Below are 130,866 nucleotides of genomic sequence, written 5' to 3' on the forward strand. Positions count from 1 at the left end.
ACCAAAGTGAATACTTTGGTTTCCGAGGCCTAATTAAGTACAGTTACATATCGTAATCATTCCGAACTGAACATACAGAAGACTGTAAATTATTAGACTCGTGCATAAAGTGTATTATTTTTCGTTCTTATCCTAATTTGTATCATTTTATATTACACTGGTCCGACTCGAGTCTAATAATTTTCACACGTCTGTATATAGTAGTAATATTAAAAACATACACCTAATTAGTAATTAATTTATTGTTTCTATATTTATTATTTAGATTGGTAGAAGTCAGAAAGTCAGGAGCCTGAGTCTGAGACCAGTGGGAAGCGCTCCGCCATCACTTCTGGCTCCACTAGTGGCATTGGCACTGCATCCTAAAGCAAAGTAAAATCGCAACGCATTGATTCATTTATTGTGAAAACGTCAACTAATCAAAAAATGCAATTCGATCTAAAATGTGCAAAATTTATATATGCCACCAATTCAGCCTTTACTCGTGTAGAACATCCCGAATTTATAAAATTTTGTCAGATGTTGCCACCTGGATATGACCCTCCACACAGAAGGGAAATTGGGGGACCCTTGCTGGACACTGTACACAATTCCATTGAGAATGAATCAGCTGATGAGTTAAAGGAATATTACAGTCTGAATGGCTATTGATGGGTGGAGTAATATCCATAATGAACCAGTGATTTGTGTCTGTGTGACTGATCCTAATGGAACAGTTCATTGATTGACTCAGTTGATACAGGCGCAGAAAGGCACACATCAAACTATTTAGAAATTATTGCAACTGCAGCAATAAAAAAATGCAATCAAAAGTATGGCTGTAAAGTAAGAAACCTGATAAGTGACAAGGCAAGCAATATGAAAAAAAATGAAAGAAACATTAGCAATGACAGAAAATTTAGATATTGTCACTTATGGATGCTCCGCTCATATTTTAAACTTACTGGATCAAGATATCAATATTAAAGAGGTTAATGAACAAGTTAAGCGCATCATTGTATACTTCCGGAATCATCATTTCCCAAAAGCCAAATACAAAGAGGCAGGTGGAAAAGGATTGATATTACCACAGGATGTACCGTACGTTGGAACAGCTTAGCCGATTGCTTAGAGTCATACATTCAGAACTGGTCTATCCTAATGAAGGTACTATCATTACTTTAAGTTGTTTTTATTTTCTTATTTTGTACTGTAGAAAAGTCACTAATTCATAAAGCATATACTAGTTGTGTGATTACTTACAGTAATATAGTAATAATATACTTAGAGTAATAACGATGAGATGAAATATATGGTTATTTTATTTTGTAAACTGACTGTTTACTCTAATGTTAGTTAACTCTACTCTACTCGTGTATTCAATGAGTATTGAATAATGAGTATCGAGTGTTTAATCCTAAAAACAGTTACAAATCTTATGTTAACAGGTTTGCGATGAAAACAGGCTCGTAATTCACAAGGATATTGTAGCCAAAGTTCAAAACCTTGAAATTAAGCGTGATGCTGAAGATTTGCCGACACGTTTAAAGATCATTGCTGTTGCATTAGACAAAATGCAAAGAAATGACTGCACAATCAGTGAAGGAACTGAATTCTGGTTTGGGTAAGTTACATTAGCCAGAATTGTTTTTTGTAACCAATCTAATTTCAAAACTGTGTTCATTAAATTCATTAATTTTATACACCTAATGGTATTATTACTTTTATAGTGTTAAAAATGACTCGCAACAACTTGGGATCACTGGAGTCACGCAAGCAGCCAAAGATAGATTTGATATGGCTATCACAGACTATCACTTTTTAGCAAACCTTCTGGACCCAAGATACCAGGGTGCAAAGCAAACAGACAGTATGAAGGATGCTGCACTAACTGTGTGCCACGCTCGCTACCCAGATGCCATGCCTTCAGTTTTAAAATACTTGGCAAAAACTAGCCCATTTCTGCAACACATGTTTGCAGAGCCTGTGCTAACTAATATCACCCCTCTTACATGGTGGCAGTTATTACGTGACAGAATTTATGAACCTCTTTTAAAATTAGGTACATAGCTGCACACAGCAATGCTTCTTCAGCGGGAATTTAGAGAATTTTCTCTACCTATGGACTCGTTCATTCAAAACTTAGAAATCGACTTGGACAGGAAAAGACAGCTAAGCTTGTTAACGTTTACAAGCACCTAAACAAACACTACTGAGCGTTTTACATTTCTGAAAATAAGAAATTCTTCAAGCTGAAGAAGCCACTGCTGTCAATCCCGTTTTGGTTTTGTACAGTACATGCAAATCTTAAAAATGCCATTTCATAAAGAAACATTTAAAAATGCTGTATTTTATATTAAATAAAACATTCTGTATAATCTTGAGTCTTACACTGAAGTTTTTCTGATTTTTTTCTATTTTACTAGATCCCAGTGTCAAAATAGTTTGCTTTAAGACAATCAGCCGTTCAGACGTCCCGAGCGTCGATGTGGTTCTTCGATGGTCGATCGAAGATGGCCCCAGGACAGTGGCGTCGACAAGTCTGTAAGGCACGGGGAGACTTCGTCCGTTGGAGTCGGGGACACGGTCTAAGTCCGAAGTGGCACGGGTTACAGGCTGGCACAATAGACGAGAAACTGTTTCCCCCCTTTTTTTTTGCGCGTTGACACACTGCGTTTTGGTTATTCGGAACGTCAACCGAGTGCCAGGTGTCCTCAATTGTCGAAGATTATATCAATCTCTGTTCTTTCTTTCATCCACTCAGATTGGTCGTTCTCTCTCAATCACGCTTTCCGAGTGGTTGGACCCTGGTTACTAAACGTAATGAGACTCTTACCTGGAGAGTGAGAAAAGTCAAAATCGAAGACGAATTCGATCTTCCACCGATCATAGGACGACTTCCTTCCGCGATTTACGGTTTCTGCCCGGCAGTTTGATATAAACAATGGGTGTCCGACTACGAACGGCTTTTACCTATGTTTTTTTAAACTAATAAATTTTTCCCTAAATTAACCGTTTTGTCGCGTCTTTCGTGACGGGTCAGACCCATCCGGTACATGACATGTCCATAAAAGTTTTAAACAAATACTGGAAATGACAAAAATAAACAATTTATGTATTTTAGTTCTAAAATACAAATAATACATACATAATACAAATTGATACGATACAAACAATGATAGAAAAACTTGTTTTTTTAATTTTTTATAAACTAATTCTATTCGGCGATTTTTCCGCCAAGTCGTTAATTACTTTATCGTAAAAGTCGCCGGTCGTCGACTCCATCGACGTATTTGAAAGCTGTTTTTCTATCGAAAGCAACGGTAGCGACAATTTTTCCTCCGACCGAGTGTTCCTGGCCAATGTACGAATTCGCTCCGTGGTCGAAAAACTGCGCTCGACAGACCCACCGTAGGTGGTACCTTAAAAATTAACGATATTAAATCATATAATTCTTTTAGTACGTCTTTGTTCGGATCGACATTAATTATAATACGTTTTATGTCTAAGAATTACTTGTCAATATAGTCCAGACACGAATATAAATATTGCGATTCGCTACGTAATTTAGATAAATCAAGAAATTTCCCATAAAATGTACTTAATTTGAAGAATTAGAACACGCTTGGAAAAATTGTTAATAATTTTAATATTATGAAAAACATCTGTGATAAAAATGCTAAAGATTTTATGTCTGAAAATCTGTCAATATAATTATACTGTAATTAAATATAACTTCGCAAAAAACGTACATAAAAATAACATTGAATACTCTTTAGTTTTTAAATCTTAAACAATTCACTTAGTCAGACAGCTCCCTACCAGTGGCTAAGGGATAGAATCGTTGGAAGCGTTAGGGCTGTTTCACACTATGACCGACTGGGCCGACCGGTCCGACTCCTAGTCGTATTGCCATGGCAACAGCAGTCGGTCGACCGACTGGTCGTTCCAGTCGGACAGATTTAAAAAGTTAAATATTTGTAGTCGCGTCGGAGCAGTCGGTGAGCTGCAGCCAATGAGAGCTTCGAAGCTATAACCAATCAGAGTTTAGATTTATCCGAAGTTAGAAAATGGCGGAAGGTAAAGTTTTCTCGGAAGCTTTAATAAACGAAGTCAGAAAATATCCATGGCTTTATGATATTCGGCGAGCCGATTATAAAGGCGACATTGAAAAAAATAATTGGTTAGAGTAAAGCGAAAGGTATCCAGCTAAAAAATAGTCTTAAACTTCATATTAACGAATAGACGTAGACATATCTAAATGTAATTTGATACGCTGAATCGATTGGTATTAAAAAAAATTACTTACGATCAACCGTTTAAAAGTTACGAACGATTTTTTATTTCCGTCTATTTGCTTCGTTTAAGAACAACTTTATTAAGAAATACGCAGGCACTCATCGATATTAACAAAACGAATTACTTTAATTCACCATAATACATTTCATTTACAAGAGAAAGCAACATTAAAAATGCTAAAATGGTGTCGTTAGCCCGCGAACACGCGTACACAAAACAACCTTTCAATGACGGCCATGTTTTCTGTTTAAATTGAAAAACTTACCACGATTGGCTAGTGTTCTGACCTGTAAGACGCGTTCCGATTGGTCCTTACGACTCGGCCACCGACATAATCGTATTCAGTGTGAATTCTTTTACTACTAGTCGGTCCGATTATAGGATCGGGCGAGTCGGACCGGTCGGCCCAGTCGGTCATAGTGTGAAACAACCCTTACGCGTGTGTAGTTTCTACCGGCTAAACCGGCTGAGGTTGGTGCTCTGTAAAGCGCATGCGCCAATGCCCTCTGGCTGCTTTACACCATCAGTTATTCTCGCCTTGAAAGCTGTCTCGGAAGCGCTTCCATTCCGCCACTGATATTCGAATATACAATAGCAATCTTATCGTTTTTTTCACGTTTAGTATAGAATTTTTTGATAAGATACATAATGCAGTTATAATAAAATTAATATTTTATTATAACTGCATTATGAATCTCACGGTCTCATTGGAAGGTGGATGCGGCGCTTCCAATGACGGCACGCCACTGCGTAGTACTACTCTATACAGTAATTGCAGTCCTATACATCTTAAATATATGCTGTAATTTGATTCCATGTGCACTGTTGTTTAGATTTTATTAAACCTTTTGGAAATGATTTCATCATACTGTATTCAAAGTAATATCTTCATTGGAAACAAGAGACTGTTTTAATTCACTCGCTTAAACAGTTTCCTCTAATCTATCACAGCTCTTGAAATCTCACTCCAGTTACATCAATCTTTGGCATGTTGTAAGTTCAGAATATCTTTATTACAAGGGAAGTTCGCAATGTGGTCGTCACAGATTTCAGTAATATTGTTTGTGGACAAGTCTTGATATAAATCTTTATTAAGAAAAGGAACAAAAGCACATTCTCAAACATTTTCAAGAAAATTAAAGTTAAACATTTCAGAGATTTATGCATATGTTTTGCAGAGTATATCATCAAAGACTGCATGATTCAGTGGGAGTGTACCTTACTCATATTTGTGAGCTTTCTGGTTTGTTTTGATGAGCAAGCTTTTTTCAAGTCAATGCAATTTTTACATAAAATAATTGTAATTTACATGGATTTATACAGTAGTTTATATTTTCTATTAAAAATGTGGATTTTTCATTCTTTGAAAATTCCTTTTCAGAATTGCTTCTGTTAAAAATAAATTTGAAATATTTTATATTTAGGAAGAATATCAAACAATTGGACATTTTAAGCAATTACATAAATTCAAACAATTATTAGTTATCACTGAAACTCAATATCATATTGAATTGTTACATGTGACGGTAACAATTCAATGAGACGGTACAATCACCTTTCGATGTCACTTCTTATTCTTAGGTTTCTAATTGTTTATATCATACTTACAGTATGATATAAACAATGTATGACTAATAAAGCAAGCAGATAGTAGACATAAAGTTATAACTTAATAATAATATCATAAACTACAAAATAATTAATTATTGGAGTTTTAAAAACAAACTTTATTTTTAACACAGCAATTTTGAAAATGATTTTCAAAAAATGAAAAATGCATGTTTTTAATAGAAAATAAATAGCTACTGCATAAATCCATGTAAATTATAATTATTTTATGTAAAAATTGCATTGATTTGAAAAAAGCTTGCTTGTTGAAACACAAACCAGAAAGCTCACAAATATGAGTAAGGCACACTCCCACTGGACCATGCAGTCTTTGATGATACATTGTGCAAAACATATGCATAAGTCTCTGAAATTTTTAACTTTAATTTTCTTTAAAATGTTTGAGAAGTGTGCTTTGTTTCTTCTCTTAATAAAGATTCATACCAAGGCTTGTCCACACAAACAATATTACCAAAATATGAGATAACCATGTTGTGACCAACCCTTGTTAGTTTTTTTTGTACATTCTAAAGTTCACTCTTCATCATCATTTACAGAGCAGAATATATTCCATCCAAGAGTAGCTTCTCATTTTTCATATTGTTAACAAGATTTCTCTTACAGTTTGACATGATTCCATGTCACTTGAATAATAATTGTGACTGGAAAATTGCTAAGAATTCTTTCTTGATGCTCCAGTTGGATGAAAATATGCTTTGAGTGACACAAAATTGTTCCATAGTGGATTTACATTGTGTGGCAAAACTAAAATTTTTATGTAAAGTTTAGATCAATACATTAAAAATTATTCCATTTAGACTTGTATTCCAAATATATATATATTTAACTCTTATAACAAAACCAATAAAAATAGTATTTACAAGAGTTAAATATATTTATTTGGATAAAAATAAATGAAGTATGGCTCAAAGTATCAGTGAAAATCTGGACCAGATTCAAAACAGGATCTTTCCTAATTGTGCCAGAACCCTCTATTGGGATTGTGCATAACAGAACTGCTCACGAAATTTTTCTTGAACAATAATTACTATTTATTTAAGATAAATACATCTCTCAATTTCTTTACAATAAACAGTATCTAATGTCATAACTAATTTGAAAAATAAAATCATTCCTAAAAATTGATAAAATGATCTGCATAAAGCATACAATTAATTTAGTACAATAATTTTTATACATTTAATAAATAGTTTTAATTTAATACATTTATTTCTCTATATAATATACAATAATCATACAAAGCAACAAAAATGTTGCAATAATAATTATATAAACAACAAATAGAGAGCTATATAACGTAAAACAATTTTGTTAAAATGGAATCTTGATTGCCTCTCAATTATAGAAATTTGTCAGAAAGTCATTCCGACAAACTCAGTAGGAATACATTATAAAAGTATTGTCGTACTGTACGCATTTTTGATAAGTTAATCGTAAGACGATTGCTTTACTACGTAGAATACTTCGGGTCAAATATATATTAGTCAATATTATTAGAATGAAGTGAAGATGTTTACAGTTTTAAGAATTTACAGTAATCCTCCAGAAAATTCTTCATCCGAATGTCGGTCATCTTGTGATCCACCTGCTTCTGTGACGGCACTATCCTGTGCCTTGGTGGTCGACTGATTACTCATGCAACTTGCCTGAAGGTAACGAGCAAGCTTTGCATACTAATTAGTAAAATAAAACCATCAAAATATATATTAAAATAAAGTTCCCAAATATGTAATTTTGACTCTCAAGTTATAAATTAAGTATTGTACAATTAAAGAAGGTTCTATTGTTTAAGTCAAATGCAATCTCTTGAAAATATTCAAATTAAGATTTATTTATATAATAAACTAATGTTTATAAAATTTACCTCAACATCCATATGTTTAATAAAAGGATGATTTAAAGCATAATACATTTGTTCAGCATCTCCTTGATCATAACCATCTAATAAACTAGTCAACACCATGGTTTCTTCACGTTCAACATAACTAAACAAGAAAGAACTTTTAATCATTATTTTTATTAGATATAATTCAAAATAGCTGTAAAAATAATAGGTGATCAAGAAGACATAAAATCCAGAAGCAATAGCTTGAAGAATTTGGCAATGCTACAAACCAGTTTACAGCATTGTGAAACACTTCATACTACTTGTAGCAAGTTCTGTTTTTGTTTAATCATTCTGTAGTTATAAACTTAAAAAATTCCATATTAATATATAAACTATTTCTTCAGAAAATACACTTGAAAAGTGTGTTCTCGTAAATATTACATTTATGGAAAAATTATTGGGCTGCACTTGAAAAAATTGTAGACCTATAAATTTCCACTATCATCACCTATTTATATGTCCTTCCTTAATCTTGAGACAGGAGTTAAATAGATGAAAGTCTAGACCAGATGTGGAAAGCTTAGGGCAGGGGCCCAGATTAACTATATACGAACTTCCAGTTTAGAACGTTACTTTAATTCAAAATTTTTCCCTAAACGTTTTATCCACCCAGTTACTGGAGTATACTTATTGGGCTGCAATTTGGAAAAACTATAGAGCTATAAATTCCCAGTTGTATGTCCATCTCTGACCTTCCTTAATCTCAAGAACAGTTAGACAGATGACAGTTGAGATCAAATATGGAAATCATAAGAGAAAGAGAACCAGATTAACCACATATGAAATTCTGATTTTGTTCCACAAGTCATGTTATTTCAGTATGAAAATTTCCCCTGAACAGAGTTTGACACATAACCGGAACAACTCTATTGCTAACAGGAAAAGTATGATGTTCAGGAGCAAAACACTATTACACTCCACTCAGGCAAGTGCTACATGCTACCTGTCACAGTAATGGCATCATGGTACATTTATTTTGCACTTTATCAGAGTATTTTAAAATTATGTCCTTTTTTTTGTAAGAATTATATTTAGTTAATTATTTTGTTAACTTTTTTGCCAATAGATAGTGCTACATGTAACTCAGAAAATCAGATGTAAATAAAAATTAATTGATTTGTATAAATGCTATGAATATTTTGGGATGAGATAAATGACATTATTTAAATTAGAAGTATTTGAATGTAACTACCAAGTTTCGTAGAAATTGGTCAAAAAACAGCTTAGGAGTGTATAGCAAACAAACAAACAAATATATATAAGGATGTATATGTGTTATAGATAAAGTAATTACTCAGGCATTATGAATAATGACCAAAAAGGGCATGCAGTGTGATAAATATTTATTAATTTATCAAATTGATTGGTCATTATGAATACTGCTATCACCTAGTCGAGCAAAGTAATGATAATACATTGAGGAGTGATCATCTGACATATGCTAGCCAATCGGCACTCTGAGTTGCCAATCATATCATGTTTAGTACTGAATTTTAAATTGTGAGACATTTTAATCTGATTAAAAAAAACTCCACTTATTTCATTTAGAAATATTTATTTTTGTGAATTATTTCAAAGTATTTTAAAAAGAGCATGTAATCTTTTAAAACTAAGTACTATTAACTATATTAATTAAATAGTAAAATTTTACCTATGTGCACCATCATGGTGGTGGTTGCAACTGTTTGTGCTCCCAACAGATTCCTCCTGGAGAAGAGCCGCCAACAGGCCACTGATTGTTTAACGTCACTAGATATTGATACGTGTGTTCAAGAACTACCATGAATAAATAACTAGTGACATTAAACAACTGGTGGCCTGCCGGTGGCTCCTTTCAAGGAGGACTCCGTCGAGAGCACAAACAGTTGCAATCATGCCAAATTCGGTAATAAACGCCATATGCATGTGGAACTCAGATGTGAGTGCTGATTGGCTAGTGTATGTCAGATGATCACTCCTCAACATATTATCATTTTGCCTGACCAGATGATAGTAGTAATCATAATGACTGGTCAATTTGATAAATTATTGAAATTTATTACAATGCCCAATTTTGTTGGTCATTATTCATAATGCCCCTATTAATCACTTTGTCCATAATATATATATATATATATGTATGTATGTATATACACACACACTAGGTAGCCAGCTAAAACTAAAAATAATTAAAATTCTGGCCTTTACACCAAAACTGGAACTAAAAATAAAATAAAATCAATTGAAACATAATATTTCTGAAAGCATGGGTAAAATATTTGTTGTCTGTCTTGATTGATTTGAGTTATATTTCATCCAGGCAGAACTAAGTTCCTATTTATAGTACTTCTTTGTAAAGTGTTAGTTTTGGTTTCAGTTTCTGTTGATGGTGATAGAACATTTTGCTTTTAATAAATACAGTATATAAAATAGATATAGAGAATATAGTATTATATTGAATCTTTAGGCATTTTTATGGATGAAATACAGCAAAAAGAAAAGGTTTTGTTTTGGTTTGGAACAAATAGATTTCTGAACAACTTTTAGAATGAATTAAGTTCATTAACTGAGGTTTGACTGTATTTACTTATATTTCATTTCTTGTAATGTATATTTCAGTCTAAATGATCATAACTCAATCTACTGTTACTTGTTTTCACGTCTTGTCAATTTGAAAAACAAATATGGTCTATAAAATGGAATTTTACTTTTTAATTTTCAGCCACACAAGCAACAGTAGCTGCTATGGCTGTTGCCTTAAACTAGAAAACTTGCTCTGACATACTGTGTGAAAATAAAAAAAATTGTTGTTCTCATAATAATTGCCATCATTAAGCAAATACAGTCAAACATGGATATAACAAGTTCACAGTTATAACAAGCAAATTGCCATTAGAATTTTAATTTATGCATATTTCCATACATTTTCTCACGATTATAATGAGAGTACTTCAGAGATATACCAAGCAAATTTTCAGTAGCTAGGCAAACACATGAACATTCTTAATTGTTCCAATAGTAAGAAATGTGATACCAAATTCTAGGAAAAGATAAAACAGAAAGGGTTACTTAGTTTTATGATCTACATGGATTACAAGCTTATTTATCATTCAACTTTCTTTTTGGAGATCGTTCCTCTTTTCGCTGATCAGCTTCAGGCCCTACTCTGCCAATTTACCTAATCACCATTATGATCATAAAATTACTGTATACTCTAGTTAGAAATGAATCCTTCTATAAGGAAGATGTCTATAAAGAAAAGAAAATATCTCTCAGTTTACAAAAAAGTAGAAATTATTTGCAAGTCAGAATGCAATGCAATGTAGTGCTAAAAATGTCAAAATGTATAAAAAGTTTTCTTTTTCATCTTTTATAATATTGATATTATGAAAAAATCCAGCAATGAGTTGCTTAACTTTCTCAGCAACATTTAAAACTCCATGTTTGGTGGCATCTGTTATGATATTTTATTATTAAAAAGCTTTTATATTTTTAATTATTATAAAATGGCAAAAAGCTTAATTTTGAGTAGTGATGGGTTTTATAAAAATTGTAAATGCTAATAACCAGTAAAATTGTCATTAAGTCACACACAATACCAATCATAATTTACAAATGAAAAGTGAATGAAAAAAAAAAAGTGTGATTACCACTCAAGTTATTAAATTCTCCTCTAGAAGTGTTATAAACAAAAAATTTCTTTATAAAATGTAATTAAATTATTAGGTTGAGTCATAAATAAGTTCCGTTTTCTAAATCGAAATTTATTTGCCAATAAAATGTACAAAAATAGACTTTAATCTAACACATATTCACCATCATTATTAATGACTTCTTGCCATTTTTCGGGCAACATGTCAATTCCCCTTGCATAAAGTTCTGGTGGTTTCGAATCAAAAAACTCCTGAACCTGGTCATCATTTTGGAAGCATTGCCCTTGTAAAGCATTCTGCGGTGCCCGGAAAAGATGGAAATCTGTTGGTGCCAGGTCCGGTGAATATGGTGGATGAGGCAAAACAGACCAGCCAAACTCCAAAATTTTTTCTTGTGTAATCTTCGCTGTGTGTGGCCTTGCATTGTCATGCAATAAGGTGATCTTTTTTCTGTTAACAAGTGCAGGACGCTTTTCATGAAGTTTTGGCCGAAGTTGCTCTAACTGTTGAATGTATACATTTGCAGTAACAATTTCATTGCGTGGCAACAACTCAAAATGGATAATTCCTCGACGATCCCACCATACATATAACAAAATTTTCCTTCCATGCACACTGGACTTAGGGTCTGGTTGTGGCTGATCATTTTTGTCAACCCATTGTCTTTTTCAAATAACATTTTCGTATGTGATCCACTTTTCATCTCCCGTAACAATTTTAGCCAAAAAAGATTCCTCTTTTTGCCAAGAAAGCAAGGTAGCAGCCATCGACCTTCTGTAAGCCTTATTCCATTCACTGAGGTTATGTGGAACCCAAACTCCCAGCTTGCTTACTTTTCCTTGTTTTTGGAGGTGACGATTGATGGTTGATTGGGATGTGTGCAGTTTCTCTGCTAACTCCCTTGTCGTTTTCCATGGATTCTGCTCAATCAGGACCTTTAAAACGTTGCTGTCAAAGTCTGAGGAGCGGCCAGGTCTTTCATCATCTTTTAAGGAGAAATCACCAGAACGAAATTTTGTAAACCACTTTTGAACTGCTCTGTCTGAAATTACACCACTGCCATAGACATTGCAAATCTTTTTTGCTGTTTCTGTAGTGTTATTGCCAAGTTTAAACTCCCACAACATGATATGGCGTACATGCACTTTCAAATGTTCCATTTTAAATGAATTCAAAAATAATTTTTTATTACATTATTGACACTTCAGTGTTAAAATTTACATTTATAGACTATTTGCTAATAGCCACTAATAAAACTCAGTTGAAGCAACACAACATCTGGCAAGTATTTGACAGTCATTTACACCTACTTGCTAACGGAACTTATTTATGACTCAACCCAATAATTAACATCTCATCCTGTGCTAAATGATATATCTGTGCATAAACTTAATATTGAAAAATAAATTACCCTCCTCCTTCTTTGTAGATTTTACTGGCAGCAACATAATCTTCTCTTGTCAAGTGGACTAACACAAGAGCGACTATTAATCTTCCGGCTGCAGCCGGATTGTCTCCTTGCAGATTATATTCATATTCCCTTGTCATGTTTTCTGCTGCTTCATCATAACTAGAATGAAACAGTTATTTATACAGATTTCCCATTTTTAATGCTTCAAGTGTATTTATTTAAAATATTTCTCACCGTCTATACTTTAATAATAATCTTGAAGATTTACATAAATATTCGGCAGCTTGACGAGGGCGATCTTCTAGCTATAGGTAAAAAAAAAAAAAAAAAAAAAAAAAAACAGTAGTCATTTGTAGTACAGTGAAACTGGCTTAAGAATATCTCAAATTATTTGATAAAGAAACAATGAAATAAACATTTTACGTATTATGTATAACAGTCATGCTCAAATGTCTGTAACTAAGTTTAGATAATGATAACTAAGTAAGAAAGTACAGTGTATTACAGAAAAATGTTCAACAATATCTTCCCCCTTATCAATGATCACTTGATTAAGAAATACTTTAACTTCTCTAAAGAAGCCATGTATAATATTTTGAAAATATTACTTATTTCTCTACATAAGTAATAAACTAATCCTTCAAAGTCACAAACAATTATTTGAATTTTGAAAGATTAGTGTGATAACTGAATATTAATGGAGAGAATTTAGACAAATGGCAATCTAACTTGTTAGAAAAACTCTAAAGAATCATTCTCTATCATTTAAATATCAAAAGATGGTTCATCTAAACCTTACATGTTTTAGGAAAAAATCTCATTCACAACAACATAAAATTACAAAACTGATCATTCGTGTATTTTTTCAATTTAATTGAACATTTTAATAATTGAAATATTTGATACATCAAGTAAAAAAATGAAATAAAAGTATTCAATAAATGAAATATTTTTCTCATAGAACATGAAAAATTGTACTTCTAAATCTAAGCAAGTATTGCTATTTTTCAAGATAATGAATTTATGTTATATTTTATACTGTATAATTTAAATTTCATCCAAAGCTAGAGCAAAGTCACTCCAAAACATTTATATTTTCAAAAAATACAAACAAGGATACATTTATGATAATCTTTATGCTTTTGGTGTGTAATAAAATAGCAAAGATTTCAGAATTTTCTAATTTTTAATGGAACTAGTTGTTCAAAGATATGCTTTGTGATATGAGATATAGTTTTTAATATTTTTGTAAATATAAAATTAAATCTAAATCATAAGCATGCATAATTACACTATACTTATAGTTTAGTTCACTATAACTTTGAATTATTGCCAAAGCTAAGCAACCTTTTAACATTAATTATTATAATATATAATAATGATTTTGTAAGGGTGATTAAATTAAGGATGTAACATGTTATGCCTATCTTTGGACTATATTTTGTTGTGAATTACTTATTAGTATTCCGTGGTCTGTAGCTTTCACATTGGTCCAAAGTTAAGGTGAACTTTAATATTGCAAACAACAACATAAATATAAAAGAAAAAAACAGAGTTGCAAACAGTGCACTTTCAAAATTGTTACGTAACTATTTGTTTATTAAAAACTATAAAAACATGCTTAAAACTTAGATGTTTTTATTTAGTAAAAGAGGTTATCTAGCAGGTTTCACTGTAGAAAATAAGATCTTAAAATTTAATGAATTTACCATAGCTACTTCGGCTGCTTTATTATAAAGGTCAATAGCTCTATCAGGTAATTTATTCTCCACCATTCTAAAAATATTAAACATTTAAAATTTGCAGAACTATACATATTTAAGTAGATTATATAAACATCATTACGGAGAAACTTACTTAGCACCTTTTTCTAACACTATAGCAGCAGTGTCGGGAGTTCCATGTTCACGAAATAATTGACAGGCCCTCTGAATCAGGTGAATCACTGTCGGATAATCTTCCATGTCTTTACAGACGAATGCAGCTTGTTCATAACTCCTATTAAAAGAAGGTGCCAATATAGTAAAAAGTATGACAGTTCTTAAAATTATTTAATAAAATCTACTTACTTAGCAGCTGAAAAATATCTTTTATTTAGTTAAGAAATAATCTGAAATAAAAGAATTTTTAAATGCACATAAACCCTAGTAAAAAGGATACGATCTGTTTTTTGCATAGCAATCAGCAGCTCTCATTAACGAGTCTTTACACTGCTCGTATGCTTTGACGGTCTTGAAACAAGTTGCTGTGAATAGATATAATTAAAGTATTAAGCAATGTTTGCTTAAATTCTTTAAATAATGACTGTATCAGTTTACAACTAGATAATTAATGTAATTAAGATCTATTAAAAGAAATTCAAAATTCAATGAAAGTACTTTATTCATTCATTATCTTTTAGAATAAAAATTAATTATTATTTCATTAAAAAGTTTCTTAAATTCATTAAATTTCATTAAAAAGTTTCAAAATTTGTATACAGACTAAGCAATGGATGTGGAAAAGGATTTTACAAAAGAAATTTGTTCAAAAATTTCTGCTAGGGGACATTTGCAGGAAAATATAAAAAACAAAACAACAAAAATGCATTTATTCATTCTGCAAGGGATATGCCTTCTGTAGAGGTTGTTTACTGATGTCTACCCCATTTTTCAGGTGTAAAATTCAAAGACAATGAACATTTGTTCTACAGCTGAATTACTCTCAAGTGATGCTTTGCACATGCAGTGTAATATGATTCTTTAAGCCTGCCAAAGTTGTAACATTTCCATGATAAACCATATTCTTTGAATAATTCTACAATAAGAAATCATATGAATTCAGATCTGGATAACATAGTAGAAAGGTAATTGAAAACAAGCAATTAATCATCCAGCAATGGGTGAAATGTTGGTACAAAACCTGCTTTGCAATGCAGCCAATATAGGAGCATACCATCCTGCATAAATGCTGCAAACACAAGACACTGTCGCTAAAGTTAGAGAATGTCATGATATCAGCATCCCCTAGCAGAAGTTTTTGAACTAGCCTTTCTTGTTGCAATCTATTAATTCCCAATGTAATTTACTAAAATACTAAATTACAAAACCAAACACCGGCAATTTTAAAAATAAAGTTATAAGTTTAATAAAACAAACTAATATTTTTTATAATCTTAAATTACCATCATCAGGTTACATTTGGAAATGAAATGAACTGCTGAAATGGAAGCTTTTTAAATTTTACAGTTGTTTTCTCTTGATTGGACAAAATTTATGACTGTTGTTTTCATTGCTGAATTATTGGGGATCTTCTCGTAAAGTTTTCCCTGTTTGTGCCAGCATATTATTGTCTTTAAAATTGATTAACACATCCTATAACATTACCAACAGTGCAGCAGCGTATAGATACAATCACGGGGTCATAGGAAGCCTAATTATGAAGCATTTACTTTAGTCCAGGAATAAAGCACAAAAAACATCTAATTTTTTAAAACAGTGACTTACAACTCTCACATTTTATGCAAGTTCAAGAAAATCGTCAAGGCCAACAATATCAATATCTCTTTGGTGTTTAAAAGAAGTACAACAATTTACAACCTTCTCAGAAACAACGAAGAAGCATCCTTAAAAATTCATTTCTTGCATTCTCATCTGGACTTTTTCCCATCAAATTTTGGTGCAGTGAGTGTTGAGCAGGGTGAATGGTTTCACCCGGACATATTGCAAATTGAGCAGCGTTACCAAGAGAGATGGGACAAATCGATGATGAGTGACTACTGCTGGTTTCTGCAAAGAGAAGATCTACCCTACACTGAAGGAAGAAGTGATTATCCGACTCCAGTTATAAAAAAATTTCAGGTACTTTTTATGTAATCAGCAAAAATAAAATATGAATATTAGAAATTTATTTAGCATTGCATGAAATTTATTTACCGATAAACTTGGTCACTGTGGAAAATTAACATTTTTCATCAATTTTTTAATGGTATATAATAAAATCGTAGTGGGTGATGGAGAAAAACTGGCTTCATTTCTAGATTCGGTAAACAAAAAAGAATAGAGTTCACTTATTGCTGTTTCTGTTCCAAAAAACTTTTTCAATCTGTAGTGTGATCATCTAAATTCAATTCATACTCATTTAACACCATATAAGAGTAGAAATTTTTTTCTGTGACTGTGTGCTGTGTATTTACAGATATAAAACTAAATACAATAATTATAGATTCTTTTCATTTACTTGTAATCTGCTCCAAGCACATATGTTATTTTGCAGAAGTATATTGAACAACATTTAAAGTCCTGAAAGTACTGCCACCATGTGACAAGAATATTTATATAATGGTAAGTAAGAGTTCCACAGTTAACAATAAATTTTTATTTGTTGTGAAGCATAACATGTTTCTCTCTTTATTTTAATCAAATAATTCCAAAATATTGCATAAATTCCAATTTTGCTATTTTATATTTATTTTTAGTATTTATTCTATTATTCTAAAATGGTACAAAATTTATTTAATTTAGCTAAAGTTGAACAGAAAGTTTAAAAACTGCGATAAGTAAAAATTTTTTAATATCTGACGAGTTGGTTTTGTTTAATGATGCCTAATAATTTAAATATTTATGTACTTATTAATAGAGAAAAAATAATAATAAAATAAATAATATATAAAGTTCAATAAATATGCAATACTGTATTTCCATAATTGAAAGAAAACAAGTCTTATATTTAACATAAAAAACTTGCCAGTGTGCTAAATTGCAGAATAGCAAACAGTGCATAACTGATTATCTGTAAATTAACAAACTTTAGTCTTATCTGATCTTGCTATTTGCACTTCAGTCATGTGCATCTGCAAGGTAACTTGAGCAAACAGATAGTGTGCAAAGCAAATGGAATTAAATTGGTGTGCACACATTTGGTCAGACTGCAGTAATGGATAGAGCAAAAGAAAGAATGAAAATATTCAGATAAGACATGTTTTTTTGGTACAACATCAACAAAGAATTAGTAGTACTGAGCTGCCTATTGTCAGAAGAGAATGATGTAAATTATATAATTCTCTATAGTTTTACACTAGAAAAATTATTTATGTTAATGAGTGAAATGCCAAAGTTTGAACATCTAAACATCTGGTTTAATGGCCTTGTCTATTTGAGGCCAATGGGTAGAAATGTTGCCTCCTCAAGAATGCGAGATGGATTTCCACCCTTGTGACCACCCACTCACCCACCTAGTGTGCACATCATAAGTTATAATGCAACCAAATTTTTTCCTTCCATCTGTTCTGCCCATCCCATCTGTCCAAATATGCATTTATTTTAATATTACAAAAGTTAGATTATATTTTCCATATTAATGCTGCATTAAGACAAAAATGCATCATATATCAAGAACACATGGAAACAGTAATGCGGAGTGTAAAAGTTGTGTTCATTTATTTTAACATATTAATGAAAACTGAAAGTTTATATGGATTCCATTCTATATTTTATGAATAAATGAATGTTAATTCTATGGATTTCTTACTCTACACACAAATTTGTGCTGTTGTATGTTATAATATTTAGCAAGACTTCAATTTTAAATTAATTGGATCTTACTATCAATGATGCCTTAGATCTGAAGAAATGCAGTATTTTATTAATATTCTCTATGAACTATATTCATAAAATGTACTATTATTTTTAAATCAAGATTTGACTTATTTCAAATATAATTCTTACCTGCTTTTGAATATTCATTTGCAGCACTATCATAATCAGGCTTCCATTTAAAAAGAGAAGTTTTTAAACTATCAAAAGAATTTTTAAAATCATTAAACTTCAAAATATTTCATATAAATAATAATTAAATTAAAATTACTATTTTGATATTATTATTATTATTATTATTCTGATAGTAAATGAAAATTTTGATCATTGCACTATTTAAATAAAAAGAAAAATACATATATTATTATTTTGTAAGCATAAATTTTGTTTAATAGATTATTTAATACTGTGAAATCATAAAAAGAAAGTAGCATAAATACAATGGAATTTAATGACCTTGCTTACAGAAACTTGACTAATTTTCCACACCTTTTATTGTAGATTGATACAAAAGTCAGAGTATTACATTTGCAGATGCTGCTTCTTTATGTCAAAAGTTACCAAATTAAAATTTTACATGTTGTAAAAAAATAAAGTGGTCAATTATTCTTAAAGGCTTAAAAAAATATTCAAAAATTCATAAAAACTGTCAAAAAATACTTCAGCTTCTGTAACAGCTTATCATAAAAAATGTTTAGTACTCAATCAAGTTTTTTTAACTAAGAAATAACTGTGCAAATCTGTTACATTTATTTTCTTTATTACAATTTTGACTGACATGACATACAATCATTAGAGGCCTTAGAAATTTACAGAGCTGACAAGAATGGAAATTGCATCAACTCAGATTGTATACCAGTACCACAAGCCTGGAAATATTTAGACTTCCACAAAATTTAATTTTATTAATAATTTCATTTTTACATTATACCTTGTAAAAATATTGCTTATTTATTTATGATGTAACTGTGTGTCACTGTCTCATTCAAACATCGTTTTGAAGGTTTAAAAAATTGGAACACTGTAATGTTCGATTAATAGAACTGTTTTTGTATTCTTCCTAATGAGGGCCGATAAACTGTGGCTGAAAACGTTGAACCAGTACTTGTTGGTTTCTAAAAATTACATTTACGTGTTATTTCTTTGAAGACCAATATCTTTATTTCCCAGCAACACTTTTTAATTACAGTTTTTGGACTCATTAACTGGCTTTCCTTGGATTAAAAACTGAATTAGAACATTTCAATAATTGACATTTGAAAATGGTATATGGCTAGGAAAAACAAAAATTACTAAAAATTAGCATATAACACAAGCGAAAATTAAAACTATAAGTCTATATATAGTATAAAACATAACTCCTTACCTTAAAACAATCACACTTGGCCACACACTCACACTTTACCCACAAATCACACTTTAACCACAAGTTAAACTAGCAATCTGTATCTTTAGGGTAAATAAAAACTCTGCTTTATCCTTTGTGACACCCTTTTTTGTTCTTTTTATACCAGGCATTGTACAGTAATCTATACCTATACCTAACTGCTATAGCTATATAGCACCATTTAGTGTTAATAGCTTTGTTAGAACTCAGTTTTATGGAATCTTTAATCGGTAACTGAAGAAGATCTCTAAAAGTGATCGAAAACGTTCTTATGAAAATTTAACAGTATGCTGGATACTTTAAAGGCGTGTAATAGATTTAATTTATGGAATCTTCACTTGGCATTAGGCAAATAAAGATATACATATTTTTGAAACTTTATTTAGCCTATAAATAGTCTCTATTGGGAACAACCGGACAAAGTGAACAGGGAGTTGAGTCACTGTAGGCAGCCAGGGGAGAAAAGTCCTTCTAGTAATTAATAAAAGCTTAGCTATGAATATACAATACACACAAATATTGTAGTACTTTTAACCTAAACTCTATCTAACAAATGATCAAAGAATTGGTGAATGTTGGAATGTGGACATGACTTACTCTTCTTCAATTGTACACCTGCTGTCTATTTGGCTATTATCAGTTCATCAACAGCATTGATCATGTTTGATACCTAATTTTTTTAAATTTTTTATTATTTCAGTGAACCTGGCAAGAGACAAGGCAATATTATCTAGCCACCTGTTCAAGCAGAGATTTTCATCCATAACTATTTCCAGATACTTTATCTCGCTCTGCTGATTTTATCCTCATTTATTTTGATTAATTCTTTACTTATATTAATTTATTTCTTGATAGTATTAACAAATATTTTGGAAAATTCAAAATTTTGACTTCTGTAACATTCCAGGAAAGAAAACTTGGAAATGATTCAAATTTCTACAATAAGACAATAAGATGGTCAATGCTCTCAACATCTTTTTTGTTTTTTTTTTTAATTTTTAAGTTAAACTTAACCCTGACAATTTCTCTTTTATAACACATTAGCTTAATGTTTCATTCTGGCAGGAGCATATCATAACAGAAGCTTTATAATTCTGGCTCCAAGAATAATCTATAGGACAATGTACTTAAAAGTTTCTTTAATTATATGAAATAAATAAAACTGCTATATTTTTTGAAAATTTTTTTATTCTAAAATTTCATTAAAAAGTTCAAAACCACATTAACTGAATGAAAGTTACAAAAGTGTCAAATTTTGTAACTTTCATTGCTGCCTAAATCAGATGGTGCTAGAGTACCTAGATATCAGAGTAGCAACATACGAGTCATCGCTGCCATGTTCTGTCAACTGTCATCACGTGGTCTATGGGTTTACATTAAGAAGATGACAATTTATTTTAGTTTAATAAAGTATTTTATTTGTAAAAATGAGTTTATTAAACTAAAAACATGCATCATTTCTTAAGCCGGATGCACACATGCGGCACGGCAAGGAAGAGCGGCAGAATGACGTCACTTTTTCTCGCCGCAGAGGTCTATTTCGTGCCGCTTTTCTCATGCCGCGAAAGTTGGTCGAATTCTATCTTTCGCGGCGGCCGCCGCCAAGACGCGTTTCTATCAGCCAATAACATTTCGTCTGGCAGTCACGTGAGAAAATACAATCACGTGGTGTTTTAATGGCGGAAAGTTCGACGTGGTTAACCGAGATAACTAACATCAGAATAAAGAGGAAAGAATAATAAATTTAACACAAATTCTACACAGATACAGTAATCATATATTATTTAATTCAAAAAACAAAACAACCGAATCTTACTCGAAATAGTATTCTTTATCGAGAGATCTTAATCGAAGAATAAGCCTATTTTGTACATGAGTTCTTTATCGATCCAACAAAATATCTCAGCAAGATTCTTGCCAATACGATATCTCTAATCCAAAATATTCATTCGAATCTTCGACGAAATCTTCTAGCTAAATAAAACGAGCCGTACTAAACAAAATTTGTAAACACGTGGATAGCGGAGCGTCGATATCGTTCGCCATCTTGAATACTGAACGCATGCGCCGAAATGTAAACGGATTGCCGCTTGTGTGGTCGTGCTGCCGCGCGGCGAAGACGCGTTTGCGTCACCGCTTTTCCTTGCCGCGCCGCATGTGTGCATCCTCCTTTAATGTAAACCCATAGACCACGTGATGACAGTTGACAGAACATGGCGGCGATGACTCGTATGTCTCTACTCTGATATCTAGATGGTGCTACAGTAAAGTGCCCTCTTGTGGTAGAAATTTGAAAAACGTAGTTACAAACAAGTACTTACATAGGTGCAATAAATATAGTTTTAGGAAATAATTTTATTTCTTGTCACTTTTCAGAATAATTTTTCTGTAGAAAATACATTATGGCAGGGAAAAAATTAAAACAAACAGGCCATTTTCATAAAGTTACTCAAAATATTCAAAAGTATATAGTTTTTGGTAAATGTATTCCACACATGCACATACTGTACCTGTACATAAATCTAGCTAACAAATTCTAGTACAAGTTGCCCAAAGGAAAGTTAATCATCTATATTACATCTCTTTTGATCATTTTTTAATAAAAATATAATTAAAATTTAATTTTATAAAAATATGTTTTATGTTTAAAATAAAAATATTAATGCAAAAATTTTAAAAATCTCTTTAATGTTTATTGCAAAAGAAGAGAGTACAATACATGCAAGATTTGCTGTCATCAACATACGACGTAAGGGAACTGATAAAAGAATCAACATAAACCTATTAACTCAATGGCCATATATTATTTTTTCAGCTTAATGTAAAACGATTAATGCCTTTTGTTCATGCAGGGCTGGTCTTCTTGGTAAATGCAAGCATGCAGCATGTCTTACTTTTTTATTAGTGAAGATAAAAAAATAGAACCAAGAAAAAGTGGTTAATGTGAGCCTAGGTATACAAAATGGCGATGCTTCCGGCAACCTCGATGGCAAGTGTTTTTAGAAAAGAAATGTAGATGGCGCTGATAGTAATGATGCCTTCGTATGCAAATATCCATCAAAAAATTCCGTTCGGGAAACATGAGGAATAATGTGAATTTCGAATTTTGGTTACGATGTAGACAGATTATGTACGTTGTTAATTTTTTAAAAGTGTCTGTGTTTTTTTCAAAGTTTGTACAACTTACTCGAAGTCTAAAGTTATTGAGGAGGAAAGTTTGTCAATGGTAATTAACATGATAAACGTGTCATTAATGTGTTTAATGCATGTTAAATGTCATAAAAGTGTATTAAAGGTGTGTTAACATTGTGTAAGTGAGATAAAAACTTTGTAAAGGGTTTATATGTGGTTCAAATTTGCGTTTAAAGTGTGGAAATGTGTGTTAAATGTGTTAAATTTGTCATAACCAAGTATATGTAATAGTGATTTCCGACACGAAAGTCAACCTGAACGACACATGGAAGGCTAGGTGGCCATGGATCGCAAGTGCCAACCTCTATGGAGACGCTGCCTATTGTAGATGAAAAGTCAAGAGATGTGAATCGTAAGACTGCAGTTCTTAAGAGGAGTAAAATTTATGTACAATACAGGTTAATTTTGTCCGAACCACTGATGTATAGAATCTCATAATTCACTTCGTCCATGCATTGATTGAATTTATAGGTAGTATAACGACTTATACTTATGATGACTTAATGAAAAATAAAACTGTTTTTATTTTTCGTTTCTGGTCGAAGAGTAGGAAAAGTAACCAAAAGCAGGGGAAAAAGTAAGTAGCATATTTACGTTTTAAAAAAGATTAAATATAGGCACATTTATGTTATTGTCAACAGTCACCATTTTGTATACCTAGGCTCACATTAACCAAAAAAGTTTACCACAAACTTGGAATAAATTAGCAACTTTAAAAAAAGAATACAAACAAGCAATAAGACTTAGCCAGATCTTTTGGGACAAGAAAATGATATAGGAAAACAAACCAACACATATCTCCAGCAGATTCAAATATAATATACTAATAGAAAACTCTACAGATATTATCTGGTCAATGAAGTGTGCATTGCTCAGAAATGCCATGGCTAATGCTGTTCTCCAGTTAGCATTATCAAAGACAGTGACAGACATTATTGTTTATTTCCAATAAACAATATTTGTTTATTTCTTATAAACTTAGGAATGCTTTTATAATTAATGAAGACATACTAATAAAAGTAAAGCCTCCATATGGCATTAATCTATGCCTTTCTTCTAACTGGGTCTTTTTTCATTAAAAAAAAATAAAAATAACTACCCCTGTGGTATGGTATTACTGTAAGAAGTATTACATCCTACCATGCTACAAATATTTTGCTTCTTTATTCCAGAAAAAATTTCACCAAATTTGTCATGTTAGCTCAGTTTTTTGCATTTCTCAATTTTGCATTTTCTTGCACCAACTTTTTTTTTGCCTTTCTTGATGTTTCCAGGTTTCCCAAGCCCAAAAATGAAAATCTTCGGGGGTCATTTTTTGACCGATTACCATACTTTCGTTCCATTATATATAACAGCCGGGAAAATAATAAATTAAGTTTACAGAAAATTATTTGAATTTATTGAGAAATTGATAAGCTTTCACATCTGAATAACACCATTGGCCACTCAAAGCTGGCACAGTCACACGGGCAGATAGTTAAATGTGATGGTCTTAGTGGAATGCATGGTACAACTCCCAATCTCACCCCGGGAAGTAGGCGATTTTGGGGAGCCATATCGCGCAAAGGGTCACACATAGAGGTACAGTTCCTTTGCTCCTACAGATAAAGTCTACAGATCCGTTAAGGTCCCAACAGTGTTATTTGGATCTAAAATCGTAAAGAAAAATCTGAATGCATGAAAATTAATTAATAATGTAATAAACTGATTTATAAATTTTATTAAGTAGGAGTGACTTTTAGAAAATTTCTATATGCATGTACTGTATGTTATGAACTTTAAATACACATTATTTAAAGTTAACTTTTATCATTTAATGCATATTCAATAATCTAAAATAATTCAAAAAGAGTTTTTTTAAAACCATTTTCAATCAAATTTTATTTTAGAATCAATTTATCTTTCGTCTAACTGTTGACATAATGCTGAAAGTTCAAAGTGCAAAACTAAGCTTAAACATTGGCATGTCTTTACATTTCTGTTCATAGATCTATTTAAATTATCACCATAGTCAATTTAAAATAAATATATGAATAAATCAATAATATAAAACGGATCTTACTGTTTTTCTGCTTCCCTAATGCACTCGTTACCCTCCTCTATCTTCTTTGCAGACGCCATTTTAGCGAAAACGCCACCTTTTGATCAAAAACAAAAATATCGAAAAAATTAACTAAAATTATTAAAAATGAATGGATGAATTTTTTATTTTTAAATTAAAATTTTTTAATAGATTAACAACTTTATTAAACAAATTAATGAATCTTCGAATTATAAATAAATAAATAAATATTGTATATGAAGCGTGCGAATGTCAACGTTGTAAATGCTATTTCTCTCTTAATACGTTTTATTGAAGAATTGAATTCTAAGCGAAATGTTTTCTGCTGCAAAAAATATTATGGCGATAGTGATGGTGTAAGTGGCTGTATTTTGAAGTTGAATTTATGTGAAGCCTTAATGTTTAAAGCGCCAAAATTCTAATCGCGTGACTTTTGGCACCTGAAACGTTACAACTTATATTTACATTATTTTGATATTCCAGAAAATTTGGAAGATTTGAAACCACGAAAAAACCAAGCTTAGGCAATGGCGGCCCGAACGGTGCAGTCAGGAAGTTGTCCTACCGGTTTTTGTTTATAGCGTGTTTCATATGGCCGGCACCAAATAATTCTATGCGTTTTAGAAATTCCTATCAAATACGCGTCTTTTAAAAAACGAATCACAAATAAAATGCAAGATGTTAAGAAACTATATAACTATCAAATATGTAGCGGCCGAAAAATTGTAACCTGGCGCTACATACGAAAATCCAGGGGGCGCTTTATTGAGAATATAAAAACTCGTGCTGGCCGCCCGCCAGAGCTCTTACCCGCTCTTTTCTGGCTTGTTCACTTCTCTGTGGACGATTTGTACGACCTCTTTACTCGACAAGTGTAGCGAGTATTGTAGATTACTGTAAATAAATCTATTTGGAAAGAAACCTGGCTTCGGATATTTCAAATCTTAACGAGCATTTAAATGGTGATTCTAGACCGCCACAAAATATATTTTTATTTTTAATCCTTTTCACCTATGGACACTAGGAGCATCTTCTTTTCCATGTCCATTATGGATTCGCTAGGCTCGCAATGAGGCGATCGGGTGGTGAAGATCGAGAGCCTATATATTCCAAACTGATAACCTCTCAAAATATTCCAATGGTTGTCAGCATTAAAGATGCTGACAACCATTGGCACCTTGATCTGAATAGCTTATGGTAAAAATATGAGGACCTGGACTGGATTCGAATTTGAATTCCACAAGACGAAATGATAATTTGTATTTATAGAATGTTATATGCTTCAGTTAATTTTTCACAAATAAATAAATTAGAAATTTTAAATATGTATATATTTTATACTTTCCTCCTCAAAATCAATGAAATACATTGGAATTAATTTTAAAATAATTTTTTAGCATTCAAATTTAAGGTATTTAAACAAAAATAAAGTGTTTTCATAAATAAAATTAAATTTATTCCCCTAAAAATTTTTATCATTAAATGATATATAATTTTTGCTTCCAAAACAGATAATACTTTAACGCTTAATTCGTATCATGTGGGAAGTAAGCCTTATTTTTAAAGTTTCGTATTAAAAAATATCATCATGTGGCAACATACTTAATAAAACCAACAAAACCATTTCGAAAATAAAAAATAGCGAGTTATAGCTTCACAGAGACAAGGAAAGTTTATATTAGGAGTTCCACGTATACAGTACAGTATTGTCTTCAAACATTTTTCTCTAAGTATTTTTTTAAGGGATCCCTCGGTAACATTGAATTCAACACTGTCCATGAAAAAACTTTCAATTATAACAAAAGTTTAGAAAAAACTTACAAGACAATACAGGAATGAATAAACAAAATTATTTAGTTGTTGATTCTTGTGAAATAGCTAATAAGTAATGAACAATATTATGAATTGTCGCGTATGTTATTGTAACAATACTTTTCGAGGCATTACTAATTGTAAATTTAATTCATTTAATTAAAAAATCCTATTAAAAACAATTAAGCGTTAATCGCGCGTCAGTAAAGGTAATTATGGAATTACTAAAGTATATCGTAACTTAAAGTAAAAAAATAATTTCTGGTGATTTAAGAGAAATTTACGATTTGCTATAGCTATGCCATCTTTTAACGATAATTTAAACTGAAGACCTTCTCAAATTACTTTAATACACTGTAGCGTAAATTTTGTGAGTTTGCATTAAAACAAGTACAATATTTATACACACATTTCTAGAACCTGTTTTTTTTTTATTAAACATTAATTTGAAAATAAAAAAAATCATTTAACAATCTCAATATTCTTATGGACCAAATTAAAAGTAACATTAAAAATTGTGTATTTTCACAAATTTTGAATTATGCTGAATTACTTAAACAAAACAAAACAAAACAGAACATAACATAACAGTACAAAACGAAACAGAACGACACAAAACGAAAAAAACAAGACAAGAAAAGACAAGACAAGACGAGACAAGACAAAACAAAACGAAACAAAACGTAACAGAACGAGACAAAACAAAACAAAACAAATAAAGACAAGACAAGACGAGACAAGACTAAACGAAACGAAACGAAACAAAACAAGGCGAGGCAAAACAAGGCAAGGCAAAGCAAGGCGAGGCGAGGCGAAGCGAGGCGAGGCAAGGCAAAACAAAGCAATACACTGTAGCGTAAATTTTGTGAGTTTGCATTTTAAAACAAGTACAATATTTATACACACCTTTTTAGAACCTGTTTTTTTTATTAAACATTAATTTGAAAATAGAAAAAATCATTTAACATTGATAATAGAAAAAAAAGTTAATATTTTTATGGACCAAATTACAAGTAACATTTAGAATTGTGTATTTTCACTAATTTTGAATTATGTTGAATTACTTAAACAAAACATAACGATACGATACAAAACGATACAAAACGATACAAAACAGAACAGAACAAAACAAAACAGTACAAAACAGAACAAAACAAAACAAAATTTATTTTATATATAAAGCAAAAAATGAGCATTTTTCATTATATACAAAAGATGACATTTGAAATCATGTTAATTTTAAAAATATTGACAAAAACAATAGCAACAAAATATCACAAAACTTCACAAATAGAAACCCCCAATAATATATTTGAACTGTTCCACAACTGGAAGAAACTAGACCATATGTCCCCACTAAAGTATATCCTTAGGGTACTATTCAGTCTACAAATACGTAGTAAAAACAAAATTTTAAAAAGTTAAAAAGATCGATTGCAAATAAAATAACTTAAGTTATAACTTACATCTAAATACCAACAACTGCAGAAACATATCGGGCTATTTACGGCTATTACATAAATTATAAACCAATTTGGCAGTAGAAATAGACGTTAGGCTTTATCTCATATTAACTTCAATAATTATAATTTAATTAATTACTTTAAATAATTTAGACCTACTGGAAGAAAAAATCGTAGTGACAGTGGGCCAATAGAGAGCAGGGTGCGCGATCTTTGCCATAAATCGGTTTGCGCGCCAATTTTCGTACGTGCGTTAAACAAGTTGGATAGTTTGGCCGAATATTCGGCCATTCGGCCACGTTCCTGGCCTAATTTTCGGTATTCGGCAAAGGCCAAATATACTATTCGTTACATTAGTGAAAATCTTTTCATTGTTGGTATTCTGTTGTTCTGTCAAAATTTGTGAAATTGTAAGCAAAAGGATGATGCTAAACATGAGTAATGTTTAGTCATTGCATATCTATATCTTCACTTTTCGTGCTTTTTGAGTCAAGAAATTGCCAACATTTCACCGTAATCAACTCTATTTGGAATTTTATTTCCGATGCATAACATTGCCAAATTATATAATTTTTAATTCTTTTCAGGTTATTGAACGATTGCTATATTGATGCATCGGAAACAGGAATTGACTAATACATGTTTAAAATTATGTCCACATTAGGAAAGGTAAAACATTAGTCTTCCTCGAATGCCTCTGTACATCAATTTACAAACAAGAATTTAAATTTTCTTGTTTTGCAAATTGTATAAATTGTGTTAATTCTTCCTTAAAAATAGTATGCCCCTATCCAGGCCTGGCTAACCCGCGGCCCGTCACGTTAAATGATGTGGCCGGCTAAGCGATATTATATAGCTATTAAGACTTTTGTTTCCCGTTACGTATATACCAAAACAATTAAATAAATGAAAATTTGCCTGTGTCATTGTTATAATGCGCAAGTGTGAGTACGAACTCTTGGTATAACAATAAAATCTTATTCATTTTGTATTTGTTTTACTTTTTTAAAAGCATGTTTGTTTAAATTGTGGCCCACCGTAATGTTACGCGTGATCAAAGTGGCCCGCGAAACAATTTGGGTTGGCCAGGCCTGTCCTTATCCGTCGATGTCATCTAAGTAGGCATTTAGTAAATTTATATATAATATGATTAAATATAATTATTATACCCTTCCGGTATATTTATTTCAGCGGCAGGGAGTACAGTACAGGCGAGCGCAGAACTTAAAACATCTAGCGCCACACCTGCAACCTAGGGTGGCCGGATATTTAAATTTCCATACTCTTTCTACAGTAATGAGTCTATAACCAGTAGCGTAGCGAACATAACTGGCGCCTGGAGCATAAGTGGCACCCGACACTTTATTGGCTCCCTTCTCCCCCTCCAGAAACACATATAGTTTGTCTTGGAGACCATTTGGACGCCCCTCTGCGAGTGGCTCCCGGTGCATGATACATTCCCTTGCACCCCCGTCTACGCCACTGTCTATAATAGATAAGTTTCGGACCCACGTTTGGTGGGGGCCCCAAGCAATTTCCCGTTCTGCTTTTTTTTCTTTTTAAACTTTTTCCGCCAAGTGGACACTAATAGGACCTCTTTTAGCAAGTCCGTTATGGGTTCGGCAAGACCCACAATGGAGCGGCCGGGTGATGAGGGACGGGGCCCGACATATCCAGAAGGACCAACCCCGAAAAATTCCTAGGGGTTTTTCGACCCATCCAGATTTGATCCCGGGTCCTCAAGCGGTAAGCTGTCACCTTGACCGCTCGGCCATCCGGCCGTCAAATCCCGTTTTGCCTATAAGATAACTATCACTCTTAAATACTGGAAGTCAGTGGCGTGCCGTGACATTTGATGATAGGGAAGCTGTGTTTCTGTAAGAAGCCGACTTTCAGGGGCAATCAGTTAATTGCGCGTCAGTGATGGTCTAGGGTCCATTCGTACGTGCGAATGACAAAAATAAACAATTTATGTACTTTAATTCTAAAATACAAATAATACATACATAATACAATTATAGAAAAACTTGTTTTTTTTTTATTTTCTATAAATTAACTCTATTCGGCGATGTTTTCCCGCAAAGTCGTTAATTACTTTATCATAAAAGTCACTCGTCGTTGATTCCATCAACGTATTTAAAAGTTCTTTTTCTATAGAAAGCAACGCTAGTGACGACAATCTTTCCTCCGACTGAGTGTTCCTGGCGAATGTATGAATTCGCTTCATTGTTGAAAAACTACGCTCAACGGACGCACTGGTAGATGGTATTGTAAAAATTAATGATATTAAACCATATAATTCTATTAGTACGTCTTTGTTTAGGTCATCATTAATTATAATATTTTTTATGTCTAAGAGTGACTTGCCAATATAGTCCGGACACGAATATAAATATTGCAATTCACTACGTAATTTACATAAATTAAAAAATTCTCCATAAAATTTACGTAAAGCATTAAAACTCTCTTCGGGAAATTGTTTTTCATAATATTTAAAATTATTAAAATCTAAAAGTGATAAAAATTCTAGAGATTTTATGTCGGCAAATCTGTCAATACAATTTTGTATCAATGTATCCATTATTTCATAAAACAGACGTCTATATAAATCCTTTTTAGACTCAATATCAGTATGTCTCATTCCTCTTTTTGGTTGAATTTCTAAAAAAGTTTCATCTTTTTTCAAAGTGTCCCAAATCAAATCAAAATCATTTCTTTTCTGTCGTAAAAATTCAATAAAGTGATTTATTCTAGTAATACAATATGCTATATTAAAATTTTTTTTGTAATATATCAAAAAGGATATCTGAATGTGCAAATATTTGATGAAAAACTAGTAATAAAAAGTGAAAATCAAAATCTATTAAATAATGGTATAATCCTCTTGCGGCAATTGTAGTATCAGAATCCCATTGTTCTGGACTTTCAACCATATTCAACAACAAAAGTTTTAATTCTTCTTTATACTTCATAACGCAGTTTACAATCCTGCTATTGTAATTCCATCTAATAGGTGTGGCTGAAGGAAAACGCTTATTGACTTCTAGGTCTAAGGCGTGAGATCTTTTAGAAGATTTAGAAAAAAATGAAGAAAATCCTGTCATAGTTTGAAAAAATATTTTACATTCTTTTATATATCCAACAGATTGAGAGAAAATTAGGTTCAATCTGTGAGCATAACAGTGTACGAAAATAGCATGTTTGGATATTTCTTTAATTTTAGCTCGGACACCATTACGTTGTCCGGCCATTACGGCAGCACCGTCGTATGTTTGTGCCACTAATTTTTTAGTGCATCGAAATTCGTCTAAGTAACTCTTAATGTGAGTGAATAACGAATTTGCGTCTCTGTTCTCACTCGCATCAGTAAAGCCCACAAATCTTTCTTCGACGTTACCATTTTCTTTCACGTAACGAAATACAGTCGACATCTGGGCTCTGTGGCTAATGTCCGTTGTTTCGTCTACAATTATAGCAAAAAATTTTGCGTTTTCAATTTCTTTTTTAATTTCTTGCAATAAAACGTTTCCTAACGAATTAACGAGCTCATTTTGAATTTTGTTCGATAAGCCAGTAAAAACTGTAGACTTCTCTAAATGCATTTTTAATTGATTATCTGACGTACTTAATAAAGAAACGAGTTCAATATAATTACCTCTGTTATTAGATTCAATACATTCCCTATGCCCTCTAAATGCCAATTCTTGCTTTGCTAAAAAGCATGTAATATCTATTAATTTAGATACAATATATCTATTAGCCGTAACTATCTTGTTATAATTTTCAATATTAATTTTATATTGTTTACTAATGTTAAATTCTATTCTATTTTGATTTCCAAATTGCTTCAATTTTACGAAAGAATCGATGTGACATTTACGATTTTCATAGTCTTTTTCTAGCTTTACTCAAATTATTTAAATCGTCAAAGCCATTCTTATTCCACACACTAATTTCATTTGAAAATAATAGGCAAGGCCAACAAAACAATTTTTGCATTTTTATGCATCCACAAAGCCATTTTACGTCTTGATAAATTTTATCGTGAAAATGTCGAACAAATTTTTTTGTCGAAGTACTTATATTTAATTTAGGCGTTGGTCTTTCTCTTTTAATAATGGCTTCTTTTTCATTATATTGTCTTGAGCCAAAACTTTTTTTAAGTAAATTTTCAATATCACAATTACAGTTTAAATCGCTAGCCATGATATAAGGGCTAAAATTAAAAATAAAATTATTAAAACTTACTTAGTAAAATAAAATTTGTGATGGATATACAATTATACATACCTGGTACAAAATATTCAATTGTATGAATATACTTTTGCGAAGAAACGTATATAAAAATAACATAAAATATTGTTTATTTTTAAATATTTAAACAATCCACTGAGTTAAAATTGCTCCCTGCGAGTGGCTCACGAATGGAAACAGAGACGATTTTGGTAGGTGTACAGTGAATGCATGCATGACAAATCCCGAGGGTGCCGATACCGGTCAATGTCAAATGCCTCTTTTGTCGCATCACTAGTATATCTCAAAGGACGCGACAGGGCCGTTGTAAATTTTAAACGTTTCTCACCATAGATGTAAATATGTTAAACTTAATAGTCATTTGTTTTCTAACTACTGCAATTCGTTTTAGTACCAGGTGTACACGGAAATCAGTTCCCCACTGTACTGAGCTAGTAATTGCTTCGGTTAAGCTTTTGTTTAAGTCAGCAGGGTTTTACTTATGTCACCATTCCCTAATCTCTTAATTATTTAACTACTTCTTAGTAGAAATAACTCGAAACCAGTTACTTTGTACTCGAATATCTGTAGTCTTGGGAAAAAAGTGGAAAGAAATTTTTATGACAACCGATACTTAGATCGTACATTTAAGGAAAATAAATTCTAGAGCTTTTTTTGTACCATTGTACGTCTCATTCATTAAATTTGGTTGTAAATAATGATGCCAAAGTAACAGTTAATTTTTTAACATTATACAAGAATTGTACACGTTTTTTCTGCATTCCCTTACAGATGGGACATACTATAATCGTAATATCACCGGTTTAACATTGAAACCCGTAAGTAATATAAGATGGGAGAGCGGAATAAATATATCAAATATTTTAATGGATTTTTTTAAACTCCCGTCAACTATACAGAACTATCATAAAAACATGCCAGTAAACTCCTATCGGTTGGGTTAAGTTATAAATCTAGTCTAGGGTGGGCAACCTTTTTTATAACACGGGCCAGAATAAATTTTACGTTTTTCCGCGGGCCGTAGTAGTTAATTGACGCCTTTTTGTGACTCGTAATTTTTTTAGTCTGCAAATATGAAATAAATAAATAAAAAGTTTATACTACATTTATTTCTCTTATCGTTTTCGAAAATTACAAAGAATTGGAAAATTAACTATTAATTAGTTATTTTTCCAATTTAATAATCTATTAAAGATCTCGCGGGCCGGATAGAAACTTTTCGCGAGCCGTAGCTGGCCCGCGGGCCGGGGTTGCCCGCCGTTGATCTAGTCTACTCGTGATTCACGTAATCGGGCGAGAGCGGCCGAATATCTAGCAGGCAGGCGGCTAAACAGCCCACAACCGGTCCGGGATATAAAGTTAGAAGCTTTATGTGTGAAGCATCCACCAGCTAAACCGGGTGACGTTGGTGCTCTGTAAAGCGCATGCGCCAATGCCTATAATCTGGCTGCTTGGAAGTTGACAGGCAGGTGGCTAACAGCCCACAACCGCTCCGGGATATAAAGCTGTACTCTTTACGAGTGTGTCGCTTACCCGGTTTAGCCGGGTGAGCTAAACCGGGTGAGGTTGGTGCACTGTAAACCGCATGTGCTAATGCCTATATAATCTGGCTGATTGGAGACTGACCCGGTTTCGACATTCCTTCCGCCACCGAATTATTCGAATATACAATAGCAATCTTATCGTTTTTTTTCACATGTAGTATAGAAATTTGTAAAAGATACATAATGCAGTTATAATAAAATATTAATTTTAATTAATTCAAAGTACGTTAAAATATGAAAATTTATATTTTATAAAATTCAAGGGAAAGTCATTGGAAGGTGGAATCGGCGCTTCCATCGCTTCCAATGACGGCACGCCACTGCTGGAAGTTATAATATGTCTTTTTAAAACCTTTCTATTTCCAGTAAAGCATAAAACCTGAACATTAATGAACCTGGAGCAGTTCTCGATAGAGATACGAAAACGTTTGTTTGAACAAGCTAATATTTTTATGTTTTACTGGAGATAGAAAGGTTTTAAAAAGACATACTATAGGATAACGATATGTAAATGTTTTACTAATCAAAATTTTAAAAATAATATTATTATAAATTATATTTCTTTATTTAAAAAAAAATTTATTAAATCTTTTTCGTATAAACGACATACGAGTCGATAAATCGCAATGATATCGGACGATAGCAGACGACAATTTTTCTCAAAAATACAAATAAATAAGTAAATAAAAGAAAACGAGGTGGCGCTGGTGCGTGTTTAGTTGCTGCACTGCTGAAGATCGGCTGCAGAGGTAAAATGATTGTTTTCATATTTTTTTTTAAATTTAAAATGCATCTTAAACCTACATTCTTAATTTATTACTAACACTTCCAGTTATTTGGGCTTTCATGAAGTTTTTAATGCACGGGATTTTTACGTTATTCCCGAAAAAAAAAAATCACGAAAGTTTCTATCTGATGGCTTTTTAATCAATTGTGATTTTATGTTCCAAATTGTCAATTTGTTTTGCTGAGGCTGTGTATACAGAATTTATTTAGAGTATATTAAGGCTCTAAATCATAATTAATTTAATGATAAAGCAATTATGATCATTTTTTTCATCTTTCAAATGGAAATTCAAGAGGATACTCCAAATTTAAATGAAGACCCCCTGAGAGGTCTCTTCCCTCCTCGTTTGCAGCTAGAATATTGCCAATTTTCTAATATTTTACTTTGGCGCATTATCCTAAGGACAAAAAGGACAATTGTCTGGAGGCCCCCAAACCAATCTTTGGTATTTATTTTTAAACAATATGCCAAAAAATTCTCCCAAAGAAAAATGAAGTGGATGCCATACACAGGGTCCTCTGATTCGAATTTGCTTGAGCCCCCATCTGGCTGTAGTGTGCTGTTGATTTTACTTTATTTTAAAGCTGAGTAATTTGCAACGGTGACATTACTAAAGTTTTTGGTGTTAAAATCGATTGCATCTCGGTATGTTAGACGATTGCTAATCTGATCCTTCTTTGCTTGGATTAGTGAGAATACCAGATTACTGAGAGAGTATATATCTAAAGCCTGCCTAAGGGCAAAGAATGATGTGGTCTGTTGGCTTCGTTACCTATTCTTTTTGGAGATGGGTGGATAAGTAATATGGTGTGCTGATGTGTGATGGTGTATGTGGATATAAAAGTGGGATGTGTGATGTGACTAACACATTTGTGGAAATGGAAGCATATAGGTGAATGCACTGGGGATGTGCCAGATAATTGAGTGGATGATTAGCAAGAACATACTGTATTTTTAAGTAGTATAAAATCTGTGGCTTAGATTTTTCACATATAAACTTTATTGATTAAAGATAAGACTGTATTTATAAACTGTAAGCAATTTTCACAATAAACATATTACTATAGAATTCACTTATTGTATTTATGGAGATTTTTATTTAATTTTATCAAATAGGCATGGCTCAAAACTTATAAAACTTCACTTATTATAATTAGAGTTTGGTTATTGTTAACAAACTTCACCCGTGACTACCGGTACATATAAAGTCTAATCCAGCAACTTCAACCTTTAAATTTCCGGTACAAACGACGAAAATTAACAGAAAAAACTAACGTTTTCGAATCTCCATCGAGATCTTCTTCAGGTTCGTTAATGGAATGTCATGAGAATAGAACTCTTTTGAAGTTCAAAAAATCGAACATCTCCAGCGTGCGATGACGATGCAAAACATAAGATTGATATAATAGACCTGAGTCTACTAACGTAACGTCGCAAAATATCAATGCAGGAAATAAAACCATGTCTACCATCGTGGATTGACCTCCGAGATGTATCGCCACGCGTACGATAAAACGTTGCTGTCTTTGTAATTAATGCATTTCCCCAATTTGGTAGCTCTGTAAATCTCCAGGGTCTCCAATGCCCTAATGTGGTCCGTTTTGAACGACTTCTTAATGAGGGTGGCGTTATCGAAGTCCGCTTTTACATCGGGGTCCGTGGCATACGTCGACAGGGCGGTGGTGTGCCTTTTTTTGGCAACGTCATTCTTATGTTCAGAAACCCTTTTTTGGAGGGATCTCTTGGTAGAACCAATATATACTAGGTCTCTTTGGAATCTGTGGTCTCTTAACGGGATACTATAAACGCCCGGTGCCCTTAAAATGCTCGGTTTGTCCTTGGCGTTTCTGAGAAGCGAGTAGATAGATGGTGTTTTCGTGTACACTAACTTGGTGCCCTTCCTTAGCGCTATTTCCCTGTACAAGGAATGGAGGTCTTTGTTGTATAGTACAACTGTGTGCTGGTCGGGGCTCGAGTTAGGATCACTCCGCCCTGCGGAGGTGTGAATTGCTGTGTTTATATTACAACACTTACGAGCTAAATTGCGGATAAGGCTACTTTTGTATCCATGGCTAGTGGCAATGTCTTCAATGTGTTTTAGCTCTGCGATCGTGTCTTCCCTTTTAGTATTATGGGTGAATGCCCTATTTACTAACGCCCTGAACGCCGCAATTTTATAAAGGTACGGATCCTCCGACCCAGCGGGTATGTACATAGGTAGGTAGCCCGGTTTGTAGTACACTCGAGCCCCGACCAGCACACGGTTGTACTATACAACAAAGACCTCCATTCCTTGTACAGGGAAATAGCGCTAAGGAAGGGCACCAAGTTAGCGTACACGAAAACACCATCTATCTACTCGCTTCTCAGAAACGCCAAGGACAAACCGAGCATTTTAAGGGCACCGGGCGTTTATAGTATCCCGTTAAGAGACCACAGATTCCAAAGAGACCTAGTATATATTGGTTCTACCAAGAGATCCCTCCAAAAAAGGGTTTCTGAACATAAGAATGACGTTGCCAAAAAAAGGCACACCACCGCCCTGTCGACGTATGCCACGGACCCCGATGTAAAAGCGGACTTCGATAACGCCACCCTCATTAAGAAGTCATTCAAAACGGACCACATTAGGGCATTAGAGACCCTGGAGATTTACAGAGCTACCAAATTGGGGAAATGCATTAATTACAAAGACAGCAACGTTTTATCGTACGCGTGGCGATACATCTCGGAGGTCAATCCACGATGGTAGACATGGTTTTATTTCCTGCATTGATATTTTGCGACGTTACGTTAGTAGACTCAGGTCTATTATATCAATCTTATGTTTTGCATCGTCATCGCACGCTGGAGATGTTCGATTTTTTGAACTTCAAAAGAGTTCTATTCTCATGACATTCCATTAACGAACCTGAGGAAGATCTCGATGGAGATTCGAAAACGTTAGTTTTTTCTGTTAATTTTCGTCGTTTGTACCGGAAATTTAAAGGTTGAAGTTGCTGGATTAGACTTGGTTATTGTTGTTATTTTTGGGTAAGTATATTGTTTTAAGCTCTGTGTGTTATTGGCTTTAATTAGCTAACGTGCAATCGTTATTGATCTTAAACAGTGTTTTAAATGTTAGTCAACATTTTCTCATATTAGTTTAAATTGTAAATACTAGCTGTAGTTAAAAGGAAGTAATAGTCAAACAATACTGGATAAATTACATATTAATTAATAATAATAGTTATATAACCTTAAGTTTTATTAATCATAATGTATAATTGTTTTAAAACGACTTTTTCATATCACAATTACCAAAGCCGATTTTTTTTCTAATTATAGTCTTAACTTATCTCACTTAACAAGTCCACATGCAGTATCTTTAAAAGGGTGGTAAAAACATTGTTTTTTCATAAAATAGGTTATTATACACCCTTATAGTAAAAGAGTTAGAGTAACACAATATAATAGATTCAGCAGGATCACAATGGGTACTTTTTTATCAATATGTTACTATATTGATAAAAAAATTTTCTGTTTGAATTGACAATTACAGTAGAGCGTCGAAAAGTGGAACCAATTGGGGACTGGGGTCGTTCCAAGTAGTGATTTTTTCCAATTTCCGATTATGTACGAAAAAATATATTAACCTGTCCGATGTTCAAATTTTTCTTTGTTGCGTATCGCTTCCTGTTGAATTTTTCTCTGTTGCGTGTCGCTTCGTGTTGAATTTTTGTTGATTTTAAGCCTAACGAAAATTTTTATAATAATAGTCGAGGCTATTGTATCGTTAAAAATTATTTCTTTATTTTGTACAAACAAAATAAATATATTGAAGAATATAAAAAACATGAAAATTATACTTTAGAAGTAAATTCAGTATCAAAAAACGTTCGATTCAGCACGACACAGTCCGACTGAAAATCGTTCCAGTTTCCGGCCATTTCAATTACCGACGTTCCACTTTTTGACGCTCTACTGTATATATATTTATATACAGGCTATATCTATACATCCCAAAGCCTGATGTATTTTAACACTAAATCAAATGATCACTGTAATTAATTGGACTTTTTTTGCTTCTATTAATAATTAGAAATGAACTAATTTGGTGTTAGAGGTAGATATTAGATGCCATCTCTTATCAAAATTAATAATTATAATAATTTAATATTTATTAAATAATTTAGTACAGTCTGGAAGAAAAGAATTGGCATGGAGCGGGATTTGAACCCACAACCTCTGCTTACCATGTGGTGCACCGCCAGATACATTACCTGGATCTCCGAGCATATCAATTTGATTTATGACCTAGAGACATTAATATCTTTGTAGATGTTTAACAAAGCAAAGCCATTCAGTCATTCTTCAAACTTGTAATTTTCAAGATATGGTTTCAGTTGACATAGAGAGCAATTTTTCTGACAGCAGAAAGGTTATTCTCTAGTCTTTTTCAGTTTCCCAAAAAATATGTTAAAGTGACAGCCACGAGTGGAAAAATATATGCTCAAAAATGGAACTCAAGCTACATTTCATTTAAGCCATCCTCTAAGTTCAGTGTGCCTCTTGTAGCCATAACCTTTTCTAGGTTGCTTTCCATAAATCAAGATCATAAAATCAGGCTTTCTCATTTCATTAAAAATGCCTAATTTTTTTTTATAATAGCATACTTTTTGAATGATTCTTTTATAAATAATAATATTTTAACAAAAAAAATATTTTAGAAGTGTTGAACACAAAATCGTGTTAATAACAATCACATGGCTTTTTCCACCTTTATTTAGTTGAAAAAACTTTTATTTAAATGGAAAAAGCCATATGATTGTTATTGACACGATTTTGTGTTCAACACTTCTAAGACAATACAACATGGTTTCACAACAAATCAATAAAAATATTTTCCTTGAATATTTAAATAGTTTAGAAATTATTCATAAAAAATTTTCAATATATATTTAATACATATTTTATTCGTCTGATGCCTTTTACATTATCAATTTACATCAGTTTACATTTCCTGCATTTTCTCATATTGTTAAAACTCACTTTCTAGAAAGACTAAGTGATTTGACACCACTCCCTGGGCAAAAACCAATTTTCCTGCACTATAGTTGCTGCCTGCTATCTTGAAACCAAAAATGTTTTGCACATGTGCTGTATGAATGTATTAAGATTTCACAACATATTCTAGTTATTGTTTGTGTTTTTGAAAATATTTTAACTTAGATTTGTCAGCATCACCAATTATTTTTGTCAATTCTTGTCCTTTCTTTTTTTTCTAGTATTCACATTGTTATTGATGAAAGTTGCCAACATTACTACTAATGAAACAACCCTTGGCTGTAAACATGGAAATGCTAAGATTCAATTTGAGAAATTTTTTGTTAATAAATACTGACAATTAAAAAATATTATTTGAAATAGATTCAAATTATATTTAATTTTTAAATTATTTCATTTGTTTATGCTTGAAATAAATACCGTATATGGAGACTAATTTTTATGTACAAGTTAGTAAGAATACATTACACTGATGATATGTAAAATCCTGTGAAAGACAGTGTTTTGGTTTCAGGATATTGTAGCAGCCTCAACTATAGTCACTCAGAAAGGGATTTGTGGTGAAACAAACTATCAGCAGTGAAGCCAAACTTCAAATTACATTGTGGCCGTCAGCCATATTGTTATATATATTTTAGTTATATTTTTTTCATTTATCTTTATATTCAATTCTTCCCTTTTGTCATAACTTCCTTCTAGAAACTTCTGTCTTAAATCTCATTGCCTTAAGAAGAGATTACCCCTTCTCAGAACTTTTGGTAGAACAAAAGGGTAGGGGAATTATTGTTTCTCCAAATTTTCGGGGAAAACAAAAGAAAGGCAAGGACCGGAGGCAAAACTGCTAACAGAAGAGTCATTCTTGGTCAAGATCTGAGAGTGGATGGCAGGACAAGGCAGTGCTCTGAACTTGGAAAAGAGGACAAAAGGGACTGCGAAGCCGAGGAAAACCATAGAGGTCGAAAAGATCAGAAAGAGAAGGGTTGTAAGGACAGTGAGTACAACTGGAGATCTATGAGGCACTGTTTTTTTGAAGGAGGGAGGCATCTGAAAGCATAATATTGAAGAGACACCTTCCACATTGGTACCTACCAACTTAAGACCCGGGTATTTTCTACCTTCCTCTGTCTATCTGACATACTTCCCTAAGTATCTGTTTCTTCCTTTTCTTTTTTCTTAGGTTTAAGATAGGTATAAGTTTAGTTGTAACTTGGTTGGGTTGATACTGTATATATTAGTGTGCGTTACTTATATGCTTATGAGAGGAAAATAGACCACCCTTTTGTTAATTAATAATAATAATATCTGCAAAGTTGGAATCTGTACTAAAAGAACTGGTTCAGAGAGAAATAAAGGATATTTTGTACATCTGTTTTATATATCCTATTAGTAACATTTGTTTGCGGGCATTACTATCTCTCAGTACGAACAATCACAACATATCTTCAATTTTGACTGAATTATTAATTTTTATGCATTTATGAATTTTTTCATGACCTATACTAGTAATGTATTTCATTTCTTTCCATTTTTCAAAGTATTATGCAATAAATAAATTAATTTTTTCAAGTTAACTGTAACCATGGTTTGACTTCACGCTGATCACTGAATAAGCAAGAGACGAGAAAATTAACAATACGGGCGTTAAACTATGTACAAATATCGCTATAAATACTAGCGCTTTCGACGAAACTATTTCCGTATTCGTCAGGCAGGTAATAACGGTTAAAATCCTTTTTCGAACCAAAAAAATTTTTTGAAATGAACTAACGGCATTAAAGCTTTGGAACAAGACCAACGATGGAACTGAACGTAAAGAAATTTAAACATATGCGCGTGGTGATGAAGTGCATGCGCTATAAATTACTGAGACATGGAGCTAGAGGAAATGCCTTAATCCATTCTTATACACCCTGCTGTGGGACCAGTGGTGATGCTCAGGCATTGTAATAACAGGAGCATTGTGTTTATTTGGGCCTTTCTTACCACTGCACTAAATTCGTGCAACACTCCCACGCTTGATTTGCCTGCTTTGTGGGTCAACTTATAACAGATTAAGGCATTCCCTCTAGCTTAGTGTCTCAGTAATTTATAGCGCATGCGCTTCGTCACCATGTGCGTATGTTTAAATTTCTTTACGTTCAGTTCCATTGTTGGTCTTGTTCCAAAGCTTTAATGCCGTTAGTTCATTTCAAAAAATTTTTTTGGTTCGAAAAAGGATTTTAACTGTTATTACCTGCCTGACGAAGATGGAAATAGTTTCATCCAAAGTGCTAGTATATATAGCGATATTTGTACATAGTTTAACGCTCGTATGTTAATTTTATCGTCTCTTGCTTATTTTTTCAAGTTTATGATTTATTACATTCTTGTTGCCAATTACTATGACATAGTTGCCAACCATTAGCATTTGGCGCTAGCCAGCAGAGTTTTGTATGCTCCATCAGTGGACAGACTACTTTTCCCTTTTTGAGCATTTTTAAAGAATTTGATATCACAAACAGTTCATTTAACGAGTCTAATACCAATATATATGCTGAATACATTCTATGTATTTTATTACGAACCACCAAAGTTTTCTTGTTAAAATATTATTATTTATAAAAGAATCATTCAAAAAGTATGTTATTATAAAAAAAAATTAGGCATTTTTAATGAAATGAGAAAGCCTGATTTTATGATCTTGATTTATGGAAAGCAACCTAGAAAAGGTTATGGCTACAAGAGGCACACTGAACTTAGAGGACAGCTTAAATGAAATGTAGCTTGAGTTCCATTTTTGAGCATACATTTTTCCACTCATGGCTGTCACTTTAACATATTCTTGGCCAAATAGATAAGATGTATCAATGCTATTCTTTTGGAAAAATTTGATTGGAGTTGTGGCTATAAAATCTTCTTTAACTACATATCTATCAGTGTTTTTTTATTATATAATACACACTTAGAGGATGTTGCTTTACTCCAAAAATGTCTCATGTTTTGTTAGTTAGTAATAAGGGCTGTATATGTGAAACCTTGATCTATTTTTCTTGATGCATCACTTTCCTGAAAACATTGTTCAATTTCTAAATTCTTTATGGAATTCTGCTTAAACTATGGAAGTAAAACATGCATCATTTGTTATTTGATTTATCATTTTCCATCTATTGGATAGAATTTTCCTAGGAGAGGAAAATAAAAGACCAAGAGAGAGGAATAAAAAGTGAGATAAGAGAAATAAAGCAATAGTTAGAAAAGGTAATTAAAAGAGAATGACAAGAGAAGACTAATTACAAGAGGTGGTAATAATTAAAAGTGAATTATATTAAAGATGTGGAACGTTATCTCATGAACAAATTGTGAAAAATTGAGGAAAGAGTCCACAAAGGCATGGGTACAAGATTGAGAAATGCAAGGAAACTATTAAGACAGTTATCCAGATCTCATAAAAAGAGAATAGGCACAGTGGTGCTCTATTTTGTTGATGTTTATGAAGCAAGAAGTGTGCAAAATGAAAATTATAACTATTACTTATTTTCACAAACATATATTATACTTATGTACAATTTTCTGCACAGGATGATTATGAATTTATATTATTATCCAAAACTTATCAACCATATTAAATCATCATGTAAAATAAGAAGTGGTCTAGGAAAAAGAGGTTAGGATAGGCAATAATGATTACAAAAAAGTTTAATACAAAATTGCCTTCTTTCTTCTTTTACAGAAGAAATATGAACAGTTCTACTAAATAGAAAATGGTACTTATTCATATGCTTGTTCCTTTTTAGTCTTAGTGTTTCCTTTTTCTCTACTGAGATTGAATGCACACCAGGTCCATTAAACTAATCATGTAGAAAAGTTCTGGGAATCCAGTCATGATTAAATTACACAATATTGGGTAGGAATTTTTCGTATATTTTCAACAGGCATGGATTTTCTTTCTTGTCTCATTTGTTTTAGGCTTTTACCACAGTCAAATATACTATTGGAATGTCTTCACTGAACTTCTCTCTCCGAAAACAAAAATGCTTTTCCTAATTTTCTGTCAGGAGATAGCTCTATTCAATTGTTTAATCACCACTCCTTGACCAGAGATGACATGTCAAAATAGGTATCAGTTTGATAATTGAGAACAAAAAGAAAAAATTGTAGGGAAGAAATGGACAGGAAAGAACAGTATTAAATATTAACCTAAATGCAACATACATATATATATATTTAAGATTTCAAATTACCATGATTATTTGTGTATGTAGAGATACCCATAAAGATTAATGAGGTTTTTAATGAAATTATGAGGGATATACTAATAGCTTTTAATTTGTTAAGCAATTTTCCAAGATTACTGAATTAAATATCTTTTTAAAGTCAACAAGACAAAAACTATTCTATGTTTGCTACTTGTATAAGTATGAATTAATGTGTGCAATAAAAAAAACATTCAAAGTTTTAGATTTCTAAAGCCAGAAAACATTGAACAGGACTGATATAATTATATGATCATAACCAAATGGAATCTTTCTTCACTAAACTGGATGCAAGCAATTTCTGTATTGTTGAAACAAGGGAAGTTGGATGATAGTTACTGGGATCAGATTTTTCACTCCTTTTATCAATTGTAATGATTTACACTTTCAACCATGAATTGGAGATATGATAGGAATTGAAACTTTTATTAAACAATGAAAACAAATATTTTATCAATTCTTTTTCTGCAAATTTGACAAAAGATGGAAATATTCCATTGATTCTCATAGATGAGAAAGCCTAAAACTGTTTTATTGACTCTTTAATCTCATCACATGATATCAAGGAATCAAGAATCAAATTTGAAAGCAAGTTGACTAACATCAAGCATGTCAAAAGGGAGTACTAAATCATGAGATTGTCAATATAACCTTTTAAAATACAGTACTTAAACTGAGTCTCCAAGGGGACACTATCTTCCCCTATCCCATCTCCATCCCAAATTGCTAATATTTGTCAAAAAAGCAAGGAATTGCATTTATTAGATAACCAAAGAAGAATTGTTAAAGGAAAGTTCCTCCTGACCTGACATAGTGGTTATATAAGAATGTTTAATTCTAAGATAATATGAAAAGTCTTCTGGGAATTAGTTTTGATAGTAAACATAGAATGCAGGACATTTAATGTTAAAAAAGTATTAGAGCATAGAACATTATGTATCTTTTATTAATGTATCTTGTTAAAAAGTTTAATGTATCTAGTTTTATAATCTAACAGTTAGAATGGTTAATTTTGTAATTAAATATGTATTAATAAATTGCAAATTTACTTCACTAAATTATTATTGGAAAAAATAATAATTTTTTGAAATGTTAGTTTTTAGATCTGATTATTGGCAACATTGACTCAATATGGCAGATAATGACATACTTATGTTAATTAGTGTTGTTTCAATTTAGTTTCATAAATGAAAAAAATGAAAGTTATTGTGTAGGCTATCTTCTAAAGTTAAAGAGGTAAGCAAATACAGTAAACTCCCCCTATAACATGGTAGATACATTTTGTGTTATATGAATCCATGTTGTACGAGTCACTTACATAAGTGAGCCAATCACAGCCCGGCACGTGTGCAGTTTAGGGGCTATGGCTGTTTGAAAGGTTTTCTTCCATAAAATTAATCAATTCTAGACTAATTTGACTCAACATTTCCAAATCATGTATAATTTTTTGGGAATAATCCATATAAACTATGCTATAAACAAAAAATTATAGGATTACTTACTGAGTGTGCACCGTTCGACGCCACCATTGCTTAAGCTTGTTTTTGTTGTGGAGTGGTTCATCGAACGGCGGGTGCTTGTTTCCTGATAAGTTATTTTTCTGCAAAAAATTCGCTGAACTTTGGAGACATCATTAATATAAATATAATTTTTATGGCTGTTAAGTAATAAATGGTTTTTAGTAGGTCTGCTGCTCGTTTAAACTCAATGGTTTGTACAATGTCTGTTATTAGTCCAGATTTGACCAATCCTGTTGCAACATGAGTCAGTGATGACGTTTTACCTTTTTATACAAGTTTCTCTTAGCGTGTTATAAGAATCCGTGTTATATGAACCCGTGTTATAGAGGGGTCTACTGTATTAACATAATAATGCCATTCCCATAACCAGAAAATTCTTATAAATAAAATATCTCACAGGTAATGGTTTTAAAAGATTTGTTACAGCTCCACAATGAGGACATGAACAAGTATTTATTCTGTAAGATGATACTGGAGGTATTTTTCTAAATTATTCCAGTGGTTACAGGTATGTCATCAATCAGGTTTTTTTTTATTTTTTTATTTTTTCTTTTCTTTTCTTTGTGGTTTTAGGCCCTTTACCGCTCAGAGAGCACAAAAAGGCCAAATCATCAATCAGGTTAGAGTATTGAGTTTCAGAGTTTAATGTAATTTTCTAGATTTATGTTTTTGATATAGTTTAAATTGTTTTGGGTTAGGTTGACAATGCCATTGACATAAAAAAATATCAGTAGCACATTTTTGTGTCAAGCTGAAACAGGACCCTGAGAAATATCAAAAACATTTAGAGAAAGATTTCAGGATAAGAAACAAATGTGTTGAAGAAACTGATAAAAATAAATACTGCTGCTTCCAGAAAAAAGCTACATAAAATGTGACAATGGCAAAATGCAAGATAGGCTCTATGCCATTTGTGAAAAACCAGTGTAACCAATTATAAAATGCAGAAAAAAATATAATATATAAGATGCCACAGTCTTTAGGAAAAGCATTAGTAAGAGCAAGAAAAGCACTACCTGATAGCCTTAGAAAATACAAGACAGTATTACTTCACCTGACCAAGAACATAATTGAGCCTTTATCAAAATTTCCACCAAAATCAAATACCTTACATCTGCCCATATCTACTGAAGATATTATTCAAGAATTTTACCTAAGTGATGAAATAAGCTGGCAAACATGTGAACAGGTAACTATTTATACAGATACAGGCATAGGTACAGTCATTACTTCTTTGCTATATAACTAGTGACGACTTATCTCATGGAAAGCACTATGTGGACTTTCCTTAAACACATATTCATGAAGCTTATTGAATTAGATACAACTTTCAATAATAAATACCGGTACATATAATTATCTCTTCCAAAACCTTTAAATTTCCAGTACGATACAAATATAGTTACTGAACTAATGTTTTCGATCTTTTACCAAGATCTTCATCAGGTTTGTTGTCATTCCAAATATGGAATGTTAAGAATCTAGAATGATTTTGAATACAAAATTAATTTTCCCAAGCATGTAATAAAGAGCACAGATTATGAATTAATTTACTAGATAGAAGACCTCCATATTAATGATGTGGTCTCTTCTCCAGAGATATGGTCTCATCATCAAACTTGATCAGCTGTCAAAATCCAATGTGCATTTTTTAGACATCACCATTCGGCTTACTGAAAGCAATATAGAGATGGAGGTATACTACAAACCCAGCTTCCTATGTCTATATATCCTGGCTGACACCGAGGACCCATATCCCCATAAGATTGCGGCATTCAGAGCATTAAAAAATCGGGCATTCACACACAATTCTCGATGGGAGGACACGGTCAAAGAACTTAGACACCTAGAGGACATTGCCACAGATCATGGATACAAAAGAAACCTAATCCATGGTTTAGCTCATAACTTCCATACTATAAACGCAAGGCGTCACATCTCCACGGAACAAGGAGGGTTCAATTTGATTCCTGACCAGGACCCAAATAAGAAACACACAGTTATACAATACAACAAAAACCTGCATTTCCTATACAAGGAAATAGCACAAAAGAAGGGCACCAAATTGGCTTACTCAAAAACGCAAACAATTTACTCGCTTCTGAGAATGCAAAAGACATACCAGATAGTTTGAGGGCACCAGGGGTATACAGTGTCCCAATAAGGGATCACAGGTTCCAGAGAGATCTTGTCTACATTGGATCCACCAAAAGGTGTGTTCAAAACAGGATCGCTGAACATAAATATGGCATTGACAAAAAAAGGCACACCACCACTCTGTCAACATATGCCATGGACCCCAATGTAAGAGTCAACTTAAATTTAACACCTGTCTCATAAAAAAAAAAACATTTAAAACCGACCACATTAGGGTCTCAGAAACCCTCAAAATTTACAAAGCAACCAAGTTGAGGAAATGTATAAATTTCAAGGATAGTAATGTAATATCTTATGCGTGGCGTTATGCTTTTGAAGAGCATCCGCATTAGTAATTATATATTATTCCCTGGAGGATAGACCACATCATTAATATGGAGGACTTACATCTAGTAAATTAATTCATAATCTTTGCTCTTTATTACATACTGGGGAAAATTAATTTTGTATTCAAAAACATTCTAGATCAGGCATGTCAAACACGCGGCCCGCCAACACATGGGTTGCGGCCCGCCGAGACTTTTTTAAAACTTTTTAAATATCAAGCTTTGACGCTTGAAGTTGGAAAGTGAACTTTTTTGAACTGTATGATTCCCGCCCTTTTTGTGTTTGTTCGTTCTGTATTTCGTCCAACCAATTCAAATTGGTCGACGCTATGAAAGACGGTTGGATAACGGCCGCGGCTTTGAATCTACGAACGATGATTGGCCGGCGAACATTGTAGGAGAGTGGATGTCGTGGAAGACTGCTACGTGCTTATTGGTCCATCAGCGATTGCTACAATCCGTATAAAAGGAAAGGTTTTGGCGCAAAAGTCAAGTTTTTGCTGGAACTTCAAGGCGGATGTTTGTGTGCTCTACCGTAAGGTGTTTTGTCTACTATTGCCATGATGAGTGACGGGAGGAGTGTTCCGAGTAACTGTATCTGAAGTATACGTCGTAAGGTGTCTTTTCGACGGATCCGTTCAGGAATAGTGACTTTTGGAACTTTGACTGTTTGTGTGAATCTACTTTGTAAACATCGTAATTTTTGTGATTTGTAAATCTCGTAAACCTTGTAAGTTCATGTAATGTCAAATAGTTGTCATAAACGTTTTGTTTAATTTGAAAAGAGGTATTTCAAATTTGACTAACTTCAAGAACAATGAGTAAGAAAAAGTCAATTGAGGAGGAACATCGTAATTTTCAAGAAAAATGGGAATTGCAATATTTTTGTGTCCAAAACAAGAATAAAATATTATGCTTGATATGTAAAAACTCTTTCAGTTCCTAAGGAATATAATCTTAAAAGGCACTATGACAGAAATCATAAAAGAAACTATGACCAATACGTTGCAAAACCATTTACCGAAGGGGAATTTATTAGTGAATGCTTAATTAAAGTGGCGGAAGTATTATGTCCAGCACAAAAAAAAAAAAAAAAATTAAAAGTGTAAGTTTAAGTCGAAATACTGTAGCTAGCAGAGTTGATGAAATAGCCGATAATTTGAGAAATCTACACAATTCAACAATATCAACATTTCAAGCCTACTCTATTGCAATTGATGAAAGTACAGATATTCGAAATATCGCTCAGCTGGCCGTTTTTATTCGCGGATGTGATGTTAATTTAAAAATAAGTGAAGAACTTTTGGAAATCATTCCTATGCATAATACAACCACTGGAGCTGATATTTTTGATGCACTTATAGAAGTTTTGAAGAAGTATAAGTTACCATTGGAAAAGTTAGTTTGTCTCACAACTGATGGTGCACCTACCATGACCGGTATTACTAAAGGAGTTGTTGCAAGATTAAAAGAAACATGCAAACCGCGTGGTAATAATAATTTTGAACATTTTCATTGTATTATTCACCAGCAAGTACTGCGCTCCAAAGTTTTAAATATCGGACATGTTTTAAAAATAGTCACCAAAATTGTAAATTATATTCGAGCACGTGGACTTAACCCTTTCCCTGCCGTTTGCCACGCCCCCTTATTTTGTAAAACGGCCAAGGTCAAAATAGGTAAATCAGGCAATATTATTTTAAAAATTCACCAAAAATTAAATTATTATTTGATTCATATGAAAAAAATCACATATATTTATCAATATAGTTAGTTTTAAATACGACATTTTTCAATAAAGTTTGTTTGAAAAATTTATGAGAAAAAAAAAATAATATATGATAATTGACATTCAAACTTGAAAATTTGTTACTTTTTGTCAAAATTAACATTGTCTGGTTACTTTATTCTTATTGTCACTGAGCCAGAATGACGTAGAATATTGTTCTGTACAATTTGGTATTACATTTATGCACGTACGTTTATTCGTTGTGAAATTATCTCACATTATATCAAACATTTGTTTGAAATCTGAACTTTATTCTGCTTTCATGTAATATAATTAACTAATATACTTTATTCATTTCATATCAAACAAGACTATATATTTTTGTAATAAACATATGATTACCAATAGCAATAGATGTAACATTTGCAAATATTTTAGATTTAAAAAAAAATTAAAAATAAAAAATTAAAAAAAATATTTAAAATATCAGAACTGAAGGTCATAACTTAAATATTTACGATATATTAACATATTATAGCTGAATAAACTTATTATAGCATAAATCAACTTATTATAGTAATATTATTGCATGAATATGCTAAAAATAAAATAAAAAATTATCAGAAAATGAAAAATTAAGAAAAAATAACCGATAATTAAAATTTTTTAAGTCGACAAAACACCACCTGGACAAAAATATGTAGAATGAACGATAAACAAGACGATGCCGTCAAGTGCTGACATCTGTTGTCGATAAATTTTATAAAAATCGATTGTTAACAGGGTAACGATCAATCGGTACCCTGGCCGTTTTGCTAAACGAATAGGGTAACGATAGATCGGTACCCTGGCCGGGAAAGGGTTAATAATCGTCAATTTGCTTCATTTCTGGAAGATATTGAATGCGAATACACCGATCTACCATATTATACGAAAGTTCATTGGCTTTCGAGTCATAAAGTGCTAAAACGATTCTTCACATTGCTGGATGAAATCATAATTTTCTTGGAAACAAAAAATTATGAATGCACTGAATTAAAAGATGGACAATGGATAAAGGACCTGGCTTTCTCAGTTGATATTACGAGTCATCTTAATCAACTTAATCTTAAGCTTCGAGGCAAAAATCATGTTGTTACAACGCTATTTGATAATATTAACGCTTTCAAACAAAAATTATCACTTTGGCTAAAACAAATAGAAAAAGGAAACTTGTCTCACTTTGAAAGCTGTCAATATCTATTGCTTAAATCACCTAAATTAAAATTTACAGAATATGCTCACCAAATTAAATTGTTAGAAACGGAATTCGATCGAAGATTTTCTGATTTTAAAAGCTGTGAATTACAATTTAGTCTTTTTACTTTGTCTCTATCTATCGATATTGAAACTTTGATGAAAACTTACAAATGGAATTAATTGACATAAGGTCATCATAAGTGCTCCTATTCATGACCACTAAGTCTTTTGATTTGTCTGCCCTTGTTAGCACGATATCGTCGTCCACTCTCCCTCGACACCAAGGCTATTTGGATTTGCTAAAACCCATAAAGAAGATAAGGCATTAAGGCCAGTGGTAGATAAAGGGAGCGCACCCACAATTTTACTAGAAAGATTTGTTAACGGCTTCATTAATAAATATTTACCCCAGAGTCCGTACAGCATAAAACAACCCATAGACCTCCTACACAGAATGGCTAGCATGAATCCGCAAGGAATTAATTGAAATCCAATGTGATAATTTGCTGAAGCAAAAATATATGGATGTTGAAATTCCAGATTTTCATACATATTTATCTGTAGATCAGTTTCCTAAAATGTTATCGTTTGTTACCCGTACACTGGCTATGTTCGGAAGCATTTATTTATGCAAGCAACTATTTTCTTTAATGAAAAATAACAAAAATTCAGAAAGGTCGAGGTTAACCGATCAACGTTTATCATCAATTTTAAAAATTGCATCGGCTCAATATATTCAACCAAATTTTGATGACTCGCTTTGTGAAAAACGTTGTCAAATATCTTCTAAAAAGTAATATTAAACTGTGACTTTGTTTATTTTTTATTATAACTTTTATTTTTGTTTTTTATAAAAAATATAAAATATTTACAGTTTAAGTTTAAAAAATAATATGAAATATAAAATGTTTATGTACGTTTAATATACAATACATTGAGTCTAATAAATACATAATATAATTGTGAGGACCGAATTGAGCCGGTCCGATTTTAATTTTTCATTATTTTAAATCCCCTTGGGAGATAACGATTGAGATCCGCGATAACGATCAAGCTTTGAAGGATGTACAGTCTTCCGCCGTCAAACCTGCTTCCCTCCTTCTCCGGATCCCACCTGAGTCATGGAACTCAAGTCACCACCCTCCATCGCGATTGGTGATCGTTACGGAAGGGACCGGGGGTATATAAAGGGGGAAGATATCTAAGAAGAGGGCTGAGGTCGGAGGAAGGGGAACGACTCGTTGACCCGAGTCCTGTACGAAGGCCATTCCAAGACGCCGGAGCCTCCGCCTACAAGCCGATCCTGCTGCCCACCTGCCGCACTGCCAGGAAAGACACCCGAAGAACCGTCAGCTGAGCCGAAGAATATTCTCGATCGTAGTCGATAACCGAGAGGTATGAATCCCCTAACCATTGTGAGCTCTCTCTCTAACGCGATTAGGGACGGAATGCGTCGCTCCGATGTAATCGATTCTCTATTCTAATAAATCTTATCTGTGTTGTCCTGCTACTACAGATATTGCCTTTTTCTTATCGACGACCCCACACTTCCTCCACTCGACCTGACAATTAACGAACTGATCCCGACAAGTCGGGATAGTACAATAAATTTAGCCATCCTAGACAGTGGGTTGGGTCTTACCGACCTGAACGCCGAGAAAAAAAGGAGGTAGGACGGAGTCGTTCCCACATAATCATTCTAAAAACCGTATTTTATTAATTTTTTGAACATTGAAAACATGCGGCCTCCGACTTATACAAAATAGATCATGTGGCCCGCAATATCATATGAGTTTGACATGCCTCTTCTAGATTCTTAACATTCCATATTTGGAACGACAACAAACCTGATGAAGATCTTGGTAAAAGATTGAAAACGTTATTTCAGTAAATATATTTGTATCGTACTGGAAATTTAAAGGTTTTGGAAGAGATGCTTATTGTATTCCAGCCTGACATCAAGTATGTGAAAATCTTCTTAGATGGCTGTGCCTGCAAATAGATAAAAAATACCAGCAGAATTTTTTCTCTAAAAGATCAGACTGAAACATGTAGACTCGTGTTAGATAAAAGATGGGAGGCACTTAAGACAATACAACATACTCATAGTCTGCATTACTTAAAACCAGTTTCTCACTGTTTTATTTGTGAAGTCAGTTCTAGCATCAAGTCTTATGCAAATCACCACAGCTATGAGTTTTGAAAAAGAAACTAGCATGTGACTCTCAAATAAAATGTATTTAACATATGGTAAGTTTCTTTTGCAAATTACTGTTCAGAAATAGTTAAATTGCTGATGATAACATGTAATTTTTGTATATGCCACACTCATAATCATTACATATTAATATCAATAGATAGTAAGATTTCCTCATTAATGACAGTTTGTTGTGGGTGTTCTAAAAGACAAGGACTTGGGGTAAATGTGAAAATATAATCTCGATTTTTAAGTGAAAGGATTTACAGAAATCAGGCAATGGTCTTTGTGAATAAAAATTTGATGTCCTTTTGTGTTAGATCTGTAACCATAACCAATTAACTTTAATACTCTTAATAAAACAATAATAGAAAACCACTGAATCACTTATGTAAGACTATAATGCTTCCACATTAAGGAAAATGAAAAGCTGTATCTACTAAAAAAAATGTTCTAAATTTTCCTTCTGCGACTGTCATACCCATAACAGTGGATGAACCCTTCATGAAAAATACACAAACTTTTACACATATTTGACTTCAAACATTGAAGATCAAACCAGATAGAACAAATAATTTTTCTACAGGAGTTACATCATCAGTATTTTCAAGTTCCTAGCTAATTCAACCATTCATTCAAAAATTTACTGATAAACACAAATTAGATAAACAGAATCTACATCAAAACAGTTCACAAACAAAATTTTTTCTCAAACAACTGGATGAATGAATCTGACCAATACATAAACTTCCTATATGCAATTAACTTAGAAGGAAAGCAAGAAGTCGTAGTCTTTTCTGTTATAAAAATGAAAATTGGAGAATGATCTGATAATTCATCATTCAGTATCCTGAAATCAGAAAAAAAGGAATCAGGTTCTGGGAATAATAACTAAATCAATTATCAACTTACTTGATCCAAAAATATATATAATTATACTGATATATATGAGTCTTGTCAGCAGCCAACATGAAGCTCCTAATATCAGACAGAGACAAGAAGCTACACTATTTAAAGGTTTTTGAGTAGGTGCTTAGAGACAAGAAGTTCGTATTATGCAGGGAAGAGGACTTTCTACGCAGGGCCACAGACTTCCTCAACCATTCACATGCTGTAGTCTTACAGGAGTACCCAACTCCAGCTGTGTTAAAGAAGACAAAGAAAATAGTCTCTCTTCTGGCTGTAGTCTCTACTCTTTCAGTGCACTTGGACCCCCCCTCTTCCAACGTTGCCTGCCCCAGGCTTTTCTTTAGGGCTAAAACACGCAAAGTGGGCTGGCCATTGAGATCACTAGTTAACAAGAGGTCCCACCTGAAGTCACTAGTTAACAAGAGGTCCCACCCTATCTACTACCTTGAAAAAGTGCTTGTTAAGCTGCTTGGTCGGCTTCTTCCCTCCTCCTTACATGTCACAGTGGCATTAGCCACTATGCTGGCTGGTCTGTCCCCTAATACGTATAATTTTTACAAAATGGATGTCGTTGCTTTATATCCTTCTGTACCTCACTTTGAGGTGGTCATGCAGGCCAACGCCTTACTCGTCAAAGAGGGCTTCACTGTGCAGCAGGTTTTGGAGATTCGTGAAGTCTTACTCTTTATCACAGAACACAATTACTTTCACTTCAATGGGAAGGTATACCTACAAAAACAAGGTGTCCCAATGAGTTCTCCACTGTCCACTATATTAGCAGAATTGGTTATGAGACATGTGGAGCACAGGGTCTTTAGTTTCCCCCTCACAATAGCTTACCTGTTGGTATATTTGAGGTACGTAGACAACATTCTTTTGGCATGGCAAGGCATGGAGGACTCTTTCCTGACATTAGAACAATACCTTGCCAGCATATATTCATCCATCAGTTTCACCTGTGAAAAAGAAATTGGGAGAAAAATTGCTTTTTTAGACCTGCACATCTCCAAATCCCAGGGAAATTTGGTGTTCTTCATCTTCCACAAATTTGGTAATATTCCCCCCATAATACCACAGCCTACCGGCCCCTTAATCAGAAGGGTCTTTTTAGTACCTTCCACACAACACCTTATCAACACTGAGCTAGAGGCCATCTGCACAGTGGTATGCATGGCAGGATATGGTCCCGCCAAGTACAACCATATCCAAAACAGAGTCAAACAGTTCCTTTTTCCTGCCACTACTTTGTGCAGGCCAAGGGACTGGACAGTACTCCGTCCTTCCCTCCTATTTTGTGGCCACCTCACAGCCCAGATTTGCCAGATATTTAGGCAAAATGCATTTCTCTTAACCATAGCCCTGCACCAAGTCTGAGAAGACTTGTATAATGACAAAGATGCTGTTTCCATCCTGGAAAAATCTGGTGTATATTCCATTCCCTTGCAAAACTCAATATCAGTGCTATACACCCTATATAGGCGTGACCACCAGAATACTGGCCAACCACCTATCTGAGCCCCAACATTCTGTTGCGGTGGGAAATTGTGATACCAAACTATCCAAGTTGGTAGTGCAGTTGGTGCATTGCCACCACACATCGCTTTGGAACCGGGTGGCAATACTCAGGCATTTTGAAGGGGGCCTGGTGTATATTTGGGAGGCCCTCTTCACCATGCTGCTGTCTCCTTGCAACTCCCTCACCTTTGAATTGCCTGAAGTTTGGATTAGTTTGTACAAACATTTAAAAATCATTAACATTATAGTTCTGCATTTACCCCCCCCACCTTCACTATGAATTAAGGTGCATGCGTGTCATCGTTACATGTGTTTCAAGTTAATATTTAATTTTACTTATTCTTATGGTTATTCTTCCAAACGACTAATGTGTTTACTATGTTCTATATTTGTTAAGGCGCATGCATGTCATTTTTACGTGTTTCAAATTAATCTTTTAAATTATGTTCCATATGTTCTTAATGTTATATTATGTTCCAAACAGCTAATGCCGTTATTGTTTAAATTTAAACACGTTCGAAATTTGTTTGTTTTTAATTACTACCTGAGGACAAAGTTCTTATCTACATTGAAAGTGCTAGCCAGAAATGAAAAGTTACTTAAAATTCTTCTTAACGCCTTTGGTGTGAATTTTTGCTTGAGCTAAACGATTGTTGGCATGACATCCACAGTACGTATGTAAATTTATCTTACAAGATGTGCTGTTTTAATATATTCAAACAACTAATACATCAACACTATTTTTTAATTTTAAAGTCATTTGAAAAGTTGAAATCTTAATTTCCAAGATTCTTCTTTGTCTCTCTACTGGAGAAAAACAAATGTCATAATTTCTGTTGGTTTACTTGGTAATTTGCATCTTCATTTAATAGAATTTTTTGGAATAGAAGAAATATCTTTTAGGGGTGGAGGTTCTAGTTGTCATTGTTATTACAAATTACCAGAAGAATAAAAGCATTAGAATATAAATATAATTTCAAAAAGATTACAAGCAGGAAAAAATTATCACTCAATCATCTACACAAAACCCTATGCAGCATCAAAACATGGTTTATTAAACTGAAAAATGATAAGAGTACAACCACCCTTCAGTAACATCTTTAGGGAAATCTGGAGAGCAATAGACAGGAGAATATTGTTCAAGAAGAATCCTACAGTTTATAAACTTCTGTGGAATGACAAAGATCCAAGGAATCCTTTGAGAATTTGGGTTTTCTACTTAGTACCTATCACAGATGATAGGATAGCACATGCCTTGGTATATGTGGGAACTACCATGCAATTCTTAACTTCATGGTTAAAGGAACATAAGTATTCTTTTAAGAAAGCACTTACTTCTATAGCCCTGGCTGCTGGGGCAACTCCTTTACCTGTGTACCTATGTACTCCTTCACTGTGGCACTCGGCTGGTGCTGTAAGTAATCACAAATGATTATATCTAAATTTAAATACATTTGGAAGAGAAGGCTTGCTCAGGGTCCGTATGGCATTATTGGCAAGTGCACCACGTGATGAGCAGAGGTTGTGGGTTTAAGTTCTACTCCAGACTAGTTCTTTTCTTCCAAGATGTTCTAAATTATTTATGAAATTATTATAATTATTAATTTAGATAAGTAGTGGCACTTAATGTTTACCTTTAGCACAAAATTACTTAGTTATTAATATGCTAATTATTAAATATAGCATATTAATAGCCTCGTTAATTACGGTGATTGGGTTTGGCTTTGTATCAATATATCAGGTTTCAGGAAGTTTATATTTATATATATGTTAGGTTCAAAGATCAAAAATGCTCAGTCAGCCAAAAAAATGATTATAATGCACAAATTTTGTATCTTGGTTGCTTATAAAGAGTCATTATGCATTCTTCCATTTTTTAAAAATGATAAAATGTGTTGTGGCTCTTCATAAGCAGCCAGGATGCTTCTTGTGATTTGTTTCTGTAAAGTCACAACACATTCTGGTTGGTCTTATTTTTTCTGTTCATTTGGCATTTTTGATTTTTGAGCCTAACATATACATGCTTACATACATACAAAAATGATGATATTTTTTGTTTCAATGAAAGAATTTTGGTAAATTTTAAAATATCTATCTATTTGATTTTATACATGTTATGTCCTAACTATTATGAAAAAGAACAAGTCCATGACTCTTAACAATTGCACTTCTTTTACATAAGACGCTGGCCAGACAAAGTACCAGGGTTCCTTTGTTAACTGTTTTATGTCCCCATACCCTGAGGCACTAGTGTTGCCAATCAATCATACAGTCTTTGAGGCAATGATGTTGCCAATACATAACAATATATTGTGATGTTCGTTATGATACGTACTGGATCCCGCGAGCAGGAAGGTACAAAAAAAAAGGCTTTGATTACAAAAATAGCACAAAGTATTATTTATTCACAACGAAACGGTTCTTTTTTACACGATCCCAACTTTATCTCACTTACTTAGTCAAGATACACAGGCGTTGACCAATTCTTTTTATCTAACCAACAAACAAGACTTCGTGGTACGTGACAAATATACGCGGGTCGATATATTTTTACTCTAACTTAAAAACTAAACTTACATCTATCTTATAACTAAAATAAAAATGAAAAAAATGGAAATTAAGAATAAAGGACAGAGAGAAAGATTAGAAGATACCCGGGATTTTTTTTGAATCGATGAATCTTGGAGTAAGACACCTTCCCCGATTCTTTTCTCCTTTATACTCTTTTGACTCCTCTGTTGCCGTAGACCTTATCTTTTTTGTCTCGATGTTCTACTTATATGTTCGCTGTTCTCCACTTCTTTCTCGGATCCCTTAGCACCTTGCAGTCTCTCGTATTCTTTTGTTTCTTTCCTTTTTTCACTCTCGAGCACTGCCTTCCTCGTGCTTCTTCTTTCGGATCCCACACAAGAATGGTCTCTCTTCAGCCGTTTTACCCTCAGGCTCCACACTCTTCTTTTGTTTTCCCACGTTCTCGGAACTGGTCGTCTTACCCCCATGGGAGAAGGATTAAGAAAACGTTCTAGGAAGAATTTTAGAACAAAGAAACAGGAAAGACTTAAAACTAATCCAATAAAAATACCAAACATATGTACAAAATTATACAAAAAAAACATGGCCGACGGCCACAATATAATATATAATTATCAATTACTTGTGGAATTTTTAATAAATATGTATTTTTAACAGAAGAAAAATCAAAATGGCTATACAAGTCCTTGATGTAGATCATCTTGGTGTTAGTGCCATTGTGACAGTGGCCATGCAGCTCTTCTTCTTCATACTAGCATCAGCCTTTCAGTTTGATAAATTGGCTGATTTTGCAGGAGGAACTAATTTCATTATCGTTGCTTTATTGACTCTCTTTCTTGGAGAGGTAAGTTAAATATCATTTAATATTAAGAACTCCTATAAATATGCAAGAATATGTTTTATCACTAAAATTATTAAAGTTTTGTAGTTAAGATAAAGTAGGTTGCTTTTGATGTTAACATATTAAATTATTAATAGAATTAAAATTACATTTTTTGAAATAAAGAGGTTTTAATATTCAGATTAATTACAATTAATAAAAAAATTGTGTTAATTTTAAAATAGACATATGACATGCGACAATGTTTAGTCACTGCATTTGTGTGTGTATGGGGTGCAAGGCTGTCTGGATTTTTAATGTATCGAGTAATGAAAGTTGGAAGAGATCAGGGTTTTGAAGATAAGAGTCATAGTATTATAAAATACTTAATATTTTGGACTTTCCAAGTAAGTAATATGCATATATGAAAATATCATTTGATTCATATATATTATGAAAATCAGTTTGTTATTTATATAAACATTAAAATCTTGTAGATCCTAAATTATTAACTTCAAATTTATAATTTTTAGATATTTACACAGTTTTTTTAAAAAATCAGTTCCAATATTATAAGAAAAATCATATTCTTAACACTAAATAAATGTAATAAAATATTTTGAGAATTTCATTATTCAAAAAAATAGATCTTTGTGATGAATGAAAGATATAAGGTTAAAAAGGAATAAATTAGAATCAAATTGTTATTTAAAAAAAAAAGAAAAACACTATTAATTACCTTGTGTTGAAAATGAAATATTGTTTTATGCATTTGGAATTAAAACTGTATTTGTCAAATGAAAGTGTGGTTCTGATTTTTAATATTATATTATTAAATATAAATATGTATTTATAAACAGATGAAGACACTGGTAGAATCTTTTGTAAGTATAAAAATATATTAAAAATTTGACCAAAATCAGACAATATAATTGAACTTTTACAGTTGAGATTGTGAATAAAATGTGTGATACTAATGTTAAATTTCATATATTACTAAAAATTTGTCTGTTAAATTATTACTAATTGTCATCATTGTTGAAAACGAGTACAAAAATTGCCATACTCGCATCATTTGTTTTGTTCTTATCTCTTATGTGCATTAAACAAATGAACTCTCAGATTAAATCAAAATTAGAAATAATATTAACATTGATTAGAGATGATAATTACATTTTTTATCTGTCTGTTTTATCAAAAATTTCTGTTATCAGTAAATTATTCTTTATATTCAGAATTATTAATTAATTTTTTTTGAGATTTTTTTCTTTGATGTAATCATTTAAACAAAGCAGTTTTTTTACAGGGTGTTTGGGTGTATCTTGTTAGTTTGCCAGTTATATATATAAATTCACCTAGAAAAGCTGTTCCAAATTCACCGCTTCCAATGACAACATTGGATTATGTTGGTTCCTCAATGTTTGTATTTGGCTTATTATGTGAAACATTTGCCGATATTCAGAAATTTCGCTTTAAAGGTGATCCTGCAAACAAAGAACGGTGGTGTGATTATGGTGAGTACAAATTCTCAATATTGAAAAATTATTAGATAAAATTTATATCTTAATAATATATATTGGATATTTTATTTAGGTTTGTGGAAGTTTTCTCGACATCCAAATTATTTTGGAGAGATAATTTTGTGGTGGGGAATATTCCTTATAGCAATAAATGTTATTAAAGGACCAGAATGGCTTTCCATTATTAGTCCATTATTTACAACGGGTATTATTTTATTTCTAAGCGGAATACCTTTATTAGAGAAAAGTGCCGACGATCGCTACAGAGGGTAAGACTACTATTTTAAAATTCTTTTTGTAGTAGTAAGTAATGTTTATTGTAATAGGATTGAACCTGTTACATGGGGTGTTTCAATTATTAACCAATCACAATCATATAACAACATATTAGTTCCATATAATATATCTTAACTATTTAGTTTAACATTGACACACATATTCATTAATGAAAGGTTAAACTTTTAAATAACATGCTATATAATTTAATTACAAAAATTTTTTAACAAATTGGATAACTTATAATTAGTTACGATTCTGCTGTATGAGAAGAAATTTGTACTTGCTATTTACGTTGATAATCATATACAACACATGGAAGTAATATCCATTTCAGGACTCTAATGCTTCTTTACAAGAACAAAACATATAAATTGGGAAAGATCCCTACATCCATAACAATATCATATCAACTTTATTTAAATTTAACTGTCATATTCTTTTTATACTTTTAAAATGATGCAAATATAGTCTCATCTTTAAATTGTCCTAGTTCCTATAAGGTTTTTAATTCCCTCATGCAATAATATGCCGATCATATTGTTCCAAACTCTGCTAGAAATCACTGTCAAATGAACTTTCCTCTCATCTCCATAACTTGGTATAGGTGAAACATAGGTAACTACAATATTTACTTTTTCGGAATTTCCTCTTAGTATTAGTTGTGTCGGAAAAAGATATAACTCGTCTATCTTTATTCCTTGGCCAGTAGCAATAGGTCACCAGACAGATACCCAATCCACTTACACACCGCGCCTTGCCAATGTATGTTTTCGTTGTAAAAATCCTTAGTTTCTACGCATTGCAGATAACCATGTCACTATTAAACCAATGATGGAGTGAAATTTCATATTACCTTAGGCAACACTATGAAACTTTCCTTACAGACTTGGAAGTTCCAGAACCTATTAGATGTTTATTATTATCATTACAATTTGTATTTGTAGAAGGAAAATTTGCTGTTAAATTTTCATTAACTACAGTCTAACTTGGTTATAACATCGTTGGATGTAACGACAACCCTTATGTAACGTCAAATTTTTATCGGTCCCACGACTTTACTATACTAGATAATGTTAAAAATACCACTTGTAACGACACAAAACCCTGTTTTAACGTCATATTTGAAGCACTCCCAAATTTACAAATTTTATTTCACAAAGAAAATAGTATGTGTTTAGACGTAGGGTCAGAGTCCACTTTCTAGAACGACTGTGGGTGGTACTCTTCCCACCTGACTTTGGTGGGGTGAGGTTTGCTACACTTTTAACGATGTGACGATTGGTTATTATGTACTCATTTTTAAATTACTTTATGCTAAATTGTTAAATATTCTATTATTTTTAATATAACATTACATTAAATAGTTTATAAAGAAATAATTGAATTATTTTTAATTGGCATACATTAGTTTAACGTTTTGTTGCCTTTTGATTCGATATTATTCTCAAAACCGGAAGTTCCACCATTATTGAAACTTATGACAAATAGAAATTTCTTATAAAAGGAAATTTTTGAAATTTTTAATTACATCAATGTAAACTTTGACATAATAATGTAAATAAAGTTGATTTAAACATGTAGTTTGCATTTTTATACATATAATAATAAATTTATTATGATAATAATAGACTTCACAGATAGCGACACTCTGTTATAACGCCAAAAAATTGCCAGTCCCATGGATGATGTTATAAACGAGTTAGACTGTATTTGAATATCTGTATTTCCAATTTTCTCTTATCCAGTACAAATTTTCTTGGGTTTATTGTTGTAACATTATAAATATTCAAATCACTATTTGGATCCCTCAATGGAGGAACTTACAATTAATTAATTTCTTCCTAAAAATTATTTATCACTTTATCTAAATTAATGTCATACATAAATATTTTATTTTCTATGATATAACAGTCATCTCTGATAAATTTGTTACCTTTTAATCTTTCTTGTTTAATTATCGTTGGTAATTTTTTCCTTCTTAATCTGGATCTTTTGCATAAATTGGTAAAAATTGTTTTATTTTTTCTCCTTTCTTTGCTATTAACTTTAGCTTTTAATTTCCAAAATTCTTTTAATATCAAGTTTCTATTATACAAGGAATCTAATACAATCTTCACAATAGAGTTAGATCCATTATAATTTATCCTGGTTAAGCTTTCTATAGAGCTATTTTTAATTCTCAGATCCTCTTTAATAAACTGGTTGATTTTGTTAGCGTAATCAGTCAAAGTAAATGGAAAATTTATGATTATGATATTTCTATTAGTTCTCTCATTTTTTAATTTATCTAGTTCAAATTCGAACATACCTTTAAAATGACTATTGTTCTTAGATAATGTCTCTATTTCTTCCATTTTCTGTGACACACTCACTAGTTCTTCTTGAAAATGCTTTTTTTTTCTTCCTTCATTAAATTAAGTTCTATCTCAATTCCTTGAATTTCCCTATTAAGCTGTGAAAAGTTATTTTGTAGTAGTTCATATATTGATTTTAGTGTGTATTGTGAATCATCCTGTACCAGGGGATCCTTATCTCCTAATGCTTGGAAAAATTCAGGTATTTTCGTAGATCTTGTGGTATCAAGACTACCTCCACCATACTTCTCTTCAATTTGAAGGTATTCTTCATTCAATAGATCATACACTTGATTTTCTTTAACTGTTTCTTTAAAACTTTGCTTATGTGGCCTACCACGCCCCCTCTTTGCATGTCCATTTGACTCAAATGTTGGGGAGAACGGGAAAGAGGACCTGGATTAGGTTCTATTCCAGCAATTAATAATAGGCATACGATTAATTCCAAAATCAATCTATTAACGAATATCCACATCCTTAACTTAACCAAAATACAGTTATAATTTCTGGTACGAACTATTTTTAAACTTATAAATGTTTGTTTTATCTTGATAAGCAGATATTATGTGGAACATACAAAGAAAGCATATAAATAAGCATTTACACACATTTATAATAAGTTCTGCTACAACACATTGGCCATTTTTCTGAAGTTTATTAAAAATGAAAGTTGATAGTTTCTAACATTAATTAAACTTAAATAATATTGTATGTATTTATCAGTTATATTGATGAAATGGTTTTATTATATTATTACTAAAGTAACAGTTTAATACATTTTGCAGCTGAAGAAAGTAAACATTATAAAAATAAAAGCAAAGTGTAATTTATTATTAACAATAATAAATTCCACATAAACAAACAAGACTTTATCAATTTTAAACTTTATGGAAACTTTAATTTTCTCAAGAACTTAATTTAAATTCTATAATGATTTTTATTTAACATTAATCACCATAATTAATTTTTTATATTAATATAATTATTATGAGAAAATAGGAAAAAAGAATCAAAGAAACATTGTATGTTCTAGTTGTCTTTAGTACTATACAAATGATTATACCATAGTATTTGAAAATATTTTTACAGGATAAAATTTTTGATTATAATATTTACTTCAAATTTTTTATAATTATGTAAATATAAATGCCTTGTTTTTTATAATGATTACTTTTTAAATCAAAATTTTCTTTGAACAAGATTATTTAAAATTAGAAAAATTAAATGAAATTATGATGATAAAAATACTATTACATATTTTATGTAAGATTCTATTTTATAAAGCAAATTATATAAAGTTTTTATTAATATTTGTTTGAAATTACAATAAAATATTTCAGTTAATGTATTATATTTTAATTATATTTTTAATAAACATAATGTTATGAATTTTGTTCTTCCATTGAAATTGAAGTTATAATTTTAGGCAAGAAGATTATCACAATTACAAGTGTTCAACAAGTCCACTGATACCATTACCTCCATCCTTATATGGCATTTTCCCAGGTTTCTTCAAATGTGTCCTCTGTTGTGAATTTCCTCTGTATGATTTTCTTGACTTCCAGCCAGGTGATATTGGCACTCCATTAGAAACACCAACATAATTGACAGATATTTATACATAAGTATAAGAAAATAATTCATTTTAAATATAGAAATTAAGTGAAGGCATTTTCATTACAGCAGTAATTGTAAAAAGGCATTAAGATTATTTAGATACATTTCATTTTTATTAATAATATAATAAGATTTAATGTAAGTCATGACAATCAATAATCTATTGTAAATTACTACATTTTGAAACTTGTATATAGCAATGTATTATTATGTATATATTGATAACCTATATAATTTATTGTAACTTTATGTTAACATGCATTATTAAATAATGCTATTAACTGATTAAATATAAGTACATTTTAAATTAGTAAATAATTTAAAAACTGTAATATTTATTATCTAATTTACAATAATTTTTCTGACTTTAAGGAGCTGTTTAAGCTATTAACATGTTCACTGCCAGTGATTTCTTGGAGAGGTCTATACTGCAACATTGCATTGTCGACCTCACTTATGAGTATTGTAAAAATTTGTTGTTTCTTTCTTGGAAATTTTATTTGTTGTCTTTAAGAAAAAATATTTTTATTTTGTTTATTGTATACTTCTAAGAATGTATTATATTTTATATAATTTTTGACAATTTTAACATACATAAATTAAGTAAACAAATGGTTAGGAACATATCCCTAGAGGGGCAGTGAACATGTTAAATATTCTTGCATATTATACAAATATATTTTATTTTGGAAATTTCTATACTTTTTGAGCAAATATAAGCAAATAGAAACTAGTTATAGTTTATTATAGTAACTTGTGATTATAGATATGTAGTAAATACAAAGCTATCATTATACGTATTATAATTAATAAATCTTAGATTTAAATATTTAGAGCTTTGCAGTTCTTCTGTGTTTATATATAAAAATACTTTTTCTGAACTTACATTATTTTAAATATGATATTAACCAACTAATTAAATTACTTCTAACTTAAATTTGTATCTAAATATAATTTCTTTCATCTGCCAAAAGCTGAACATTAGGAAAAGTTATTCATGATATTGAGAAAAGGTCATAATGTAGATATATTAATTTTTATTAAATATTAAACAGATTATTATTTATTGTCTGAAATAGTTTTAGTAATTTAAGATGAAATGTTTTATCTAAAAATGTAAAATTGTACGGAATTGTAAATTTTATTAAATATGCAAAACTAATATCAAAACTGTATGCATATATATATAAAAATAGTTTAAGATAGTGTAAATGATCATATTAACTTATATTTGGATATAACTTTACACTTAAAGTATATTTATTTATATTTTTTTTAATTTATTGTTTATTAAATCCTTATTTTTATTTGTGAGAAAACCTTGTTGCAAAAATATTGATGCACCATAAAGCTGACATGCAACTGTCATCAAATTCTACACATGGATATTGCTGAAAAAATAAAAATTTCATTACGATATTACATCATTAAAATACAGTTTCATCACAAATGTTACAAATCAGAAAATGACAAAAACTCAGTTTGGCAATTAATGCAAACTGATCAATATCTGAGATGACTTTACAATTTACTAATATACAACATTTGTGATGAAACTGCTCTTCAGTGTAACCTTATGCTGTGACAGTGAAAAAACAAAATTTATTACAGTATCATTTCACATACAGAATTTGACTATTGCATACTAGATTTAAGGTGCATCAGTTTTTTGCATCAACATTTATATAAAAATATACTTATTATATAGATGTTATTTATATTTTTAATTATATTAGACTATATATTTATTTTTTTAAATTAATTTTATTGGTGTAGATCACACCTTAGTTCCATGTCATAATTTATTTGATATGCATTGATTGCATTTTCTTTTATTCGAATTAAACACATCTTTCATTTAAATTATTAGAAAATAGATATTCTAGTCAACATTTATTTTATTGTCTATATGACATAATGTACAGAATTCATAAAACCCATATTTAAAATGCATAAAAAATATCAGGACATTTGATTTGGATTTAATCTAAGCCATTTCTTTAAAAATATACATAATTCAATATGTGAATTTGAAATATAATCAGTTTTAAAGTATTTAATTGTGAAAAATTATTACTTGAAAGATTCAAGTTAATATACTAATTATGCAATATACATAATTTACTAAAAGTAACTTTTATATATTGAACTGATAAAAATTTATGCTAATGACATAAATATATTTATTAAAAATAAACTGTATATTTATTTAAAAAAAAGAGAGAAAAATTTGTTCTCAAGGTTAATTCATATTGAGCGTAAACTATTAATGGATTAAAAAACTTATTGTAGAATGGTCTCATTGATGACAAAATATAATTAATCACAATATTAGTTATCTGAAACATTATTACTGAGACAAGTATTACATTATTCAACAATTTGCATTCAATATTAAACTTAGCAATTGCTAGAGAGGGAAGATAATTTGGAAATTAAGGGAATTTATTTCTAAATTTTATGGTTAAATATATTTCATTAAATTTTTCATTAAAAATTTTATAGAACTGATACCAAAAACCCTTAAATTCAGTAAAAATGGAATGTTTGTTAATGGAATGATTGTTTTGAACATGCAAAATGGCCATCATTAGGTTCTAGAATGGAATATAATAAATAGAACTTTAAAGATTCTGCAATAGTATCACATGCTTATATATATATCACTGTATTTATTTAATTTATTTTGTGTTTAATATGTTTTTTAGAAAATAAGAATAAATAATTAACATGTTTAATTTTAATATGTTTTAAGCTCATGTGCATGTGATTCTCTAGTAAATTTGTATTTTTTGAATACTTAGAATTTCAAATTTGCTTTTGGTTCTATTTATTATATTCCATTCTAGAATCTTATGACGGCAATTTTATATGGTCAAAAACATTCGTTACGTTAATAAACGTTCCATTTTTATTGGATTTAAGGTTTCTTGGTATTAATTTTAGTAAATATATCCAGTTTTTTGGAGTTTCTTCACTAAAACTGTTAGCCTAGTATTTTATATTTATCCACTTTGCATAAAAATATCCATGATATCATTGAATTAATTAATAATTTACTTCCTAAAATACTTTAGCATTCTATACTGGTTAATGTAATTTAATAATTAGAAAATAAATATTGGAATTGGTAGCAAAAAATATTATTAGATATAGTATTTGAAAGTCTTTATTTTTATAATTATTTTCAAAACAAGGATGAAAATATTTCATTAAGCATTTATCTGTGCCAAATTTTATTATAAAAATTTCTCCAAAATAATATGCAATAAAATTTTATGAAAAACTGATAATGATTCTCTTAATCTATACTTTTAAATATATTTTGATATTTGATGAATATTTATTGATATATATGTATATAAAATATGATACACTTTTCAAAATTATCTTTATGAACACTGCATAAATATTTCTTTCTATATAATATAAGTTTTACAAAAAGTTGTATTTTATTCATGATGCGAATGAAGGTTTTATTATTAAAATAGTGAAATTTATTAATATATTTTTTTTTTTAGTGTTCTGTAAAGACTATTGATGCAATGTAAATAAGAGGTTTTATTTAATTAGAAAACATAAATTGAGTATAAATTGATTACCTAATGAGTACAGCTATAATAAATTGAAGGGCTTATCATATCAGCCCTTCAATTTATTATAGCCATACTCATTAGGCTAGTCAATTTATACTCAAGATTTTATTTCAAGTATGAATTAATTTGTGTGTTTTTTTAGATGTAGATCGTTGTAGAATTCTTATGATAAAATGTATATCTTATTATACATCAAGAAGCATTTTGTAATGTTGAGCGTAGCAAAACATTAAGTTTATAGATTTCCATTTTTGTCTTAGGATAATTTGTTTTTTATTTTTAAAACGTCTTTAAATTATGCTCAAATCAACATTTTTTTTATTTTTTTATTGTGGTTTACATGATGATAATAGGGAACAACAGATTAAACAATTAGTTCATTATCCATATTCTCAATCAAGGATCAAGGGCTAGAGTTATAAATCAATAATTATTCACGTACTTAATTAAAATGATTAATAATTGGATAATTCAATACTCTTAATCCTTAATTGGGAATGCTGCATATGTTACTACTATTCCATTAGCAAACAACTGACAAGCTTTGTAATTATTTGCTCCACTTTGAAAAATTCTTGACCACACTATATATATACAGTAGAATCTCATTTTAATAGATCACTGAAAATCATCTGTTGTTTTGAGAATCCATTATATCATGAAGAACAGATTTCCCACACACTCAGGATAATATCTGTTATTTAACTCTTACATATAACAAATACCTGTACTTGAAATTATTCAGTTTCTTGAGATGTCCATTCTTTATTCTATAGAAATACATATGCTACAAGATTGTACATTATGTCATATGTATGTATGACAAAGCTGATAGAAATTGTATATTGTAAGCACAAAAAGAAGCAAATTGTGTATGCTCATTTCACATGACTTCATGAATTGTTAAAAAAACTTGTCTAACGTTGTTCTGCCCATTGAATACAACCACTCATCAATGTCAGGTACAACCTGTTCATTTATGCTGAAACTTATGGGAAAGGTTTTCACAATTTGGAAAAACTCGTTGGTCTCACTAAATTTCGGCATTACACTTGTACCAGTGTCAGAGTGTCCACTAAATGGTTTCTCCTCAATTGTATCAAGCTGCTGAATCTCTTTGTATGATTCTTCAATTTTACATATTCTAGATCTAACAAATGCATCATCAAACTATAAATTTTCAGAAACACCCAAGTATTAACGAAATGTTGAAAAAATGCAGTTTACAATAGATGGGGATAGAAAAAAAAGTCCATTATTCCTAGTTATGGATCTGCTAAAAGCAGATAAAATTATATTGATTTGGCAGGACTTGGGAAAAATATCCATTATTCTGAGAAATCCATTGTTTCACGATCCGTTAAACCTAGATTCTACTGTATATTGTTTTGTATGGAAATTTTAGTTTTCTTATGCTTATAAGCTTTTTGTAAATCTCACTGTCCATTTTGGGTATTTTGTCTAAAAATTTTATCTAAAGTTGAATTCTTTATATATTTGTTTGAGAAATACAATTAATAGATATCAATTTTTCAATATTTATTTATATAAATTATTTTATTTTGTATGCTAGTTTGTTGGATTCAATTTGATTTAATTAATATAATAAAGGGTTTGTCTGAGTAAGATTAATAAGGTATAGGATCATTCTGATGGCTTGAAAATAAAAGTTTATAAAAGCTTTTCTGCTGCTTGGTTGAAGTCTTAAAAATTATTTAAAAAAATTAAATTTAGTTTCTTCTGTTTTTAGAAGAAAACAATTTTAAAATGAAATGAAAGTTATTAAAGGCATTAAAGTTTTATTGACTTCCTATGTGATTATAACTCAATAAAGAGATTTATTTCCTAAGTTTAATTTATTTATTTTGCAATTGATTTTATAACAATTTTCTTCAAAAACATAATGCAAAGTTTAAGATAAGGTGATAATACATAATGTAACTCTAATTATATCAGTCATCTATAAATCTACATGAAGTTTGTCAGAGAAGATAGAAATTTAATTTACAAATATTTACAAGAAATTGAGTATGCAATTCAATTTCTTTCATTGTTCATTTGCAAGTGTTCAGATATTTGTTTATTACTGGATGAAAATTTTTTAGAATATTTTGATTTTAACATTTTTTATTTAGTTATTTAACAATAATATACAATTTTTTTTAGAAAGTTTCAAGTGCTTTATATTTGAAACTAAGAAAATAATTTAGCTTATTAATATAAACTAAATAATATATTAACTTATTAATATATCAAAACACATTAAATATTTGTTTAATATGTTTTGATAAACTTTCACAACAGTAAATGACAACAGTAAGAAACTTGAGATAGTAATTCAAGTGAATAACTAAATTTTTAATATCCTGCTGGAATATTTATAATAGGAAAAATATTTTTAACTTCATCTTTGGGTTGCAAGTTTAGAGAATTTGTATTTGGAAGCTATCTTTAGCTTCCAAATACAAACATTTTCAACTATATTAAGCAGAATTTTTATTATAAATATTCCTATTGATATTAAAGGTTTAGTAATTTATTTAAAAAGTAGTGAAACAACAAACATTTTAATCAATACAGTTTTTAGCCATTCATTCTGTCCAGCAAATCTCTGTCCATTATAGAATCTTCGTCGATCTGCCAAGTTTGTAATGCATTACATTTCCGCCCACAAGTCAGATCTTTAAATAGACTTTTCAATTTTTATACATTTGTAATCTTTGTTATAAAAACATATAGCATATATGCATTTATTTCATTAAATAATCTAGGATTTTTTTAATTATATTCTATGTTGTGTATTTTCTATTGATGAAAGAAACATAAAATGTTGTTTGATTATATTGTTTCAGCAAATTTAAGAAAAGATATTATTTTTAATTAGTGTGGAATATTTAAATGCTTAAAAATTTTAAAATTTTATTTTTTTTTAGATGTTCAGATATTTAAGCATTGTGTTTGTGCTCTTACAAACTTAAACTGGAAGTATTGCTTGAGTTTCAAGCTTATTAGTATTTGGAGTTTAATATCCAGCTATAATAGACTTAATATAAAATATTTTTATTGTCAAGTTTTATTTTATATATTATTGAAAAAAGCAAAATTAATTAATTGAAGAAACTTCCCTTACAGACTTTGAAATTTTATGAAACTAAGAATTTTGATTAGTCTATCTAATATATTAAGAAATGAGGTTTTCTATATTTTATAGGCTGTTGCTTACCTACTATCTTCATATGAAATTTTATGAAAAATTGTAAGGCACCTTCACTTTATATGAGGTTTATTTATAGTTCCTTCAAAGCCTGATACTTCTTTTGACAGTTAAAAATAAGGAAAATATTAACATGTGGACAATCTGATGAAAACAAATTCAGATTCTTTCACCTAATGAAAATAAAAGATGATTGAGACAATGTTTAATTTATACAAGTTCAAAAATATTTTTTGTAGCTTGTGCTCAATTTAAAATATTCTTTTCTTTACATGATGTAAGAAAACTTTAAAACTTGATGATTATTTCACCAAATTTTTTAAATCAATTGATACAATATTAAATTACATACAATTCTTAAAAGTTTGTAGTTTAATATAACAATAAACAATTTCACTAAACTTTTTACACATTTTAGAATGTATAATAACATACATTCATAAATATTCAAAAACATTCAAAAATTATAAAATTATACATAATACATTACTATAAAATAATATGTAGAATTATATATGCACATTTTGATTGTGTCATGAATAAATTTGAGTATGATATAAAGGTTGCAAATGTTCCAATACTAAATATGCACTTTATTTTCGTAAATTAATATAGGTATGACCTGTTTAATGACAGACTGCATATACAATATAAGTTCCAAAAGATTATAATGGAGTTAAAAAATTTTTAGTTACATGTACCACCTTTTCTATGTTTAGATATAAAAATACATTTAACAGTGTTGCATGTAGTCTACACTATTAGTAAACTACACCATATAAGTTTGTTTAAGTACACTCTATGATGTTTAACTCTTTATATATTCCAGAGTTTCACATAAAATTACAATAACTATCTGTTTCTGGAGTTTTATAAAATTTTGTATAATTAAGTGCTTTTGGATGCATCTCGTCCATCTTCAGAGTCAAAACTAAATTTTTAATGTTTCATGATTCACTGAATAGAAATAAGTAGCATTTGGTGAAATTTGGAACATTAAAAGTTTTGTTTTGACACTGAATATAGATGAGAAGAGCTCTTAGATTATAGAAAATTTCATAAAACTCCAGAAAAAGCAAGTAGTTATTGTAATTTTATGTTTGCTTAATGGCAAATTTCTAAAATTATTCTTGTTGTCAAGTGGCACATACCTGTATTAAAGTTGCTATTGTATTTTTGTGTTTATTAAAACTAGTCAGCAGCTCTTAGTTACTGAAATTATTATATATTAGTGATTGTCTTTGTGAAAATAATACTGTTAATTACTTGTATGCAGTATCACACAATTATTGACTAATTACAGTATTTTTACAGCCAGGTTTGTTTCTTTTACTTGCTAAGTATCATTATTGCCTATATTAGTAGATGAGATATTACAAATAATTTTGCTAAATTTATATATATATATATTATATAAATTATTGTGAAAAAATGTTTAGGTTGTTATAAATAATTAAATGTATTTTGTATTTAAATACATTATATTAAAATTTCACATTTAACAGTTTTTGCAATTAATATTTTTAATTGTAGTATTTATACATATCAATTAAATAGTGTACAAGTGTCCCTCATATAACACAGTAGTTATGTTCTGAAAAAGTGCAGTGTTATGTGAATCTGTGCTATATGAAACAAAGGACTAATACAAGACAGGGTTAGGTTCCAAAAGTTAACAAAAGTATACTATTCTTTTTCATTACTAAGAGAAATATGTTTATTAAAGCAACCAATAATCAACTAACACACAATTAAAAGTACTGTATTACACATTAATATTAATTTTAGTTCAACAAGGGCATTTTCTATTTACAAAGTATCATCATCATCTGAGCTATTTAGTTGATTTCCATCAGAAATATCAGCAATGTCTTTATTTTTTTAATTTTTACCATAAAAATTTTTTCATATATAACAAAATAAAAATGTTATTAATCAAAAATTTGTTCTAGTGGTTCAGGTTTGTTCAATTGAGGACTGAGCATTTTTTTCCTCCAGAATTTGTGTTCAATACTGAATTGTTCAAGTTGGGAACAGTTTGAGTACCAAGATACTGCTGTATTTTGTTCATCATTTTATGAATGATTACCTACTTATGGTTAAGAAAAGTTTAATAACACTTACCTGAACATGTTTAAATAAACTTTACTAAATACAAAGATTAATTTATAAAGACAAGACACGACACAGTGACAGTCTTAAAGGCTGAATTCTGAAAGCAATGCTAATGACACCTGGTTAGTGATGAGGAAGAAACAAATTGCACTCTCAGTTTTCATTAAAGTAAAGCTGATGAAAGGCACAAAACAAATTGAAAATTAATATAGTCTACAGATTTTAGAATCTGGACAAATTTGAGACAACACTAATGCTTACTTGAAGAAAAAAGTATAGAATAATGGAGTTTGTACTTAAAAGTTGTGAAATTTTGTATGGTTGATTTCCTGAATTCTTGAACGATTAGAGTGAAAATGGAAATTGTGATGTATGGGGATATCCCCAATTTTTCAACTATGTTAGAGCAAAACTGTTTTGTAAAAGTGCCATGTTATACAAAGGATACCTGTGTATATATATATTTGTTAAGCTGGAGAAACAGATGCTTAAAATAACAGCTTTTTCAAATTATTTTCTGTAAAATGTAATTACTCTTCAATAAATCTGTGGTTATACATAACATGCAGATTTAATGGTTGAGATTTATATGACTCAATTATTGAGCCTTCTATTAATATTAGGGGTATTACTTTTTGTCATAAAATTAATCTCTTAGGCTGTTGCATCTGTCTCATAGAAGATGTAAAGCTTTTTTTTTATTCTTTTCTGTAAAAGTGTAAATCATAATGTTGTAGTTACATCAAAGCAAATTTTGTCTGTATTAGTATTCTTTGTGGATCCTCTTTCAATGTTTTGTTTATGGTCTGTCTGTCAGTGTAGTTTTATAGCGTGCACAAGGGCATAAATAAGGACTACATGTGTATATTACAGCATGTTGTTTATAAAATTTATATTTCTAGAGTTTTATAGCCATATTTAAGTATTTCTTCAAAAGAGTTTGTTTGTTTATACATATTTTGTTCTACTCAATTTTCTACAGATTAATAAAAACAATGACAATACTCTTATCAAATTAAGTATTTTATTTGACAATACTCTGTCAAATAAAATACTTAATTTCATTTACAAAATGAAACTAATTACTATATTTATTTGATCAGTAAGGTAAATTAAATCTGTGGTTACCAAACATGGAATTGCATAAATTTTAAATTCTTTTTCTGTAATCATTTTATAATTAATGCATTACAGATAATGCATTCTTTGTTTGGCCAGATGTAACATAATGTAAGAAGAGCCTGTCTGAACACAGCCTCACAACATCTGGTTAATTGACTAATGATATTCTAACATTCTACTCTCATGAAATTTTATTGTTTTATAACTTCACCAACAGTTTTCTTGTTCACGGAAAGCAACCTGTACATAATTAAACCAACTGATTTAAATAAATTGTTTTATTATTTCTTTCACTGTCAGAATACAGTTCACTTTCCAAAGCAAGGGATGTTTGGTAAAAACATAAAGACAGACTTTCCTTGTATTTGCTTCATGTCTAGTTGTTTATTTTCTAATTGTATTAACAGCTATTATTATTCAACTGTAATACTAGACTTATTATACCTGTAATGGAATTATCACCTGTTTAGGAAATAATCATCTTTTATTGACTCATTTTTTACATGAATGCATTTTGGACCATTTTGTCTCTCATCAGCTCAATTTTCTGACTATGACTATATGTGTTAAAAAACATTGCTAAACCAAAGCACTTTGGAACAGAATGGCTAGTAAAAGTAATTTTAATGATTTTAATATAAATGGTTTAGCAATTTTTTTTAGAACATAAGGTGGTCATCATCAGAAAATTGGGCTGATGAGGGACAAAATAGTCAAAATGAATCAATAATTGATTATGATTTCCTAAACAGGCGATAATTCCATTACTGGTATAATAAGTGTAGTATTATGGGTGGATAATAATAGCCATTAATAAAATTAGAAGATAAAGCCTAGAAAACTTATACACACTGTATAAGTTTTCTGGTAGCCACATAATTGATCAAATTCCAACATAAATGCTGATAAATATTCTTAAATTTTATTTAACTAATATTGAAATATTAATAGTAAATGTGCATTAAATATAATATAATTTACAGATAAAAAGTACAATTAATAAGTGATAAATTTCTGTAAAATATTTTTGAGTTTACAGTTAAAACAATTATATTTATGGATGAAATGCCTCGAATGTAATGCGAGACCACACATTGCATTCAATGCATTTCAGTGTATATAAACAGAAAAGGCATTAATCTAGTGATGTATAGTTCCATAATGATATCAAAGGTTTACTGAATGTTTTCATACCTGATAAAGCAAAGTGATGGCATATAATCTGATATTTACTTCTACAGAAATAAGTATAAAAATATATTAAACTTTTTAAAATCTTATTTGTATGAAGTTTTATAATAGAAAATTGTAATGATTTTCTAAAAGCAATGCTTTCAAAGTTATACAGTAACAGCCACTTCTAAACAGTGATCATTTTTTGGATAGTTTTTTTTTTGAAAAGCATATGAAATGTCCTCCAAACAATGACCATTTTTTATGTCTTCACTGTTTAAGAAAGATAAATGAATAAATTCAGTATAGTTTAATGCTGGGGTTATGAAAATTTATTAATGTTCAGATGTGGTCGTAGGAAAAAAGAAATCACTGAATTAAATTGTTAATTTTGTGTAAAAATAGCAAATTTTAGTAACTGTATCACTTTTAAAGTTTACTTGTACAAGATAGCTTTAAAAAGTTTGCAGAAAAGTTATTTATTTTCTTAGTGAATGGAACTAAACACATTTAGATGACATTACTCTCAAAGTATTGGCCTTCTGCAGCATTACATTTCATAGTGGTTGTACAATGATTGGAACAAGTTCCAATCATTGTACAACTGTATTGTCCTGGGATATCCTACAGCGAATGCATGAGGCAATCAGACAAAAACAACCTGATCTGTGGGCTTTGGGAAATTGGTTTTTGCTTTATAACAATGCATCAGCTCATCAGTCAATCCATGTACAACAGTACCTGTGTAAACACTCTGTTACATGTCTCCCACACCCTCCCAACTCACTGGACCTTTTCCCCTGTGATTTTCATCTCTTTTCTAAGATGAAAACACTCAAAGGTGGAAAATGCAAAAATTCTGGTGAGGTGATTACCACTGTAAAAAGTGCTATGTGCATGGTTGCAAATGAAGATGTTCTAATCATTGTACAATCACTTTATGAAATACGTTGCTGCAGAAGACCAATACTTTGAGTATAATGTCATCTAAATGTGTGTAGTTCCATTAACTAAGAAAATAAACAGCTTCAAAAAGTTTGCAGAAAAGTTATCTATTTAATTAGTAAAACAAAATATTAAAGTAGTTTAATTTACTTGTACAAGGATCCTCATTATATGTTGTAATTTTCCTAAAAAGTGCAATTTACAGCAAAACAATGTATATTGGACATCAGGAAACTGATGTCCAATATACATTAGTAGTTTGAAGTAATATGTTGAAGTAATATATTATGTGCAGGATACATTTCAGACTGGTTAAAAAAATTTGAATTTATATCAAAGTGTATATGAATAGGAAATACTATTTATAATATATTAAATTCAATACTTGTAATACAATATTTCCATTTGTAATTACTAAATAATAATTACTTATCTCAAGTTCTTTATGAATGTTTATACTAATCTCATCCAGTTTTTGATGTTATTTTTGAATTACTTATTACTTCTATTTTAACATTTAAAGACACCATTATGTTGCCGTTTCACTACACTAGACAACTTTCTTGAATATTTGCACTTGTGATGAAGGAATAGCAAAATATTGTAAAAATGTACACTGTACGTCACTTGCTGTACATTGTGTACAGAAAGCTTTTTACTATTTTTCTAGAATTTACTATTTATTTATAAAATTAAAAAAAAAGTGTAAATTATATTCTCTAAAATTAGGATTTATACTGCTTTATAGGACAGTTTACACAAAGTAGTAATGACTACAGTGAAATCTGTGTATACTGGACTGTACAGTATCAAATATTTTTTCTGATTTGGCAGGTTTCCTTTATGAACAGGTTTTTTTTTTTTTAACACAGAAAATCACTGCATTCCTAAGAATTTTTCTCATTTAAGCAGGTTTTATTTTATTAAGATTCTGTTTTGAACAGGTTCTACTGTATATAATTTTATAAAATTAATTTTATTGTGTTAAATATCTAATATGTACTTAGTATATGTGGTACTATTTTTGACACATACTGTACTGTACATAATTAAGAATTTAAATAGAGAAGAAAGAGAAATTTGGAAATATATATGTACTGTACATTCCTATTCAAATGACAAAAAATGCAAATATACCAGTTTATGTTGAGTCTACCATTACTAATTTATCAGTAACATGTATGCAAAATGACATATATCAAGGACCCTCTGTAATTAATTCATAATTATGAAAGTCTATCAAACAAAATGTAAGATGAATTATCCTATGTAAAATAACATTATTCTTTTTTACATTCTGATGCTTTTTTTTAAAAAAAGAGTAATTTGCATTACTGTTTCCCATTAAAATTATTTAAAGTAAAGCAATGATTTTTGATATTCCAAGTTAATATTAAAAGTTGTATCTATTGTAATTTAATACGACAATGTTTATTAATAAAGAAGACTTATGTCACATCATATAATTCACGTGTAGTATGACAAAAGGCATAAAAGCATATATTGAAAATGAAAATTATAGCAACTCCATGTACAGTTTGAATGATATTTGAATTTAGATTATACATGCAAGATAAAGAAACAAAATGTAAATTTCATAGAACATTAATCTAGTAAATTATTATTAGACATATTTTTGTTGTAAGAAATAAATGTCACCATCTTCAATGCCATTCATTTATAGTTTTATTTGTAAAGTTATCTTCTTGTCTTTAAAATTCATTCTAAAATATTCTTTGCCTACTTGGGTAATCGGGAATTATTACACATGTAGTGTGGAATTTTATTTTATTCTAATAAAATTTTAGCAGAGACTCTGCCAAAATTCTACATTGGGGCATTGAAAAATCAAATTAATCATAAAGATTTTTTTTAAAATGCTTTTTGAAAAATACTTTTACAAGAATTTTATTTAATTCTTGTAAAAGTATTTTTCAAAAAGTTTATTGATTAAAATATATGTAATGTAACATTCATATTTAGAATTTGAGATTGATATCATGGTCGGAGGTTAATCGAAACTCATTTGATTTCAGATACACAAGGCACACAATTCAAGTTCTAACTCTAATGTTTTGGTCTTGGATTGTGATTATGGATATAAGACAGTGTTATTAAATTATAGTTTTCTGTATCAAATTTGATATCAAATGTATCTGGTACTGGAAAGCCATTTTGTTTTTATTATAAAACTTTGCACGAAAATAATAAAATAAAAAAGTAGATTTAATCAATGACACAATCACTGTCATTTTAGTGACCTTTTCCCATCTTTCAATTTGCTTTTCTATTCCCTCTTTGTAAAAACTTTTTGGCTTAGATTTGAAATATTGAACTAATGCATTTTAACATCTTCATTAAATTTTTTTTCCTGTAAGAAGTGCTGAGGCAATCTAAACAAATGATATTCAGATGATGCAACATCTGGAGAATAAGCAGGAGTGAAGAAGAACTTCCCATCCTAAATCCCTGATAATTTTGTTAAGTGACTCAATGCACGGGATCTTGTATCATCACATTAAAGGATGATTCCTTTTCTATTCAAAACTGCTGCTAGCCAATTAATGCAGCTTCACATAAGCTCCATTAATCGATGACTATCCAATTTTTGGCAATAAAGATCTGTAGTAATCGTTTGGCCAGGTGTTAACATCTCCAAGTGCATCGTTTTGATGCACTTGGAGAGGTATTTCAATATGTGAAAAGAAGCAATTTTTTCCCATGTATATTTGGTTTTGGAATTCCTTTTGATGTTTCTCCGAGAAATGACCACAGCTTTTTCTTATATGGATTATCATATAGAACCCATTTTTCATCTCCAGTGATGATATGTTTAAGAAAAGGTTCATTTGAATGTCTCAATAGCAATGAACTACAGATAGAAATTTGCTGAAAATTTTGTCCATTTCCCCACTTTGTAGACCTTTCCAATTCTTTTTAAATGTTCTTTTGTTGTTGACCAAGCATCAATTTTGCTAGCAATTTCTTCAATTAATTGTCTAGAGCAGGGGTTGGCAACCTATGGTCTGCGGGATGATTTTCAGTGGCACACTGATTGCATAGAAATTAGTAAAAATTAAATTTTAATTATTAATTTTTGAAGTCTATTATAACCGGACCAATTTTGATACTATATACAGTGAAACTGATAGAATCACGTTGGCATCCAGAATAACATTATAACTTAGGTTCGGCGCAACACCATTAAAAGGTTGCCAACCCCTGGACTAGAGTCTTCTTTGTCAATGACTTTCAAAACATTGTGATCAGCAATACTTGGTCTACCAGATCTATATCTGTCTTTCAGACTAATTGCCCTTGCAAAATTTCACAAATCTCATCTGGCGAGTTATTAATTGTATGGCTGCTTGAGACATACTATTGATGTTTCCTGCTACTTCTGTTTCCATTGATTCATGATTAAATTCAAATAGCATACAGCAATGTATATGTTCTTCACTTGATTGAAATGCTGCCATTTTCCAAGGGTAAGTTTGATCTTGATGAAAGTTGGTATACACATTAAGGAATGTTGCTAACTAACTTGGAATTTAAATTAATTCTGGATTAAAATTAAGAACCTATACTATAGCCACAGAAATTGAAGGGTTTAAAATATGAAGAGACTTTTTGGTACCCCTGATAATATACTTGACACAATAGTTAAATTTATCCTATTATTGACATAAAGAATATGTGTAAGATATACATATTTCTATAAGAATAATCTTTAAAATAAATTTAATTACACTTTCTTATAGGCTTTCAAAGTTCAATTATAATTAATTCCACATTACTGGATTTTTCAGTTTTATTTTAAAATTTATAATTAGTTAGAACTGATAATCCTTGCAGCATTATCACGCAAGCAGTGGCAATTTCATAAACCAAAGTGTGTGAAAAGCTTGCTTGATGGTGTGATACTTCAAAAAATTTGTAATATTCATTTGATTGTATTGGTTGAACTGTATGAAATATGATACAAGCTAATTACCAAAACATGTTTTAGTAAAAGCAATGGTTTAGACTGCTTCTTTCCAGATCAAAACCACAGCTTTATGACTAACAACAGTTAACAATGAAAAATTGTTTAACTAAGTTAAGGACTAAGTAGCATAGTGGATGATCTAGACCAGTGGTTTTCAATCTGTGTTCTGCAAACTTGTTTCAAGTGTTCCTGGAAAAAGTTTTAAAGTTTTTATTATAAATTTATTCCAACTTACTATAACATATTAATATTCATTACAAAACAATACTAGACAATTCCACATTTCTATTTTATTCAGTACAATAAAGCTTATTAATTCAATTCATTGCTTCACTGTTTGTGAGAATAGTATGTATGGAACTGTTTATCAATTTTTGAATATATTGATGCTAATTCTCTTTGTAATAAAAAGTATACGAATGGAGTTTTGCAGCCTCAGAAAGTTTGAGAACCATCGATCTAGACTTGTGATTAAGATTAGATCTTGTTTCTGCAATTATCATTATTAATAAATGCTAAACTGATTAAAAAAAAAAAAAAAAAAAATGTTGAATGCCAAAATATTAATACTATATTTTAAATTCTTAGATTAGCATTATATAAAACTTCAGAAATGTTAGACATAATGCATCCTTCCACTCGGTTTCTCCTTATAATGATAAAATCAGTATTTTATCAAACTCTTCCAACATAATTGTTGTCATTGCATTTATCGAATTTGTGTATTTATATACAGCAATATATACGTGCAGAAATGAAATAATCAAAGTGTAGTAATTAATTTCGAATTCATATTGTGAAATTTCTACTTCAGTTTAGGTTTTTACTCTCTTCAAAGGTGATGGTGATATATTTATTATATTCTTGGAGACTATTGGAAAATGTGTAGTTCATGTATTTAAAAAATATATATTTATGACTATTGATTAATTTTTCATTCTGTATTGTTTCAATATTCTTCTTTTTATCAATTTGTTAATTCATTATTTGTTTACATTTTTATTTTATAACATATTCCTTTATGAAATTAGTGTTTATAAAAATTTTATTTGGAAATTTTTCAGAAATCATATCATATTCCATCAATTTATAGGTAATTTTAAAATTGTAAAAATTGTATATATGATCTTACTTCAATCATTAAACTTATTATAATATACAGTATATTAATTCCCAACCACTTTTTATATTGCATTTATGAATTATAGTAATCTACCTTTTTCAAATAATAGTAACACTAGAATTTTGGATTAGTTTCTCGTCATATCAAACCATAATTCACAAGGAGGAAGAAAAATTGAAAGTAAGATTGTTGTAGATAATTAATCTATGGTAATTTTTTTATATTAAAAACAAGGCTAGATTCTTAAGATTCCGCGACGAGGATTTTTCTGGCGGAAAGTTTTGATCGATATTCCACACGTGCGCAGCTTCTAATAATCAAATTTTTTCCCGAAATTTGATGACTAAAAGTTGCGTATGGACAGTATTGATAATACCATTTTATCGAGGCATATTTTGCACGTGATTTTGATGATTTGTACGCTTAATAAATATATACATATAATTTAAGAGTTTTTGGCAAATCCATTAATCTTGTGTGGTTATTGCTCTAACAATTATAAATATACTGATCGAGCATATTTTCAACAATGTGTACCCCGTAAACTTTGTGCCCATGAAAAATTTGAAACCATAGGTTGGGAAAATGTATACATACATAATTATATATATGTAAATAATGTACTTCATATAACTTAGCGATAATGCACTGTCCTATAAAATGGAAATTTATCATTTGAAATAATTATATCACAGGGTTCTCAAATGTTCCATTCAATGAAAAGCCCAATAAGCAGATGTAGCCAAATGGCAATTTGCTCAGAATGATAATGTAATTAATGTTCTTAGGGACATGTTAACTTATATTTTGTATTAACTGATTTCATAAAGATTTCTCAAATAATAAATCAAAGAATTTAGCTCGTTTTAGAATCGTGTAAAGATTCAAAACAAAAGAAATCAAATTTATAAAAATAATTTAAAATTATTATATTAATTAATTTTGATTTTTCAATTGTTATAAAGTTTTAATAATTTATTTTGTAATTATTATAGTGTATGAAATGTAAAAATGTTGTTTATATTTTTATATAATTGAAATTTTATTTTGTATTGTAGATTGTTAATATTTTTAATTGTGTAATAAGTAACATCATTGTCAATTTGTGTCCCTATGGATGTGATTACGCAGCAAGTAATTTGCAATTTGTAACTTAAGTTTTTTGTTAATTGTTACAGAGATATATTCAAAATTTGTAGTTAGAATAGACAAGAGAGCTTGATAAATCTTTACTGGCATTGTTTATTATTTGCCAGGTATACTGGTAATTTAAGATCAGTTATATAAAAACAATGTTGTTAACTCTGTTAATGTTTTGCTGGCGGGAGTAATTTGGTATAAATTAAAAGGTTTATTTGTTCTAATCGGAGAGTGGTGTTATTTCTCAAACTGCACAAACTATAAAATTTTATAACTAAACTGTCGACGTACAACGTCGATTTTATTCCATACCTTTACTGCCTATCTGTATTTTTAGGCAGTTGATCCAGTTAGCAATATTTTATTCATTATAAAGTTCCACTGAAAATATGGAAAGATAAATATTAAACCTTTTTAAAAGGAATTAAAAATAAATTTTTAGATGAACTTTTTCTGAATGAGATCCACATCACCATTTCTATTGTCTTCACATGAAAACAATTCGTAGTTTAAAAAATGTTATTCCAGTTTCTTGTTAAATATGAATCAATATTAAGAATGAAATGATATAATGCACTTTACGATCTCCTATTTTACAATTGATGTAAATCTATAATAATTTACAATTTGATACTAAATATTAAAGAAATCATTGATCAATTCATGATAGTTTGCTTAATGACAATAAGGCATAAAAAGGGAAGTGTACTATAATCCAAGTATGTTTTATTTTAGAATACATATTTAACTTTAAAAAATTTTTAAATTGAGACTGACAATTTAGCACAACCCCAATAATTTATTATACTGGTGTTATAAATGTGAGGACTAAAAAACCATTATTTCATTATTACTGAATGTTATAAGAGAATATTAACAATCCACAATGAAAACTTCTAGTTGGAGGACAAAATTCAAGGTTCCAAAATCATGATAAACAATGAACTTTGTCCTTTACTTTACAATAAATGGATAGTCATTTCTGGCTCTTTAGCAAAATAACAGGAACCTTATTACTGTGCCTATCTAGTAATAATACTAAGATTCATCTCAATTTATTAAGAGATAGTACTTTATTAAAGGGAGTGATAATTAGAGAAAATAAAATTGTTCTTTTACTTTCTCTAATATTTTTAAAAAAACTTTTTTTCTATGTAATTCAAGCTATTTAAGTGATTATTTCAGTAAAACAGAAGTGTTAATATAATGTTTATAAAAAACAGCCTTTCATCTTCTGTTCATATCATCTGATAACATTTGTTGTCAATTATATTAAATGCAAAATTTGTATTAATTTATACAGTTTAATATTTAGATATTGTTTTATGTCAGTACTAATTTTCTAGATCTTTTAACAATATAAAACAAATTGCCACTGCTTGCTGCGAATCGTATCTCAAGATGCTCAATACCTCGATGTGGACTTTATGTAAAAATTGTATTTTGTCATAAAGAGCAAATGAAAAAGATTGAGTTCTGAAATGTACCCTGTTGTTTTTTAAAGTTTAAATAAAATTTAAAAAAAGTTTAACATCTTTTTATATTTTCCTATCAAAAACTTCAAGATAAGTGTAAGAAACTGTAATTCATTTTGCACCTGTAATAAGTTGCAAGTAGTTGCATTACTTGATGTAAAACAGATTTTTATCAAAGAAAAAAATGACTTCACAATGTTATAGAGGATGAGTATTCTATTACATATGTTCAGTTTGAAATGTTTTAAATTAAAACATAATGTTTAACAAAATGTCCTAAAAATTTCATTCAGTGTTTTTTAGATTTTTATTTGTTGATTTGCTACTAGTTATGCAAAGATAGACATACAACATATAGGAAAGCTTTTTATATAAAGATATAGCAATTGAGATATTGTAACATAATGATGTGTGTTACACTCAAAAACAAGCATAACAGATATTCTTTCAAATGACTTCATTTGAATTACCCTATTGTAAATTGATTAAAAACTTTTGTGATGATTAAGATTTAATGATGTAAAATTGAATGATTATAATATTTATCAACCTGAATTTACAGTTTAGGTTGCTGATTTTAAGAAAAGTTTTAGGCAGATAAATCCAGTTTATTGGCATAAAGTTATTGTTAAATATGTAAGTTCGCCGAAATGGGGGGAGTTTTTATTCCCAACTGTCGGGATGGCTAAGGGCTATTCGCATGTGGGTGGCGGTTTTGAGGAGGCAGAAAAACAAGCGTTTCACATAGAAACCGTTTATTTTAGTCGAAAATGCTTACATAAATTTAGCAATGGTCCTTGAGTTCAGAGCTTTAGGTTGTTTTCGGTTTCGGTCTGGTCCTAGGCTGTAGGGGCCCCGTAGCAACGTCGAGTAAAAAGTTCGAAATTCTGAAGAGACGGTGCACAAAAGATGAACGGAAACACCACTATTGGAGGTGAACGAACACGACAGGTAGTCTAGAGGAAGCTCTTCTGTCCTTGACATCGGAGGCTTTATAATTTTCTCGGGATCGAATCATTGCTAATTGGTTAACTCTTCTCCTCCTCGCTTCCCAATTGGTTTCCCACTTGTCTCCAGGTGTAAATGGAGCTTCGTTAGGTCGCAGGAAAGGTCGACAAGAGAAGGTTTATCCGACACCGTCTTTTAGACTATGATCGCGTTTAATTGTTGACTACGACACCAACGCTCATTTTGATATTTTTTTTTTCTTTCTAGTTTCGTTTTGCTTTCTAAACTGCGTCTTAAATTTTTAATATTTTTCTTTCTAAATTTTCTTTACCTAAAATTTTGTTTTTCCCGTTACTCTTTATGAGCGTCGACATCAAAGTCCAGTGTCGCCGACTCGACACTTATAAAAGTTATAATTTTAGGGTTTGACTTAACAAACTTGTACATATCCCTTTTGGGGCTATTTCCGGGCCTCAAATATTTGAAAAACTTTTTAAATATTTACTGCTTACTCTTATAAAGAAAAGGGCCAAAAAACAACACACAGTACAGCAGAATTTATTTATTACATTTTTAGATAAAATAAGAAAGATTAACCTATAAGATGATTACTTTCATCAATTATAAGAAATTTGAAAATAATTGTTCTCAGGTAAGATTTTTTAAAATAATTGTTCTCAGGTAAGATTTTTTAAAATAATTGTTTAAGAAAATAATTTTAAATAAAAAGAAAAAAAATATGTAAAATGCTGTCCACACACACACACACACACACACAATAAACTATTTAATGTAATAATGATAAAGACTTGTTCCTGTTGAGTCATTCTGTTTATTTCTTTAACATAGTTACTGATAAATTTCAAATTCAGAAACATTTTATAAGTTTTATCACTTATAAATATGAATAATTTTATACATTTTCTTAAATTTTAAGAAATGATATCCTGTACTTTAAAATATTTTAAAATTGATATCCTGTACTTTAAAATATTTTAAAATTGATATTTTATAGCAAATTATCATTTAAACTAATTTCTATAGACATCAAACTTTTGCTATATTCATCTAATCTTTAATTGATCTTTCCCAGATAAATTATTAGAAAATCTTGGAAGTGGAAAAGCTGTAGAAAGATTAATATAAGCTTAAGTATGTTTAAGTGTTACCTTATCACAACTGATAACTTGTTTTGTGACCCTTATACTTAGCCAACATATTTAGAAGGGACAGGAAAAGTTCAACATGCAACCTCTAAATCCTAAAGTAGGTTCATATTTCTTATTATTTTAACTTTATAAGTTAGTTATAAATGATTGAGGTATCTCTATAACACTTTGTATTACACATCATTAAGTAGACTGTGTGTAGCAAAATTTAATTGTATTTTTAACTGGAAAATGATGTTTTTAATAATGTCCTTTAATGTAGCACTTACATTATATAGAGATTTGCATTACTGAAAGGAACAAAAAAATAAATACAAAAGACTATATTGTTGAACATTAGTGTAACCAAGGGGCCAAGGATTCTATCATTCTGAAAAAGGAATAATTTCAATAAAAAATTAAAATTAAATTTTCTTTTCTTTGACTTTAATTTTAATATAATATAATCATATAAAAATTCTATTAATAGTATATAAATATAAATTTGCATTAATGAAATAAATTAGTATTTTTTTAGCATAATGTTGCCATTGAGAACAAATCATACAGGAACACTTTGAGTAAAAGAAGGTTGGAGCTAAAAGAATTTTAGCTCCATTTTCCTCCCCTTCTTTTCGCCTTTATAATCTCAGGACTGAAGAGGGGTGTTAAGCCCGAAATGCATATCTGTTCCTACCAATAAACCAACCTTCTTTCACTAAATGTATTCTGTGTGATTTGTTCTCGACGGCAACATTATGCTAAGAAAATACATACAGTAAGGCAGTGGTTTCCAACCTGTGGGGCGTGCCCCCCTAGGGGGCCGCGAGACTGTTGCAAGGGGGGCATGCAGCTGTTTCCAAAATATCATTTTCGAATACAAACCAGAAAAAGTCGAATAGGTGTCAAAAAAATGAATCAGCAAAATAGGTATACGTAATCCACAATCCTCGCCGCAAATTTTTCGGGTACAAATGCTAAAACATCCATCCATACTCTTGCTGGAACGAAAACATCTCGCTTTCGCGTTTGGAGAATGGCGAGGAAACAAAAGACAAGCACTCGGAACATCCCGGGTATTTTCGTGCTTACTCGCGCCAAACTTCAGTAAACAGAAGCATCTGTTTTTTTTCTGTTGTCTATGAACAGAATTAGTTCGTTAGTAGTGCTTGCGATAACCACGTTGATATATAGAATGAAACACTTCGCTTTGGTAACTTCTAAATTAATATTGAGGTAAATTTCATAACTGTTATAATAGTACATTATTTTTAGTACATTTAAAATTATTTCTTATAATAAATAATTATTTTTTATGTATATTTTTACATAATATTGTATATTATTTTGTAGCCCATTAAATAAATTATAATATCAGTTGAGTATTTATGAAATTAGATTGTTAGAAAAATTAAGGGGACGCGACAATTTTTTTTAAGGGGGGCGCAGGTACAAAAAGGTTGGAAACCACTGCAGTAAGGAGAACAGGAAGCAACCAAGAAATAAATTAGTGTTCACATATGTTGGTATAAGAAATCTCCTCTTTATTAAAACATATCAACTTATAACTTATGAAATAAATTTCCAGGTAATATCACTGCTATAAGTCAGATATGAAAAGGACCTTTTCATCAATTTTCTTCAGACATTGGGTTTTATTTTATATAATCACAGGGGCCAAACTTCTGCTTGCGAGCCACATGTGGCTTCTCTAGACCAGTGTTTCTCAAACTATGGGTTGTGTTAAAATTTCAATGGGTTGCAAAATGATAGTACCTTTTGCAGAAATACTTGTAATACTGAAGTATTCTTTAAGAACTAGATTAGGAACAATAGATGTATCTGTTAAGTACTGAAGATTTTTTAACAAGTTTTTTCTTCTAATTATTATTGTCATTTAGTAATAAGATTATATAGACTGTTTGTACAGTATATGAAATTGATTTCTCTTTTTAGTTTTGAATGACATCAAAGTAGATATTTTATGTAAGGTCATAGTCATAAAGCCATTTAAGTTGCAATGGTTTTGAAAATATTTTCTTGTTTATTCAGACTTCTAGGATTCTTGTGGTATGAAACAATAAATTATAAAAAATAACATAAATAATTTTTAATAATTTTTTTGTGTGTATACAAAATGAAATTGACAAAATCTGGAAAGGTTCATTAAGTTATATAGAAAAAACTTGTAATTATTTAGGAGTATATTACTTTGTAATATTTTTCAAAGTTAAATAGAGTTCTGAATAATTTTGAAACAGTGTTTTATTTACAATGATCAGTCTTACTAAAATTGAAGTAAATTAACTATTAAAAAATATTGTTATTATTGAAATTGGCAGGAATTGCTCTTAATAGAAATGAACTTGATGTTACATTTCATACACAGAAGTTATCAATAATGCATAATTTTATTTTGTCTTATAATATACAGTGACTCCAGTTTACCAGGTTTATTTAAAAGTTTTATATTATAAACATTTGGGTCGCAGAACAATTACAAACGAGTATATTGGGTAACTTGAGCAAAATGTTTGAGAAACACTGCTGTAAACCATTACTGTAGCTCCCATATATTTAGTTATTATAATTACATATCCATTATATAAAATACAGTTTTAATACAGAATGCAGCCCTCGTATTGGCACAAGTGGATCAATAAATAATTTTTAAAGCTGACAAATGATGTGTGTTTGCTGTGGTGACAAAGTTTGGTCAACCTTGTTACATAACTTACACATTTTCACATTGTTACTTTTGGAATATTAAAAACAACAGCTAAAAGTATTTCATTAAAAAATAATCAGATTTTCAGAAACAAATTTTAGTTATTCATGCATGTTAAACAGTATATTTAAGTGTACAATTTCTGGAATTTATGGCATCATTTCTTATAAAATATGAACACAATTTAAAATTACTATTCGTGTCTACATTTTGAATTACAGTATATTGTCTTTTTTTCAATTGTTTGTAACCTGATGTTTCATCTAAAAAGATTGAATACAAGCTTGATTTTTAGTAGTAAAATAATTTAAGAACATGCTTTACCTAGTGTACAGTACTGTCCAAGAGCAAGGTTGATGTGTTATTAATAAAAAGTATTGTAATTTCTAATTAAAATTGCGGACTTATTGATGTATTGAATGTATATGAACAATATTTGAATTCCTCTATTAGATAATAGTGAAAAGTTCCAAGAACTACTGTTTTAATGGAAAAATGTTTTATTTTTATGATTAAGGCACGATTTATTATACTATTTTTGTTTGGATTAAATAAGATGACAAACAGTAAATGAGATTCAGTTTCATATTGGTTTTAAGACGCTAGTGTTTTGTATATTCATCTCTGGCTTTCGGGACAGTCTGGCATTGGTGTAACACTGACTCGGCTAAGGAGCAGATAATAATGTGCTTAATCCCAAAAAATGGACGTCAATATTATCTGCTCCTTAACTGAGTCCGTGTTACACCAATGCCAGACTGTCCCGAAAGCCAGAGATGAATATACAAAACACTAGTGTCTTAAAACCAATATGGAACTGAATCTCATTTACTGTTTGTGAATGAGATTCAGAATGTGTCACTCGGAACCAACGAGTGAACATTTGACTACTGGTCCTAAAATACTAAAAATCTTAACCAAGTCATGGGAAAAATCCAAAAAGAGCCTCCAATGAAAGGGAGGGGTAATGACAATTCGCGGCAGTCGTCGTCAATCTTTTCCTAAAATGTGTATGTGTTTTGACCCGCGTTCCAGCCGTCGTCGCTCGCCGCCACCCAAGAAGACATAAAGGGATTATTCTCCGAACTGAGTTGCCGAACCGTCACATCTACGTCGCATCGATACGTCTAGGACTTACGGTATTAGCGCGGTTGAGGCCGAAGTTTTAAACGCGCAAACGTGTACGTCGGACGTTCACGCCGCTTTCCTGTAAGCCTGGAAGTTTGACAATGGCGTTTGGAATGTCGAGCATGATTCCACTGACTATCCAAACGCCATTGTGAAACTTCTAGGCTTACAGGAAAGCGGCCCTAAACGTCCGACGTACACGTTTTCGCGTTGAAAACTTCGGCCTCAACCGCGCTAATATCCATCAATAAACGGGTATTTTTGTTATATTTGTGGAGTGTACTTTCTCCGGTCGTTTCCATCCACCTCCATTCCGGTGGTGTCAAGCCTGACAAGGCATCAAAGAGGTGCCCGACCCTGCGGTCACACATTAATCCCAGTCTGTGGAGTCTGACAAATAGTAAGGGTGTTGGAAATAACATCTGCGAAAACACTCCATTTATTTTTTATGACATTCTTTCTAGAAAAGCATCTCTTTGATGACACGCTTGGTCTTTCAATGCAGGATCGTAGGAAGGAGGGAAAATGGTACTGCTCTGAAATGGAAACGATTAATTTCCCGGATAAAGTGTTTGTGACCACGAAGAGGGAAAGATAACACTCACCTACGAAAAAGTCTATTGGTTTATTCTGACCCTATTGGACACTGGAAAGCGATTTGAAACTAGAATCGTATTCGTAATTTTGGCAACAAAAAGTGATCCGACTGGCTTGACCTGTTTTCTACGGTTTTGCGACTTCGAGTTCATTACGCACGTTGCCTTTCCTTTTGGGCTTTCGAGTTTCTTCGAATAACCTTCTCGAATATCCCAGTAGTTCTTTTCCCGTTGACATATTTTTGAACGTTCCGGCTTTTAAGTGCATATTAAACAAGTTGGTGCGCACTATGCAATGGCAACGAATGTTACAGCCACAGTGTATTAATGTTACCGAAAGGATATAACAGAAATTAAAATACCTTTTGTTTAACCGAAAACTACTGGATAATTCCATACTTTTGGATAGTACAACCGTTTAGACATCGTTATAAATGGTTATATTTGTACTTTAACTAATTTTTCTTTTTAAATTTAGAAAATTCGCCCTCTCGATTTCGCCGTAGACAGAAAGAAAAGAAGCAATTCGCCGTATATAATCAAGTACAGTGCTTTTAGTATTGTATGCTGCATTTACTTAATCTGTTTTGGAATGGCCTTTTCACTCTCGGGCTTTGCAGTGAGAAGATTTTGTTACGGATCCTCAGATTCTTTAGAATACGACGTGTCATCGGTATTAATAGTCGCTTTCATGATTGGTTCTGCTTCCTCGCTGATGTCACTGGCAATCTTTTACGTAAGCGGCCGTATCGTTGCGATGGATGAGGTACGGGCAAAGAGTCGCGAAAAGAAAATCGTTGTCTCCTTTCGTTTTCGTAAATATCAACCTCAATTTCGAACTCAGATGATCCAAACTGAAAGTTCGGGCGACTCACCCGATTTATCTAAATCAGCTTACGAGTTAATTTGATTCATTCCCTCGTAATATAAAATTCATTGCGTCGATGCATGTAAGTCTATTTAGCGCCATTTTTGATGATTTATATATGGCGAAGTTAGTTCTTCGACGTAAATAGTTTTCTGTCGATGAAATGTCTTAATAGCAAAGAGAGGCTCGTCTGAGAGGTTTTTTGGACAAGTCGAATCTACGCTTGAAGAACCTGTGAAATCGACCAAGTAACACAGATATACTCGCAGTTTTCATTTACATATTTTAATAAATTTGTTTAAAAATCTTTCACGACAATTTTATTATTCAAAAACCTTCAAATTTTCATTTTCCAAAAAGAAAAATGGACGACCAATTCAAGACGGATTTTAATTTGAACAAGTTTTTTTTTTAAATTCCACTAAGAAATTTCTTTATCCAAGAGTAATTTTCTTAAAGCTTGAGTCAACGTAAAGAAAGAAATGGTTTAAATGATAAAATTTCATGATAATGCGAAATTCTTTATCATCAAATTTTTAAAATTGCCTATTGTTAAAAATTTCCCCCGAAATGTTACTGGATAATATTGAAAAGTGAAGTCTTGAAATGTTTTTGATAATGAATATTTTACAAGTCTAAAATAACTATGGATCATTGTCACAATGAGCTTAAATAAAAATTTTATAAAATTACAATACTTGATACTTTTTTAAAATACTTTTTGCGTGTTCATGTGCTCGAGTGAGAGATAATTACGATGTGAATGTTTTTTCAAAATGTGTCGTTAAAAATGTCCGTTAACATACGTATAGTATAATGATTTTGTTATAGGCTATCCTTTTATGACGATTATTTCTGTCATATATATTATACAAGTCCATAAATCCTCGGACATCAATATAAAAACTCGAATTGAAATATTTTTATGCTTTTTTTTGGTATGCTAACCATAAACTTCAGTATATGTTAGTGAAACGTAGTATAGGTTTTTACACTACGTAATAAAATTCTATAGAAATTGGTAATGGCAAAGATATACGAAGCATGCCCCAGATCAGTTGACCACGATTTAACAAAAAACTTTATGGAAGAAATGTGAATTTGCGAAAGTACTAAAGCGTGATTATTGTACCGAACTAACAATTTTGAACGATTTCAAGTATGCAGGAAATAAAGTGTTTGAATAAGACGGCAATTTAGTTTTTACAACGATTAACTGATTTTTGGGGCATCATGTGTTTCTAAGAAACACGTAAAGCGGGAATGGGAAGGAAATTAAAAATACGGTTACGTCCTGTGATAGTTTGCCAACGTTACTTTAAAAGTGATTGCAGGATTGCATATTGTAAACAGACATTGGCATTTTGAATATCCATCCAAACTATGGATAATACAATAAAATCTATAAAGGGCACTCGGGCAGTCTCACAATCCACGAAGGATTTAGCCAGTTGCAATGAGAAAGCGCAGACTAAAAATTCAAATATTGAATTAAAAAACAGTTTTTTTTAATATAAAAATTAGAAAATCAAGCGAACACGACAGCTTATAAAATATACAATACGTTTCTTCTCCACGTCATCTCCAAAATTTTTGTATCATTTAAAATCATTAAATGCAGTATATTAACAAATTTTATATTGATGGTAAAACTTTAAAATTGCTAATTGATTTTCCGAAAAAATTAGCGAGTCTTCTTCCTCATCTGTTCGTCCACAATTAAATTCCTTTACAGATTATATAACTTAGAATTGTGAAAATTCTGATAGTTCCTCACTGGTGCATGGAGATACAACACTTATAATCCGCTTTGTTCCGATTATAAGTTGCGGTGTGATAATTGCAACGTGCAATTCATCTTGCAGATGAACCTAATTTGCAATTTAAACACTCCGAAGGCCTAATTTGTTGCATCACACAATAATAACACGGCGGCTTATCGTCAATGGTTACGGGAGAAACACGACGATCGGTCGGAAACAGATACGACGGATTAGGAGAAACGCCATTTTCAAATATTTGAGCTACGAAGTCGTTGGGAGAATCCGGTAGAGGAACAGAATATGTAGAATTTCGTTGCCATCTATTTACGTTCAACGTACGCTTCTTAGTCTTAATTGTTACTACACAGAAACAAATTATGGATACCACGATGAACAGTATGCCGAAAGCTAACACAATTTCTCCCACTTGGCGAACTGAATCTTGTTTCATAGAGAAAGAATTGTAAAAGCGAGGATTATAAACGGTCATCATTACGATTCCTGTGATGGAAGAAAATACACCCAAAAACACTAAATAAGTTGAAAAATTAAATATTTGTCGATATACACGTAAATTCGACGTTTGCGTGTTTGCTTCCATATTGGTTGTATGACGATTAATCTGCAAGGAAAGAAAATATTAGTGTACGTAACACCTTTATATATAAATGTAATGAGAGTAATGTATTTATATGTAAAACTTATGGAAAAATTTTAATAGACTAGAAAAAAAAGTGGCACAATTGATAGATAACTCCCATTTTAAAACTACATAGGCAAGGTGTAACGTCTCGGAGAACTAAAATATTTTGTTCTAAGATGGCCAAAGTCTAATCCTCGACGATTAGAACTTTTAAAGTAACTCGAAAGTCTGGTGTCGCATCGACGGAAAGGTCTGTAGTAAGTGAATTACAATTTTTACGCTCCCGTGATAACAAAACACCAAAGGAAAATGACGGGGAAGAACTCATATTTGATTTTATTGCGAAATTTAGACATTCGAATATGTCGGTTATCGTCCCACAGAGACTGCTTTTCGGAATTATATACACACGTTTGCTATTTACGCGTATATTCCGAATTATACGAATTAAAACGCATGTTAGCCTTCGAGATAATGTCATTGTTCTTCACCGAAATCTGTCCTTAGAAGTTGTAAAATTAGCTTAAAGAAGTGTATTGATTTAAGCCTAATTTATACTTTTTATAGGGTAAACATTGGTAATTCCGTGATACTTTTTAAATTCATCTTCATTAAATAACTAATTGTAAGACGAGATTTCAAATTTTGCTGGCAGATAGCGTGGAATATATTAAATTTGAAAATTTTCTTCGTTTGAGTAAATTGTCATTGTATGTGTTACAGAAAGACTCCTATTGTAAGAATAAAAACAATACTGGAAATTTGAAGTAGTGTTGAAAGAGACTAGTTTTACCATCGATATTTTGCTTGTAAATTTAAGATAAGTGAATTATTCCTTAATATTTCAATAAACTATAAACTGGAGATATATTTAAACACGCGCTGATTACTTTTCCACAGTATTGCGCGTTTAAATTTCCTTAGCCATTTGGACAACATTCTTAGCTTTCGCTGTGAAATTTTAGACACCAAACACAAGGACCATTTAATAATTAATTATCGTCGATTAGAGAAGTAAAATAGTAATGTATGTAAGTTAGGATATGTTCAACTAACATATAAATTAAAAATATGATTAAAATTGCAATCACTTAAAATACATTCTCTCCACCTCAAATTAGTATTGGCTTGCCCCGTACATCATTTCCTTTAACAATAGAGTCGTGTCGGTCATCTCTTTTCGGAATTGAATTACATCATCCATGTACATCATCCATGTATTATCACGAATTTATCCACGATATCACGGAATAACCTGTACGCAACATAAGAAATATACCACTAGAAAACTAAGATATAAACATATTCCTAATGACAAAAAGCCATGCTGTTGTCTCGAGATTATGGTCCCTTTAATAGTATAGTTAACATTTCCATTTACGAAGTATACGTCAGATAATTAAAGAACAATTAATTTTATTACAAATTTACCAATGTTTACCCTAATATTCTGTTCGTAATGTGTACCAGACACGTACGAAAACGCTTTGCAATACTTCCAAAACTTTGTGCCGCTATTGTCCAGACTTGGACACTGCAGATTGATTACTCACCTCGACCTCACTTTTATCCTAACACTTCGTTTCTTCACGTTTTTACTTCCATTCCGTTGCCTAATTGCCTACTGTTCTAACCTTATTCCTACGGCTCCTATTTCTAGTTATTTCTACTGCCGTTCCCGTTCAATTGTTTTCTCTGTTTTTTCTCCACAGAAAATAGCTACGTCTGAAATCTATAGTTGTTTTTTGCATCTGCCTGAATATTTTTTGTTAAATATGAGATAAAACTATATCGAAATTAACTTAGTTGTATTTAAATAATAAAAATCGTTAACTTACATTACTTGTCGCAGGCTGCATGACGAACTCGTTGGGACGCTCTGAATAATCCAGTAACTTTGGCGTTTTCGTGACGTTATACTTATCTGCTGCGATAACGAAACGCGTAATTTCCGACGAGATGTTTGGGAAATATTTGAGATAAATGAAATAATTTCTTCAAATTTTAACGTAATGCTTAATTATTTTTTATCGAAACACATTAAAAACAAAAAAGTGGCACTCTTAACAACAAATCTCGACGTCTGGCCGTATTCCCACCAAAGATCAAGGAGTTAGTTACACCAATTACCATTTAATTTACTTATAGTAGGCGAAAGCTTATCGGCTAACTTATAACTATGACCCTACAGGCATAAACAGGCCATTTTCTTTATTAAGGAAGACTCGGACCACTTTCTGGTTCAACGCATACAATATTCAGATAAGAAAACAGCACAGAAAAAATGAAGGTTTTTTCTCCCTTAACACACGTGAAAGGCACTCGAATTCTGTTTAAAATCTGTAACAAATGTCGCGAGGCCTCGAATGTAAGGCCTTGGCCCGGCGAGCTTGATTAAAAACTTAACACGAAATTAAAATTTCGTATTTACTTTACTTCGAGTTTAATTTTCCGATTCTCGCATCGGCAAATACGTTTACAATTTTTTCTAACTTTGGCGCTGATGCCCTCTTAATTGCGTATTATGCGTATAGCGTTTTCTAACGAATTTCGGATGTTAAAGGAGCGAGAGAACGTTTTTCAAATTTTTTGAGGAGGTGTTCACTTTGCCGGTGGTGTTTTATTCGCAATGCCAACAATAGGCATGTACAGTACAGTGGTGATATTCAGCGGGTTCGCACAGGTTCGGCCGAACCCGTTGTTAAAATTTTTAGTTTTCCGAACCTTGTTAAACACACGGAACATTTCTCAGTGGTTTTTTTTCAAATATATTAAAATATACGTATTATACTCTGTAATACTACTAAACTAGAGCCTTATACCCCGTTCGCATCGAGCATTTCAATCTAGATTGTGAGCGAGGTCGGGACTATGTCTCGGTGCGATCTCTCTCGACCGAAACGAGGTTTAATCGCGATCGATTCGAGAGTTCTCGAAACCAGATCTCAGTCATAAGAGAGATCCCACAATCTCACGCGCGCGAGATAATACAAGATGGCTGCGGAACACGTGTCGGGCTATGGACAGCGAAATAGAAAGGATATTGTATTTCGAGAGACGATGACATCTGCCTATTATCAGCAGCGCCATTCGGGGTGAAAAATTTCTCTGCCTAAAAAAAACGTCGACAGCACTAATATACTATTGTTACCTGGTCTTCGCCCAGGGCTCGTTACGTTCCAAATACGCCACTGATTATTAGATATATCGCAAGGAAAGGTATTGTATTTATTTCTAGCCAAAACTTCCATTTTGTTTGTCGGTGATTGTCAGGGAAAAACTTTCTGCTAGCGAACCCTTTGTTAACTATTTCGAATATCACCACTGGGCATGTAGGAATTTAAGTATCGGTAGTGTATAAAATTGTAATTGGCCTTACCATCATCATATAATTATTTTGTTTATACGCATCCTTCGTTTGACTCGCACCCCCATCGCGCCAAGCCAGGCCATTGCACGAACTGAATATTATGGTTTCAATCGACATTCGTTTAATCAGGAAAATCAAAAATGGCAGATGCGGTTACAATAATTAACACGTATCACTCTGATGTGGTCATACATTCGATAATGTAAATGGTAACTCATTACGACCTTTAATGTAGAAAATGCGCAGATTTTTCAAAAACGAAGCATTTCTGAATAATCTTATATATAAAATTCTCGTGTCACAATGTTAGTTACCGTACTCCTCCGAAACGGCTTTACCGATTTCTACCAAATTTGATATGCATATTCAGTAGGTCTGAGAATCGGCTACTATCTATTTTTCATACCCCTACACCATTTCCCCCTTTCAAAAATATATTTATATATGGATTAAGGCTTTTATGTCCAACAGATGGCGCTACCTTCCGACGACCTAAGTTTGCTTTTCTGTCAGGCATTCTGATTTTCTGTGAGAATGGGCTGAAGCAGATCATTTTCTATCTTCTATCTATATAAATAAAAAATATAACGTTCGTTTGTTCCTACCGATTCCTTTGAAATTTTGACACAACGTTGCATTCGAATACGCACGTGTTTTATATAATATACATGTCGAAATTCCCCCCAGTGGGGGGAGATGGAAGGGATTAAGGCTTACCGTGAAGAACTCGGCTTCTATTATACTATTTTACATGCGGTTTTTTGCGTTTTTTAATTGCGTTTTAATAGGTTACGTCAACAGAATATACACTAAAAAGGGATTTTTCGATATTCTCCAGCGGGAAAAGCGACGGGATTAAGGCTACTGTGAAGAACTCGGCTTTTATTATACTATTTTAGATGCGTTTTTGATTGCGTTTTAATAGGGTACGTCAAGAGAATGTACACTAAGAAGGGATTTTTTGAAATTCCCCCCGCGGGGGAAGTGTTATACATTTATAATAGATACATTTTGAGCCACAACAACGCGTGGCCGGGTCAGCTAGTTTACGATAAAAATAGCCTTTATCTCGTTTTATACGAGATAACTATTTTTATTATCATTTCGAATAAAATAAAATTTCCGATAAGCGAATAACAAAGAAAACGACTCGAGAAGAAAAAAATGTTATCGGTATAATTACACTTTTAATAATACACAGTATATAAAACTCTATTTACATTTAAAATTGTTATTTCTCTAACAAAATTACGGAAAATTTCCAAAAATTAAAATAAATAAAGATAATAAGTGGTGTGTTATATATCCGAGTCGAAAAATCCACAGGAATTTTTTGGGGGTAGTCCATTCGGATATGTCGTGCCCCGTCCCTCACCACCCGGTACCTTTATGGGTCTGGCCATAACGGGTTTGCTTAAAAAGGCCCGCTTAGTGCCCACGGGACGGAAATAGTTAAAAAAAGTCAGCCTTAAATAAGTTTTTATATAAAACAGAAAATTTAATTGGAATCAGTGTTACCACGCACGAAATCTACATAAATACAGTACAAACGAGGTGTTTCTTCTCTTCACGTTATCTCGGAAATTTCGTAACTTAAAATCATTTAACTGTACGGGGGAGTGAAAATTACTGGTTTGTGACCGATGCCGAATATCCGTTTTGAAAATTTTATCGTTTCTTGATTTTTGAATCATCGCAAATTCGATACGAAACGTGCCCGTGTAATGACCACACATCTCGTCGTCGTCACGCCGTCAAAATCAAGATCCAATGCTAGACACACAATTTAACATGTACCATAATTGTAATGTCTGCACTCCGAAGGTTTAATATTTTGCATCACACAACGATAACACGGCGGCCGATCGTCGATGGTACCACGATGTTCGATCGCAAGCACGTAAGATGGATTACTAGAAGCATGGTTTTCCAACACCCGAGGTCTGAAATCGACTGGAGGATGTGGAAGAGGAGGAGCAGAACGAGCAAAATTTCGTCGAGTCCTCTTCATCCTATATTTTGCTCTACAGGACATAATTATTGATGTTACGGTGCAAAGTACTCCTAAAGCTAACAAAGTTGGTCCCACATGCCTCAACGGGTTATTTCTTGTAAAGAAAGGATGGCTAAATCGAGAATCGTAAGAACATGCCGTGACAATTGATCCCGAGATTAAGAATAATAATCCAAAAATGAGTGAACAAGTAGAAAAACCGAATATTGTGCGATACGTATCTAAATTCGGCCTTTGCCAGTTCACTTCCACATTAGTTATATACGTCGGAGCAGTATGAGTATTAATCTACACAAAAGAGATACAGTATTAGTTTATACATATGGAAAATAAAAGAATAGAATAGACGAGACGTCAAATATTATACTACTAATAATCTAAAATCTCGATTTAAAAAAATTTATTCTCAATAAATCGTCAAAATTTAATCCTTGACGCCTTTACAACAAAATGGCGTCTTGTCTCGTCGTAGCTACTTGGGCACGAGCTTCTAGGCTGTATCGCCCCGAGGTAGAGTGTGACGTAATAGTAGTTGAATGCGTTTATAATGGTCGTTACGCGGGGAATAATGCCATCCGGCGGGTCTTTTAAGGGTAACTAACCCCGTACTCAGGCGTTACAGACGCGGAGAAAACCCGGAAAAATCCACGTGGCCAGCCCGTACGGGCGAGCCGCGAACCCAAGATAGAACTCTCAGTATTCGGGGAGAAAAACCGCTTGGCCACTGCTGGGACAAAATGGCGTCTTAACAGTCATTATTCAACGCCATCTGCCTGCTTTGGGAGAGATTTATTATGACAAATTTATCCCGAGTTTTTTAAAATAAGATTTACCTTCGATTAATTTTGATTAAAATTTTTCTATTATAATTACTAAATTAATCATAAAATTATTATTTCTGAAATAATTATAATTTAGAAAAAATGCTGGAGTTTCGAGGCGATTAGCGGCCGCAGCCTTTAGAAAGATTGACAGAAATTACTGGTATTTCTATATAAGAATTATAGTTTACACGAACAGTAACGTACAGTACATACTGTAAATACCTTGTATATAAGTTGCATAGTAAATTGTACTATAAGAAAAATGTATTTTAATATATTTTCTAAGATTTTTTTCAATTACTAAATGAGATCTTTAAGTTTTCCATTTGTTTGCGCACGAAATAGCACTGACGGAATAAATCAACTTGAAATTTACAAGTTCCTATTAATTTTAAAGGTGACATTTCATGTAAGAGTGCGCTCTATGAAATCGTATAATGTTTATTCATACGCAAGGAAGTGAACTATTTGTTAATACTCGAGAAATAAAATGATCTAGAATGTTTAAAACAACGCTAAACCTCCGGTGATATATTTTTATTTAATTAAAAACACAATAACTTTCTACACATCATTAATATAACGCTGCCGTTAGTAATCGGTAACGTAGTAAGAGAAAAGACGATACCGGCCTTATTATACCCCGTTGCAGAGGGGGCAAGGCTGCACTTTTTTGAGATTACTACAATCGGATCAAAACTGCTTTCACACGACGGGTAACTACGTAGAGAACGAGCAAACATTACAAATCCACATAGCAAGCTACCATGTTACACATTTTTCTGAAGTATCCTGTACCTGACAATTTCATTCATATCCTTCTTACGTTCATATAATTATATTCTGTTGCAATTCCTATTGCATCACCTAATGTTTAGATGTTCCTTTTCCTATCGTACTTTTAACTCTATTCTTATCAAGCGCGGTGCAATATATAGATATTTACGCTGTTGTTATGTCTCATAATTACTTTATGTTCAACACAAATAATAAGATGTATAATTGAACGTTAATGGATAAAAATAATTCAAAACAATTATGAGGTGTTTAAATAATAAAGAAGAGCGTTTACTTACATTCATTATCGCGGGATGCATGACGAACTCGTTCGTATCATCTGAATAATCTGTTGGGCACAGTACAGCGTCAAACTTATCAGCAGAGATAACGAAATATGTACAGTACAAATAATACATATTTCGTTATCTCGAGTCATACGATCATTCGAGAATAATATTTATTATAATGCTCAATTAACGGCTTCGTTTCTTGAGCAATTGAGTATATATTTATTTATTTTAAACTTGGAAAAATTGAAGATTTCTAATGAAAAACACACAAATATCAAACGAACAACCGGATTATTTATTGAGCTGTAAGGCTAAACAATTCTTAAGCAATTTAGCAGGAGGCAGGCTGCCAGCCGCTATACCCTGTTAAACATAAGAATGGATTTGCGTTTATTATATATTCATTGCAAAACGAATGGCTTGCTAAAAAATATGTCGCACGAACCGTAAGTATCTTTGCATATTATGATTTCGGTTAATGTTGGTTTAATTCGCCAATCGAAAATGGCGGATTTGCAGCAAAGCATGGAATTATTATTATTACTATCATCAACTCGTCTCGATTATATATATAGATTAGTCTTGAATTCTTATTAAAGCAGTCCTATAACAGTTGACTAAATTAAAAAGATGCAAGAGTGTTGAATGAAATGAAATATTATTAAAAGAAACAATATTCAAATGTATTTATTGTGCATGCTGATGTGCTATCTACTCTAAACGAAATTTATACTTTATTCTATTTAATGACACTTATAACTTCAACAGACTTATGCCACTTGGAGTTATTTTCTGGGTGTTAATTAATAAGTTAATAAAATTCACTTAATTTTAAGAGATTTAAGAACTTCCAAGTGCATAGACTTGTTTCTCACATTTAAAAAATTTTATTATGACTAAAAGATTCATATTTAGACTCAGAGCAAAAGATAAAATGCTTTTATTGAAATTTTGGTTTTAAATCTAAGCATTTATTAAAAAGTTTCTTTGATTCAAGAACTGTCTTTAAACATGCAGTTCTAAAATTCTAATTTATGGATTTTAATGGGCAAATTTTGGAAATTGGATGTCAGTAGTAGTTAATAAAGAATATGTAAATTATGTGTGTGTACAATATTATATCATATCTCAAAAATATTAGTGTTATTGGTTTGTTTGGAAAGTTCATAGTGATTTTTTAAGAGAAATAAAAGAAACTGTTTTAAAACTAAAAATATGTTTGTAAAGTACTCAATTTTAGTATCTTAGGAAACCGACTATAATTACGGTCGGTGAAACTTCCGTTAACCTAACGGGTGCTTTACGCGATTCGAGATTAGTTTGCCAGGCCTGGGCTTTTAAGCGTGCACCGAAAGATTAGTAATAATAACGATAAATATCAAGTCAGATCAAAAGTTCAAATATATTTAATTAGCAACTAGAATGTACTACGTACAAGTATCAATAATCCAAACCAAATTTATTAACGAAAATCAACAAGTCAACCCGACAATAAACTCAGCTACTTAGCTTAACTTAATAGTAATTCCCCTTGAAATTCGACAATCAAATACTTAGAAACTATGAACAAAATCTCTTACTAATTAAACGTCTATCCGTCACCTCACTATACGAAGAAACTATTTCCTCAATCCTTTCGATATCGTCAAATCGTCAATCGAACTCCTCTTTAACACCTTGGATCGTCCAATTATCAATCTGGACTTCTATCAGAAAATACTTCGCTTTCGAATCTACCTCGCTCTCAGTCGCCTCGATTTGGAAATCACCTCTCCTTCTTCGGTTAACTGTACGGGTTTTATACTGTGAGGTGACGTCACACTTGAGCTGGGTTACTCCTCTTATTTACATACTTAGTTGCTAACATTAACTTTGTTCTGGCAGCTTTAAGTTTCCGACAAAGCTTATAAACCGTTTACAAAATATTTATCATAATTTTCTGGGATGTTTAAGACGGTTTATCAAGTATTTCTCTACTAGTGATTGTGGGGACTCCCCCTCCATTTTTTTTCTGCGGACTGTTACTTCCGCCGGGCAGCGCAAGTGCGCAAGATGTTTCCTATGGCGCTTATTTCTCCGTGAGTTGTTTTATCTTCATTTTTCATTACTAACAAGAGAGTGGTGGGGAACCTTCGTCCTAAATAAACATAAACCCCAAACAAAAAGATAATAAAACGGAAATAATAATAAAATAAAAAATAAGGTTCGGACTCAGTTCCTTACATGTTTTTATTCTATTATGTATGCATTGTTGTTTTTAATGACATGTTGCCATCTACAGGGAACTTCGTGATACCCTCTTCAAAAGAAATACAAACGAAGGTATATTAGCACTTTTTAGATACCCTCTTCGTAGAATTTTTCAGTTTTTCCCACATGATTTTTGCAAGCTTCCAAAGTATAAAAGTTTTAATCACAAAGGGAATGCTGCAGAGAACAAACTGTAGTCCAACAGGGCAAAGTTGGGTGAGCATGGAGGGTGGAGTAAAACATCCCATCCTAGTTCCAATAATTTTTGGCATGTTTGTAAGGACATGTGCAATCTGGCATTATCTTGATGAAACACAGTGCCTTTTCTATTGGCCAGTTCTGGACGTTTTTCTTTTAATTGCCATGTTCAGTTTATCCAGTTGGGAACAATACTTATCAGAATCAATTGTTTGATTCTGTGGAAGCAGCTCGTAGTACAGGATTCCTTTCCAATCCCACCAGACAGTGAGCATGACCTTCTTTGGATAAAGACCAGCCTTTGGAGTTTTTAATGGTGGTTCATTTTTCTTGCCCCATGATCATTTTTGGCTGATGATGATATAATCCATCTACTTTTCATCACGTGTCGCTAAATTCTTCGGAAAAGGGCCATTTTTATTTCGTTTTTCACGAGAATCGCAAATGGAGATGCAATCCAGTAAGTTCTTTTCCGTTAAGTCGTGACGTATCTGTTATGTATGTAAACCTCCAGGGGATAACCCACACCGAATTGCCCCTTGACCTAGTTAGGTGACCCCGCACCTCTGACCTTTGTCGTGTTCTTTTCTTAACACTCCACTTCCACCTTCCAATGACCTTCCCTTGTATTTTATAAAATATAAATTTTCATATTTTAACGTACTTTGAATTAATTAAATTAATATTTTATTATAACTGCATTATGTATCTTTTACAAATTTCTATACTACATGTGAAAAAAACGATAAGATTGCTATTGTATATTCGAATAATTCGGTGGCGGAGGAGTGTCGAAACCGGGTCAGTTTCCAATCAGCCAGATTATATAGGCATTGGCGCATGCGCTTTACAGAGCACCGACGTCACGGTTTAGCTGGTAGAAGCGACACACGCGTAAAGCTTCTAATTTTATATCCCGGAGCGGTTGTGGGCTGTTAGCCGCCTGCTAGATATTCGGCCACCCTCGCCCGATTATGTGAATCATGAGCAGCCTAGATCAACGGCGAGATCTTTAATAGATTATTAGATTATAGATTATATATATTAATAGATTATAGAACCCCCGGCCCGCGAGATCTTTAACAGATTATTAAATTGGAAAAATAACTAATTAATAGTTATTTTTCCAATTCTTTGTAATTTTCGAAAACGATAAAAAAAATAAATGTAGTAATTAACTTTTTATTTATTTCATATTTGCAACTTAAAAAATTACGAGTCACAAGAAGGCGTCAATTAACTACTACGGCCCGCGGAAAAAGCGTAAAATTTATTCTGGCCCACGTTATAAAAAAGGTTGCCCACCCTAGACTAGATTTATAACTTAACCCAACCGATAGAAGTTTACTGGCATGTTTTTATGATAGTTCTGTATAGTTGACAGGGGTTTTAAAAAATCCATTAAAATAATTGATATCTTTATTTTGCGTTTATTCCGCTCTCCCATCTTATATTACTTACGGATTTCGGATGTTAAACCGATGATATTACGATTTAGAATGTCCTATCTGTAAGCGGATGCAGATAAAACGTGTACAATTCTTGTAGTGTTAAAAAATTTAACTGTTACTATGGCATCATTTACAACCAAATTTGATGAATGAAACGCACAAGGTGCAAAAAAGCTCTAGAATTTATTTTCCTTAAATTTACGATCTAAGTATCCGTTGTCTTTCCAATGTTTCCCAAGACTAGATATTCAAGTACAAAGTAACTGGTTTCGACTTATTTCTACTTAAGAAGTAATTAAATAATTAAGAGATCAGGGAATGGGGACATAAATAAAACCCTGTTGAAAGAGCCAGAATTTTACTTAAACAAAAGCTTGACCGAACCAATCACTCGCTCAGTACAGTGGGAAACTGATTTCCGTGTACACCTGGTATTAAAACGAATTAGTTAGAAAACAAATGACTATTAAGTTTAACATAGTTAGATTTTTACAGCTACGGTGAGAAACGTTTAAAATTTACAACAGCCCTGTGGCGTCCTTTGAGATATACTAGTGATGCGACAAAAGAGGCATTTGACATTGACCGGTATCGGCACCTTCGGGATTTGGCACGCACACACTACATACCTACCTGGACCGTCTCCGATTCCATCCATTAGCTACTCGTATCGAGCTATTTGACTAAGTGGATTGTTTTAAAATTTAAAAAGTAAAGAATATTTTATGTTATTTTTATGTACGTTTCTTTACAAAGCTATATTTTAATTATAATTTTCTTTAAAAGTATATTAATACAATTGAACAATATATTGTACCAGGTATGTATATCCATCGCACATTTTATTTCACCGAGTAAGTTTTTATAATTTATTTTTAATTTTAGCCCTTATATCGTGGCTAGCGATTCGGAATGTAATTGTGATATTAAAAATACATTTAGAGAAGTCTACAGTTTTTACTGGCTTATCGAACAAATGAATACGAATGGACCCTAGACCAGTGATTCTTAACAGGGGGGCCGCGGCCCCTGGGGGTCCGTAAGAAGTTTGCCGGGGGGCCGCCAAATTATGCAAAATTTCCTTCGGAATATAATAAAAAGAAAATTGATGTATAACCGAATATCGTATTGAAAAGTGAAATAAGAAAGATAAAGTTTTCCTATTTAGTTTTTTTTATTTGTTTTTTATTTCTTCCTACATACAACTTTGTTAGTACAGAAGAAATAAATGCAAATATGCTACTTACACCGCAGTATTTACTTCTTTTATTCCAAAGTAATTCTAAGAAACTATTAATGCTTGGAATTTTAAAAATAATTATGCAAAAATAGTAGGCTTAGTAGTAGGGTTAGAAAATTTAAATATTTTTGCAAAAGTTATGCAAAATCTTTACCAAGTTGTGGGTGTTTTAGTTTAGTTTTAGCATCGGCTTTGGATCTAATTATAGTGCATTTCTTTCTTATAGTGTGCGTTTAGTTTTAATTATTTATAATTAACCCACAAAAATGAGCAAAAAACAGAAAGGAACATTAGAAAATTTTTTTAATGTAAGTAATCACGGACCGGGACCTTCAAAAAGAAAATATACTGAAGAAAATACTAGTGAAAGTTCCGACGATGATACAGTGAAAAACGCAACGGAAAAAAAACCACAAGTCCTAAACTAAAGGTACAAAATTAAGTAACATTAAAATTAGAAAATACGATCGTGATTATATCAAATATGAGTTCGTAAGAATAGAAGTTCAAGGAATTACAAAATCACAAGAAATCTCGTTAAATTATTTTCGAATATTTTTTGTTTTTTCTATGAATTTTTAATTGTTTATTTTTTTTTGTTAAAAATAAATGAGTTTTTACGTTTAATTGTGAAGTTTGAATGTTATTTAAATAGAAAATGAAATAATAAAGTTATGATTTACATTTATTTTATAAAAAAATAAAGCAATAATAAAAAAATCAATTTATTATAGATAAATTATCAAATAATCAAATATAAATTATTATTTAAAAAAATGAGGGTCACAAAAAATTATGAAATATTTGGTGGGCTGCGAGTATAAAAAGGTTAAGAACCACTGCCCTAGACCAGGGGTCGGCAACCTGCGGCTCTTTAGTTCCATACGCAAATATTATTTATACGACCTCCTTCTTCACAATAAAGTGCGATGGCTTTCGAAAGGTAAGGTGTTGAAACGTTTCGCTTTGTGCTTGAATGAAATAAATACATTTCTAAATGAAAAAGGCATTAATCACCCTAAATTAGAGAACAACAAATGGTTGCAAAAATTTTACTTTATGGTGGATATCACAGAGAAATTAAATGAGCTGAATCTAAAACTGCAAGGAAAGGGAAACCCAGCCTATGTTTTGGTAGAAGAATTGGTTTGTTTTGAAGAAAAATTAATTGTTTTTGCAGAAGATATTCAGAGCGGTAAATTACTTCATTTTCAATTTCTAAAGCAATATCGCGATAAAACCAGTGCAACTGTTGACACGAATTACTTCAGCACAGTTATAAAAAAAATTAAAGATGAATTTGCTGACAGATTTGAGCAATTCAAAACCAACAAAACCACTCTAGCATTCATAGTAAATCCTCTTAACACAAATAGTAACGAAATCCACATTGAGCCATTTGGAATTGATACTGGATCTCTAGAAATGCAATTGATCGATTTAAAAAGTAAAGCTTTGTGGAGTGGAAAATTTACAGAGTTGAAAAGCAAGTTGGAAGAGTTGGAGGTCCAGAAATGTATGTACGTAACGCAACAAAAGTGGACAGCTTTAAAAGAAATGCCGCGACTTGAGGCACTTATATTCGACGCATGGAATAGTCTTCCAGATTGCTACAGTGAGGTGAAGAAGTTGGCATTTGGAGTGCTGACTATCTTCGGATCGACATATTCGTGCGAGCAAGCGTTCTCTTGCATGAATATAATTAAAAGTAAAGTAAGAAGCCAACTAACAAATGAAAATTTAGAATCGTGTCTGAAACTTAAAACAAGTTATGAGCCAAATTTATCGAAACTTTCTAAAACCATGCAAAGCCAACGCTCCCATTGAATTTGTTTGCTCAATTGTTTGTTATTCAAGTATAAGTTAGTGTTGTAAGTAAATGTTTAATTAATAATAAAGACCTTTAATGACAAATTAAAAAAAGCAGAAGAAAAAAAAAACACAGAACACTAGGTTTTGGGTTACACCCCAGCATACTTAAGTAAATGTTTAATTGTTTTAATTTTTTACTTAAATAATAAGTAATTATCTAATAATGCCATATATATATTATCTAATTTGTTGTGAAAAACACTACTTACATATGAATAAATAGATTAGTTTTTTTTATCAAAAAACTTTATTTATGCGAGTACTATTTATTGTTGGCAAGAAAAAATTTTGTGGCTCTTTAAAAACTTTGACAATTTTTGCGTCCGCCGCAAAATATATGAATTTGCCGCTTGAGGACCTCAAGTTGCTCATCCCTGCCCTAGACCATCACTGACGCACAATTAACTGATTGCCTCTGGAAGTCGGCTTCTTACAGAAAAGCATCGAGGAGATAAAATAGACAAAATTAAGTCAATATTGTGGAACCATTATGTAATTTGTAACCGCTGTGAAAAAGTAATTATTTTAGCACAATTGCGCAATTGTGCTAAAATAATTACTTTTTCACAGCGGTTACAAATTACATAATGGTTCCACAATATTGACTTAATTTTGTCTATTTTATCTCCTCGATGTTCAATGCGAAATATTGGCGTTCTGCAAACTGGACACCGACGACTCGAGAGCTCCATGACTCTATCGATGCAAGACTTGCAAAACACGTGGCCACAGTTTGTGAAAACTGGATCGATGTAAACTTCCAGACTTAATTCCAGAATAATATAGATTATTCTAAATTGCCAAAGAAAAATCCATAAATAAAATGTAAAGTATAAAACTTTTACAAAATTCTTACCTATCTCCATTCCACTCAAACCAGAAGTATCTTCAATATTTTCAGTGGTCTGTGCTGGAATTTTATCATCAAATTTAATAATAAGCAATGCTGTTAAATACTTTTTATATACTAACTCCTTCATATTAACATTTTTGAAGAATAAATTTTGCAGTTAAATAGTTTTATGTTACATGTATTTTTTAATAAAACTGGTAATATATAAAATTTAAATTATTATTATAAAAATTATTGATAGCATTTATTATAAACATCAGATTATGTTTTATAGTGCTATAAGAATAAAACAAAATAACAAAACATTTGTCATACTTCTTCAAAAAATAAACACACAGTATGTACTAATGTATAATTCTTTGTATAATATACCAATGTATTGTTTAGTACAATTGTACAAACGCTTCACAAAGTTGCAGAAAATTCATCTTTTCTAACTGTCTTTAAGTCCCTTTTTTCCTTAATACAAATGTAAAAGCCATTTTTACACCAGGCAAAGTTTTATAGAATATACTTTTTAAATTTTATACCATACTTAAAATATCAGCAAATAATATACTTTTAAAAATGAGATAAAAATATTGTCACATTAAAGCGTATGATAAAAACATATTTTATCTTTTCTGACTGTCTTTCATTTTCAAAAGTCATCATTTTGATGAGTGACTTTTGAAATTTTAATTTCTCGGATCAGTTAGAGCCACATTACTATACACCTTCTATACCAATTTAGAGTTTCTGTAGTAAAACAACTTGCTTTAAAACAGAATTTAATTACAATTCTCTGTTCATTTTTTAAATCCATGATGCAACAACAGAAACAGCCTTTACTGTTGTAGTCTAGGCCTCATCAGGCCTAGACTACAGACAAAATGCATTTGAAAAATGTTTTAAAAACTCGCAATAAATAAATTTGCCATTTTTTTGAAACTATCGTATTTTTTATATTTGTCAGAGGCAGAAATGAAAAAAAATAACAAATGATGTTCAGTTATAAAAATTCACATAATCAACCATTAACGAAGAACTCCAAATTTGGAATTTAATTTTAAACATGACAACAACGACCTATTCTAAAATGTCAAATATCATTTAAAACATGACACATCATCATGTAAAAAATCTTTTTATTTTATAAACAAAGCTCCACTGCAGAAATTATTATTATTATTATATTATTACAGTAGAGAGTCGTTATCTGAACGCCTTCCAGTCAGACTGTGTCGTGCTGAATCGAACGTTTTTGATATTAGATTTACTTCTAAAGTATAATTTTTATATTCTTCAATATATTTATTTTGTTTGTACAAAATAAAGAAATAATTTTTAACGATACGATAGCCTCGATTATTATTATAAAAATTTTCGTTAGGCTTAAAATCGACGAAATTCAACGCGAGCGACACGCACGGAAAAAATTCAACACGAAGCGACACGCAACGGAGAAAAATTTGAACATCGGACAGGTTAATATATTTTTCGCACATAATCGGTTATCCGAACAACCCCAGTCCCCAATTGATTCGGATTAACAACTCTCTACTGTATTTATATTTAAAAAATAAAATTCATGAACATCTACCAAAGCTTTTCTGTGTTAGTAAAAAAGTTCCAAAATCCAACTTAAATATCATCAATTGTTAAGAAAATTTAGTGATTTGTTCATTTTATAAACAAATACTGCCTATTAATGAACATTTTCATTCTAGAAGTAAAATTTGAATGCTACAATTACAAAACATTATCTGCTATCATACTATTATAAACAATAAATTCTTTTCAGTTTAGAATTTTAAATATTTGTTTCCTTCTTAATTCTATACTTGTAATAAAATTAATTTAAGAAAAAAAATTCTAATTTACCTGGTAATTCAGTAGGAATATCATTACTTTCTTCTGTATCCTAAAAATAATCATTCATAATTATTAATTTATGATTACATTATTAGAATTAAATATTATGTCACATTTTGATTATAATTTATTAATACACGACATTCTTATACTAGTAATCTGAAAATGTTTATTAAAATTTTTAATTTTTTTACTACAATAATTCTCCAGAAAACGATATTCAAATTATTATAAAAAAAATATAATAAAACAAAAGGTTAAGAGGTAGTTATTATTATTTTCCGGTGTTGAGATGGAGTTTAGTAAAACAAAAGCTGTTTTTAGGGGCACAAATAATGCAATTTAGCATAAATATTTTACTTTCATGGATAAGCTTATGCAGTGTTAGACGAGTAATAAATAACAGAATCCTGAGAATCGCTCGGCTTTGATAAAAATTAAAAGTTTATTAATTACAGTTAACACCGATAGTTTCCAAAGAAACAATTGAACACACTAACTAGGAAAATACAAAGACACTTGGGAACACCCGTAACAATATCACCAATTGGTCCCCACGTACCGACAAAACAAAAAACTTATTCTAACTTATGTCAAGGTTAACTATAGTTTAACTAAATTTACAAAGTAAAGGGCCCTAGAGCAAGATAAGGTTGATAAGAATTATACAGGATTGTCAGAATGAAAAAGTTCAAAGGGGTGACAGGCAATAATAATAATAATAAAAAAACTTCGGATCCGTTCCTTAATAATTGTCTTTGTTACGTGCTCGTCCTTCTTTCCTCTCTCCCCGAAAAATCTTCCTTCCTTTTGTTTCAATCTCCCTCTTTCCTCTGCCAGTAACCCCTCGACCGATCGGGTGTCACCCCCTTTTGTTTTATTACAGTTCAGACCACGGTTAACTAACTACAGTGTGGTTAAGTATACAGAAGCCAAAAGTACAGTTTTTACCACAGGAAGATAGTATAAGGAAAGTGAAGAAAAGAAAAATAAATAACAAGGCTTAATAAAGCCACAGCAGTTATACAAATTATCATCACTTTGAAAACTTATAGAAAACTTTAATGCAATAAAATTAAAAATTGATAGTTCTAAGCAATAAATAAAAACTCAAAAAATAACTTTATGTGCTGGTTTAGTTATCATTACACTAAATCAAATGTAAAATGAGGCTTATATTAAAAAGACTGATGTAATACATAAAAATTAATACAATTCAAAATAATTTTTGATTTATATAAATTTTGGTTAATGTTACCTTAGGTAGCCAAGATGGCAGACCTTCCGGTAATCTCGATCCAGGTTACTTAGTGACGTCAGTAATGGAGGGCGCTGCGAACAATCGCGTTGTGTTATGCAAATTAATACTAACGACGCATCTCGTGTTGAGTTATCGGGGGAAAGTAGTAACAGTTGTGATAAGCGTTGATTTGAATGATTTTTGACTTTAGACGTAATTTTTTTATTTATTATTTTTTTGTAGTTTTTCGTTTAATATTAATTGGATTAATGGCACAATTCTAGATGTTTATGAGGGGGTCGGGACCTTGACAGGGCGTTAGAGCATATTAATAGGAACAAAAAAAGTCTAATAAACCATGGGTGTACCTATATCTCGCGAAGGGTCGCCCTTCGCGAGATATAGGCCCCCCAAAATGACTATCGACGTCGGAACTGACGCCGCTTTCTCCGCTAAGCCTATCGCGCGTTTAACAGGCAGCAAGCCCTATTGGGTGTACTATAGATTACTCCCTATGGAATTTCAGGACTGATTATATATTTGAACTCAGGGGACCGAGACGAGTTCAACGGTACCCTATTTTTGGACCGGAGACGAAAAATAAATGTTACTTATGGCAGCGAACATGGCGGCCCGATTGACCTCTCGTACGGGCGCCACCACACGCCGCCATGTGCTAAACTAGTGATCGATTCACGGTAGCTCTTGAACGAAGTAAAAAAAAGGGGGGAAACGTCTTCTAAAGGCAATTTTAACGGCAAGCGACGCGACTCCCGATCGCGATAGCGAGGCCGGAACTGACGTAAGCGCATCTTTCGAGGGCTATATCTCGCGAAGGGTCGCTCGTACACCCATAGTTTATTAGACTTTTTTTGTTCCTATTAATATGCTGTAACGCCCTGTCAAGGTCCCGACCCCCTCATAAACATCTAGAATCTTGCCGGATTAATTGAGTGCTTTCGATGTTTCTTCCCAAGAATCTTGGGCAGCGTGCATCACCCATAATTTTTATCAAGTGCTTGAACCAGAATTTTCCGAATTAGATATGGACCCAGGAATTAATAAAGGTTTTAAATTTGCGGTCAGTTTAGGATTACAGCATATTGAGGAAGTGTGTAAGATTTGTTCAAATTCGTGCAAAATATTTTATCGATATGACCGAGATTCGTGTGTGATGAGGTGCAAAAAATGTCGAAGAAATAGTTTGACATTCGATGGAACCTTTAAAGGTAAATATGGAAAAATATCATGGAGTAGTTTATGGCGTTACATTGCATTGGAATGTAAACATCTACCAAAGCATTACACCGAGGATCTGTCAGACTCGTACACGTATTCCTTTATGTATAAAAAGTTTTGTGATTGGCCGTCCAAAATACCCGGGGAAAAGTTCTACACATTTGTAAATCATTTAAGTAAGATATATCCCGGTTCAGGACGAATTCCTTTGTGGAAAGAACCCGAGACAGTCCCTGCAGCCCTAGTTTCTAATATTAAGAAACAAGTAAAAAAAAAATGGTAAAAGAAAAGGGAAAGAAAAGAGAGGGAGGCAATATTACTACTGATAAGATTGATAAAAGTAAGAATGAAAGCAGAAAAAAGAAGAGAAAGACAAGTAGTCCAACGGAATCAATTTCTGTCGAATCCAAGAGTCGGAAAAAAAGATCATCATCATGCACAATGATGTAAGTAATAACATTAAATTTATTGTTTATTTTTTAATATATTTTTTAACATTTTGAAATAGTATTTATTTTAACAAAATCCTTAAATTCTAAAATCGGGATTTAGTATTTAATAAATCGTGGAGCATCATATGCATATTTGCTCCATCGTAAATCGCAGTCAAGATGGCCGCCATCTTGACGTCACTAAGTAACCTGGATTGAGATTACCAGAAGGTCCGCCATCTTGGCTACCTAGGGTTACATTAACCATAAGAAGTCATCGACAGTAGTAAACGAAGCCGTTAAAGGGGCCTGGTGAAAATTTAATATTAAATTTTAAAAAAAGATTCTACTAAAATATAAAAATATTTTTTTTAAAATGCCAATTCATTTTTTATAAAACAGGAACACATTAAATATGTTTATATAATTATGATGGCTTTTTCTCACTGAGATTTCAAAATATCCAGCAGTGCCAAATATTCTGCACATCTCTCAGTTTTCTCTCCTATCCAATTTGATAATGGATAGAATTATTACAAAAAGTGACAGAAATAATAAGTTTCTGAATTGAAACATTCATCTTTTGTTATAAATCTTTATCAGCTAAATATTTTGCTTTATCCAAAATTATTGCAATCCTTACACAAATTTTCATTTTTTCATTATTTTAAAAAATTAAAAAGAATAAAATTAATTTATTTATTGTGACATCATCACAATGACTGACTGTAATTTTTAATCACATTTTAAATTGTAAAAATTAATCAGGCCTCTAGCATCTAAGCTTTCTATATTTAGTCTCAATTTTCATCTAACTCTGTTCTCAAGTTTAAGGAAGGAAGGACAGACAGACAAATGACAGTGGAGATTTATAGGTCTGCAACTTGACTATTGCAGCCCCAATAAATCTAAAAATGCATCAGGTTTAGCAATTTTAATTCAAACATTCTGCATGACAATCTACTGTGCTTTATTCCTATTTTTGCATATTTAATTCGCAAGTCATCATCTTTAGCGATCAGATAAACATTTGGGTTAATGTTACCCTTGGTGCAAGATGGCCGCCATAGGGATTTTTCCCTACATTCTACACGGCGACGGGGAAATTTTTTCCTCTGTGATCACGTGACCGATGCGTTTCCGGTCGCCGACGTGGTCTTCTATGGAGACTGCGCGTTACGCACTGTATCGTAATAACACGACCTAGTAACTCCTATACTATAATAAGCTAATTCAACCCTATTTTAATAGAAATAAAAACATTTTTTTACTCACGTTGATTGTCTGTCATTTCCCTTTTTTACTTTTCTTCCGGCCTTTGGAATTTTGATCTTCGTTTGTTATAGATCTTTTTTTTCCCCCTTTAACGGCTTCGTTTACTACTGTCGATGACTTCTTATTTCTTCCTTTTTTACTCGCGGTGGACGATGTTTCATTATCCTGATCCTTCTCTGATTTCTTTGAATAATTCTTCTTCTTTTTGTCGACGTTTTGAACGGGTGCAGACGGAACCGTCTCGGGTTCAACCCATTTCGGAGTTTTTCCTGTCCCTGGATAAATCATAGCAAGATGTTCGATGAAAGTTTGAAATCTTTCTCCGGCAGTTTTTTTAGGCCAGTCCATGAACTTCTTGTACATGAACAGATACATGTATGAGTCCGATAAATCGGTTGTGTAATGCTTTGGCAGGTGTTTTTTATTTTTTAGGTATCCCCATAAGCGTTCTATGTTTTGAGTGTGGTCCCCTGTCTTCGGATTCACGAAGTTTTTCGAGTGATTTACAGTTCTATGCACTACATCCACGCCTTCGATGTCGTCAATGTGGTTGTACCCCTTCCACTCGTCGGTTATTATCAAACTTCCCGATTTGACGTATTTGTAAACTATCCAGTTTAGAGTTTGTTCAGATCTGTCGTTTACCTGACAAATAAAACAGTTCCCGTCCTGTCTACATATGCCGCCCACAACCCATTTCGTTGATTTCAATAACCTGCCTTTTTCGTACTTCCTTTTGCAAATGACAGTTTCGTCGATCTCTACGATCTTATTCGGCCCACCTATTTTGAAGCTCGTCATGTTACTTAGTGATATCATCATTACTAGACGTATGTGATTCGACCAATCCACACCAGCTTTTCGAGATATCCCGGATGCTAAAGCCGAAATGGTAGCTCCACATTCTAGACATAGGTAGTGCCATATGAATGACAAGATACATCCCCAGGAAAGACGACCGCACTTGCTTTTAAAAGTCCCTTCGTAAACTGAATATTTAACTCCACACGAACTGCATCTTAGAAGACATTCATTTCTTTCTCTTCTGTAATATAATTTGCATATCTTATCGCACGCAGAACACGTCGACTCTATCTGCTGTATACCTAATTTGACCGCAAATTTGAATGCATTATCAATTGCCGGGTTCAATCCCAATTCAGAATAATCTGCTTCCATCATTTTATAAAACTTCCTTGTAGTACATTTTGCCCATAATTCCTTCGAACTGAAATCAACGTCGCCCATGACTAGCACAAAATTAGTAACCGCCTTGAAAAAAATATCCTTAGTACCGAAGTTACTAAAAAATAAAAAAAAACAATTTAACAAAACAAACGCGCAAAAAGAAAGCAATTTCGTATTGTTTGTACTTGTAAAAAATATAAATTACCTCTTTAACAATTCGGAAAGAACAGATATTGTAAAAAAAAAAATTCTATGCCAACAACGAACATGCACCACACCACTGTCTTCTACACTCCCACCAAACAAAATTTGCATAATTCGACGATCTCGGCACCAACACATTACGTCACAACATTTCGAAAGAGCTCCCTCTCACGTCACAAACGCGAAATCGCGCGTCTCCGTTCCGAGGTTACAGGAAACGCGGTCGCCACGTCGAACGCAGGGAAAAAAATTTTCCCCGTCGCCGTCTAGAATGTAGGGAAAAATTCCCCCGGCCGCCATCTTGCCACCAAGGGTAACATTAACCGACAAATGATTTAGAAGAGGAAAAGCAAGGTTTTAACTATTTCATTTTGACCATAATTTTAATTATCGTCAACTTACAGTGCAAATATAGTAAAAAGGAATCTTCCACAATAACTTCGAAAATCATTATCAAAATATAAAAATTTCTACAGATTTTCAGTTCTCCTTCCTGTAATCTATACAGTTAATTACAGCCCCTACAACACTTATGCATACTAAAATGCGTGTTATGTTGTACTGATCTCTGTGATGGAAAGTATTAGATAAATAGTAAATGGAAATATTAATTATCTATTTATTTTTAACTCAAATTAAAATATTTGAGATAAAAAAGTTACTTTTGCCAAATCGAAGAAAATGTAAGCTAAAATATTCCAAGTTTTAATAATTGCATTAAAACATCTAAAGTTTTACTAAAAAAAATTTTGTATATACTGAACTATAATTACTGATGCGCAATTTTGCTAATAAAAATGAAACAATATCATTATTGCATTAAAGGATAAAGTGAAAAATTTACTTACCATACAAACACTAACGGATCGTATAAATAAGTATTTTCCATTGAACATAAGCAACTTACTAGAACACCTTGTAAACTTGCAGCCCAATTTTTATTACTTCCAAACGTTTTCGTTCATATTCAGTGAATTTTCTCAAGAAAAGGAAACAGAACAACTATAGAAAACAATAAAGACTAATATACTTCTCACGCCAAGTTTACTTACTATACATACGGAATATCACTGTGTACGGCGTTATCCAATATTTTTCTTTTCCTTCGAGCGCTTTCGACGGCAATACTTCCGTCGAAAGCGATAACACGTGTCCGCAATTTGTTAAAACTGGATCGATGTATACTTCCAGACACACGGCACACGTGACATCGAAAAGGTCTGTGAGTTCTTGGTTGGCCATTTTCGTGTTCCGATCTTCAAGAATGAATCCAACGAGAAGATTGTTTTGCAATACAAATTAGGTGACGATTGTTTATTTGTTCAATTAATTATTTCGTTTATAAATTTCAACGGAAGTATTGCCTTCGTCCTCAGGCGAATGAACAAGTGCTCGAAGGAGAAGAAAAATATTGGATAACGCCGTACACAGTGATATTCCGTATGTATAGTAAGTAAACTTGGCGTGAGAAGTATATTAGTCTTTATTGTTTTCTATAGTTGTTTTGTTTCCTTTTCTTGAGAAAATTCATTGAATATGAACGAAAACGTTTGGAAGTAATAAAAATTGGGCTGCAAGTTTACAAGGTGTTCTAGTAAGTTGCTTATATTGAATATTATGCAGTCTCGAATGAATTTCCATTGAACATACCTTTCAGAATTAAGAAAAAAAATATATTTTTTATATTTCTTATCATATTGAATTTATATGTAAATATAGTTTTAAAATGATTTGGAACAAGAATAACACAATTATCACTATTTTGATTGCCAAAGAAATGTTGTAGACGATTTAGAATTAGATTTATTAAAAATAGAGCCATTTAACATTTTCAAATAATATATTTAAGTTTTAAAGTAATATTTTCTTCCAATTCAATACTCTAAGCCAGAGGTTCCCAACTTATTTTTATCGTGGAATCCTTTTCACTTTAATAAAAGAAAATGTTTGCTTTTAACATATAAATAAAAATACAATTGTTAAATCTGTATATATGTTAGATCCTTTTAAGGTTATGGTTTTTTGAATGATTTTCTAGCTTTAGTTTATATTTTCCATTACTTTGTCAAACCTTATATAATGATTTCAGTTTTTCCATTATCGATAAATTGGTCCCCACTGTTTGTAAAACTATAAATAACTTTAGCATGCGTACAGTCTTGAATGGAGTCCTTGTATCATCATACACGGACTCTTGACTACAACAATTACATCTCGCATCCCAAATCTGCATTGGCACATTCGTACATCACTAGACTCAACAGATTTTATTGTGGAACCCTAGGGTTCCGCAGAACACAAAGATGGGAACCCCTGCTCTAAGCCAATCATATAAAAGTTGGTGATGTGTCTCTAGAATATTAGCCTACTTTATAAGCTTTCTAAACATAAAATTTCTGATTTCAAATTACTAATTAAATATTGAATTAAGGATACATATAGCCTGAACTGCTTCTATAGGATGTTCAAATTCAACAATTCCGCGACCCATGCTTCTTCCTTCTTCGTCTCTTTCCAACTGTACACTGATAACTCTACTAGCCATCGAAAAGGTATTTTTTAATACTTCATGTGAGATGTAACAATCAAGCTGAAAAAAATCAATCAATATTTCAATTAGTTCTAAAATTATTTACAATAAATTTCTTTTCATCTAATATAATGAGTATTACAAAAATCAAATCTAAATTTCTAGTACATTTGATAACTTTGTGAAATGTTTCGTATAAGAAAATTGATCTCGTATCAAAACTCAAATCTAAAACATTTGTTCAATTCATTAAAATTATTTGACTGAGAATAAGTTGCATCAATAACAAAAAACATTATTTTGATCAATAATAAATCATATTTTTAAATTTTAGTTTACAATATATTACTAAAATAATAAACTAAAGAAATTTGGAATTTTTTGTTTAAGAAATTATTACAAAATTTAACAAAAAAAAAATAAAAAATATTTTAAATTGTACATTAGTAAATAAATTCTTCTCATCTAAATTTATTTATTTATTTATTCTCATTTAAATTTATTTACAGGTATACCTCGAGTTACGTCATTCTCGATTATACGCCGTTTGTCAAAGAAGTATATGGAAAAATAAAAATCAAGTTTAAGTCATTTTATTCGACTTTACATCCATCTGCCACAAATATCAAAGTCGTAATATCACTAGAAAAGTGTTAAAAGCATATAAAATCATATTAAAATATATACATTTACAGTAATTGTTAATATAATCATCATAAATCCTAGAGAACGAAACATGAAACATCTGTGTTTCTGTGTTGTCGTCTTATTTAACAGTCTTTAAGTGCTTATTATTGGCGTTTTCCACCATAGTTTCGACTTACATTGTAACTACACAAGTAAATTAGACTTACGTCGCCTCTCCTGGAACCAATTACCGACGTAAGGTGAGGTATATCTGTATTTAATAAACTTGGCTATTCATTGTTCAAAATTAATTTGTTACAACAAAATACGCATACAAAATTATAATTTTCAAATATAGTGACAAAAAAATGTTTGCATACTTTTACATTAATTATCTTACTGACTTAATAAACATTTCTATTAGATTAATCATGAAAGGTTGTAAGAAATTTAATTACAACATTTTGCAACTTCTCAAAAACACTTAGGAAATTTTTGAAAATATTAACAAATGTCCATGGACACCACTTTTGTAAGATTTTACAAGATGGCAGTTTGTATATTGAAACTAAAAGGGGGGGGCGTGTCCAGTAGTCGAGGCTACGGGTGACTTTTTGTGCACTTCGTTAACTTGCAAGAATTGCAGTGTTAGTTATTTTTTGTTCAATTAATTTTATTAAACAAGTTTTATTTCAAATTCTGTTTAATATTTTTAAGAAGGATAACATACTAATTAAAATGCAACGTTCGCTGGTCAGAAAAAGGAGACCACCACCAAACCGTGCCAAACAGGGAAGTAAAAAGGACTTGGCTTCTCTGTCCACTTCTAAACTCATAACGGACTATACGAGGGCTGTTCGGAAAGTTCGCGGCCTTGCCTATATGCGGCGCTGCGACCAATTTAATTTTTGACAGGAATTATTCAGACATCTTTGCTAAAGATACAATACCAATTTCCGCTCGATTTGTCGTAAAGTTTTGCCACGACCGCTTAGCAGATAGTTAGTGTGCAAGTGCTTTGTCAAAAATGTAGAAGACGGAGACTCGTGCGGTCATAAAGAACCTGATGAAAAAAGGGTTGACCCCATCTCAAATCAAAGCTGACACGGATAAAGTTTTGGGAGAGTCTGCTCCTTCGTACACCACTGTGAAAAAATGGACAGCCCTTTTTAAATCTGGCAGAGAGAGTGTGGAAGATGACTCTCGCAGCAAACGGCCGTCAACTGCTGTCACTGAAGAAAATATCAACAAAGTTCACAATTTTGTGTTAGCAGATCGCCGTTTGAAAACGCGTGAGATAGCTGAGACAACAGGCATCTCTGTCGACCGAGTGCACCACATCTTAACCGAAAATTTGGGTATGACGAAGTCTCAGCAAGGTTGTTGCCACATCTGCTGACCGCCGAGCGAAATTGGGTTCGCAACTTTGATGTCAAAGGAGTGTTTGGACTTCTACCAGAAAAATCCACAAAATTTCTTGCATTGGTTTGTGACTACTGATGAAATGTGGATCCATTACTACACTCCTGAAACAAAAGAACAGTCGAAGCAGTGGAAACACCACAGTTTGCCACCACCAAAGAAGGCAAAGACAGTTCCATCAGCGGGGAAAATGATAGCTTCGGTTTTTTGGGATGCTAAAGGCGTCATCTTTCTTGACCACCTAGAAAGAGGAAAGACCATCAATGCTGTCTATTACTGTGAACTTTTGGAAAAACTGAAGAAAGAAATCGAAGAAAAACGGCAATACTTGAAGAAAAAAAAGGGTTCTGTTCCACCACGATAATGCACCTGCACATTCCGCCAGAATCTCCGAACAAAAGATAAACGAACTTCGCTTCCAATTAGTTCCACATCCACCGTACTCACCCCAGTAACTTCCACCTTTTTCCAAACCTAAAAAAATTTTTGGCTGGAAAGAGAGAGATTCCACTCAAATGACGAAATCATCTCTGAAGTGAATGAGTATTTTGCACACCTTGACAAATCGACCTATTGCGATGGCATAAAAAAGCTAGAACATCGCTGGAATAAGTGCATTGCTAATAAAGGAAACTATATAAAAAAAGTTTTAACATTATTTTGTTTGTTGTTCTATTTGAGGCCGCGAACTTTCCGAACAGCCCTCGTAACTTGCTTGGTGATAAAGTTTCACAAGAATAGTCTATGGCTGCTATTGAATTGTTTCAAGATTTAACTCCCCAAAGCCCGCAAAGACCACCAGGTGAGCCAAATATTTCCTTAAATAATCCGAACACTTCGCTGGACATCCTAACGACAGTTCTATGGGACAAAATTTCTAATTTAATTCTTTCTTCTAATGAAAAAATTTCAACCCAAATATCTATTAAGGAAGACTTGAACCTTATATGCGAAAGTATCCAAGAGACCAAAGAGCAATATGAAAATATGCAAGGACAAATTAATAACCTAAATCAGTAAACTGAGACTTTAAAATCAGAAAAAGAAATGACGCAATACAAAATGGATGTTTTAATTAACGAATTTCATCATAATAATATAATTATTTATAATTATCCGACCTCAAGGAATATTTCAAAAGTAGAAATACATAATTTTATTACTACAGTATTGAATATACAAAATCTCTAGGATGTCTTCCTGTGATGCATTTTCATCACAAGAAGACATCCTAGAGATTACTCAACTAACTAAATCAATAAATCCAGTAATAAGATTAACTTTTCAAAACAATCGAATTTGTGATAACTTCTTCATAAAAATGAAACAACAAAATTCTCTGAATGAATGGACAGATATGCAAATCTCCCACGATCTAACAAAGAAATCCAGAATTAGACGAAAACTATTACTCCCAATCTTTCATGACATTAGAAAACAAAACCAGCAAGTAAAATTACGAAACGATGTGTTAATAATAGGTCGAGACAGACTAACATTCAGTGTTGTTTTGGGAAAACAGGTTCATGTAGAGACTTTTCTCCCTTTTTCCTTACCAGGGACAACTACAAGTTGATATCCGTCGAGACAGAGTATACTCCATCAGAAGAAACCTATTTTAATTAATCAGCCCTTAGTGATCATGAACTGGAACTGCCAAGAACTTAAAACTAAAATACCAGTACTCAACTTTTTACAATCCAAATTTAATCCAGATATTATCGGATAACCGAGACATAGATGACATCTAACTTAATATATAAATCAAATGTCTTTAACCATTTCATAATTGAAACAGCATTAGCATGTAAATCAACAGAACCTGGTCGCTCTAGTGGTGGGATAGGTATTCTATTAAAAAAAACCTTTGTACAATTCTTCACACAGAAAATCTGATAACTATATTCTATTATTAATATCCATGAAAGAATCTATACTGGGAAATGAAAATAATAAATTAATTATAGTAATGATTACTTATATTCCACCTTGATTCCTTAGAAAAACTAAAAGCAATTTTTAACATTATTGATGTCTGGCAACCTATTACTCTATTTTATTACTGGGAGACTTTAATTCACGAATTTCTAACTTGATGGATTCTTGGTATGACTCCGTTAACATGTCTTTTAAATATGGAGTTTGTCATTATAAGGGCACCAATAACACCAAGAATTTTTGCGTTTGGCAAAACGCACAAACCAGGCTTTCAATTATGACCAGTCTTAGAGAAATGTAATGCACCCACTTTCGGCCTAGAAAAACAGCTGGTTAAGTTTGTACAGGATAAAATACAAGATTATCTCTTTTGCATTAAGAGCTCATTACAGTTGGTGCAGAAACTGGAGAGGACTATGTTTAAAGACAGGGAGTGCATGACGGTAATGGACTATAAAGCCTTATACGCCTCAATAAAACTACCACCATGCTTCTGCGCCTTGAGGGACTTCTTGTTTGCTAACATTAGGAAAGCATTCAAATACCACAAACACATTTTGGAATTAGCTGACTTAATCTGCCACTCTTCTTTCTTTGAATTTGAAGGGAAAACATACCTGCAGAGTACAGTGGACATGGGGCTTTTCATCGGGAAGCCCCATGTCCACTGTACTCTGTGAATTGGTACTGCGTAGCCTAGAAAACAATATCTTACCTTTGTTCCAAAATGATATTGTAATATATGCCAGGTATGTGATGACATATTTATCCTGTGGAACAGTGATCGCAATATCCACCGCTTTATAAGCGTAGTCAACAACAACCCTTACCAGCATAGTTACCGGAGAAAGGATATTGAAGGGCTAATTATGAGAATGCAAAAACATAACCGGCAACCTCATGAGAATGAACAACAGAAAAGTATGGTACTGAACTATGTTACATTTCTAAATAAAATTGTTGAGAGAGTAGCCAGGGATAAGAATCTGCATGTAATTTATAGACATAATCCAAATGATAAGAGAAAAGAGAAGCCTAATGAAATGACGCAAATGTGAGACCGCGGATTTTAGCGAGAAATCTGTGTAAATGAAAGAAAACTTTCATTTTATTTTCTCACAAAGTAGTGTAAACAATCCCCGAGAGAAACAAATTCCTCGGAGAAATGGAGCACAGGTCTCCAGTAACTATCAACAGTTAGGTGGGAAAGTTGACACTTGGTTGTCAAGAATTCGCAAGTCATCGTCAACAACCAACAGCTTCCCACACTAACACTATAAAAGCTCGCGCCACCAGAAGCCTAGCGCGCTCGCATAGGAAGTTGTTATTATACTTGTGTCTGTCTCCATGCCCAGGAATGAAGTCCCGTCGGAGAGGACCTACGAGTAACTCTTCCACATCGTCAGCGACCGCCATACATCGAATATTATCGTCCAATCTCACACCAAGAGGTATTTTGTTAGGCCCTTTGTAAATTCTCTCCCCCGCAACGGCAATAGGCTTAACACATAGCCGTCTTAGTTAGAATCTGTAACTTGCATATAGTTGCATTCAAGCGTATGTTAACTGCATTTAACCCCCTGACCCTCTGCTTATCTCACAAAAGTATATTAATCAATACCAATAAAGGACCATTGTTTTAACTCCAACTTTGTGTATGTTGGCGCCACTTTACGTAACCTGAAACAAAGAATACATGAACATAGACATTTGGTAAACAGGAACGTTGATAGTACGGTTCTGGCAGCCTTTGCTAAACAACAAGGCATCTCAGTGTACTGGGATAAAGCTGCTATCATAAAAGCTAGAAGATCTAGACAGGCAATTAAGCATATAGAAAAAATGGAGATACATAAATCACAATTAACCTCACACTGCATCAATCACAGGGATGCAGACGGTTTGTCGTCTGCTTGGAAATCCTTTTTTGAATAATGTAAAGCATGCGGATACTTCTTCATTGATGACGCTGTTCTTTGGTTTATTTTTATTTTGTTACCTATTTTGAATTCTTTATTAATTTGTTTTATTTTTACCTTTATATTCATTGTACGTTTGCATAATGCGCAAGGCATATTACCGTTAAAGCACTCAACCGCAGTTCGATTTGTGTGTTTTTATATTTCGTAAATTCGAATTCTTAGTTCTTTTTCATTTGTACAAATAACTGAGGAAGACTGATCAAGTCAGTCGAAAATGTTCTTAAACGATTAAACATTGTGCTAGAACAGTGAAACGTGTTGTTTTATTTTAGTTTATCTATTCCAGTAAGCATTTTGATTTATTGGTAGCATATATTAGCAGTTCATCTGCTTTTGAAATAGAGATCTTTCAGATTTTATTTAAATTTGAAAAAAATTTAATTCGAACACTTCACTGAGGAAGGTCACAGTGAAGTATCCGAAAACGTTCGCCATGAAAATATAATTCGTTTGCATCGGTTATTAGGTTTTGACAAAGCTTTACTTGTAGTCCGGTGTTTTTTGAAGAGTTATTATTAAAAAATTTACTGTTGAAGCTGTTAAAATTTAAGTTTTATATAGGCTATATACATATATACACACAGGGTATTCCAAAACTTACTGTGCAATGGGGAAGGTTTAAGTAAAGCTGTAATAAAAATGAAATTTTATGTATGTACTGTACATCCTCAGAAGACCCAAAAAGGCTTCTAAAAACTGTAGTCCAAAACCAGAACATCTATGGGTAAGCAGTAATACCATCTAATGAAAAGTGGAAATATGAGATATACAACTTACAGGTCTGGTATGCAAAACTTTAATGTCATTACAAATTTCTCATTGCACAGTAACTTTTCAGACACATATATGTGATATACACACACACCTACATTGAAATATGAACTGAAGAGATCAAAGTACTACTGATATTATTTTAAATATGATTATATAAATTGAAATATTTCATTTAATGCTAATTTATTACATAATAAATTTAAATTATTATATACTAGTATAAATATTATTTTAAAAAAAGGATTGTATAAAACTTGGCACCATGTTCAAAATTCAACAAACAAACATCCAAGTTCAGGAAACAAACAGATTTATTTGGAAAGAAAAATTTTCAGGCCCATTTTTGGTCCATCATCAGCTCTTCATTCTAGAGCTGATATGATGGACTAAATGAGTCTAAAAACTTTTCAAATAAATCTTTTAGTTTCCTCAATTCAGCAGTTTATTTAATAATAATAATAATTTATTTGACATAATTGGATACAATATCAAAGGGGGGAAAGAACAAAACAATAAATTCTCTTAACTCAAACCATCCAATTTCTTTAACATCTTGTTAAATTTTAACAAATCCACAAAATTGGACTTAGAACCACCACGCAACATTCTTAAGTATTCCCCGTACATATCATTTCCACAATTACTAAACATATGGAAGCACCATTCACTATAACTACAGATCTGGTTGCAAATTATTCACACCAAAGAGGCACTTCTTGTCATAAAACAGTTTAACCGCAGTTTCGCAATCTGTTTTTTCATCGCAATAGAGATTCCAACATCCCTTAAATATCCTGCCATGCCAAAATCAGGTTTAACCAGACTATAATATCGTAGCAACCTAGAACTATTCAGCACATTCTTCATTTCCTGTAGTTCCAGTTCTATACATCTCAATACTATGGACGGTATTCGTTCTTTCCATCTATCACTTTGTTTCTCAATAACCATATCACCGAATCCTAGCTGTTCCAGCCAAGTTTTAAAATCCAGCCACCATGAATTACTCTCCGCTTTCATCCACATTCTTTCGATACTGATTCTAGGTAGCCTATCCCTAGGTAATTCCAATATTCTTACATAACATTTTAGAACTGCTTTTATAAAAAAGATTTTCAGTGGTATCCGTCCAGTTTCCCACAAAACAGCCACATTCGAAGTGTGAAATCTGAGGCCCAACATTTTCTTCAAAAATTCTCTATGAATTAACTCAAAATTAGTGACATTAGCCAAACCCCAGACTTGAGCACCATACGACATAACGGATTTAACTGTTGAATCAAACAACCTGATATGTGGAGCATACGAGGCTAACCCTGGGATATTAACGATTTTAGATAATTTCACCAAAGCACCTTTTGCTTTTCTTGCAGTAATCTCAAAGTGGTCTTTCATATTAAGATTATATTTGAACCAAAGGCCCAGGTACTTATATTTTTCCACTATTTCAATCTCTTGTTTATTCAAAAACCATTTAAGCTTACTTAATGGTTTTCCAAAATGGCAGTAAAAGATCATCTTAGTTTTTTATTATTAATCTGTAAGTCCATCTCAGTTGAGAAACTCATAAGACCATCAATTGCCAGCTGTAATTCAAACGGGCTGTCAGCCATAATCACCACATCATCTGCATACAACAGAACCTTGATATAAGTATTATTGCCTAACCATAAGCCATTAAATCTTGATATTTCATTCAATCTATTTACCAAACCATCGATATATAAAGAAAACAGTAATGGACTTAGCGGACATCCCTGCCAAACTCCTTTGTTACAGTGGAAGGATTCAGTAGTAGTACCATTTAACCATCAAAAAATGCTGACGTATTCGTGTACATCGATCGCAATAAATTCAATATTTTATAACTTAACCTCAAATCAACAAGCCTCCTCCATAATTTCAGATGATTCACTGAGTCGAATGCAGCCCGAAAATCCACAAAACAAGTATATACTTTTTCGGCATTTTTTGACTAGCCTTTCTTTTAATAAATTCCACAAAACAAAAATATGGTCCACTCTGGAATACCCTTGACAAAAACCCGCTTGCATCTCTGATATAATATGCTCACTCTACCCAAAATATCAATCTTTTACATAGGATCGTTGAAAAAATTTTGCAAACAGTATTTAACAATGCGATTCCTCTGTAGTTGCTGGTATTGTTTATATCTCCTGATTTAAAAATGGGAAATATTCTTGCCATTTTCCAACCATTAGGGTAAATTCCAGTTACCAGGACTTCATTAAAAATATCCAACAGCTTCTGTCGCAATCGTTCATCTACCAGTTTCCAACTGGCCGGATGGTATCCGATGGAATACCATCCGGGCCAGCTGCTTTACCTGATCTTGCCTCACTCAAAGCAATATCTAATTCTTCGAGAGAAATATGCCTGTCAAGATAACCTACAGTTATCATCTCCGAACAAACAATTTCCTTATCTAGGTTATCACTAAACAGTAAACTTTTAAAGTGCACAAGCAATTCAGTTTTAATCTCCTCCGGTATACGAAATTTACTTCTACCTTGTAATTTACGAATGCGTTCCCAAAACATTTGACTTGACTTACACTTTGAAAGCAGTTGATTAAAACTGGTCAAATATTCCTGTTTCTTACTTTTACATAGCGCACTGAAATTTTGTTTCGATAATAAATATTCTTCAAATCTCCAATCCTCTCCAAGTCTCCTCCATCTCCTGAGCTTATTTTTCACATCAGCCTTTTGTTCTAAGCAATCATCATCAAACCACTCTGAATTATTGCTACAGAAGTGTTTAACTCATTTTTTTCTATATCTAAATTTATCCATTATACCAGACACCATCACAGTAAGATTATTTAATTTGCTCATGCTATCATCAAATTGCCTGTCCCAACAGATATCTTGAATTTCACTTACAAACGCCTCCTGCCATTCTTTCTTCCATCATCTATTAAACTGGACCGATTGTCTAGAGTAGCCCTTTTTTCCCAACCCTTTGGCAGAAACTTCAAGATGCAGCATCATATGATCAGACTGAATACAGTCATCTATACTAAAGTACAGTAATTTCTCAGCTGCCAGACCGTTTATACACAGATAGTCAATTACACTTTTACCCAAGTGTGAGAAGAAAGTATATTTTCCCCGTACATCCTCATTAACTTGACCATTCACAATCATCAACCCTTTTGCTTGACATAATTCCACTAACTTCAAACCTATCTTATTGATGCATTTATCTTGCGAGTTCCGATAAACACTATAATCCAAACAAGGGAAAAACACTACCTCCCCACTCCATTTCATTCAAAGTTCTAATTCTGCCATTAAAATCACCCAATAAATATATTTCTTCATTTTGAAAAGAATCAAACAATGACTCAAGTAACTTATAACATTTAACATAAACTTCTACTCTAATATAAACAAAAATTAACTTAATATTTTCCAGTGTATTTCAAACAACCAATCTTCAACAGGACTAACCACCACCTCTTTCAATTCTTTATCAATCATCAGTACCATCCCACCTCTTTTTCGCCCTTTATCGAATATACTAGTAGCGTTAATCTTATAAAATTCGTATGCATTACTTACATCTGTCGGTGGCTTTCTTGAATCTAATTCACCCAACCAGGTTTCCATCCAACAAGTGATATGAAACTTTCTCACAAGATCCAATACTCCATTTCATATTCCTTCTTCCATCCGTTCATGTTCCAACTGAGAACTTTTAATGAATCATGCTTACTCCTAAAAAAGAATCACTGACACAACTATCCTCATCTTTATCTCTGTCAACCCTGAGAATGTTTCCACCTATCACCAATTTATCACCTTTGAAATATGCAATTTTCCCCTCCTTTCTGGCCTGTCTTAAATTATCCATTTGTTGTTTTCTCCTCTCTACATTCAACGGAAAGGTCCTCCCTTCTGCGCACTGCCTTCCTCCAGTCAGAAACATCCAATTTGGTACAATTACTCTTCCAGCTACTCAATATATCTCTTTTTGCTTGCATGAAAATGCAGGTAACCAAAACCATCGTATTATTTCTGGTATTTTTTGTAAGTCTGACACAGTCAAAAACGACATTCGATAAACCATCAACATCCCGAATTAACTTCGATACTGTATCAAAAACATTTTTCCTATCATTCATCTCCGCATTAAACAATACCAAATTTCTTTTCCTTAGATTGCTTTCAAGTGTGTTAACTCGTTTTGGTTAGTGTAGTGATAATTTGCATATTGTTACAGTCATTTCCGCAGTCGTGCACGGATTCTAATTTATTGATTCTCTCCGTCAGTATATTAATCTTATCACTCGTTTCCACAAAATTGTCTTTTACTAAACGTAAGTCCGTCTCTATTTTTAACTCTATTCCACTCAACATACCTCTTATCTCTTCTAA

The 130,866-nt window shown here is 31.7% G+C and overlaps 4 protein-coding genes across 5 annotated transcripts; 3 read left to right on the forward strand and 1 right to left on the reverse strand.

Annotated features, from left to right (window-relative positions):
• Nucleotides 1–845: 845 nt before the first annotated feature.
• Nucleotides 846–2,049, forward strand: LOC136980045 (uncharacterized). The gene is made up of 3 exons (XM_067276094.1): nt 846–1,146; nt 1,428–1,603; nt 1,710–2,049. Exons 1-3 carry the CDS (start codon nt 1,141–1,143, stop codon nt 2,047–2,049), a joined length of 522 nt encoding a protein of 173 aa, XP_067132195.1. The 5' UTR covers nt 846–1,140.
• A 5,045-nt stretch (nt 2,050–7,094) lies between these two features.
• On the reverse strand, nt 7,095–25,126 carry gammaSnap1 (gamma Soluble NSF attachment protein 1). 2 transcript variants are annotated; one of them, XM_067276402.1, is made up of 10 exons: nt 25,053–25,126; nt 18,544–18,611; nt 14,999–15,083; nt 14,908–14,925; nt 14,696–14,836; nt 14,548–14,614; nt 13,073–13,143; nt 12,839–12,997; nt 7,772–7,892; nt 7,095–7,580 (listed from the first exon to the last, which is right to left on the reverse strand). In XM_067276402.1, the coding sequence occupies exons 1-10, from the start codon at nt 25,109–25,111 to the stop codon at nt 7,437–7,439; spliced, it is 933 nt and encodes a 310-aa protein (XP_067132503.1). In that variant the 5' UTR covers nt 25,112–25,126; the 3' UTR covers nt 7,095–7,436. The 2 variants fall into 2 exon arrangements, with proteins under 2 accessions (XP_067132503.1, XP_067132493.1); XM_067276392.1 differs by lacking the exon at nt 14,908–14,925 and having other exon boundaries at nt 14,696–14,849; nt 14,994–15,083.
• A 9,692-nt stretch (nt 25,127–34,818) lies between these two features.
• Nucleotides 34,819–67,011, forward strand: LOC136979888 (uncharacterized). The gene is made up of 6 exons (XM_067275917.1): nt 34,819–34,874; nt 58,972–59,158; nt 59,380–59,541; nt 60,441–60,648; nt 60,728–60,923; nt 64,714–67,011. Exons 2-6 carry the CDS (start codon nt 58,985–58,987, stop codon nt 64,889–64,891), a joined length of 918 nt encoding a protein of 305 aa, XP_067132018.1. The 5' UTR covers nt 34,819–34,874; nt 58,972–58,984; the 3' UTR covers nt 64,892–67,011.
• Nucleotides 67,012–108,093: 41,082 nt separating this feature from the next.
• On the forward strand, nt 108,094–108,861 carry LOC136980052 (general transcription factor II-I repeat domain-containing protein 2B-like). The gene has a single exon (XM_067276102.1). The coding sequence runs from the start codon at nt 108,094–108,096 to the stop codon at nt 108,859–108,861; it is 768 nt and encodes a 255-aa protein (XP_067132203.1).
• Nucleotides 108,862–130,866: the final 22,005 nt, after the last annotated feature.

The sequence above is a fragment of the Centruroides vittatus genome, unplaced genomic scaffold (genome assembly GCF_030686945.1).
Source record: "Centruroides vittatus isolate TY-2023 unplaced genomic scaffold, ASM3068694v2 contig_1159, whole genome shotgun sequence".
Taxonomy (NCBI): Eukaryota; Metazoa; Arthropoda; class Arachnida; order Scorpiones; family Buthidae; genus Centruroides; species Centruroides vittatus.

What these genes read in the sequence shown, in the direction of transcription:
- LOC136980045 (XM_067276094.1), top strand. An exon ending in GGAACTGAATTCTGGTTTGG is followed by an intron (nt 1,604 to 1,709) that starts GTAAGTTACATT and finishes TTACTTTTATAG; the next exon opens with TGTTAAAAATGACTCGCAAC.
- gammaSnap1 (XM_067276402.1), bottom strand. Translation starts at nt 25,111, where the DNA reads ATGGCGTCTGCAAAGAAGATAGAGGAGGGTAACGAGTGCATTAGGGAA. An exon ending in AAGCAGCCGAAGTAGCTATG is followed by an intron (nt 13,144 to 14,547) that starts GTAAATTCATTA and finishes TTTTACCTATAG; the next exon opens with CTAGAAGATCGCCCTCGTCA. An exon ending in TTATTATTAAAGTATAGACG is followed by an intron (nt 12,998 to 13,072) that starts GTGAGAAATATT and finishes GTTTCATTCTAG; the next exon opens with TTATGATGAAGCAGCAGAAA.
- LOC136979888 (XM_067275917.1), top strand. Translation starts at nt 58,985, where the DNA reads ATGGCTATACAAGTCCTTGATGTAGATCATCTTGGTGTTAGTGCCATT. An exon ending in TAATATTTTGGACTTTCCAA is followed by an intron (nt 59,542 to 60,440) that starts GTAAGTAATATG and finishes GTTTTTTTACAG; the next exon opens with GGTGTTTGGGTGTATCTTGT. An exon ending in GCCGACGATCGCTACAGAGG is followed by an intron (nt 60,924 to 64,713) that starts GTAAGACTACTA and finishes TTATAATTTTAG; the next exon opens with GCAAGAAGATTATCACAATT.
- LOC136980052 (XM_067276102.1), top strand. Translation starts at nt 108,094, where the DNA reads ATGGTGGATATCACAGAGAAATTAAATGAGCTGAATCTAAAACTGCAA.